A 144,179-nucleotide genomic window follows, 5' to 3' on the forward strand; every position below is an offset into this window, starting at 1 on the left:
AGTTGAGACTTTACGACCTTGTTGAAAAGTGTCCGATGCTATATATTTGTGTAGGCACTCCTAGAACATGAAATGCTAGGCATGAGAACCAGTTAGTTTGTCTTCATTAAAATATTGCTAAACGATTTGCTGGGGAGTTTTAGGTTTCACACAGAATAGCTCTTTCTGAATTGGATTTCTTTTTTGCGTTAATGATGGGTTGTGTTCAGGTTAATGGGCATATTCAAAAGGAATCCAGCATGTGAGGAACAGCAGGAGTTTGTCACTGACATTAATTCAAACCTTTGAATTCTTCTTGCATGTTTTTAATAGAGCAATCATTTACTTTTAATTACAGAGGGGAGGGTGGGGCAGAGATACACTGACACATAACGAGAAAATGAATAAATAAATCAGGAAATACAAAAACAAGTGTTAAAAAATGAAAGACAATACCACTGTGCCCCTGGTAACACTGTGAATCTGGAAACCAATTTGGGACTGTGCTGGTGATGCTGCCCGAATTCTGCCCACACGCTGCCCACACAGGGAAGATCCAATGAACCCATGATGGCAGGGACATGTATTACCAGCACACCCCTGCATCACCACACACACAGCACACAAAATGACACCACAGTGCCCCACAGTGCCCCTGGGGGCACAAACAGCAACTATCCTGCTATGGTCAGTCCCCAGGAATACCTACAGGCATGGGTTAAAATTCTCTTATGCTCCCCTGGTGTATCCGGGATGTTCTGCCAGCATAGTTTACATGGCCCCAAGGACATGGTAGAATCATCTGAGGCCCGCTGTAATGAATTTGCCAGGCACTTCCAGAATAAAATCTTTTGCATCCGCCAGGACTTAGACTCCAGTGTTATAGCAGGTGAATCTAGTGAGGTGTCCAGAGTACAGTCTTGTCCTGTAATCTTGGATGAGTTTCAGTTGGTACAGCTCGAGGATGTTGACAAGGTGCTTGGACAGGTCCGCGCAACCACCTCTGCTCTGGATCCTTGCCCCTCTTGGCTAATAAAAGCTAGTAGGGATGGAACAGCCGGCTGGGCCAAGGAGGTGATTAATGCCTCTCTACGAGAGGGAGTGGTCCCAGACCATCTGAAAGAGGCGGTAGTGAGACCACTCCTGAAGAAAACTTCCTTGGACCCGGAAAATCTTAGTAACTACAGGCCGGTAGCAAATGTCCCATTCCTGGGCAAGGTCCTTGAGCGGGTGGTGGCGGGACAGCTCCAGACACTTTTGGAAGAGACTGATTATCTGGATCCATTTCAGTCGGGTTTCAGGCCTGGTTTTGGCATGGAAACAGCCTTGGTCGCCCTGTATGATGACCTATGTCGGGAGAAAGACAGGGGGAGTGTGACTCTGTTGATTCTCCTTGATCTCTCGGTGGCTTTCGATACCATCGACCATGGTATCCTTCTGGAACGTCTGGCTGAGCTGGGAGTGGGGGGGCACTGCATTGCAGTGGTTCCGCTCCTACTTAGCAGGACGGCTCCAGAAGGTGGTGCTTGGGGGACATTGCTCGGCCCCATGGACTCTTCGGTATGGGGTTCCACAGGGGTCGGTCTTGTCCCCCATGCTGTTTAACATGTACATGAAACCGTTGGGTGCGGTCATCCGGAGTTTTGGAGTGCGCTGTCATCAGTACGCTGACGACACGCAGCTCTACTGCTCCTTTTCAACTTCATCAGGTGTGGCTGTGGATGTGCTGAACCTGTGCTTGGCTGCGACAATGGACTGGATGAGGGCTAATAAACTGAAACTCATTCCAGACAAGACTGAGATGCTGCTGGTGGATGGTTCCTCTGATCGGATGGGGGTGTTCAACCGGTTCTGGATGGGGTTGCACTCCCCCTGAAGGAGCAGGTTCGTAGCTTGGGGGTTCTCATAGAACCATCTTTGTCACTTGAGGCACAGGTGGCCTCAGTGGAACGGAGTGCCTTCTACTAACTTCGGTTGGTGGCCCAGCTACGCCCCTATCTGGACAGGAATAACCTAGCTTCAGTTGTCCATACTTTGGTAACTTCCAAATTAGATTACTGCAACGCCCTCTACATGGGGCATCCTTTGAAGACGGTCCGGAAACTGCAGCTTGTGCAAAATGCAGCGGCCAGATTGATAGCTGGAACAGGAAGATTTGAGCATATAACACCGATTCTGGCCCGCTTGCATTGGCTGCCTATATGTTTCCGAGCCCAATTCAAGGTGCTGGTTTTAACCTATAAAGCCCTACATGGCTTGGGACCACAATACCTGATGGAACACCTCTCCCGACATGAACCTACCCGTACACTGCGCTCAACATCTAAGGTCCTCCTCCGAGTGCCTACTCCGAGGGAAGCTCGGAGGATGGCAACAAGGGAGAGGGCCTTCTCAGTGGTTGCCCCCCGACTGTGGAATGATCTTCCCAATAAGGCTCGCCTGGCACCAACGTTGTTATCTTTTCGGCGCCAGGTCAAGACCTTTCTCTTCTCCCAGGCATTTTAAGCAGCATTTAATAACGTTAAGTTTGTTTTTAATGGACCCCAGAATTGTTGTTTTAAATGGATACTGTTGTTGTTTTTATACTGTTTTTATGTTTTTTAAATTTTTTGCGTACTTTTAATGTTTACTATTTTTAATTGTTGTAAACCGCCCAGAGAGCTTCGGCTGGGGGGGCGGTATATAAATGTAATAAAATAAATAAATAAATAAATTCTTTGATGTTTTCGTCTAGAAGGGCTTCTGCTGAATCCTACAGACCCTGGCCTTAGCTTGACCTAAGGTTTATCCCGAGATCATCCCAGGGTCATCCCTGTTCATGTAAATGACACATAGGGGATCCCAAGAGCACGCAGGGAAGACCCCGGGATGATCCCGGAATAAACCTTAGGTCTAGCTAAGGCCCCTCAGTCTTGAGTATAGGACTGTATCCAAAATCTACATCGAGAGAGAGAGAGAGAGAGAAAGAGAGAGAGAGAGAGAGAGAGAGAGAGGGAGGGATAATGGGATTGTTTAGAAGAACAGAAGGACTGTAATGCTACTTTCAGGTCTAACAATAATTTCTAGCAGATGCAAGGACTTGATTAGATCCAATTTTAATAATTGAGACCTAAACAACTTGTGACCTACTAAGCTGAAATGACCCATAAGTTGTGACTCAACAAGCTGAATATGGCTCACCTTCCCAGAACTGTTGTTGGCTAAGTACTTGAAACCCTTGTTTACAGCAAAAAACAAAAGTTATTATGCCCCTGCAAGTTCACCAGACATGGCTGGTGAACTACTTTCAGCATAGCAGGCAACATATTTGGCATCCCTGTCAGAGTTCTTTTAAAAGATTCATGCTCTTTCTCCTTAAGTGTACCACATAGAAAATTTCAGTGCTAAAAAGGGGGAAGATATAGAGCTATATAGAAGAAATAAAATGTATAAGCTTAGATCCAGAGGGGGCATTACGCCAAAGGAAAAAAAAAATGCTTGACTTGTGGAAGGGATGTCTTCTAAATTGTACTGATTCCCTTCTCATGGTCCAGTCCTGTGCCTCCATACCCATCCCATTGTAGAAGGTCTCTCAAGCTTCAGCAGTGACGTTTTGGGCAAAACAGGTGGCTCTAGTGGGGAAAGAGGGGCCAGGAAATCCCAGCTGCGTAAGTGAAATTATGTCCACAGTTGTCTGGACCTAACCTATAGTTTCGTAATGAAGGACTGTTGAAATATTGGACAATAAAACCAGCCTTCCTCTTGTGTTTCAATCCATAGAACTGAATTCAAGCCTCTCTTTCTGCATCTTGCACCAGCCTTTACAGGCCAGAGGAAAACCACCATTTTTCATCCTTTTAAATTTGATTTATGAAGTTGTGGCTAGACCTTTTTCTTGCTCCCCTTCCTTCCAACATCCTTTTAACCATATCTTGAATTGCTTTGCAATTCTCCAATCCTAGCAAATATTTCCTTTCTCTATACCTCCCATGCTGGTTTCAAAGGCCTCATATCTCCTCCCTTACAGTTTATCTATTGCATTTTTCACATTGATAAAGACCTTTGTCAACCCAAGGGCCGGATTCCATTTCAGGGTAGCTCTTGGGGGCCACATTGCAGTAGTGAGCAATGCCAAAGGTGAAAGGGAAGAGGCTAAAGGCAAAGCGGTGGAGCAAAAATACTAAAACATTTTAGCTTAAAGCTCTTACTGCTGGTAACTAAGCCTTAGGAGAGCCATTTTAACCATTTAGAATGGGGGGAAAGTTCACAAAAGCCAAGAAAGAGAAAGGAGTGTGGGGCCAAGGAAAGGGGGAACTACAGAGGGCTGAATTGGGACCTTTGACCTGATATAACCCTCCCCCACCCCAATATAGGATGGTCCTCCTATTGTAGCCACTACAACTTGATTTGCTCTTGGGAAAGGAACACTGAATTCTTCATCTCAATGATTTTTATTTGCCCTGCAATCTAATGGGACTTCCCAGTGATTGTCATGGAAAAGGGCTCTTTATTAGTGAATAAAAACAAGGCCAGTGTTGAAAGCAGTATAAAGCTGATGGATGATGGTAGATAAAACCTCATCCCCATTACTGTCTAGTCTAGTCGGTACTGTCAGGTAAATATGTGCTAAAAATAGTGGTCCTTATGATGACTTTGTCTGGGAATACACAAATAGTGAAGACTACAGCCAGAATACAAGCACTTCCCCTTGCTTGCATGCACAAGCAGAAAGCACTCCACGTGTGCATTGGAGAAGAAGCAGGGTTTTTTCCTCCTTTTGGGGAGAAGTGGGAGACGCTGCTGAACAAGGAACTGAATTAGAAGTCCACGTGTGAGGGTTACACCACTGATGGAGTGTTGGATCCACTCTGTGCTAAACATAAAATCAGACTCAAAGCTGCCAGAACCAAGCCCCTTTCGTGCTCCAATCGAAAGAGTCCTAAAGGTACTGGATAAACATGATTCCGGACAAAGTAGCAACATTTCCTTTTGAAATTTGTGGTCCGTTTACCTCCCAATGTTTATGGGATCCAATACGGTTATAAGGGGCTGCATTACACTGAATCAGATACTGACAACTAGGGATGTGCTCCGCTTCTAATCGGACCGGCGAATTAGAAGTGGAGTGGGGGGCTTCGCCTGCCCTTAAGGCGGAGGCGAAGAGGATTGGGGGGCCGGCGGAGCATGGCGAAGAGGATCAAGGTGAAGGCAGATCCTTCGCCTCGATCCGGAGCTCCGCCGGAAAGGTAAGTGGGGTTTACCGGGCCCTGCCGCTGTCGCTGTCGCCCATGTGGCGACAGCGGCAGTGCCCGGTAACCCCCCCTCCTCTCCCTTACCTGCCTCTGTCCGCGGTCCCTCGGCTTCTTCAATTGAGCCCATGGTTCAACCAGGAAGTCTGGGCCGCACTTGAACCGCGGGCTCAATTGAAGAAGCCGACGGACCGCGGACGAGGCAGGTAAGGCCCCCCTCCCCCTTGGTCCCTTACAGGGCTAAAAATTATAGGTTTTTAATATATCTGCTTTAAATTTTGTAATGCCGCCTTGAGGTCCAGCATTGGACAAAAGGTGGGATATACGTAAATAAATATTTGTTAAACCAAAAACCTACCGTTTACAAAACAACATTAAGGATCTACAGTTTTCAAGCACCAAAAAGCAGGGAAATTGTCAGTTAAGGCTCACCAGCCTTAACACCACATCCTCCCTAAGGAGGCAGAAAGTGCCAGTGAAATTCTCATTCTCCCAAAGCAGATAAACCATGAGGACAGGATGGAGAATAGGATATGCAGAGGTGACTGTGGGGTTGTGGAAAACTGATGACAAACAACCTAGGGTCACCTACTTCTCTTTTTTTGTTTCGAGCAGCCCTTCCTCAACCTGGTACCCTCGATAATGTAGGGTGACCATATGGAAAGGAGGATAGTGTTATTGTATCTTTAACAGGTTCATAGAAAAGGGAATTTCAGCAGGTGTCTTTAACTAACAAACTACAGAGGTTTCTTGATGCAGATGAGCTGGAAAAAGTGATCTTTGCATTTTGTAGGGTGACCATATGGAAAAGAGGACAGGGCTCCTGTATCTTTAACAGTTGCATAGAAAAGGGAATTTCAGCAGGTGTCATTTGCATGCATGCCGCACCTGGTGAAATTCCCTCTTCATCACAATGGTAAAAGCTTCAGGAAACCTGCCCTCTTTTGTATTTGGTCACTCTCGCTACAGTCCTGCAGCTTTTACCATTGTGATGAAGAGGGAATTTCATCTGGTGCTGCATGCATACAAATGACACCTGCTGAAATTCCCTTTTCTATGCAATTGTTAAAGATACAGGAGCCCTGTCCTCTTTTCCATATGGTCACCCTACAAAATGCAAATATCATTTTTTCCTGCTCAACTGCATGAAGAAACCTCCCTAGTTTGCTAGTTACAGAAACACACTTGCTCTTCTTTGACCAAGAATCTTGAGTATTGTGAAGCTCTGGGAACCCTGTTATATTAGAAGGTGATGGGAAGAAGTCAGCTATACTCCCTGAGGCATTTTCTCCCACCCCCAGTAACCTTTACCAAAAATAAATAAATGGTGCAAACAAATAGTCTTATTCTAGATCATACTGGCACCTGACCTTTGTAAATGTGGACACTAGTGAAGATTTTAAACAGTAATGTGTGTAAAGAAATACTACCTTCTGTTGCCCAAACTGCTTCCACATATAAAGACAGCAGGGAGTTCGTGGCATATAAAGTTCAAAAGATAATTTCCCTGGCCTACATCATTTTGATACTTCCTTGATCATTTCTTCTGTCTAAATTGCCTTTCAACTAACTAAATGGTCCATGCCCTCCTTAAAAGCGTCAATGTGCTTTTAATATGAGCAAGGTCAGGCACACATGTTAAATTCCAAGCATGCGAAAGAGGAAGATTTGCAGCTGGGCTGTAGCAGCGAGTGACCTTCCTGCTCCTAAAAGGACACCTTTCGAATTTAATGGCAAGATGAGAGCAATAGCAGCGCAAAAAGGTCAATTCTCACATATCCTTGTGATCAACTGTAATGCAAATTGATATTAAAACCACAATATTTAAAATCTTACCTTAAGAAGTTGTACTTGGTGGTTTTATTCCTATGGTTGTGCGATGTCCTCTTCAGACCAGTTACATTAATACATTTTGACATGCTGCCCATGAAGTAGATTCATTATTATAGAGGCCGTGATATAGAAGTTGATGAGTTTGGCAGTAGACAGCATGAACGAGTCCTTGTGACTTCTGAGCAATTGCTTACTGATGTCTCAGAGGAGACAGATTGGATGTGCGTTGTGTTTTTAACTTTGTGATTTTGTACTAGCTCATTTTAGGGAGTTTCAATTTGGGGGGGGGGCTTCTGTGCATTTGAGGCTAATCACTGGCCCAAAGGGATACTAAATACTAGGGATGTGCTCCGCTCCGATTAGGAGCGTAGAAGCAGTAGCGGATTGGCCTGCTCCGCCTTACCCAGAGGCGGAGTAGGAGCGGACCGCGGACCCCCTAGAAGCAAGGCGAAGAGAAGCGACCATTTTTCGGAGCTCCGAGTTCAGGCGGAGCGCTCCGGTCGCCATCTTGAAAACATTTCGCCATAGGATTGCATTGCGGCAAATAATCGCGCATAACTACGTTGTTTTTGAAGCTATCGTTCTGGAAATTCTTGTGCACAGAGAGTCGTGGATGGGGGTCATTTTGAGACCACTCTCACCTCTCTGCGTGCTGTGGTTCACGTGCAATATTTTTTTAAAAATCGGGTCAACCGCGGGGCTCAAACTGCGTTTCGGCTTTTCGCCCATAGGATTGCATTGAGGGAAAGAATCGGGGATAACTGGGGGGGGGTTTAAGCTATCGTTCTGAAAATTCTTGTGCACAGAGAGTCGTGGATGGGGGTCATTTTGAGACCACTCTCAACTTTCTGCATCGTACGGGTCGCGGGCTAGAAGTTTTTTAAAAATAGGGTCAACCGCGGGGCTCCGTTTCGGCTTTTCGCCCATAGGATTGCATTGAGGGAAAGAATCGGGGATAACTGGGGGGGGGTTTAAGCTATCGTTCTGAAAATTCTTGTGCACAGAGAGTCGTGGATGGGGGTCATTTTGAGACCACTCTCAACTTTCTGCATCGTACGGGTCGCGGGCTAGAAGTTTTTTAAAAATCGGCGGGAAAAATACCTTTTTCAAAGGGCTGAGGGGCAGAGTCAGCTCCCGGTCATGATGATCCCAAAGTTGGAGGAGGGCATAGGCAAAACAGGTAACTTGGGATTCTGGGAAACTTCTCTTTCTTCATCTGAACGGGCTTTTCCCCGTGTTTTTTAACACAGTAGCCCCACCAAATGCACAAACACAACCTGAAATCATATACTAAGCCAAGAATAAGAGATAGAAAACACAGCACTGCTCCCCACCCTAACCTTGGTGAACAACTGAATCGATGTGGTGCAAGGGGATGAGCTCCCCTAGGGCATCTCATCGTGGACGTGCCCCCACTCTCTCCTGCACTGGAAGGCCATAGAGCCTTCCAAAGAGAGTAAAACGGTGGAGCAATGCCTATCATGAGTTGAAGTGAATGGTCACTTTTCAGTGGTGGAGCAATGCCTGTTATGAGTTGAAGTGAGCGTTTTACTTCTTCTCAGAGCTGTTGGTGGCTGTCTTGAACTGGCAGCTACTTCCCCCTCCCCCGGGCACGTCCCCCTATTGCTGGTAAAAGACAGATATAGCCTTTTTTTTTTAATTCTTCTTGCTGTTTATTGAGCAACACTGCTGCTTTTAATTCCACCCCTCCTTTGTTTATTGATTGATTTATTCCATTTTCTATGCATTACTGGCTTATCCTTGGCTCCCTTCCTTATGCCCCCAGAAATGCCAGCTGCATGCCTGCCTGCCTTCCCTCCCTCCTCCCCTGCCCACCTCGCAGGGATGTTGTGTGTGGGGTGCCCGATTTTCAAAAATTCGCCAAAAATCAGGGGATGATGGGATTGCCTTGAAACTTGGCGTGTGTGTGTATACGCCCATGAGGTGTCATGGTGCCAAACGTGAGGTTTCTAACTTCAACGGAAAAAAAGTTGTTTACTTTTTTAGCTTTCAATGCAACCCTATGGGGGGGCAAAAACGGAGCTCCGGATCCGGATCCGGAGCTCCGAGCGGAGCGGAGCGGAAGTGGGCGGAGCGGGGGCGGGGCGGAGCGACCCGCTCCGAAAAATGGCGGATCTGCAAGTGAAGCGGAGCGGGGGGTCCGTGCACACCCCTACTAAATACATTTCAAACCTCCCCCCCCCTAACCCGTGCTGCTATACTAAGGGGTCAACTGCTTCAACCTCCTCTCCCCTTCTCATTGGTTTAACTTAGATTTCCACTAAAAAGGGGCATCAGGGTTAGTTAAAATGCCAATTCAAACAAATGGTGAAAAAATAAAATGCTACACATGCAAGATATTGGGGTCTATATAACATCACTCAGGTGAAAACTCTAATTAAACAACAGAATAGCTTCTTTATGTTGCTGGGCGGTTAGATAAAGAGGTGTTAATCGTTTACTGTTTTTGTACACATGCCTTCAGGAAATGTTGAAGTGAAAGGAAAAGTGCATGATTAAGGCATCAGCGTTCTATGACTACCTCTAAACATAACACTGGGGGATTATTACTTAGCCCACATGCCACCCCTCTATTTACACCAGTAGATTAAAAAAAAAGTTTAATAACATGTCGTTGGAGCCACTGTCAAATAAACCTCTCTTAAAAAACAACCAAAACAGGTATATGGCTTAATTGGGTTTGTTTGTTCCCAGTATTGGATTATTAAAGTAATTTTAACAAGCATAGGAGGGCTAAGAATGGATTATTATTATTATTATTATTATTATTATTATTATTATTATTATTATTATTATTTAAAAAAAGAGGAGCCATGCCAGATCAGATCAAGGGTCCATCTATTCCAGCACTCTGTTCACACGGTGGCCAACCAGCTGTCAACCAGAGACCCACAAGTAGGACATGATGCAACAGCACTATCCCACCCATGTTCCCCGGCAAGTGGTGTACATAGCCTTACTGCCTCTGATACTAATATCCACCCGATGTTTGGAGTACCATTCCCAGCAATCCTGACCATTGCCCACACTGGCTGAAGCTGATGGGAGTTGATGTTCAAAATATCTGGAGGGCATCTGGTTGGGAAAGGCTGACATTATATATCTCGGTGAAGATATATTTTTGTGAACCACCCAGAGAGCTTTGGCTATTGGGTGGTATAAAAATGTAATAAATAAATAAGATGAGGTCTTTGGGATTAAGCCAAAGAGAGCATATGCGTTTTGCGATGGCACCATGTATATGTTCAAAAAAGAACAGCAGAAAGGAAAACACTTTAGCCCATTTGAGGGGGAAAGGGGAAAAGCAAAGTTCCCAAATAGTTATATAACAACTGGGACCTGCAACAAAATATTGCATTCCACCTCTGAAAAAGATTGCTCCAATTTAGATTTCCATACTGTTCCAGTTTAGACTTCCCACCATGCACGGCTTTCTATTCCTTCTCCTTCATGATCCATTTTACTTTTCCACCTGTCAGCCTTCATTCCAGAGGTGCAGAACCTCAGACCTGGGGGGCAAATCTGGCCCTCTGGAGGTCCCTAGAAGGCTCCACCCCTTCAACTTTCACCTCTCATGTTATTATCTGGGGTTCTAGTAAGTGCCAAACTAATTGTGAAACAGAGTTTGTTGGATATAGATTTACAAGACCTCCGGAGTGCTGCATGGGGCCCATGATTCCCTCAGTCCATAGGTTTACCACTCCCTTTTTGCAAAGATCGGATGCCCTATTTATGCTGGTTAATGATTCCTAAATATAGGAGAACATTTTTGTTAGCTAGAATTAACATTTTCCCCTCTAAACTTCTAGAAGGCAGATATAACAAAATCCCTCTGCTCAAGTGATGTTGTCCTTGGGGTTGTCTAAATGTCATCTTTGCCCTGGGGCGCCTTCAAATCTGCAGTGCATTGGCTATATGATGCAGCCACTGATTCGGAGCCACCCCAGGGCAAAGATCCGAAGATGTGCCGAAGAACTTTCCCACAATCAAGGATTGCTTGGTGGGTTTCCAGCTTTTCTACAGTAATCCCCCCCAACCCGAATTCTACAGGACTGAAATGCCTTTCCAAAGGCATAGTTATTGGCAGTAAAAATTTTAAGCTAAAATATGCTGGAATTCTCTCTCTCTCCCCCCCCCCTTTGAACATAAGAACATAAGAAGAACTGTGCTGGATCAGACCAAAGGCATGGCTAGACGAGGTGGAAAATGATGACCTCACGATTTTATGGTCATGAGATCGTCACGCTCATCTACATGTGGCGGGCAACATTGCGGTCACCATTTTGGATACATTTTTTTAAAGAAAAAGAAGCACACAAGAGCAATGGTGAGGTGTTTTTTTTATTTAAAAAATACTTACGCCCCCCCCCCCCCCGATGGGCACAGAGCTCCAGGCCTGGTTCCCAGCTCCTCACGTTACTCGCGAGGTGCTAGGAAAAAAACTGTGACAGTGGACCACATGTCTTGGGATGACAGCAGAAAAATCAAAATGAATGGGTAGGGCAATTGTGAAATCATCCCTCCCTGCTCCCAGGATGCCCTGTGCATCTGGTGGATGCACAGGGACGACCCCCGGGATATTGCCCAATCTAGCCATGCCCCAGGAGTCCATCTAGTCCAGCACTCTGTTCACACAGTGGCCAACAAGCTGTGTATCAGGGACCAACATAGCAGGACATGGTGCAACAGCTCCCTCCCACCCATGTTCCCCAGCAACTGGTGTACACAGGCTTACTGCCTAGGATACTGGAGCTAGCATATAACCATCAGGGCTAGTAGCCATTGACAGCCTTCTCCTCCAGGGATTTATCTCACCCCCTTTTAAAGCCATCCAAATTGGTGGCCATCGCTACACCCTGTGGTAGTGAGTTTCATTTAGTCCCACCTCATTTGACTTTGGCCCTACTCACCACTGGAGTGCAGCCTCCAGGAGCTCGAACTGAAACAGATTCTGCAACCCTGTATTCAATGGCTACGGAACATGTTCAGTCCACATTGAGCTTTTCACCCCAGGTTGTGTGTTTTTTTGGTCCCCTTAGACTTTGTTTTTGAAATATTTTCTGTATTCTGCAAACTTTCCGGTTCCCCCTTAATAGGACAATACCTGCCTCTTGTTTCTCAGTGGCCCCATTTTGGTTACAACCCTATCAGCACTAGGGATGTACGAATTTTTTAAAAAAATGTGTTCTGCCTGCATTTTATTAATTAATTAATTAGTTTACAATATTTGTATATCGCTCCATATCTAAAATGGATTTTGTGGATTGTCAGGTGCCTTCTGTTCTGTCATCTGGTCATTGATTTAACTGGAGTTTTTCCAGTATCCTGAATTTACACAAATTTGCATTCGCACAAATGTGCAATTTCCTCCCCCCCCCCCATGCTTATTTTCATGCTTTAGCATTTTGGAGTGGTTTATTTTATTTTTTGTATTGCACTACATCTAAATTTGTATAAATTTGGGGGGAGGGAACCCAGTCTGCAAGCCTGTGGCATCCATGTGCCTCAGGAAAAGCCAGTCCACTGTGAAATCCACAGGTCGGATATGTAGAAATTTTATTCTGTTGTGGATTTCTTTGACATCCCTAGTTAGTGCTCACCCTTTGAGTTTGCTGTTAGAAGGAGTTTTGGGAAATAATGGCAGAAATATAGCTACCAGTGTTTCCATGGTGATCTGGCACAGGAAGAGGAACACAGCTGGAAGGAGCTCAGAAGACTGCTAAGACATAAGAGGTTCATGAGGCACTGTTTCCTGCTGTCGAGACTACTTTGAAACTGGGGGGAGGGATGAAAACCTTCACTTGGAAAGTAAGGTAAGCCAACACCCCTCCCCAGATTTTTTTCCTCAGAAATTTTTACATCCCCAGAAAAAAAGAGAGCAGACAATTGCCTTTCATTTTCAAGGGTGAGAGTTGACCTGTGAAAACTGAGATGGTCGTTCAGGGCAGCACTTAACCTATGGAACTGTGGGCCAACCAACTGGATTGTGTGAGAGAAAATCAACAGAAGATTTTGCTCACAGCAAAATAGTCATATCATATAACGCAGCAAACTACTGGAAAAGTGAACACATTGATAGAACTTTAATAATTTTCTGATGGTTCAGATCAGTAAGGCTGCTTGCAGTGATGTAGCCCTGCACCTTTTCAAAACAAACCAGGATGAATTTCAATTGGCTAGATGAACAAGCTGTGTTGTGAGTTCAGCCTACCCACCGGACATGCTTGTCAGCAAGCTAAACCAATGGTCCTACTGAATGATCTTCAACTGTTGCAGGACACAGTTATGGACTCTTTCCTTGAACCAGGGGTGCAAAGGATAAGCACACAACCCATGCCTCCTACAAACCTCCTCTACTGTCATCAAAAGTGACAGTGGAGGGGAAATCTTTCCTCTGCTGCCTTTACTCCTCAGTTTTCACATTTCTCTAGTGCCTTCTCCTCTCAACCTCACATCAGAAGATTGCAATGAACTCTACATTCTGATGTCCCTCCACCTCACAGCTGCTGCAGAAAGAACCATACTGGCTGCTTCCTTTCAAATTTGGCCTCAGAGGAAGGGAAATGTGGAGGGGGGTACTCCAGCGGTCATGGAGGAGAAGGGAGGGGAGAGGCCAGGATACGAGAAATCCCTGACAGGGCACAATTCTAGATGAACTCAGAGGCCCATCTAGAGGGGGGGGGTCATAAAAGGAGGACAGAGAAGCAAAAAACACCTCTGTTGCTCCTCCTACCCTCCTGACAGAACTTTGGATTCTCAGAAGTTTCTGAGGTAAGAAGCTCCCTTCCTTCTGTAAACTGACGAGGCCTGCCTGGCGCCAACACTGTTATTTTTTCAGCACCAGGTTAAGACTAGGGCTGTGCACAACCTCCCCGAACTGCTTCGGGGCCTGATCGGGACCTTCCTGATAGGGCCCGAACTGGTTTGGGTCGATCTGACCCTCCCCTGGGTCGATCTGACCCTCCCCCCATTTTGCCCCCCCTCCCCACTTAATTGCCTCCGTGGCAGACAGCAGAGGCAGATAAGTGGGGAAGGGGGGACAAAATGGGGGCCTAACAGGACCCCTTCCCCCCTTACCTGGTTTCACCATCCGCTGCTGCATGGACCACGGTGGCAGCGGGCGGCAGAGCCAGGTAAGCCCCCTCCCCCCTATCTACCTGCATCGGTTGCGGTCCGGGCAGTGGCTTCAACTGAGGCCCAGGCCTCGAGCTGGAAGCAGGCCGTGGCCTGTTTCCACCTTGAGACCTGGGCCTCAGTTGAAGCCGCTGCCCAGACCATGACAGACGCAGGTAAGCCCCCCTTCCCCTGCCCCATTACCTGGCTCTGCCGCCATTGCTGCATTGACTGCAGCGGCACTGGCGCCAGGTAAGCCCCCCCTCCCCCCACTTACCTGTGTCCGGAGCTTCAGAACATCCAAATCGCTTTGCACCGATCCGGACCTTCCCCGATCCGCTTTGGAACCGGGCTTCAGAGGTCCAGATCGGCCCACTCCACTTCGGATTTGGGGATCCGAAACAGAGTGGAGCACAGCCCTAGTTAAGACTGCCCTCTACTTGCAGGTATTTAATGCCATTTAGTAGCATATGATGGAACGTTTATGCCAGTCATCTAAACAGGACTACTTTAAATTTTGTATATGTAAATTTTATGTGGCATTTTTATGTAGCATTTTGTTATTTTATGAGCTTCGGCTATTGGACAGTATAGAAATGAAATCAATCAATCAATTAGTGATGATGATGATGATGATGATATTTTTACTCTCTCATGGTTGGTGGTGATTGTGGGATTTTCTGGCTCAGATGTTTAATTATTTGGCCAGTTTTAGGTACTAAACTCCTTCTTTATGTGGGACGGAGCACCATTTTCAGTTTTGCCATAGGTGGAAAGATATCTCACCCTCCCCTGGATCGAGATTCGGCCCCCATTTTGCCCCCCTCCCCACATCCCCTGCATGTTCAATATATAGACAAGAGTTCAATAAAGTTCACTGGGACCAGGAGACTGAGATTTAAACAAACTGGGGTGCTTATAATTTGACTGGAAAAAGAGAAAAATTAATCCATAAGGCATTTGCACAGTACTCTTTCCACTCTGCATTCAAAATTAAATAGGCCACCATTTCGTTAGAAAAGCAGCATTACCTTAGAGATAGAACAATGTACATAGAATGGGATTATTCTTTGGGCTTAGTCATTGTGTCATTACCACATGTGAGGTGATGATTCAGTGCTTTTGTAAGTCATTCAAAGTATATGGAGAATTTTTAAAAAGGAAAAAAATGAATTCTTTGTTATTTTGGGGCTTACACATACGAATAAATCTGACATGGAAAGTCAAATTTTCTACAATCCATATACTTCTACTGTGAAATATTATTCTCAATAACAGCCATGTGGATGTCATCAGTTTGCTTATTCCTATTTAATATACCAGACTCTTAGAGCAAACTCTTCCCTGATCTTTGAACAAAAGGATGATCCACCAACAGAAATGAAATCCATTTCCAACTTATCAAAGCTGTTTGTTTCTTTTTCCATTTCCTTGAGTACTTGTGATCACTGTTCCATTTGCACAAATGGGAAAACTGCACATATCAAATGCGATTAAATGGGAACATTGCAAATAAATAAATAAATAAATAGGTGAGTATTTTTCAAAGTTGTGCAACTTTCCCCCATAGATTAAAGTTTGAAATTGTGCCTTTTTAAAAAGACACAATTTCAAACTGCTTTTCTCGGAAATTTGTGCAATGTTCGATCACGAGTTCATGTTTCAGAATTTCCAAACATTTTCTGAGAACACGTTCTCTTGCTCAGGCTCACATTGGAGATTGCAAACGGGGCACACTCTACTATTCTGAAAATGCAAATGAAATTTGCATAATCCCTACTTTGTATAGGATTTATCTCAATGCCACATAACAAATCAGATATTGTTATGTGATTACATCATGAAATCAAATTAGAGTAAAGGTAATGCTTCCTTCCCTTACTCTGAATGGACAAACATTTTCATCCTGTTTCATAACACCCCCAAACAATTGCAGAAAATGATTTAAGTTTCAAAAGGAGGTCAATGCTCTTTGCAATACACACACACACACACATTTCAGTTCAGCCATAGTCAGACACTGTATGACGAGAAGCGTAATTCTATGTTAACAATTCACATTTACTATATACTGTAATGCAAATAACACAGTGCCAAGAAATATCAAAGTGTAAAGTGCAAAGTTTTAAATTTTGAATTGTAACTGCTGAACAATATGATTCATTGCTATTATTCATTGAGGAGGCCAGGTCAACTCTGTGCAAATGAAATGATATGACTAATCAAATTTTATTCACAAATTTAAAATACAATTAGCCTCCAGAAGAGGTTTATATTCTCTGAGGGACAGACATAGACGACCTAAGAGAGTTTTTACTATAGCAGAACTTGGTCTTCATCTTAATAACTTCATAAGTCAGTCCAATTCCCTGCAGCCATAATATTCTTGATAGCTTTATAGCCTTGTTGCTCTGAAAACAAACAATGTCATTTCATGTAATATATTTCATTTTCTTTCAGGAGCAGAACACGCTAGCATCTTCTGCAGTATTGAAAGCCATTTTGCTTTGACATGTTAACAACATAGCCAATCATAAAATGGATATAATATTCTCTTTTGCTTACCCTCTTGTCCTGTGCTTTTTAATGCTGTTGCCTAAATGTTCATTTCCTACCTAGTAGTAATACATGTCACTGTACTCTAATAAGAATGCAGCCTCATTATGTTGCCAAGCTAGGTACAACTGCAGTAGCCCTCCAGAACACATGCTGGAGGCAACAGACTGAGGATCGAAAAGCAATTAGCATTGTGGCTTGTGATAATTACCCACAGTATGGGAGGCTTCTTCAAGATGTCGTTTCCACTGTGCCTAATAATAAGATGCTTTAAACATTTCTGTATTTTCTCACAGATACACCACAGTTCTAATTTCAGATGTCAATTTATTGCTCATCAAGGAAAACAAATATCACTCGCTCATTTTCCCTCAGCAAAAGAAGAAGAGAAAACAAGAGAGAGAGAGAGAGAGAGAGAGAGAGAGAGAGAAGGAAGTTTAAGAACAAAACACTGCTCTTCTGATGACTTCTGGTGTCACCTAAAAGTCACCTTGAATCATGTTTTAATCAGCTGGAACAAGGCAACATCTCATTTAGTTCTGCACTCTCCTTGCTCGCAATACACTGATTGCCGAGACAGAGCAATCCAAATTGAGTGCTGATTAAATGGAATGGAGATGCAGATGGAGCCGTAGCTTTATAGGCACACCTTGCCCTGTGCTGCGAAAGGTCAAGGTGACACACATTCGAGTGGCAAGGAAACATTATTTTTTAAAACCCCTTTGAGATATGATGCAGAGCGTAACCATCTCTCTTGTTATCATTTTGAAATTGTCCCCATGCTACAAAGAAAGACTGGGACATGGTTAATGGAATAAAACCATGCTGTAACATGACTCAAAAGGATATGCAGCTACCATTAGTGTTGAACCTGGCTATGCTGATGCAGTTGAGGAGAATGCACATATGATCCATCTGTTATCAGGCTGTACAAGTTCAGTTGGCAAATGCAAGTGGAGATGGATGGACTCTCTCCCATACACCATGTGCTGGACCTCTGTTGTTCACCTGCTGCTGTTCACCTCTGGACTGTCCATGGACTCCAGTCCAGGAGGCCAAATGGGTGGGTGTCCATTGGACTTCACCCCCCCGGATATCTGTGACATTCCTAATGCCAGTAGAGAATCAAACTTTGAAAGTTTCCTTAAGATTTTATTTCCTTTTTAAAAAGAAACACCTCTCTACACATAGGGTGACAATATGGAAAGGAGGACAGGGCTCCTGTATCTTTAACACTTGTACAGAAAAAGGAATTTCAGCAGGTGTCATTTGTATGCATGCAGCGCCTGGTGAAATTCCCTCTTCATTGCAATAGATAAAGTTTCAGGAGCCCTACACTAGAGTGACCAAATACAAAAGAGGGCAGGACTGTGTGTGTGTTTGTAAATTTAATCATAAATTAGAGAGACCCAGTGGAGTGGAGTAGCAGTTATGAGTGTTGGACTGGGACTCTGGAGATTCAGATTCTAGTTCCGAACATAAGGCTCATTGGGTGACTTTGGGCCAATTACTGACTCTCAACCTAACCTACCTCACAGGGTTGCTATGGGAATAATATGGAGGGGAGGAGGACCATGTAAGCCAACTTAGGTTCCTTCCAAGAGGGGGAAAAAAAGGTGGGATGATACTGATGATGATAATAAAAATAATAGAGTTGAATTAAGAATGTACTAAGAACTCTGCTGAATCACAGCCAACATCAGTCTACTTCAGTGTTCTGTTTTCAACAATCGTTAGCTAGATATGTCTGGAACCTTAGTATCACGGCATGGAAACAACCATCGTCCCCTGCTATTTCCACCCCCCAAAAGTCATACTGCTTCTAAATGTGAAGATTCCATCGAGCAATCATGATGATTAATAATCATTTATTTATTTATTTATTTATTGTATTTGTATACTGTCCCATAACCGAAGCTCTCTGGGTGGTTCACATAAGATAAAACATTTAAAAACAATATGCAAGAATTTTAAAAACCCACAAAAACATACAAAATGTGCATACAATTAAAACCACTGTAACAACTTTAGAAATGATGAGCCATAACAACAACAACAACAACAACAACAATAATAATAACCTCCTCTGTGAATTTGTCTAATTTCTTCTTTAAAGCTGCCTAACCTAATGATCATCACTGCAGGTTGTGGTATTAATTCCTTAAATTAATTGAGTGTTGTGCTAACAAAACAAAACAAAATTACTTGTGTTCCACTTCCAACATGATACCTGTTCCATTTTTTTCAATGTGTTGTGTAGACTTTATACTGTTAGTTTTACCCTACCCTGTGCCTGCTTACCCTACCCTGTGCCTGTTTACATTCTCTTCCCCTCCTTATTGTTTTACTATGATTTTATTAGATTGTAAGCCTATGCGGCAGGGTCTTGCTATTTACTGTTTTACTCTGTACAGCACCATGTACATTGATGGTGCTATATAAATAAATAATAATAATAATAAAATCTGAATGCTAAAATGAAAACGTTTCTCAGTGCTGTTGCATTGTTTTTTAAAAGAGTGAAATTTCTGACATCATCTGTTGTGCTCTAGCGTAGAACCTCTTCATTAACGCTGACTATAATATGTCTGCAACTTTGCATAAAGCCTTTTGGATGTTCTACTGAATAGGGGAAGAAATAAAAGATATTTAAGTATCTCCAGGAGTTACTAAGTGACAGGCCTGAATGCTGTGGCATGGAGACATGAAAGGTTTAATTGGTAAAAGTGAGAAATTACTAGGAGACAAAGGCTTATTTTCAATGGCGTTGTCCTGACAGCAGAAGGGAGACTGCTGCCAGAAAACATTTCCCCTCCCCACTGCACCCTTCCATGTGCCCCCACCCAATCTGCTCTAGAGAATTGGGGGACCTTCCAGAGGAGACACAAGGTGTGTATGGGGGAGGACAGGGAAGTCCCATTGCATGAGCAAACTTCCACTCATGTGAGGTCGGCTCCTAGCCAATATCTCAGCTTCAGGACTTATTTAATGTGTATATGAATTAATTAATTTAGCCCCCTCTCTCCATCCAAAAGTGTTCTGCTTATCACCTAGTACAATGCTACTCTTACCACTGTAGAAAAAATGTGGCTTCAAGGTTAAGCACCGAGGATCACATCATAACATAAGAAACTGACATAATCAGAACTGTAGTCTACCAAATTGTCCTGTCTGTCTGTCTGTCTGTCCGTCCGTCCGTCCGTCCGTCCGTCCGTCCGTTCTCGTTCTCTCTCTCTCTCTCTCTCTCTCTCTCTCTCTCTCTCTCTGTGTGTGTGTGTGTGTGTGTGTGTGTGTGTGTGTGTGTGTGTGTGAGAGAGAGAGAGAGAGAGAGAGAGAGAGAGAGAGATTGAAATTCAGTGTCAGGAAACTTATTTGTTTTGCTGTTAATATATCTGAGTTTTGGAGAGTCTCAGGCTACTGGAAATGTCGAGGAAGACCCTGATAAATTTTGCCAAACTGAAATTGCATAAAAAGTGCCATGCTGGATCAGATTAAGGGTCCATCTAGTTCAGCACTCTGTTCACACATTGGCCAACCAGCTGTCGACAAGGGACCCACAAGAAGGATGCAAGTGCAACAGCACATTCCCACCCATGTTCCCCATTGCCTGGTGTATATAGTCTTAATGCCTCTGATATTGGAGGTAGCACATAGCTATCAGGACTAGTAGCCACTGATAGTCTTCTCTTTCAGGAAATTATCCAATCTCCTTTTAAAGCATCCAAATAGGTGTCCTTCACTATATCTTGTGACAGTGAATTCCATGGTTTAACTATGTGCTCTGTGAAGAAGTACTTCCTTTTATCTGACCTGAATCTCCCACCAATCAGCTTCATGGGATGAGCCTAGGGTCTAGCATCATGGGAGAGGGAGAAAAATGTCTCCCTATCCACATTCTCCATACCATGCATAATTTTGTACAGCTCTATCAGGTCTCCCCTTAGCCTTTTTTTCCAAGCTAAACAATCTTAGCTGTTGTAACCTTGCCTCATAGGGGAGATGCTCCAGCCCGTTGATAATTTAGTTGCCCTTTTCTGACTTTTTCTAGCTCTATAGTATCTTTTTTAGGTTTAGTGACTAGAACTGAACACAGTATTCCAAATGGAGTTGCGGCATAGATTTGTATAAAGGCAGTATGATACTGGCAGGTTTTGTTTTTGTTTTTAATCAATTCCTTTTCTATCAATGCCTAACATAGAGTTTGCCTTCTTTACAGCAGCTACACACTGGGTTGACATTTTCATCGAGCTGTCCACCACAACCCCAAGATCTCTTTCTTGCTTGGTGACTGCCAGCTCAGATCCCATCAGGTTATACTTGAAGTTGGGTTTGTTTGTTTTTGTCCCAATATGGCATCACTTTACACTTGCTTACCTTGAACCACATCTGCCATTTGGACACCCACTCTCCCAGCATGGAGAGATCCTCTTGGGGCTCCTCAAAATCCCTTTTCATTTTAACAACCCTAAATAATTTGGTGTCATCGGCAACCTTGGCCACTTCACTGCTCACTCCTAATTCCAGATCATTTATAAACAAATTGAAAAGAATTGGTCCCAACACCGATCCCTATGGGACTATTTACTTCCCTCCATTGGAAGAATTGACATTTATTCCTACTCTCTGCTTTCTGTTCTTTAACCAGTTACTGATCCATAAGAGGACCTCACCTCTTATTCCATGTCTACTAAGTTTATTCAGGAGTCTTTGGTGGGGAACTTTATCAAAAGCCTTTTGGAAATCCAAGTAATGAATGTCCACTGGATCATGCCAATCTGCATGTTTATTGACAGTCCAACATTTTTCTCAAAATATGCACTTCATCAGAGGTGATCCTCCAAACTTACCTGAAAAGTTTATTACAGGAAAAATTTGGTAGCAACCTTGAACTAGGGATGTCCAAATTTTGTGAACTCCATCCCATGTGTGTTTTGTGGATTATGTAGTGTTGTTTGTTCCTGCATCCATTCAGTTACATTTGATTCCCCCCTACCGTTATTTGGAGATATACACAAATAATACCTTAACAACATTTGCAACAATTTACATATTTTATGTTAGTCCGTAACACTTAGCATATTGTCCCCCATCCCATCCAAATTTTTCCCAGGTATATCCGCCGGCATTCATATGTCTCAGTAGAAACTTGTGTATTTTCCTGTGAATAAATCTGTGAAAATTTTAGGACAGTATGAAAAAAAAACTGGAAGTCTGCAGACTCTGCATGGCTTGGGGAGGCCAGCTCACAGTGGATTCCATAGGTTGGGTTCTTAGAAATCTGAATTTATTTTAGTTCATTTCAAATTTCTCCAGCACCCCTACCTAGAACTATATGAACCCTTCCCTGCCCCCCCAAAACCTGCGACCCTGTATGGATAGATGTGAGACAGGGTCCACTGGGGAGATGATCTGGCTAAAACTGAGGAGAGGTTATGAACTTTATTAAAGCACCCCCTTAATATGAACACTAAATATGTTGATCCATTATTTGTTGCAACTAATCACACTTCATGGTATTCAGGATTCTCATTGTGGTATTGTAACCTCTTTGACTACTTTGAAAGCAAACACAAAACTTGTTAGCTTGTAAAAATACTGAAAAGATGCAACCAGAAGAAGAAAAGTGGATCTCATGTTTCAATTCTTTCAGCAACTGCATTGTGAAATTCACGGTTTTCCATTCTAAATGGTAACCAAGGTACAGATATGTCTTCAGAAACTGTAATTGTGAATTTGATTCCTTTAAAGTGCCTTAAATCACTGGCCAACCAAGAAGACTTGCAATTATATTTTGCAATTTTTATCTGGTTGAGCTTTTATATTGTATTTTATATTATGGTTTTATACTGTTGTTTTATACTTTGAATGTTTGAAATTTTTGTGAACCGCCCAGAGAGCTCTGGCCTTTGGGCGGTATAGAAATGTTATATATATATATATATATATATATATATATATATCAGCAATAGATTGATTAAAAAAATAATAGCATTGTTCAACCTCCACTCACCATACAACTGTCTGTTATCTCCAAGGTTATTCAGTTATGCTTATTAAAATACAGCTCCATGTTAAAAGTGCTCTGTTGTTTCCTTTTATGGTCTTCAGTTTTCCCCTGTCCGTTATGAACCAAGAAGCTGGGATGGTGTTTATAAGAGGTACCATTTCCCATTCTTGAGTAAACTGTTTCCCTTAATTTGCAGTAACCTGGGTAATTTTTAATGTGTATATATGATGGAAGACAGCCCAGTATTTTAAAAAAGTACCACATTATAGCAAATTATTTTGATTCTTGTATGGGGTTGGATTTTGCTACTACTTTGATATGTCAGAAATGCATAGATATTAGAGCAAAAACATATTTTATTGTGCTGCAGGTTTTGCTTTGTCTTACAAGGCTTCTTCTAAGGGTCTAAATAAATGGTCATCTGGCTATCAGCTGGAAACTGGGAAAATGTGCTTTACCATTCAATACCCCCTGCAGTGAATAAATTAACCTCAAAACCATCTCTGTTCCATCTGTTTATAAGTTGCAAAATAAATACTAAACCAGAAATAAACCAGAAAACAGGATTAAAGTGGTACTTGCCAGTATTACTGTAACTCAGACTTTTACACATTGCCTTATTCATTTTGATCGCTTTTCTTTGGTTCTTAATGTTGTTTTAAAAAGCACAAAATAACAAAAATAATCCAGGAACGCAGAGTCTCCCAAATGCTGGATATCTCTTGCTAAGGCTTTAATATTCAAAAATGTAAGTAAAAAAAAAAAGTTGAAGGTGCTTTATTATTGTAGAAATCTATCAAATGGCCCAATTTGCATTGGCTTCTTATGACTGGCAATTATTTTGCAGTGATGGCAGTTGCAATGCCTTCGAGATGACAGGAAGCATTTTATTCTAAGTTTATGTCTCAGCGTAAGAGTTATTGCTTCATTTTTGTGTCTCCGGGATTCTTTTGGACAGAATGCAAAGGCTTAAGAGCCATTGACAGAATTGTTTCAAATTGTGATCCATTCAGATAACTGGATTTGTGAAAGTCTTACAAGAATTTCCAGCACAGAAATAATTCATTTTCTGTACTGACAACTCAAAACTAAGGGCAATGCAGTATCACATTAAAATGTAAAGAAATGTTGGCTGTGACTTACTTTTTTGCTGTGGAATGATGTGCGGGGGCTAATCAAAAGCCCCCAAGAGTGAATTTAAGCTGATTTACTCTTAGGCAGCAAAACTGTGTGGAAAACGAACAAGATGTCCATTGACAGGTGTTGTGTATGTGGAGGGAGGGCTTATATATGACAGAGACCTTTGGGGTGGAATCACAGGTGCCTATTGCTCTCATCGCCATCTCTGTCAGTGGAGATGAGTGTCCTAATGAGGTTGGGTGGGCATTTTCTGCCCCTTTATAATGTCATTTCCAAGTGTAGCATTTTATTTTTCCACATGGGAGTGAATAATTGTATGAGAAAATATAAGGAGGTGCACGAGGGGACACCATTGGGTTGGAGATAAACCAATCATCAGGAAGAACCAAAAAGCATCCCTTAGTTAGGGTGACCATTTGAAAAGGAGGACAGGGCTCCTTTATCTTTAACAGTTGTATAGAAAAGGGAATTTCTGTAGGTGTCATTTGTATACATGCACCATCTGGTGAAATTCCCTTTCATCCCAGCAGTTATGGCTGCAGGAGCTACATCAGAGTGAGCAGCTACAAAAGAAAGCAGGGCTCCTGCAGCTTTAACTGTTGTGAAGAGGGAATTTCACCAGGTGCTGCATGCATCCAGTTGACACTTGCTGAAATTCCCTTTTCTATGTAACTGTTAAAGATACAGGAGGTTGTCCTCCTTTTCATATGGTCATCCTAGATCTACACCAAGCAGGATATAGCACTATGCAAGTGGTATGAAAGCAGTATATAAGCAGCAGGAGCCTCAATACTGCTTTGTAGTGGTATTGAAGTGCACTGACAACTGTTGGGGCCCATGACACATATCATATACGCCTTTCATACTGCTTTCATACTGCAATATCCTGCTTGCTGTGGCTCCTGCCTCTTATATTCTGCTAGATCTGGCCAAAGCCGTCTTTCAAGTTTTGTTTTGTTTTTTAAAAAATAGCATTATCCCAACAACTATAGCACAAAGCATATTGTGCAGTGAATCCCCACCTTCTTTGCAAGAGTTTGCCCACTCCTTTGTATGAGGTTTACTTAGTTTACCCATGGTTTCAGAAACTATTGCTTTTGCTTCCAAGGATGCAGATTGCCTCCAGCATGAGACTACACATGGATGAATTATAGATGGGTGCAGAGCTATTTTGGATAGGTGTCAGAGCCAGCTGCAGATAAGGTAGGAGCACAGCAAGATATGGGCAAGGTGTGGGGTAAAAAAAGCCAGGCCAGACAGGAGCAGGAACAGAAACTCCAAATTGCTCAGTGTGAAGGGCTGGCTTGAAAGCTGTTATACCAGGGTACGAAACCTCAGCCCTGCATCCCAGAATTCTCTAAAGGCGACAGCCCGTTCACCTAGGGTGGCCATATGAAAAGGAGTTAAAGCTGCAGGAGTAGGGTGACCATATGAAAAGGAGGACAGGGCTCCTGTATCTTTAACAGGTGTATTGAAAAGGGAATTTCAGCAGGTGTCATTTGTATATATGGAGAACCTGGTGAAATTTCCTCTTCATCACACCAGTTAAAGCTGCAGGTGTCCTGCCCTCTTTTAAACCTGGTCACTCTAGTATAGCTCCTGCAGCTTTAACTCTGGTGATGAAGAGGGAATTTCACCAGGTTCTCCATATATACAAATGACCCCTGCTGAAATCTCCTTTTCTATGCAACTGTTAAAGATACAGGAGCCCTGTCCTCCTTTTCATATGGTCACCCTATGCAGGAGCCTTGCCTTCTTTTGTATCTGGTCACTATACAAAAGAGGGCAGAGGTCCTGCAGCTTTAACTGTTCTGTTGAAGAGGGAGTTTCACCAGGTGCTGCATGCATACAAATGACACCTGCTGAACTTCCCTTATCTATACAACTGTTAAAGATACAGGAGCCCAGTCCTCCTTTCCATATGGTCACACTACCTTCAAGTGGCCCCAGCTCCTTTCCCCCCAATCACCAATCAACTTGTGGTTTTCTGGCTTTTGTGCAATTACCCCACCCCATTCTAAAAAGTTGAAATGCTTCTCCTAAGGGTTAGAGTGCCTTTCAGAGCATTAAACTAAACTATGGTGGCATTTTTGGCCCCACCTGTTTGCCCCACCAACCCTAGAATATAGCCTCCACATTCTCCAAATTAGAATTTGACCCTCAGACTGAAAAAAAAAATCTGCACCCTTGCCTTACTCTAAGGTAGCCAGATGAAAAAAGAGGGCAGGGCTCCTGCAGTATTAATAATTGCGAGGAAGTGGGAATTTCAGTAGGTGTAGCTTGCATGACAAGTACACCTGCTGAAATCCCCTCTTCTACAAACTATTAAAGGTACAGGAGCCCTGCTATCTGCTTTTGCATCTGGGACACCTTATGCTCACTCCAGTTCTGACTCTGTCCTGGTTCTCATGACACAAACCCCCAATGTGAGGGATTAACCATGGTGGGTTACCATAACATTCACAGCCAGAGAGGTTTCTGCAGGGTGGCTTATTTTTCATGAACGACCCAACAATCTGGCTTGTGGGGTTGTTCATGGAGGCTTGTTTTCAGGGTGGCTTGTTGTGATGCCTCAACCCAGCATGAGGTCTTCATCATGGGTTGTCAGGAATGGCTAGAGAGCTGCCCAGTAAGACTGGCCGAAACACCTGCCACTCCTTGGAATCTTGCTGGTGCCACTGCCGTCTTCCCTCCTCCCTTTTCAGTGCCCTCTGCCCCACATTCCTAAAAATGGGAAAGCAAATACACTATTATTATTATTATTATTATTATTATTATTATTATTATTATTATTATTATTATTATTATTCAGTCTTGTGCAAGAACACAAATCCAAAAGTCCATGGCAATGAAATTTGGATAATTTCCCCCTTCACTTTACTGCTCTGCCATGAAATTTGCAAATATTTACTGATTCCCCCTTGTCTACTTTGAAATTTGCATATCTCTACTGATCTCCGGCACTGCTTTGTAACCCGTATCTGACTGTTAACAACGGAAACCAGTGTTGGGAAACAGCAAACAGGATGTGGGGGGCGGGGAGGTGAAATTGGCTGAGCTTCTCAGGTGGATGCAATTGGTACTATGTGATGCAACCTTTTAAAAAAAAAAAGTATTCCCTAGCAAGGCACCTATGGAAGTGCAGGATGAAATTGACAAGAGGGGGATATTGACATTCTGGGCTAAATAGCTGGTTTGAGAACTAAAGGAGGAAACAAGCCATAGAAAGCCAGAGAATGCCTGATCATCTGTTGGGTTACTGAACGAACAACCAACCTATGGTGGGTTATTCTCAGGGGGCTTAGCATGATGTGCAAACTTGCCCACTACGCCACTATGAAACTTATTGATGGCTTGCTGAGGATTCAAGCAGCTGCGCTCCACTCACCAGGCGCCTGCAGACCACCCAGCATCTCAACCACAGGCTGGTGGGTCCCCATCTATGTAATAAATTCTGGGTAAAGCATTTGGTTTATTTTAAGCACTAAATGATGATGATGATAACAACATGTGATCATATTGCACTGTTTTTATTTTTATGTATATTGTGGCATCATTTGGCTCCAAGCAATAAAGTTACTACTACTACCTTGCTTTGATAGCAATTAACTTACACTTTGATCCAAAAGCAAAGAGACATTTGTCTAGGGTGACCATATGAAAAGGAGGACAGGGCTCCTGTATCTTTAACAGTTGTATTGAAAAGGGAAATTTCAGCAGGTGTCATTCATATATAGGGGGAACCTGGTGAAATTTCCTCTTCATCACAACATTTAAAGCTGCAGATGTCCTGCCCTCTTTTAAATCTGGTCGCTCTAGTATAGCTCCTGCAGCTTTAGCTGTTGAGATGAAGAGGGAATTTCACCAGGTTCTCCATATATACAAATGACACCTGCTGAAATTCCCTTTTCTATGCAACTGTTAAAGATACAGGAGCCCTGTCCTCCTTTTCATAGGGTCACCCTACATTTGTCTCCTCTTTCTGGTCACATCCCAGTTATACAAAATGCAGAAAGTGGCAACATTATGCACTGGATTTTCCCAATTGGCAGCCAGTGAAGTGGAACAGAGGTGGGGAAACTTGGGCCACAAGGACGTCATGTCACACATACTGTGTTATGAAATATTCCGGGGGAGGGGGGAGGAAGAGGAGATACAGTGGTGCTGTTTTTGGATAAGGTGGCAACTGCACATCCTTCATGACATTTAATTCCAGCTTGAATCTACTGGATTCCCATTGGAAACACAAGTCTAACTCAAGTGTAAGTGCTTGACATTCGGAGACAAAAAATAATAATGTGCTAGCACAAACTGCTCATCGGTTGGCATACACATCAGGGATTGTGTTTGATTTTTAAAAGCCGAGTGTGAAGTATCTTCACTGTACAGTTTTCTTCTTCAAAGAATCCATAAATCCTAAGGAGCTATTCAGAGTCTGCACATTGAAAACAGATATCCAATCCATACTAAGACTACTGCCTTGCAGTTTGAGACATTCTTTATTATAAAACATAATATAGGATACAGAGCTTGTGCGGACTATTTCTTTAAAGTTCAAGGCTAAATCTTGTAAAATACTCTGAAAGAACGGACACCTTCATCTGCTAGGGATTGTTAGAAAGAGGGCTAAATTCATCTCTGCTGTAGCAGCGGTGAACCCAATGTAATGCCATGCCATGTGAGCCGGAGCTGTGTTTTTTGTCTTGGGATAAGAGGTGCACAGAGCTGCAAAAATGATATTCAGATTTCAGATCCCCAATCCATGTGCGATGGTCCTAAATCCAGCTAGAGCAGCAGATAAGGCAAGCTTAGGCTGCAGCACTCATTTCATTGACACAAAAATACCTAGCAGCAAAATACACTGCAGAAAGGGAAGCTAGGTAGGACGCATATCCCTGTACTCTTATGCAGGCATAGCTTGCTGGAACCCAAGTGAACAGCTTTCCTTCTTGTGAGCTTGATCCATCAATCTCACAGCACTCCACTAATGTTTAGATGGAGGAACCCCATGGAACAAGAAGATAATTTGGGAAGTCTCTACATCAGAGTAGCACCTCCCTGGGCGCTGGCAGGACTGACATAGGCCTAATCGACACCTGTCATCCCTGTGCATCCGAATAATGCACAGGGGATCCTGGGGTCAACCAGGGATGATCTCTCAGTTGTCCCAGGATAACTGGGACTGTGGTTTTCCCAATTTTCCCCATGGTCCTGGCACAACCCCGAGGACCGTGGGCAGTGTGGCATGGGCTCCCAGGTCATCCCTTCTCCCTGCGAGTAGTGAGGCTCTTCAAATGGGCATGGAGCTGTGTGGGGCCCATCAGGGGTGGGGGGAGGAATTTCACCATTGATGGCACTGAGTGTTTAAGTTTATTTATTTATTTTACTTACTTTTTACCCAGGATCAGGGCTGCACAATTGCACAACAAGCTCCTCCTTCAAACACACACACACACATACATGTTGCACTTGAACATCCCTCTTGACTTCCAGGATGATGTGCTGGTGTTTCGATGCAGAGGGATGATCTCAGGAGCAGGTAAGCCCAGGAACTTCCCCCCACCCCCCAGCCCAGAAGGCCTCAAGGTGCAGATGAGGCCATAATGACTGTAATGTGAGTAGGAACCAAAGTGATTTAGAAATGGTTGTATGGTGGGAATCAGTTCTGGGTGAGAACAGCAAAGAAAGCGAGTGAAGGAGTACTGGACTACTTTCAGTTTTCTTTATAGTTTGGTAGCAGCACACTGCTAAGTAAAGTTTGTTTCTTCTAATTCAGTCTCTGTGGTTCATTTTATGTTCTTACCCATGTTACAGTGACTTTCCCCTTGATCTTCCTGTCTAATACGATTCCTTCATGTGAACTTCAGAGTAGCACACATGGGGGGGTCCTTCTTCCTTCCCACATTAAATGTACCCCATTAAATAAAGCCCTTGAACGTTGTCATCATCATCATCATCATCAACAACAACAACAACCACACAGAATGATCAAGGAGAAGGGTTCATTCAACAGGAAGGGTTTTCTTGTGGGGGTGTATTCCAAAATGCCATCTCATAGTCAGTTTTAGACTACAGTAAACATAATTGGCCATTGGCCATGCTAGAGGGGGCTGATGGGACTTGTAGTCCAAGCACATTTGAAGTGTGTCAGATTGTCTAACCCAAAGGTTCTATTTGCAAAGCTTTGTATTTGCTCTCATTTCTACTTCAAAGTGCCTTTCTTTGCCTTGGCATAATATTTTTCAATCAAGCATTTATTGTTATGGTCAATGACCAGCATGACAAATAAAAAAAAAAACCCTCATAAAACACATGGAACACACATAGAATACATAAGATAAAATAAAATAAAAACATAAGGTGAAATGAAATAGGTAGAAAAATAGGGAAACAGTATTGAAAAGTTTATGATCGTAATGTGATCTCCAAAGGAAGATTAGGGTCTCTGAGTTCAATTCCTGGCGAGTTTTACATGCTGCAGCACAGCATTTCTCAACACTAAGAAAGAAATGAAAAGGCATAAAAAACATCCAATTGACCAGGTAGTTTTAATAAAAGATGTATCATATACTTTACCTGTTGGTTTTATTGTGCATTTGGTTTTGCCTTTATATTCATGTCATTCTTTGAGTACTGCTCTGTACTGTATATGTTATTTCTTTGGGGTTGTCTATAAAGGTTCTTTACCCTGTACTTTACCCTAAACACGCAGATTCACATTTCAGGACACATGATGCAGCCATCCATTTGCAATAGCGCTGGGTTTTTAATGCGATAATGCCCATATTCGTAGTTGTGATTTACCGCGACTTTTGGATCAACGTCCAAGTTTGCACCGCGTTATAGTTATGTGTCGTTGGGGGAGTTAAATCACATTTTGGCATGTGGGCGTAGCTTTGAGGGCAGGACAAAGTGATTGGCCAATTTCCCGCCTTCCCACCTATCGCATCCTCCTCTGGCTCCCTCGTTCCTTCCCATCGTTTTCATTATAAATTATATGATTCTGCAAAGCTCTGCAGATAATATTAAAACAAAGAGGGGGGGAATGGGCAGCCAGAGGAAGGATACGTGTTCAGTCTCCCTCTCGATCCTTGGAAAAAAGCCTCCATTTTCTTTTTGGAGGGTTGTCCTTTGCAACATGCTGCTTTCACTCCCTCTCGCATCCTCCTTTGCTGCCTCGCTCCTTCCTCTCAGTTTTTCTCTTATATGAAACTGCAGAGGTCTACCGATAACATTTATAGCTTCGCTCCTCTCTGCTCCATAACTTCTTATCATCATATGTGCCTATATGCACATGAGTGCATTAATAACTGCACTACAAAAAAATTCAGGTGATTAATCGCTGTTGCTGATGCAATGTGATGCTCTTTGCCTAGATTTGAATCAATGAAAATTCGGGTTTATATTCAATGAGGAGCATTCCAGAAGGATACCTTGGTCAATGGCATCGAAAGCTGCTCAGAGGTCCAGAAGTACCAGCAGAGACACACTCCCCTAGTCAATACTCAACCATAGATCATTCATTAAGGCAACCATAGCTGTTATATACTTACTAACTGGTAGGTGCCCTTGGGGTGGTTAGCAATCAAACTGTTTCCCCATATTGTACTCTACCCACAGTGTTTCTGGGCAACTCATATTAGCAGCAGTTCCTTTAGAAATCTAGGAGTAGTGGTACCATAATGCTGTACATTTTCTTATTGTCTGCAATCAGTTACTTTTCATAACCGTTTAAGCATACGCTGAGCTATGTCCATTCCCCAAAAGTGAGTGGAGCCATATTCACGCCTTCCCTTTGGTAGGGGAACAAGCTCCTTGGCTGCTTCCTAGCCCCATGACCCATATATCACCTGTACTTGAAAATGCTAGTGTTTAAAATTGTCCCCTTCCTCTGCATGCAAGTCTTCTGGTAATGCCTCCTCTAAAGGCAACACATTCTGCTGTGTCTCTGCATTGAGAGTGATTGAATGATCCAATATAACCCAATGCAGAGACATAGCATGGCAGAATTACCCACCCACAGTGGAAACTGATTGGAAGGACGTATGGCCAGAGTAGACCTTGCGGGCAAAGTACCTTCTGCTCTGGGTGGGTGGTTCTGGTTCACAAGAGACTTCCATAATTTGGTTCATTTATTTCTCATGGCATGCTACTGGCAGTTCTCTTACAGCACTGTTCCAATGTAAAAGGTTGTGATTTTCTGACATCAGTGCCATCTTTAAAACATTTTCTTTTGGGGGTGCAGAGGGAGAGAAGTCCTCAACTGGAGATAATTAAAAAGGCAAAGCTGGGATTTCATATTTCATGTGAGATCCTGCATATAAAATAAAAGCTGACACTCTAAGTGTCGTGTGTCTCTAATGGGAAAAGAAACAGCCACGTTTGAGAGCTGTGTGTCAGCCATTAGACTATGATTGCCTTTTAGATTTCTGTTCTTCAAAATGTGCCAAATCCCTCTTGGATTTACTAAGCTTGGAAAGCCTTGTTTTCATTTGGAATTGTTTTCAGATGTGAACTTCCTTGATTATGTTCAAATATGTTTTTTCGCAATTGAAGGGAAAGATGCTTACTAAGTTGCCATAGGGACATCTTTCTAGTGAGGTTTTTTTTTTTAAAAAAAAAAATGGCAGCCAACAGCTAGTTACTGTGAAATTTCTCTCCCCAACCCGGTTCCTTTGCTAGTTTGTATTTAAGTGTTCTATAATTAAAGACTCAGTATCTAATCCCAAGCAGGAATTTATTCAGTCTTGGAAATGCAGCATTTGGTTGAGTACACAAAGGCATACACATCTGAAGAGATCCTATGAGAGAACCATTAATATAAGATATTTTGCTAAGAAGCTAATTGGGCCTAGAGATTACAGCAGGTACATGGCTACTGCTGAAAACTATGCATAGCCGGACTCACCCACATCCAGTTGCATCGGACGCTTGCCAAGCCGGCCCTGTCACACGAGCTTCTCCGCAGCTTGGCAAGCATCCGACGAGGCTGTGAGACCATCTGCCTGTTGTGCACAATGGAGGCTCCAGAAATTGCATATCTCCTACCTTATGTAAATGGTGGCTGTAAAGGCTCAATTTACATAAGATTAAAGGTGTGAAATATGCAATTTCTGGAGCCTCCATTGTGCGCAACAATGAAGGCTCTGGCCCAGGGCAGAAAGCTACTGGGCATTTGTTGGCCTGTGGGGCACTTGAAGAGTGGGCCCACAAATGTAATGCAGGCCAGCAAGCTGAGTTGGCTGTGTGTGACACAGCACAGTCCCTTGGACTCCCAGACCTAATTGAGCACTTCTGTCATCCCTACTGAAAACAACAGCCCTATGGGCAGTATGCCATTGGTCCCCTGTACCAGTGGAAGTGACTGCTTCCACAACAGGGATTTAGCAGTCCTACAAACAATCTGAAAAATGAACAGAAATGCTCATTTCTAAAATGGGGCATTGCAACAGAGTTGAGGCACTTTTGAAGACAGCCTCACTTACAGAGGTCCACCTGTCAGGCACACAGGAAAGGGCTTTCCCCTGCAAGGATCCCAAACTCTGGATCATGCTCCTTGTAGAGTTAAGAATGCTCACTTTGCATTTAGGAAGGAGGTGTACTGCTGGTCTACATGACCCCGCAGCCCCCTCACACATGCTTTAAAGCTGAAGTGGGCAACCTTAGGAGGTCTGGGAAACATTTTTGCCTCCCTGCCCCAGAATCCTTCCTGTGTGCCCCAATACCCAGCCCCAAAGTAGAATCTCCCAAACAGCAACCAACTATAGGACAACAAACCAAGAGGACAGATCCATTGCAAAGAATAACTTGCAATGCAAGATAGCTTCTAGAAGGGCTTATACAGTTCTGGACTGTATTAGAAGAAGCATTGTATCAAGAATACTTGACGTGCTTATTCCTCTCTGTTCAGCACTAGTGAGACCTCACCTGGAATATTATGCACAATTCTGGGCACCACATTTCCAGAAGGACATTGACTGGTTAGAACAGGTTCAGAGGAGGGCAACAAAGATGATACAAGGACTTGAAGACATGCCCTATGAGGACAGGCTGAAAGAACTTGGGACGTTCAGTCTGGAGAAAAGTATACTAAGGGAAGATATGTTAGCAGTATTCAGGTACATAAAAGGTTGCCACAAGGAAGTTGGTCAAGAACTAACAGCGAGTTCTATACCTAGGAAGAAGAAAACAAATGCACAATTACAAGGTGGGGTTTACTTGGTTCAGCAATACTACAAGTAAGAAAGATCTTGGAATTGTTGTAGATCACAAGCTGAATATGAGCCAACAGTGTGATGTGGCTGCAAAAAATAAAAAAAGAGGGGGGAAGCAAATGCTAGATTCTGGCTGAACATCAGGAAAAACTTCCTGACTGTTAGAGCAGTATGACAATGGAACCAATTACCTGGGGAGGTCGTGGGCTCTCCCACACTAGAGGCATTCAAGAGGCAGATGGACAACCATCTGCCAGGAATGCTTTAAGGTGGATTCCTGCACTGAGCAGGTGCTTGGACCCAATGGCCTTATAGGCTCCTTCCAACTCTACTATTCTTTGATTCCATTTTCCATTGTCACAGAAATTAGGGCCTGAAATAATGGGTATAAGTTACAGCTACTTAGATTTCAATTAAGTATAAGGAAAAGCTTCCTGATGGTAATATCTGTACAACAGTTGAAATGTCTACCTGCAGAAGTTGTGGGTTCTCCATCTCTGGAGGTTTTTAAGAATAGGCTGGAGAGCCACTTATCATGGATGGTTTAAATGCCCTTCCCTGTGTCGCACTCACATGGTCACGGGGAGGCTGTTGTGGGTGGGGGAAAGGAAGAGGCGTGTCTCCTCGCTGTTGGAGAAGGCAGCATGGGACCACTGGCTGGGGGTGGGGTGGCAGCACCAATATTAGGTGGCCATGCCCAACTCTCCAGCCTCTTCTGGATCACCGCTCCCTCCTGGTATGCAGTGTGGGTTTATCTGGTCACCCTTTGGGGGCCAAGGAGGGTTTTTTTCATATAGCCTGATTGGCTGGGGCTATATAGGCAAATATATATATTTGCCTACTTCACAATGTAAGTCTGAAGAGAGTGCCTTAGGAAATTTTAATTTGATATTAGCAATTGGTCACATTTGGCCTAGGCTGTTAGGGGTGGACATGTTAAGAGGACACAGTGATCATTCTGTGACACTGTTAAGTAGTGACAGGTGATGCCTGAGGCCTTCCGCTGAGGGTTCTTGCAGCCCCAGCCGGGGGATAAGGGTTACGCTTGAGGCCAACTCACCTCACTCCATATCACGCCTTGTAATACGGTGGGGGGGGATGACACAAAAAGGCCTCCCCTCCCCAAAAGGGGTAGGCCTGGGGGTGGCAATCAACCTGACACCACTCATCAGTTATAGAATGTTTTGCCTGTTTAAATACCTGCTAGTTGCCAGCGTAGTTAGGGCCCACCCAGGGCTTCCTTTGCAGATCTCAATAAATGTGGTCCTAATTTGAAACTTTACACACAGGTCTCGTCTCTTTATCCCCCCCCCCCCGCTTCCATTTTGCCTGCAATTGGTTTTCCTGCACCTTGCATAGGGTTGGACTAAATGATCCTTGTGGTCCCCTCCAACTCCACAATTCTATGATTCTATGAACTTACGGAGCGGGGCAAGCCTGCTCAATTTGTGAATTTTCAAAGCTAACCCAGCCATGTATAACAGTCTACCAAGAGTCAATACATATCATTTTGAGGCCTGCTTGCGACTGTAAAAACAGAGGGCTTTGTTAAGAATCTGGGAGACCATAATACACGGCTGATGAGTTCCATTCAGCTTGACTGGTTAAAAATGGCGTAGGCCTGAATTTGAGAGATTTCAGCAGAGAACAGAGAGAAAAAACAAGGCATCTACCTTTCACCTTCCTAGAAGTAGAACATTTCTGAGGGAAGATTTATACTATTTTTTTTTAATTCAGGCTCAGTAAAAATAACCAACCAATATTTGTGGCATGTTTTCCTGAGGGGGTCTTCAGCATTTGCTTTCCCCTGCCTTTCATTTGATTTCCTGTCCCTCACTCTCCTAAGGAAGCCGCTCCTTCAACCACAGGCCCCTTTTCTCAGCAGCAGTCATGCAGTTAAAATTGTACCAGAAAAAAAGGAGAACTAATGTTGGAATATTTGCTTCTACTTACAACAGATGCGACAAATCCACATTATTTTCAAATAGTTTGACACATCTCCCCTCTACATCAGTGCATTGCACAGAGCATCTTCAAACAAACCAAATGCTTGAATAAAATTAAAATTGGGTAGGCAATCAGTTTTGTCATCCATCAAAAATTAAAGCCTCATTATTTCTTTAAAATTAAAGTTTAAAAGTTCATTCATTCCATTATATTAACACCCTAATTCTCACATCTTTTCATATTTGTAATAGGGGGTTGTGAGTGGCCTTAGCTAGGCCTAAGGTTTATCACGGGGTTGTTCCGGGTTCATCCCTGCCTGCTCCCGGGATATCCTGTGTATCATTTACATGAACAGGGATGACCCCAGGATAAACCTTAGGTCTAGCTAAGGTTGGAGGGGCCTTTTAGCAAGATTCCAAGATAAATATGTTCAAGATGAAATTGTAAAACTAGAGTGCTTTTTAAAGAACCTTTGTTTTATTTATTTTATTCCTCATACTAACTATAGCAACATTGTCAACTCAGGTCACTCTTGTTAAGCAAATGGATTTGGGATATATACATAATAGCCAGGGACATTACATTTTTAAATATCAATATTCATTCAGTTTATAGAACCTGTCATCTGGCCAGAGATATAGGTGCGCTTGTGGAATAATCACAAGTAGTATGAAACAATCCTTTTGTATTCCTAAAATGGCACTGCTGGGTTGCAAAGTCAGCTGTGTGAATCAAGAAGAAGGTATCTAACTATCTGTCTTACATTTCTATCCCACATTTTGTTCAAGGAACTCAAGGTATTATGCATAGTTTCTTCCCACCTCAGTCTTTTAGTCTCAGAGAAACCAAGTGAGGTAGGTTAAGTTGAGACTGGCCTAAGGTTATCAGCCACTAGGGGACCATATTTTGGAAACCATAAAGGAGGATAACATGGCCACCCCAAGGGGTCATGCCCACCAACATATCCAGCCCCCAAAGGGGGCAACATGCCCAGCCCACAAGGGGGAGTTCCGACCCAAACATGGCCTTGCTCACATGTCTGATTTCACAGCACACAATTAAGACAAACCTGTTCTACATTACATCTTAATGTTAAAATCACTGCAATAAAGAACAAGTGAGACATTCAATGTATCAGAAATTAACTTCACTCACTCCAACTTTTGTAGCTTTTGCTGTACTTTGAAGCTTTTGCTAAACTCTGCATGATACAGTCTCCCCTTCCCTCAAATATCTTTTGATTGCAAATCCTTCACTGGATAACCATAGTCTAACCTTTCCTAACATTTAACACTCTTTCTCCATCACCTTTCTCATATCCATACTCACAGATTCAGTATACTGCAACTACTGAACAAATGAAGTAGTTGGCAAGTACAGAAAAATCTAGTACAACAAACAAGTATTCAGAAAGCATACTATTACCCTGCAAACATTAGCCATGGAACCAAATGGACTAAAGGTTAGCACCTCTTAACTTGTTTCAACTTCAAACAGACATTACAGTCAAAAACAACCAAGGAAAACATACCTATCTCATTGACATAGCAATATCTAATGACAAAAATGTTGCAGAAAAGGAAGAGGAAAAGAGAGGAAAATATACACCATTGGCTATGGAAGTTTAAGAACAGGAAAAAATTACAATTATTCCATTAGTCACATCTGTCACCAGCATCACATCATCATTATTATTTACTTTTTACAGAAAACCTTCAGAAATTAGGCCTACCAAAATACATGCACACCAACATCCAGAAAGCAGTCATACTTAAAACATGTTCAATAGTCAGGAAATTTCTGAATCAGTCAAAGACAGCATGACTTGGCAAAGCCCATCATGTTCATCTAGAAAAACCACCACGAGCAAGAAAAGAGATATAAATAATGATGATGATGATGATGATGATGGCTACCCTGTTGTTATTTTAAAAAAATATTTTTAAGAAGGATGAACAATTATCAGCCATTGTTACAAAATCTATGTCCTGCCAATTATATAACTTTTTTTTGGAGAGGAAGGTCTATGAGTCAAAATGCATTATTTAATAGAAATATCACCTCCAAGTCATCCCCCCAACTCACCCACAGAAAACTACAGCCCTCCACCCCCCGCACTGCAAACATGCACATGCATCCATTCATAGTCAAACAACCAGGCATCCCATTCAGACATCTATACACTCATACATTGCCAGCACATGCGCGTGCACACACACACACACACACACACACACACACACACACTCAGGATCACCGACTCCAAACTACACACACACAAACATCCATTCACTTACACACCCCATGCACCCCATTTAGACACCAATACACTCACACACTTCCAGCACATGCGTGCGCGCACACACACACACACACACACACACTCCATTCAGACACCAATACACTCACACACTTCCAGCACATGCATGCACACACACACACACTCCAAAACACACACACACACATTCACTCAAACACCCCATAGACCCCATTCTCTCTCTCTCTCTCTCTCTCTCTCTCTCTCTCTCTCTCTCTCTCTCTCTCTCTCTCTCTCTCTCTCTCACACACACACACACACACACACACACACACACATCCCTCAGTCTTACCTCCTACTTGCTGTTGCTTCTTCTCCTTCTCCTTCTCCTTCTCCTTCTCCTCCTCCTCCTCCTCCTTGCTTCTTCTCCTTCTTGCTTCGTCTGGGCCTTTCCCTTGGCCGGCATGATTGCACCAGCCAAGGAGAAGGCTAGATCAGCGATGGGAGGTGCTGGATGATGCATTCCTAGAAGTCCTGGAATGCATCTTCCAGCCCTCCCAGGGCCAATTCAGGCTTCCCCCTTTTGGGGTAGGGAGACCTTCTGGTGTCAAGGAGAAGGCTAGTTCGGCACTGGGAGGGCCTAGAATGTTCCTTGACTTCCAGAATGTGTCATTCTAGGCCCACCCAGTGCCGATCCCAGCCTTCTCCTTGACCCCAGAAGGGGGAAGCCTGTGGGGTGGCAAACTGGCAGCGTCACGTCACAGGCAGTGAATGTCTTGCCCAAGTCAAATAGTTGGATGCCCGCTTAGGATTCACCCATTCTGCAGATCTTTAATACAAGTGGCCCTATTTTAAACCCATTTACTTGTGTCATCTCCTATTTCCCACCCACCTGCAATGTGCTTCAGGAGTACTTCATACATAAAAGTAGAAACCACTTTTTCCCCACTTCATATAAGCTGGTAGGATCTAAAAAAACACAGGGGAGATGATTGGTACACTTTACCGGGGCTGCTGATCCAAGTGGGCTTAGCCCAAATTACAATCCCATTAATGTGAGGCAGGTGGAAATGATGCTAAATTTCAAATCAGGCTTGAGGGTTTGGGATGTGCTGATCTTCTGAGATTTTCTGTAGCTATTCAAAAGCAGTGACAAGCAATGTTCTGAACAGTGAATTGCTGACCCAAGACCTTTTCTACAACAGAAAGAGGAGGGGCTTGTGGAAATATTCTTCCAGTGCTGTTTCAGCTGTACTGGCTGACAATTTGCTTCCGGACTTAATTTAAAGTGGCGTATCTCATGTCATTATTCTTTCAAAGGAACATTAATCACCAAAGGTTGGAGGGGGACATGACACTGTGAACTATTTGGGTCTCTTGCAACATTTTGCAGCCTTCTCTTCCACTCCAGCCCAGACCAACATTACATCTTCAACATTTACAAAAATCCCACTCTCCTCCATGTGTCTTGCATTTTGAAAGGAGCTAATAAATCCTTTCTTGCATTTGACACTCATAGTGTTACCCTAGTCTAGAAGCCTTTCACAAAGAGAACTGTCTTCTGTAAAATAAGACAAATTGCCGCCTTACTTTGAATAAACTCTGAATACTTAAGGAAATCAAGAAAAACACAAACTGTTTAAGAAAGTGGAAATTATCCATTCAACCACCTCCAGAAATCAGTCTCTGCTTTGTTAGCATTCTGCATTCTTTGCGTAACATTATATGTTACAAGCACTACTAACTGAGAAGCGGCTTGTGCATGTTCAGCTCTTAGAATTATGTACATTATTTATTATTTATATATTTAAAGCATTTTTATAGTGCCACCTCACCATTTCTGGCATCGAGGCGCTTTACAATCAACGTACATGTTCAACTCTTAAAATTACAACATAATTTCTTAAAATGCAATCAAGTCATTTATTGAACTCAGCCGCCACACAACATCTAAGCGTGTCATCAGACAAGCATTTGAATAGACAGAAGTTCCCAGTGACATCCCCAGCTATAACAAAAGAACAAGGTGTTTTTCGTCTCTCTTTTGCTTTTTCTGTAAGGATGCAATCCGATACATGTTTAGACAGAAAAGGTCTAACTAACAGCATTCCCTAGCCATCTATGCATTCGATTGCACTCTAAAGATGTCAGCATGGTTAGTCAGCAGTCATCTAGTTCTGCTCCCCAAATATCTGCTATATCAGACATCACTGACCAGTAGCTGATGTTTTTTATGTAGCAGTGAGCTTTGCAGATGTAACCCTAATATGTTTGATCGCCAATGCCTTATTTGAATGTTCTGATCATACTTATTTGGGAACAAGTCTATATTAAATTTATTTGGTTTGCTGCAGTAAAGAAGATGCTGAATCAATGTTTGAAAGGCTGTGCAACACCACCACTTCAATGTATTATTCCTATTATTATTTGCACATCTAGTACACTGGTTCCGCATTGTCTTGGAAAGGAATAGTTGTTTCCATTGTGTTTATCTACCATTAAATTTGGGGAGTGGAGGAAGTCTTATATTAACAACATCAAATCTACTGAATTAATTTTTGGAGTGCAAATTCAATAGCAGAGGCTGAAACAAAAAAAAAAGGTTGACATGATCCTATTATCTATCTCTTTCTTAGCACATACAGAATGCTAAACTCTGATATGTTGTACGTTGTATAAAAAGATAACTCTCTAGCACCACATGCAGTTTGCAGGAAAGTACTGTATGTAATCCAAATAAATGCTATATGTTTAAACATGGCTGCCAGCACCAGGCCAAGCACAGACTACCAGCCAGGTAAAGTGGCTCAGCAGGGCCTTGATAAATGGATCTGGGTGCACTGCCTGCTTGGGACTGTGTAATCAAGCATCTGGAAGGCCAACATACATAGCTAGGCGACTGTTTGGCCTAGTGATACATGCATCACAATTTGTGCTGGCATGGGCCTTTACACCAAACAGGATATTGCACTATGAAAGTGGTATGAAAGTGGTATATAAAAGGCAGGAGCCACACTACTGCTTTATAGCAGTATTGAAGTGCATTGACAACTGTTGTGGCCCATTGACACATACCATATACCACTTTCTTACCACTATACCCTGCTTGGTGTGGCTCCTGCCTTTTATGTACCACTTTCATACCACTTTCATAGTGCAATATCCTGCTTGGTGTAGATTAGGCCTTGATTTCATGTACTTCTTCTTTTATATATTTGAATTTGGTCCAATCCAAAGGATCCCTCCAGATGGAACTTTTTTTTTTTTTTTTGACTATCAGGCACACGGATTCAGACTGACCATAGCCAACACCTGTAAGCAGGTATGGATGGATGAATCTGTCAATCTGTATTTCATTGAGATTCTTGTTTCCTCACTGCCAAATTGGTTTCATCCTGGTTGCATGCACGCTTTCCACACAAGCTTTTCACACAAACACTCCCAACCAACCACCCCAGAAATCCACGCATACTTTTGTCCACACTTTTTGTGCACTTACGTTCACCTTTTTTCAAATGTACTCATTTTGTATTATGCATCCACTGGATTAAAGCATGGCTGTGTGCCATTTATATATAAGCACATTTTTCCTGTGCAATTTCCAGAGGTGCACATGTTGTTGTGTGTATTTGTTCTGCAGAATGGATTGCAAGTTCAGAAATGTACTGATTTCTGGCTGCGAATTGCATCCAGGTTTGTATTGGGTTCCAAATTGGGATCAAGTTGTGTAATCTCACATTAAAGTTTGAGTCCAACTAATCTCTCACCCATCCGTACATGTAAGTGCTACAAGGAATGGACTGTGCTGACCCAAACATCAATTACTGTTAGTCAAAATAACAGACAGGGAAGTTAGCAACAGAATCATTGTGGGTGATATAGTCCAAAGCAAAGGCCATGGCTAAACCAGGCAATATCCCGGTGATTGCCCCGGGATCATCCATGTGCATCCACCATGATGCACAGGGCATCCCTGGAGCAGGAAGGGATGATCCCTCCCTTGGCCTGGGATATCGGCAGGCTTCTTTCCCCCTGCTTTTTCTGCTGTCTTGGGATGATCCTGAGACCATGGAATGTGTGGCCCGCCGTCGCTGGTATGTCACGGCTCCTTGTAAGTAAATGCAAGGAGCCGGGCATGGGGCACAGAGCTCCTGAGCTCTGTGCCCACTGTGGTTTGGTGGAGGGAGGGCAAGGTGTTTTTTAGAAAACAAAACCAAAAAAACCCCTCATCACTTCATTCAAGCACTCGTGCGTGCCTTTTCCTTTAAAAAAAAATCTAAAATGGCAGCCGCAATGTTGCGCGCCACATGTAGACAAGGGTGACGATCTCGCAATCATAAAATTGTGAGATCGTAGGGAAAGCTGAGAAAGCTTGAGAAAGCTGCTATCTGACTGCAGCCAGTGATTTCCTCCTGTGCTGATGGGCTAATTTGAAGAAAGAGCTAGCTAGAAATGTTTCTGTGTAACTGTCAGGGCAGAAAATTTATCTACAGAAAGATAAGCCCTGAACAAAACTGGACTTGGCACAGAGTCCGAGTTTCACCATCACAGCAGGTGCTCATTAATGATGAAACTATAAAGGTCAAAGATAAGGGAAGGCGTTCCCCTCTCATCCCTTAATTGAATAATTGACTGATACAATGATGTTATCATCCAGTTTTGGAATGTATATATAGTTGTACATATTGAACGTTTATTTTCTCTCTCTCGTTTGTTGCTGGTTGATGGAAGATTATGATGTATTGGAAACAATGTATGTTGGTATGCCTCAGTAAACTCTTTTGCTGAAGAAACTCCACATCTGTGAGTATTTCTTTTGAGAGGGCACTCGCAGAAAAAGAGTCGAAAGCTGAACTGCTAGTACTTAAACTCTGAAAAGTACCCAACAGTAACTAAGACATAATTTTTTTGAGACATCACCAGAACTCAGCTTTAGTACCTGTTGTCATTTTCAGAGCTCAACCCTGTACCATGTGAAGTCAGAATAGATGGAAATAACCCTGATTCAGGGAACCAGATTCAAAATAACCCTACACCATCAGGGAGCTGCAGAAAGCACCCACATACTGGGGCAGCTTCCTTTCCAAAGATTCATGAGGACCAGCATAATTCTCTACAAATACAATTAAACACAGTACTTCACCACTAGTCTCTCAGTTGGGATGGCAACACATGGGCCACCTTTCTGGAAGAAAAGTAGCCCTTTTGGCTGCAGCTGAATTTTGGTGGCAAATTTGCTGGCATGATGGTGGCAGAGGGAAGGGGTTCTGTCCCCCATAGGGTTCCAGGTGTGTGTGTGTGTGGGTGGGAATGGCATCTCAGGCCTAATCTACACCAAGTAGGATATTGCACTATGAAAGCAGTATAAAAGTGGTATACAAGAGGCAGGAGCCACACCAAGCAGGATACAACACTGTGAAAGTGGTATGAAAGTGATATATAAAAGGCAGGAGTCACAGTACTACTTTGTAGCGGTATTGAAGTGCACTGACAACTGTTGGGGCCCATTGACACATACTGTTTATTACTTCCATGCTGCTATATGCTGCTTGGTGTGGCTCCTGTCTTATATACTCCTTTCATAGCGCAACATCCTGCTTGGTGTAGATTAGGCCTCATACTCCCAGATGTTGTCCACCCCTGCTCTCAGATAACTTGCAAAATGTGTGATCCATGGAGCCAAATGTTTGCCAGGCATTTGACAGCCTTGCTGCTTTGCAGTCTGGGGGAGGGTCTGAAAGACAGCAGCTTTACTGAACCCTTGGTGGGCCCAAAGCTTGATGGATCACAAGTTGCACAGACCTGGCCCACAATATGCTCGTTCTTCTATTATATATTTCTTCATGCATCCCTATTACACATTAGGGAAGCTTGAAGGATGTGAATTTTGCAAATTCAGATATGAACTGCCTGCCGTACTCTACGCCTCCTGGTCATAAGTACAGAGTTATCCTCCAGTTTACACACTTCATAACTGTTCCAATGCAGTTCTTAGCTTAAAAAAATATGCACATTTTGAGGGAAAATGCATTTTAAAATATTAAAGCTTGTGCCATAATAAACTTGTTAATCTTTAAGGTGCCAACACTTTCTTGTTTTTGCTGGCACAGTTTACCATGGCTGCCCCTCTGGAATTTGTAACAAGAGTTCATTTTGGTTTTGAACAAGACTGATTAACATAGGCCTTAGCTAGACCTAAGGTTTATCCTGGGATCGTCCCGGGTTCATCCCTGCCTGCTCCAGGGATATCCGGTGTGTCATGAACAGGGATGACCCCGGGACGATCCCGGGATAAACCTTAGGTCTAGCTAAGGCCATAGTCAGCTGTGCCCTGTAACCCTGCTTAATTGAAGAGCAGCTTTTCAAAGTAATTTCCTGCACGTTTTCAGCCAACCTGATTTTTATAGCACATTTGCTGATGTAGTTTTATCTTGGGAACAGGCCTGAGACCTTGTCACCTCCATGTCACCCTACTCCCACTCGTACCGAAGCTAACTATCAAATTTGTAAATGTCAGCATTACAAAAATGTCAGGGACATGTTTAAATGTTTTGAGTAACCAGCAGGCAACTTTGTAATCTGATGCTTGTACGAAATTGAGGGTTAGTTGTATGACAACTTCTTCAATTGAAAGAAATAAGCAATGAAATGATTATCATTTGTTTGTCAAGCTCGGGCGGCTTTTGTTTTGGTTTTTGGAACAGATTTAGTTCTTTGTTGCATGGAAAAGCTAGGAGGGAAATGGAATCTCTGAAAATATCATCCTTTCCTGCCAAATCATTTTAAAGGCTGAAAATTATGGTCTACTACCTATATTAATGTTGTGGGAGGGGGAAAAACACAGCTTTGCACATTATTTCATTGAAAAATCAGCTTTTCATGGGAGATACTTACATCTTCAGTTATTCCTTATATATAACTGAATGATGGGTGCTTAGTACCTCTCATGGATAGGGATTTATGGCAACAGTGAGCCAAACTATGGTAAGTTCAGCTGCCAGGATTTTGATTCTCACAGCTCACTGGGAACATATTTTGCCAGTTTGAGAGATCAATACTAGTTACCAAATTGCTTCTGAGCCCAATTCAAAGTGCTCGTTCTCAGCTTTAAAACCGTTCAGGAAATCTAGATACCTTAAGGATCATCTTCTCCAATATCAATCTGCCTGAACTCTAAGGCTGTGTCTACACCGGCCGTTTATTACAGAATAATATCGAAGTCATCCCAACCGGGCCACATAACGCACAGCTGATCCTGCTGTGATCTTGGCTCCACCACTCAGTTATTCCAAGATGTCACTGACTGGTTTGGTCATGTTGTCCCCCTCCCCTTTCGCTACACTCCCAAAGTCCATGGCCAGTGTGCTCCCCCTTTGCAACGTTGGTGCTGTTCGCCGTGAGTTCTGGGATCAGCAAACAGCCAATGACCTGTTAGGGGCATCAGCATGTTTTACCATCAAGTGTCTTTTTTTTTTTTTAACACAAACATATCTGCACAGCATTGAACATTGGAAGGACTCCCTATCCCATCCCATGTGTAGCTGTGCATTTGTGTTTATGCACATCTCTGAGGAGTCATTAAAAAATCTCCATAATCTGCCTATCCCTGCCCATTTCTCCCAATCCACATGCATAAGTACCATCATGGGGTGCACATCCTCCCATAACAGCACTCCTGAAAATGCGGAAAGTTCGCTCACATGTGCCCCATAATCACCAATCCTGGAAGTGGGAAAACCCCACAACCACCTCTCCTCCCTTGCAAAACGGCTGTAGGTGTAGATTAGGCCTCATATCTTCCACTATGGACATTCTCAGAGCGCCACCACCATAATCAGAGATCAAGTAGCAATGAAGTTGAGGGCTTCCTTATTTGTTGTACTCACTCTTGAAGGACACATCTGGACCCATATTCTATTCCCCTAAATTTGTTTACTGGGAATTTATGGGAAATTTGTTTCAGTTCATTTTTTTTATCAGGATTTACCCAATTCACACCTTCCAGACTGAACATAGAATCAGATGCAGTCTGCTGTCAAAATCCATTTGTTTCTGAACTTGCAATGTGATTTGCCGACCCAAAGAAATGTGTTCGACAGCATGCATACAACTGAAAAATGTACATAAAAAATGCACAGAAATATGTTTTAATTGATGGGAGAAAATGTGAACATCTCAAGGAAGGAAAGGAAAGGAACCTCTCGGGCAAGCACTTGAGTCATTGCTGACTCCTAGAGGGACGCCTGCTTTCGCTGACATTTTCTTGGCAGACTTTGTAGCGGGGTGGTTTGCCATTGCCTTCCCCAGTCATGGCTACGTTTCCCCCAGCTAGCTGGGTACTCATTTTACTGACCTCGGAAGGATGGAAGGCTGAGTTGACCTGAGATGGCTGCCTGAGAACCAGCTTCCACTGGGATCGAACTCAGACCGTGGGGAGAGTTTCGGCTGCAGTAACTGCCGCTTACCACTCTGCGATGTGCATACTTGATGCATACATTTAGAAAAAAAACATGCACAAAATATGCACCAATTTTTATGCGAAAATTAAAAAACAAACAAAAACAGAGCTCACAATCTGTTTTGGACTTGAGTTTGAACGAGCTTGAAGATGAAATTTGGACAACTTTGATGAGCTGGAGTTTTGATGATTTGCACATCCCCGTTTCTCTTACCTGGGCAATAAGCTCACAGCTAGAAGAACGTGTGCTCCTGAAGCCTGTAGTTTAGCATCTCCTACATATAGAAAATAAGTAGATGCTTTTCAGAACTGCAGCTGCAGGCTGTGGTTCATTAACTATAAACTGTTCTGTTCTGGATGGGATTCCCTCCTCCACTTCCATCCCTCGGAAATGTATGCATTCAAAACCATCCAGAAGTGGGAGTTTAGACAGGGCCTATTAAACCTTTAAAAACAAGGAAAAATGACTACAAGTACAAGAACCAGGTAGCTGGTTGCTAACATGAAATGACAAAGAGTAGGTTTAGTCACACAGATATTGTTCAAAGGTTGACAAAAATGAAAGCGGATGTGATATACCTTGGTTTTATTCAAGACATATTTTAAACTGTCAAAGAGAAGGTTAATCCCAAAGGTCAAGAGATAAAATGGAGTCTTTTCATTGAAAAGTTATCCAGAGAGCAACCCCACTCCCTAAAAACTATGGTTAACAACACTCAATGGAATGTAGTATGTGTGGTGTGTGTGTGTGGCTGCTCCATGTACTGGAGATTCACATTGCAGGAATATTAAAATGTGCATAAATGTATGTGGCATTGGTGCTCTGTGCTGGCAGCTTTTATTGAATGGTGATACCTGAGAAGGAGATGAAAAACTATCAGAAACGGAGAAAGAAGGATCTTCAAATTGGTCAAGAGTGAATGAAAAAAAAATCTACCAAACTTAAGAAATAAAAGCGGTGCGTGGTCTGAAAGTGCAAATGCATTCAACTGGGCAAGAATTGCCTCAAAGAAAATAGATGGTGAAAGATTTAATAGCATTGGGTGAGGGGTGGGGATGAAAACTGGTAGCAATATTTTAAGTTATGCCACTGGCATGGGGGAGACAGAATGTTTTACCAGCAAAAGTTTAAACAAAACTGGATGGAAAAGCTGATATTTTAATTCTCTCTCTCTCTCTCTCTCTCTCTCTCACTCACACACACACACACACACACACACACACACACACACACACACACGTATCTTGTTTAGGAATTGTTTGACACATCATTGGCTTTATTAGTGTCCCCTTATTCTTAGGGTACAATCAAGACTGGACAACTTAATTTAAAGACATAACCTAATGTTCTCTAAAATGGCTTAGGGGGAAAAGGTGACTTAGGGCTCCATCGCACCAGGGATTTATCACACACTCAAATGCAGAGCAAGGCCATTCCACCAGCCCTGCTGAAGACCTGCCTTATAGAGACTCCTCCTCCCTCAGCTGCACCACCAACTGCCATTCCAGCAGGCTGAATTGAGGGAGATGAGAAGCAGACACAGAGTCATTCCACCAGCCCTGATGAAAGAATTATCATTTTCCCCTCTTCCCTCCGCATTCCTTTTCCCTTGCATGTCACGTCTAGACTATCGTGTTCAATTGATTTTATGTGAGCCACTCTGGGAGCCTTTTTGGCTGAGGAACAGCAAAATTAAAAAACAAAAAAACCCTTCAAATAATTAAATTAAATTAAATAGCAACTGTTGGTTTTATTTGGAATTTTCAGACTACATATCCATGAATATTTAGAAATTACTTCCAAAATTTCTCCCACGTAAGCAATTACTTACATATTGGTTCATATTTTCTAAAGCCAGCTTTGGACATAATGAAAATGGAAACAGAGTATGTCATATTTCTTCATTCACAATGAGTGCTGGGGCTAGTACTTTCAGTCCTCATGATAGGAATGTGGGACATTTTTGCAGTTAAGCAATACATGAATTCAGTCAGTCATCCTTCAACATTCACATGTCTCTGAATTTTTCAGCCAAGTTCTCCAATGACAAAATGTGTACGAGTATGTGTATATCTGGGGAAATTCCACACAAAATGAGCACATTGATGAAAATAATGTTAAAATGGTTAAGCAAATTGGTTACCCGAATGTGCACATCAGGTAGAATTGCATATAAAAATGCTTCTATTAAGAAAAATGTGCACCAACATGTGTACAAATTTTTCCTGCAAACTTTGAAAAGAAGTAATTCTCACAGTTCAGGATAAACCAACCTCCAGATTGGAAAAAAAACATTCTCAAAGTTTAGAACAAATTGAACTTCAGATTGGAAAAATGAGAAACTGAATTCACAGATCAATATTGACCCAATTCCCTCCATGGCATTTCCCTAACATAAATCACTCCTCCCCAATACTTATATTAGTCATGGAAGGGAAATAAGTAAAATATGGCTACCTGTTTCCCCCCTCCAGGGCTATTAGAAGCCTTGGGGGTATTTAAATAAGAGAATTAATGGGCCAGAAAGGGCTACCCATTAAACAGACACATTAAAAATCTGATCAAGGATCTCCTGCCATGTCTAGTTTGGCTGGGGATATCAGAGAAATCTGTTTTGGGGGTGATGGGCTTTCCTAAATTATCTTGCCCCCTCAACTTTTTTTCTATTCTTGCTGTGGAGCTCAATTCAATCTGTGAGTCAGGCCAGTTCCCAGATTTTCCAGGAATTTTTCAAAATTGTTTTAGAAGGTTCTGCAATTTGTGCAAACTATAGTAAAATTTCCAAAATGTACAGCCGAATTTGCCCAAATTACACAAATTATGGCCAAATTTGCATAATTTCCCCATCTATGGCTGTGAGGTGTGCTAATTCCACTGTAATTCACACAAATTGCTCATAAATTTGCACAAAATGTAAAATCTCCACATGCTCCCATTAAAAAAAAATCATCAAAAATGAGTTCAGGAAACAGCCTGCAGTTTAGCTTGCAAGTGCAAAGTGGCAGTAAATGCCACAGAACTCTGTCAACCCAAAAAAGAACTGGATTTCTCAGCAACAGACATCTCTAAGTTTTGCCCAGAAACTATATCACAGCAGTTGACTCTCTTTCAGCCTGAAGGCTGAATTCTATGGCCTTAGCTAGACCTACTTTTTGTTCCAGGGGAGAGGAGGTGCGACCTCATGTTGTGAATAACATGAGATCTCACCCTCATTTACAAGTAAGGCACGACGACCTCAAGAAGAGAGGCGTTGCACCCACCATTTTTTAATTCTTAAAGGGCTGGCAGCTCCAGCGGAAAGGTAACTTAAAAAAAAAATACTTTCCTCATTCCTCCCACCCTAACCCCAATGGGTGCAGCGCTCCTGAGGAGCACTGCACCCCATGCACAGCTCCCAGCTCCGTGTGATTACTCACGTGGAGCCGGCTCAAGCCGCGGCAACGGGCCACACCTTCCACGGTCCGGGACCGCAGAAAAAGTGGGCCTAAAGTGTAGGACTGTATCCCGGGGCCAAGGAAGGTTGATCCTTGCCTGATCCCGGGATCCGCTGTGCGTCATCTGGATGCACAGGGACGATCCCAGGGTTCGCCCTGGGATAAACGCTGGTCTAGCTAAGACCTATTTCAGTGGTGGGCGGGTCTAAAAGCAAAAGTTGCAGGGGCCAAATACCAGCATGTTTTAGCTCAAAGCTCTTAAATAATAAGTCCTACTTGATAATTAGAAGGTTCACATACTATGCAACCTTATTCTTCAGACTTGGTGGCTGGTTTCCTCTGAATAATCCATGTGTTTGGTGAAGAAGCTTCTTTCTAGAGGAAAGGAAATGTTGCTGGCTGGATGTGTTTCTTGCTTTTTCCATAGGTGTCAGTAGCAACTAATTTTCTCTAGCAGTCTGGAGGATGGAGCAGGAAAAGTTATCCTCTAGACTTTACCATAGAAGGACTGACAATTCTGCTTCCCAGGAGCAGAAACATGGCAAGGGGGAAGCCAGCACCTCTAGTCAATCTTTATTCTATACAAGCAGAGCTGAACTACTTGCTAAGGAATGTAAGATGTAGATCTATTTTAAGCAGGGGAGTCTGAAACATACAAAAACATAGAGAAAGGCAGTTTGCATGGCTTTGCTTCTCCCAGACGTTGCTATGAACTTGGTTGCACTGACAAACATTTTCAGAATTAGAGTTTTAATGGAAGACCTTTATTTTTCACCTTGCCATCTGGAAGTGTTTTCACAGATGGATGCTGGCATATGACAAAATGGCCATTCTTGACAGTATTGTAAATATTTATGTCCTCCTCCGCCCCTTTGGTGGAATGTGTCATACAATCCTGATCATATTTACATATTCTTTTAAGAAAAGCCATTTTTTGGTCCTTCTATAACCCCCTCTACTATTAAATTAAGTCCAATGCTACTGAGAAAATGAGCAGTTATTACTGGAGTACTGGAGTAGAAGCATTTGTGTCCAGGGCTGGATTTACCAATAGATGGACTAGGCACATTTTGAATGCAACCCTGTTGCTGCCTGCTAAATAGAAGCCTTTGATTTGGGATGATTCTATGTAAATAATGCTCTACTAGGCTACTGCTGGCAGGGCAAAAGGAGCAACGAGGTGATTTTCACTTCTCCATCCTCCTTTAATTTTTTCCCCAAAATGGTGGGCTTCTGAACTTATCTAGAGAAGTCACAGTGGGAAGGCAGGGCCAAGGCCAGGGCTGGAGAGGCCAAAGGTTCAAGGGTATCCTGGCCTCTCCTCCTCCCTCCCCTCTCCACCCACTGGAACATACCCTTTTTCTCCCCTCCCCCCAAAGATGCAGTACTTTCTGTGGCAGCTGCAAGAGGGTGGCGTCAGAATGGAAGAGGGGAAGGAATCAGAACACAGAGTTCCTCTCTTGAGGTTGTAGCCATGTCTGCGGCACTAGGACACTTCCCCAGGACTGTAGGATTGGGCCCTTAAGGTCTCAAATTTGTAGACACTTCAACTTTTCTTAAAGAAAAGCAATGGGCCCTATGCAAAATCTCAGGCATGGCAACCACTATTTACAGATAAACGTTTATAATAGGGGTGTGCATGGACCCCCCAATCCGCTTCTCTTCCAGATCTGCAACTTCTGGATCGGGTCCACTCCAATCCGCCTATAGTCCGCTCCGATTCGCTGCGAAGCTCCGGATCCAGATCGGAGCTCTGCTTTTCCCCCCATAGGCTTGCATTGAAATCCAAAAAAGTCTACAACTTTTTTCTGTTGAAGTTAGAAAGCTCAAGTTTGGCACCATGACACCACATGGACGTATACACACGCACACCAAGTTTCAAGCCAATCCCATCATCCCCTGATTTTTAGGGAATTTTTGAAAATCGGGCACCCCATTCACACCCCTTTCGATAGCTCTGTCAATTTGCACGTTAGAAACCTCAAACTTGGCACCATGATAGATTATCCATGGATACACATGCATGCCAAGACTCAATCCAATCCAAGCCTACCCTGATTTTTGGGGAATTTTTGAAAATTGGACACCCCATTTTCAAACATGGGATTTGGTCTGACATTTTGACAGATAATTTTTTTTGAAGTGGGCACCCTCATAGATGCCATAAAGATCCACAATCGTGCCAAGTTTCAAGCAAATCCCATCATCCCCTGATTTTTGGCGGGGCTTTAACCTTCTAACTCACCCCAAATCAAGTCCCATGCTAGAACTATGTCCATTTTCACATTAGAAAGCTCAAGTTTGGCACCATGACATCTCATGGATGTATACACACGCATGCCAAGACTCAAGCCAATCCAAGCCTCCCCTGATTTTTTGGGAATTTTTGAAAATTGGACACCCCATTTTTAGACATGGGATTTGCTCTGACATTTTGACAGATAAAAAAATTTGAAGTGGGCACCCTCACAGATGCCATCTAGATCCACATTAATGGCAAGTTTCAAGCAAATCCCATCATCCCCTCAATTTTGGCGGGGCTTTACCTTCTAACTCACCCCAAATCAAGTCCCATGCTAGAACTACTTCAATTTTCACATTAGAAACCTCAAGTTAGGCACCATGATACCTCATGCATGTATACACACGCATGCCAAGACTCAAGCCAATCCAAGCCTCCCCTGATATTTGGGGAATTTTTGAAAACCGGACACCCCAGTACCTCAGGGATTTAAAGCTGCAGACAGCTCAATGGGCCCATTTCAAAGGAAATCCCAACATGCCATTAAATTGGGGAGTAGATAACCCTAAGTATGAATCTTCTTCCACACTTGAAAAATTGATTTGGAATTTCCAAAAGTCTAAGTGAGCGCAGGAAGGACTTATCCCCTGAGTCAAAGCAAGACACACACAAATCATCCCTGCGAGGCGGGCAGGGGAGGAGGGAGGGAAGGCAAGCAGGCAGCAGACATTTCTGGGGGCACAAGGAAGTGAGCCAAGGATAGTTTCAAAGCCAGTAATGCAAACCATCCCTGTGAGGTGGGAGCAGCACAGAGAGATGCCTCTTCTTTTGCATCCCATAACTAGGAGGCTAGAAGGACAAGAGTAAAGCTTTGTGGTCCTTGCTTCAGAGTTGATTGACTGCACTGTGATCACAGCCATTATTAAACAACAACAACAACAACAACAACAACAACAACAATAGTAATGTTAATAATAGCAGTACTAATTAATATTAATAGCAATAACAACAACAACAACAACAACAACAACAACAAGGAGTTGAACCACAATGAAAGCCTGCCTGACTTCACTGAAGAGGAAAAGCCAGGAGAGCTTGGGCTATGGGGTGTAAATATAAAATGGAATAAATAAATAAATAAATAAATAAATAAACAAAGGAGGGGTGGAATTAAAAGCAGCAGTGTTGCTGAATAAACAACAAGAAGAATTTTTTTAAAAAGGCTATGTCTGTCTTTTACCAGTAAGAGGGAAGTGGACATGCCCAGGGGGAGGGGGATAATATGCCAATTGTTGACCCTAAGTAAGTATCAGTGTTAAGAAGCGACCTGCCACTTCAACTCATGATAGGCATTAGTCTCCACTTGTTACTCTTTGGAGGGCTCTAATGACCCTCCAAGGGTGGGAGAGTGTATGCACTGGGCACGTCCACATGCCCTAGGGGACCTCATTCCCTTGCACCACATCTATTCAGTTGTTCACCAAGGTTAGGGTGGATAGCAGTGCTGTGTTTCCTATCTGTTATTTATTTGCTTAGTGTATGATTTCAGGTTGTGTTTGTGCATTTGGTGGGGCTACTGTTTTAAAAAACACTGGGAAAAGTCCGTTCACAGACTAAGAAAGAGAAGTTCCCCAGTATCCCAAGTTACTAGTATCCCGTTTTGCCTATCCCCTCCTCCAACTTTGGGATCATGTGATCATGACTGGGAGTTGACTCTGCCTCTCAGCACTTCAAAAAGGTACCTCTCCCGGGTTTTTTTACCCAATTTTTTTAAAAAATATAGCAAGCGAACCGCACCACGCAGAGTGCTGAGAGTAGGCTCAAAATGACCCCCACCCATGACTCTCTAAGCACAAGAAATTTCAGAAAGATAGCTTTAAAAATAACACAGTTATCCCCTATTCTTTCCGCAATGCAATCCTATGGGTGAAATGATCCAAAATGGCGGGCGGATCGCTCCGCGAAAAGAGAAGCTCTCCGCCTATGGCCGCTTCTCTTCGCCTTGCTTCTAAGGGTCCACGGTCCGCTTCTACTCTGCATCTGGGCAAGGCGGAGCAGGCCAATTCGCTTCTGATTCTCCAATTCTAATTGGAGTGGAGCACACCCCTAGTTTATAACCATACTGTATAAGGGAAGTCCATGCTGGCCCCTCTGAGTTGAAGTTCAGAGCAACATCAACGTAATGCAAGCTAAGTTAGGAAGGAGTAACAGCATCTTCAGGTGTGTGTTTTTTTTAAAAAAAAATTGTGCATGTGTGCACACACATGCAGTAGAATTACTTTATTAATAGATGCATATTGAGCCTTGGGTGGTGGGTGATTCCCCATCCACGATTTATATACTTATAACTCCATGTGGGGCTGTCTTTGAAAATGATTTAGAAGCTGCAGCTTGTGCAAAATGCAGCGGCCAGATTGATAACAGGAACCAGGATGTTTGAACAGATAAATCTAACTCTGGCCTGCTTTCATTGGCTTCCTGTACGTTTCCAAGCCTGATTCATAGTGCTGGTTTTAAGCTATAAAACCTTTCAGAGCTTGAGCCCAAAATATCTGATGGAACGTCTCTGCCGACATGAACCTACCCATACTCTACACTCAACATCTAAGGTCCTCTTCCAGGTGCCTACTCTGAGGGAAGGTTGGAGGATGGCAACAAGGGAGAGGGCTCCATCGCTGTCGCCGTAGGAGGGGCGGCAGCGGCGGCAGTACCAGATGAGTCCCCCTCCCCCCCTACTTACCTGTGTCCAGAGCTCCGGATTGAGGCAATCCTCTTTGCCTTGATCCGCAGCCCCCCCAACTCTATTCGCCTCCACCTTTTCCAGAGGTGAATCAGGTCACCTTTTCAGTGGTGGCCCCTCCCCCCAACCATGGAGCGATCTCCCTGACAAGGCTCACCTGGCACCAACATTGCAATCTTTTCAGCACCAGATCAAGATTTTTCTCTTCTCCCAGGCATTTAACAGCATATGCTAAATTTTTTAACTGACTCCAGAATAGTTGTTTTAAATAGATATTGTCTGTCCTGGTATGTAATCTGCTTTTAAGCTTTTTATGGGTTTTAAATTTTGTATAACTGTTTTCTTAAATGTTCAGTGGTTAAATCTTTGTAAACTGCCCACTGCCCATAGAACTTCAGCTATGGGGCGGTATATAAAGAAGAAGAAGGAGGAGGTGGTGGTGGTCTAGAGTCCCCATCCTCAGATTTAATTTCTATAGACCAAGGATGTGAACCATGAAAGCTTAAAATCTAGGGGCATGCCTGCACAAGCAGTTTAAAACTACATATGACAAATTTCTCAAAAGGGAAGAATAGGGACAGAATGGTCACTTTCCTTCCTAAGCATATACTAGCTTCAGAAAGGAGAAATTTTGTTGGGATCAGGATAGGGGTGGAAGTGTCAACCCTCCTTCCCAAATGCCATGGGCCCAATCCAAATTGGGGTCCCCCATTTTTTTCTTTTTTAAAGAAGGAGGGGAGTAGACATGTTAAATGAATTCAAAACAATGTCTATTGTGACCTTCTACATGCAAAGCAGGCACTGTATTACTGAGCTACAGCGCTGCCTTATACACATTCCCTTGTCCTAGGATTATATAACTGAGAGTAAGAAGTGGGCCTTTTCTGAATAAATTCCATGGATCTATATTGCACTCATGTCCTGCTAGTGGACTTCCCATTGAAAGATGGTTGACCACTGTGGAAATATAATGCTAGACTAGATAGGCCCTTTGGTTTGAACCAACCCAGCTCCTTTTATGTTCTTAACTGTTGTCAAAGCAGACAGGAATTTGGACAAACACTCAGTTTATTACAGCATGCTGGAGAAACCTGCAAGGGCAACACTCCAGTGGAGAGTATGTGAGACTCATATAGTACAATGAAACAACTTTTTCAGGCTGATTGGTTACAGGTTTTGTACCTAAAGGCTTGATTAAAGACTCACACTGAACATGTGATGAGATTTCATAAGGCTGAGCATATGTTGAGATTTCATCAGGCTAAGCATCCTGCCACATACCCCCATTCCTGCATAGGCTTTTCGCCCCCCACCTAAACACTTCTTCTTCCTTCAGCATACTTACGAAGGCTTTATCTAAATTGGTTTCCCACACTGTGAAGTTCTGCTCCCCTGGAAAGTGGTGGGGGAGGCATGCGATTGGTTGGAAATTACAAGGAAAAACACAATTGTCTGCTTACCAACATTTGAGCAGTATCGAATTTGGCACTACTGGGAAAGTGAATTACATTGTGCTAACACAATCACCCACTAAAGCAATGCTGATTTGCTGGGATGAAGGGTTTCCTGGGGAATCCTGTTGCACCAGCAAACACGATTAGCATTGCACTAGGGGTCGCTTATGCTAGTGCAATGTAATTTATGTTAGTGGTAGTGTTGAATTGGATCTGCCCTTTATTTATTTTACACAGAAAAAAGCTGTATTCTAATTCCAGTTCAATACTCTGAGTGCTGTCACTTATGGATTCAAACTGGTGATAGCCATGCATAAAAGGGAGCTATCTGCACTTTTTTTTTTAAAAAAAAGAACAAGACCCAAAGTGGTGTAACCCCATCCCACCCACCCCAAAAAATAGCTCAAGAAATACATAAAATGTTGATCCAGTGTGGTATGGTAGATGCTAGGGGTGTGCGGAGTGGGTCTGCTTCTCCCCAAAATTAGGAATGGAGCTCTATTGAGTGGGTTCTCCACTCTGATTTCCGGGGCGGGGGGTCTCTCTCTTTGCACTGCTGGATTATTCATCAGAAAACCGCTCTGTTTTTGGAAAACCAGGCAGTATCGCCAACGGGAATTAACAAAAATGAATACATCTTCATCATTTTTAAAAATAAAGAGATGAAATTTGGCACCCTGGTAGCTCTTAAGGAGAGCTTTAGTCTTGCCAAGTTTAAAACAGGTGCTTTCATCCCTTGATTTTTAGGTGTTTTTTTATAAAAAAAATCACCTGTCAAAACATCCCCCCAAGACACAATTCAAGAAGATCCACTTCATCATCTCTCAAGAGAGCTTGCAGAAGGTTCAGAAACTAGAAACCCCTTACAAAAATCAAAGTTCCCTATCTCCATATTATATTTTTAAATTATGAGCGCACTGTGTCTGAACTCGAATGAAACTACAAACAATTTATTTCACTTCATGAGAAATTGATGTTGGCTGAAAGCAAGGATTTAGGGAAAATGCCTGTCAATGAAACATTAGAAGAGACAGCCCCTGTTCTCCTGAAGCTTTTTATAGTTTAAATGATATTTTACTGTCTGGGTTTGTATTGCTTTTAATGGTTGTAAGCCACCTTGGGAGAGCTTCTGCCCTAAAAGGCGGCTAGAAATGTTTAAAACAAACAAACAAACAAATAAACAAATAAAATGGAAATAATAACAGAACCAAAATAAAGAGCCTGCCTGACTCCAAAAATTATGGCAGGCAGCTGAAGCTGACATTCTGTGAGATCTCAAAGTCACTTTCTTCACTGATTCAGTTTCCAGCAGCAAGATGAAATGTAAGACAAAGGATTAGAATGGAAAGTTAAAGAGATTTTTTTTTGTATTTTTATATAGTTTTTTGAGGGGAGTAGACTGGGTACAGTAAAACAAACAAACACACACACCAACAAAGTGGGCGTGGGCGTAGAGTGCTTTGAAACAACTTGGATTTCAACAAGAACAAACACTGACTGAGACAGACAGACTGGTAAGATAAAGGTATTTTCTTAATTTCTTTTTCAATTTCTCAGTGGGGGTAATAGGTAGAGGTGTGCTCCGCTCCGATTAGAATCGGAGAATCAGAAGTGAATTGGCCTACTCCACCTTGCCCAGAGGCAGAGTAGAAGCGGACTATGGACCCTTAGAAGCACGGCGAAGAGAAATGGCCATAGGCGGAGCACTTCTCTTTTTGCAGCGCGATCCGATCGCCATTTTGGAAAATTTCGCCCATAGGATTGCATTGCGGAAAAGAATACGGGATAACTGTGTTGTTTTTTAAGCTATCTTTCTGAAACTTCTTGTGCTTAGAGAGTCATGGCTGGGGGTCATTTTGATCCCACACTCAGCTCTCTGCATGGTGTGGTTCGCTTGCTAGAAATTTTGGAAAAATCGGGTAAAAAACCCGGGAGAGGTACCTTTTTGAAGTGCTGAGGGGCAGAGTCAACTCCCGGTCATGATCACATGATCCCAAAGTTGGAGGAGGGGATAGGCAAAATGGGTAACTTGGGATACTGGGAAACTTCTCTTTCTTAGTCTGAACGGACTTTTCCCAGTGTTTTTTTAAACAGTAGCCCCACCAAATGCACAAACACAACCTGAAATCATATACTAAGCAAATAAATAACAGATAGGAAACACAACACTGCTACCCACCCTAACCTTGGGAAACAACTGAATAGATGTGGTGCAAGGGGATGAGGTCCCCTAGGGCATGTGGACGTGCCCAGTGCACACACTCTCCCCCCCTTGGAGGGTCATCAGAGCCCTCCAAAGAGTAATACGTGGAGAGACTGAACACTGAAGTTAATGCCTGTCATGAGTTGAAGTGTACGTTTGCTTCTTAAAGACTGGTCCCTAGACAGGGACAGTCAAAATGGGCACAATTCCCCCTCCCCATGGGCACGTCCACTTCCCTCTTACTGGTAAAAGACAGATATAGCCTTTTTTAAAAAATTGTTCATGTTGTTTATTCAGCAACACTGCTGCTTTTAATTCCACCCCTCCTTTGTTTATTTATTTATTTATTCCATTTTATTTTTACACCCCATAGCCCAAGCTCTCCTGGCTTTTCCTCTTCAGTGAAGTCAGGCAGGCTTTCATTGTGGTTCAACTCCTTATTGTTGTTGTTGTTATTATTATTATTGCTATTAATATTAATTAGTACTGCTATTATTAACATTATTATTTTGTTGTTGTTTAATAATGGCTGTGATCACAGTGCAGTCAATCAACTCTGAAGCAAGGATCACAAAGATTTACTCTTATCCTCCTAGCCTCCTAGTTAGTTATGGGATGCAAAAGAAAAGGCATCTCTCTGTGCTGCTCCCACCTCACAGGGATGGTTTGCATTACTGGCTTTGAAACTATCCTTGGCTCACTTCCTTATGCCCCCAGAAATGTCTGCTGCCTGCCTGCCTTCCCTCCCTCCTCCCCTGCCCGCCTCGCAGGGATGGTTTGTGTGTGTCTTGCTTTGACTCAGGGGGTAAGTCCTTCCTGCGCTCACTTAGATTTTTTGAAGTTCCAAATCAATTTTTCAAGTGTGGAAGAAGATTCATATTTTAGGTTTATCTCTACTCCCCAATTCATGGCATGTTGGGATGTCGCGCACACGTGTGGACAAAGGATATTCTAGCAAGCAGAATATCACAAGATCCTCCCCCCTCCGTCCTGCAATGCCAAGAGGTGTAGAAACCCTACCTCTCTCAGAATCTCTCCTTGTTCCTTCTGAATGCTACATGAGGAATGAGTTCCAGGGAAGGGAAAAATGGGTTTTATCATTTGCAATCCCTCTTGCTAAGCAACGTTTTTGGAGGGGAGGCAGGGAGGAGGCTGTGGCTATTGGTTAGCCACAGATGTCAATCTCAAAACTACCCCTGACTCAGCGACAACACGTTCCAAATATGGAAGTGTTCAGTTAGCCATCCATCAACTTCAAACGTGCCCTCACATCACCGAAAAGACCTTCGGATACCTACAGGTCCGTTTGGGGCTCCTAATGATGTAACTGCACTGTGGTTTTCCGATGGTTTTAAATCCACCTGCTAACTGCACTGCAATATTGGAGGTCCGTCAGAGCCCTGGATTTTCAGTGCAGAGCACACATCCCTAATAGATCCCATTCCAGCAACACATGAGGTCAGGCCAGGATGATTGCTTTTTGCACTGTTGTTTATTGATATTTACTTGACCTAATTAATAACGTTAGGGATCTATAACCCCACCCACTGCCTTGCTGATCAAGAAATTACTACTTTGTGAATTAACCCATGGTTTACATAAAACAAACAGAAGTCTTTGAAAAAGCAATTCATGGTAAATGCAATACAAAAATCTGTATATTATTATTTTTGGTTATCCTTGAGTGGATTGCAGCCTTCAAATGTTTGAATTATAGTTCATGTGGGAAAAGAACTGCACCACACACTATAATTTTAAAAAGACAGAATCTCAGCAATGGCAGTACATGTTGGCTGGATCACCATCTAAAAGATGGAACAGCATATATGCATTTGTTATTACAAAATCCAATTAACCTTGAATTCCAAACACTTTTGAGGCATGCATCCCACTTCAGCCTTTAGAAAACACAGTTGCTTGGGGCATAAGAAAAGGGTCGAAGGTCATGGATGAAAGAAAATTAAGAAGGTTGGAGATTGTATAATGTAAAGTGTTCAGAACAATGGACTTTGCAGCCGAATTCCCTATGTGAACGCACGTGCGAGAAGCTGAGAGAAAGAGTACTTATTGTATCTTCAAAGTTGCCTGGTTTCTGTGAAATTCCATGGGAATCATAAGAACGTTTTTCTATTAGGCTTTTTACAAAGAAAAGCCAGCACAGAAAGTCCATTACTATAAAAGAGGGAGGAAGCTGTTAATAGGTTCTCAAAATTTGCAATTTGTCTTTAAGATTACTCAGTAGATAAGTGTTCTGATGAGGCAGTGATTCTCCACTGGCTTTTATTGAATGAGCCGGTTGGAATAAACATCTTGGATGCAGGCTGGTGAACTTTCATGAAGGTTAGAAGAAACTTTAACTTGAAGTCTGTAGTCTAACATTCAGTTTGTTTTGGGAATAGGATGGTATTCTTATTCCATTGCCTAAAATTTCAGAAAAGAAAATGTAAAAAACCAAAAAATTAAGGAGAAATATAAAGTTGGTTCATGAGGGGAGGAAATCCAGATGCATTGCTGGGCAATACCTTTATTAGGACCAACTAAAATACCACAAGAGATTGTGCAAGCTTTTGAGTTCTCCAGAATTCCTCAGAGTGGTTGGTATTAAAAAAAAACAACACCTAAAATTAAAAAAAAACCACGACAGGCGAAGAGTTAAGGTGGCTAATTGGAAAGGAGGACAGGGCTCCTGTATCTTTAACAGTTGTACAAAAAAGGGAATTTTAGCAGTTGTCATTTGTATGCAGGCAGCACCTGGTGGAATCCCCTCTTTGTTAAAACAGGAGCTGTGTCCTCTTTTGTATCTGGTCACACTAGACAGGGCTCCTGCAGCTTTAACTGTTGTGTTGAAGAGGGAATTTCACCAGCTGCTGCATGCATCCAAATCACTGCGCCTTGCTATGAGTGAAACATGCAGGTTCCTGGCTAGCCAGAGAACAGATGCATAGAGAAACAAGGGCATATTTATAAATTAAGCTGAAGAATAATTTAGTTGATGCACTAAGTAAAAATGCCATTGGAAGCCAAACTGTGTGGTATTTCCTAGCAGTTGGAGGGAATGTAGGGTGACCATATGAAAAGGAGGACAGGGCTCCTGAATCTTTAACAGTTGTATTGAAAAGGGAATTTCAGCAGGTGTCATTTGTATATATGAAGAACCTGGTGAAATTCCCTCTTCATCACAACAGTTAAAGCTACAGGTGCCCTGCCCTGTTTTAAACCTGGTCACTCTAGTATAGCTCCTGCAGCTTTAACTCTGGTGATGAAGAGGGAATTTCACCAGGTTCTCCATATATACAAAGGACACCTGCTGAAATTCCCTTTCCTATGCAACTGTTAAAGATACAGGAGCTCTGTCCTCCTTTTCATATGGTCACCCTAGGGAATGGAAACTTTGGGATTCAAAGTACCTCTTCAGGTAGTAGAAGAGTATGTTCCTCTGATAGATCCCCCCTTTCTATTTCCTTTCTCCCCCAATAACCTTCACTTTTTTCACCTTCATCAGTTGTGGTTTCATGTTGGCCAGAACTATGTCTGTAATAACAAGTTAATGGTGAAGCAAATTGTGTAGAAATCGTAATTACTGCAGTTCTGTGGTGAGTAGGTAATACTACAGCAAAGGTAGCTATTGTTCTGCTCTCTGATAAAGTTGTTCTTAAGCATTAACTCAGAACTGTCACAACAGGGGTTTAATTAAAGTCATTCTCATAGTTCCTTTCTCCTCCTAATGGGTCATGCAATGAAATCACTTTCTCTGCTGATCTTCAAATGTGCTTGTATAATATGAGGATTCTGTTCACAATATCTCTAGGATATTTTGAGGGCCAACTGTGAATTAAAACTATGGATCATGCTGAGGGAAAGACAGAATTAAGATCTACTTATGTAGACATTTCAGAAACTTCAGTTAGTTCAAAATAGAGCTGATTAGGTTACTAACTGCGACTGGCCAATATGATCATGTGGTGCCATTGTTTTGTCAGCTGCACTGGCTTCCAGACCATTTCCAAGCCCAATTCAAAGTGTTGGTGTTGACCCTTTAAGCTCTAATGGCTTGGGACCAGAGTATCTCCTCCCACATGTACCTGCTCAAAACCTTAGGTCATCTTCAGAGGGCTCCTCCAGGTTCCCCCACCAAAGGAAGCAAGGCAGGTGGCTGTAAGAGAGAAGGCCTTCTCAGTAGTGGCACCCCAATTTATGGAATAAACTCCCTAAAGAGGTTTGCATGGCGTCTACTTTGTTTTGTTTTCGGCGCTAGACAAAGAGCTTTTCTCTAAGGTATTTTAGAGACCTAATTCTAGGTGGTTATGGCTATTTTATTGATTCCTGTGCTGTTTATTGGTTTGTGTTATATTTTATTTAACTGGTGGAGCAGTTCATATGGAATGGGGGTACTCAAATCTCTCTCTCTCTCTCTCTCTCTCTCTCTCTCTCTCTCTCTCTCTCTCTGTGTGTGTGTGTGTGTGTGTGTGTGTGTGTGTGTGTGTGTGTGTGATTTGCTTCCTGCTCCCTCCTTGTGGTCTTTTGGGCAATCTGTATGAAAAATGGCATACACCACAGAAGTTTCCCTAAGCAAGAAACCTGCCAAGCTTCAGAAGGTTAGATGTAGTGGGTGGGCAATTAGGTGTTTCAGGCTCTTTCATAGTGAAGTGTGGTAGCATTGTAAGGATAGTCATTTCACTGTCCCATGCTTACTCTGTCCTGTTGGATTGAACTGCCTGCCTAAGCTAGGTTAAAGCTACAGGAGCCCTTCCCTCTTTTGTATCTGGTCACTCTCCTGCAGCTTTAACTATTGTGATGAAGAGGGAATTTCACCAGGTGCTGCATGCATACAAATAACACATGCTGGAATTCACTTTTCTATGCAACTGCTAAAGATACAGGAGTCCTGTACTCCTTTTCACATGGTCACCCTAAAAAACCTGCAATACTACAGGAATCAAATACAAATTATTTATTTTCTTTTTCCTAACTAGGGGAGGGGACAGATGACCCTAAGTAAGAAATCGCAATCAGACTTCATCCCACCCTCTTCCTTCTCCCACTCCACCCCACTCAGCATCTTAGAGAAACAGAACTAAAATACAGTTTGTATATATGGAGAACCTGGGAAAATTCCCTCTTTATCACAACAGTTAAAGCTCCAGGAACTACTAGAGTGACCAGATTCAAAAGAGGGCAGGGCACCTGCAGCTTTAACTGCTGTGATGAAGAGGAAATTTCACCAGGTTCCCCATATATACAAGGGACACCTGCTGAAATTTCCTTTTCAATACAACTGTTAAAGATACAGGAGCCCTGTCCTCCTTTTCATATGGTCACCTTAGCCTCATATTTTTATCCCCCGCCCCTCTTTAGCTCATTTTTGACTAGCCAGACCCCTAAAGCAACCATTTTATGACTAGCTGCATACTCCATGGGAGCCATTTTTTGGAGGTGCCTGCAGCAGTTTCAAAATGTGCCCACAGGTCCAAAAAGGTTGGGGTCCCTGCTTCTATGTAGTGGCTCCCCATCTGTGGAATGGCCTTCCCAGGGAGATCCACCTCGCATCTTTATTGTATACATTTAGATGGCAAGTTAAAACGTTCCACTTCCAGCAGACGTTTAATCTTTATTATATTGCTCTGATAATTAATTAATGTTGTCTCCTTAATGTTTTTAATATCTTAATTTCCCCCCATGGCTGTATTATTGTGCTGTTTGTTAGGGGTTTCTTATGATTGCAAACTTCTTTAAGGGCATTTATCAGTTGGGCAGTATATGAATCTAATAAATAAATAAACAATCAAACAAATGTGCTTTTCATCTGGTGGAAAATGCCTCCCGGTATATTGAACTAATGGGAAGATTTATGCTTTAAAAGGTTTGATTTTTTTCCCCTCACTTCTTTGGAAATGAATTGTATCACTTTTAAGCTTACCAAAGTTCTACCAAATTCCATCTCAAAGCTTCTTCTGATTAAAATACTGCATTAACTCTGATTTCTTTTTTAAATTGAGATTACCAGAAAAATGTGCAGGAGAAATCCTGGAGGTTGACAGCATCGTGTAAAGGATCTATGAACTTCAGTAAGTGGCCAATCATGAGTGTGCAATAAATTTCTCGTGCAGAATAGCTCTTAAAAGGCAACTCTCATTAAGACCTCAGGAAAGTGAGTTTTGTTTGTTGGGAGGCACAGAATTTTGTGTGGATTTCTCTATCTCTCATCAGTCTATCTATCATCTGTTCATCTTGTCATGATCAGGCCTGTTCCCCTTAGTAAGGGGGAGGGAAGAAGTTTCAGGCTATCAATCAGAATCAGATTCTGAACCAGAAGAAACAGGACTAGAAATGTACCAGCCTACACAGGAAGTGGGGGTGGAGATTCTGCTGAAGTCTTCAGGAGCCAGGAATGAATCTTCACCAGACTTTGTTTGAGAAAATGTTAACAACTCAGAGTCTGTGGGAACTCAGCTTTCCTCAAAGGGGGAAAGGACTTCAGAGTTGACTGATCTTAAAGTCCGCTGCAGACTCAAGTGGGTGGAGCTAAAAGAAGGCAAGAAGTGATCAGCTCAGCTGGCATCTCACCAAAGACTTCTTCAGAATAACCTTCCCTGAAGTAAAGTGGCTGAGGGAAAACACCTTCCCTTTTGTTGAAAGGACAATTGTCTTGCTTAACCAGCCAAGTTTTAGCCTAGAGGAAAGTTCCTAGTCTTTACACTCTCTTCAAGTGTGAAGAGAAGTTTATTTGCTGAATAAAGTTTCATGGATTACTTGGCAGTTCTCTTTATTGTCTCTCTCATCGCAGCGGGAGGATTGGAAATACAGCGTATCTATCTGTCTATGAAAACTTATGAAAGTGATGTGAACTTGAATTTCACAATTTCATCCATCCTGAAAACCTGGATTTGTTTTTGCAGTGATGTGTCTATTTCAGTGAAATTACTGCTCAAGTATTCCGTTATTTCTGCTTATTTTTCAGGGCTCCCTTAAATTCTCATTTGTTATTTCCCTCTTTAAAAAAGCAGTCACTTTGAAAAGTAGATATAAGCACCATCAATTCATTCGCCTATTTATACCACAATGTAAAAGCACCAGCATCCTGTTGTTCCTTTATTTTACCAGATTAAAACAACAACAACAATCTAACTAATTTATGTACAGCTCCTGAATGTGTTTATTATGTCAAATTAGCATTTGGTTCCATTTAAAACCACTTCCCTATTCTTCTCAGATTTTGCTTGCAAATAATTGCTCTGTCAAATGAATACATAATAGGAAATTGTTAAAAGTGTAAACACATTCATTCCGTCAGTGTAATTTATTTGAAAATACCCAGTTCTGATATGAAGCAAGACTGGAGCAATGTGAGAACATAAGAACAGCCCTGTTGGAGGAGACCAAACATCCATCTAGTCCAGCATCCTATTTCTAGGATGCCTCAGGGAAGCTGATAAGGAAACCATGAGGGTAATGGACACTCTTCTATTAAGCCCTAGCTAGCTTCTGGTATTAAAAGACGCACTGCCTCTGAAAATAGAGGTTCTATTTTGCTGTCATAGCTAATTATCCTTGACAGATCCATCCTCCATGAATTTGTCTAACCCACTTTTGAAACTTTCTAAGCTTGGGACAGTGAATTTCATAAGTTAATAATGCATTGTGTGTCTGACTTGAACCTACTGTCATTGAGTGACCCAGAGTTGTTGTACTATGTGAGAGAGGGAGAAGAAAGCAGTTCTCCCTCCCTCCTTTATTCATACTTTGATAAAGAGTCATAGAATCATAGAAGAGTAGAGGTGGAAGGGGCTACAAGGCCATTGAGTCCAACCCCCTGCTCAATGCAGGAATTCACCTTAAAGAATCCCTGACAGATGGTTGTCCAGCTGCTTCTTGAATGCCTCTAGCGTGGGAGAGGCCACAACCTCCCTAGGTAACTGGTTCCATTGTCATACTGCTCTAACAGTCAGGAAGTTTTTCCTGATGTCCAGCCAGAATTTGGCTTCCTGTAACTTGAGCCCATTAATCCGTCTCCTGCACTCTGGGATGATGGAGAAGAGATCCTGGTCATCCTCTGTGTGACAACATTTCAAGTATTTGAAGAGTGCTAACATGTCTCCCCTCAATCTTTTCTTCTCCAGGCTAAACATGCCCAGTTCTTTCAGTCTCTCCTCATAGGGCTTTGTTTCCAGACCTCTGATCATTCTCATTGCCCTCCTCTGAACATGCTCCAGCTTGTCTGCATCCTTCTTGAAGTGTGGTGCCCAGAACGGGGTGCAATACTCAAGATGAGGCCTAACCAGGGCAGAATAGAGGGGAACCAGTACCTCACACAATTTGGAAGCTATACTTCTGTTAATGCAGCTCAAAATAGCATTAGCTTTTTTTGCAGCCACATCACACTGTTGGCTCATATTCAGCTTGTGATCTACAATAATGCCAAGATCCTTCTCATTTGTAGTATCGCTGAGCCAAGTACCCCCCATCTTGTAACTGTGCCTTTGGTTTCCTTTTCCTAGGTGTATAACTTGGCATTTATCCCTGTTAAATTTCATTCTGTTGTTTTCAGCCCAGCACTCCAGCCTATCAAAATCACTTCAAAGTTTTTTCTGTCTTCCAGGGTATTAGCTAGCCCACCCAATTTTTTGTCATCTGCAAACTTGATAAGCGTTCCCTGCACCTGCTCATCCAAATAATTAATAAAAATGTTGAAGAGCACTGGGCCCAGGACTGAGCCCTGCGGTACCCCACTTGTTACCTCCCCTCAGTTTGAGTATACCATGTTTGTTAAAATAGTATCATTATGAATGATATAGAAATACATTATTTTCCTCTCTCATATAATATTGAAACTCTGGGCCACTCCCTGTGATTGACAGTTGTCGATCAGGTCAGACAGAAGGGAGTAGTTTTTCAGTTCTCATTATTTTTTGATCCTCTGTCAAATCATGTATCTCTTGCCCTGTTTCAAAGCCCTATAACTGCACCAGTTCACACATGGAGCTCTTAATTACAGGGTTTTCCTTTTCCCCTCTTTTCTGGGCTGCTTTTCTGATTTTTTCCAAATCAGCATGGATATTCGATGATGATTATGACAACAACAACGACTTGAGAACTGTATACCCCCTTGATAAATGGATTTGAAAGCTGCTTGGTTTTACTCGAAGCTTTTGCCAGTAGCCTCAGCTGCAAGCAGTATTACTTTCAATTTTTTCTGCAGCACAGACTTCAGAGAACAAGATCATTTAATGCTTCCATGAGCAAAATTACACCAGAGACCAATCTTAAGTATTTTAACCCCCTACCATGCATTATGGCAACCAATGGTAAAAGCAGTAGGTTGACAGGATTCAAGATGCTAACATATAATTCTAGGATTGGATGATTCAGACACATCCCGGTCAGTACAACATAAATGAGCCATCATAGATCTAACATAACAGAGACAAGTTTCACACATCCCAATGTGTCACTTCAAATGTGACACCTGAAGTTGATTTACACATTCAAATGGCAGACATCAAGGGATGTGCAATCAAGTGATCAACTGATATCAATGCATGTGTGAAATTTTAAGTGGTTTATGGTGTGTAAACTGGACAGAAAGTATTATTTTTCTTGCAAAAGAAGATCCAGTTTCTAGGTGCAGCCTGTCCATGAAGGGAACGTACAAATATGCAGAGCAGGCTTACACAACTTGTGAACCTCCAAGGCAAATTAGCCCACCAACCCATGAATAGTAGCCTGGTGAGTATATGACATGTCCTTCTGGTTTTTCATTGCAAAAACAGCAACAACATGACATTATTTTTTCCTGGGCTGCATCACATCAAAGTGCACTTGTGAAATCACTTGTGTTAATGCTCCCTCATCTTGAAAATGAACTCCCTCCAATCAGAGAGAGGGCTTCTATGATCAGAAATGCTAATTCAATTTGGGGACATGCTTTACTCTTTAAATCTGGAAGTAAGTCTTTTTTGGGGGAATAATAGTTAAGTCTGCACCGTTTTTTTTGACTTCAGAACTGTACTCTGCATCAGCTATGAGACACTTGGGAAACACAGATCTTTGCTCCGAGATCTGGGCATCCTTAAAGCCGATACTATTTCCAGCTGCTATCTATACCAGTTACTCAGGAGTGGATTGTAACATCTGCCTGATTTGTTAATTTCATTTTAATTTACCCCAGGGAAAGAAGAAGTTGATGAAACTCTGCCCCCTTCCTCCTAGTCTAGTTCTACTTACTTTCACATTAGTTTGATGAGTGGATGAAACAGAACAAGAAATTAACCTCAGAGTGAAACATGTGAAGCACATCAATGGGGGTAGTCTTTGGAGTACAAAATTAAACCATGCACTCAACTCTCCTAGCCTAGATTCATTTAAAATCTCTATGGGGTTCTACATCAAAGTTTTTCATGGTTGAAGGCCATAGCACAGCAGTGGTCTGAACTATTCAGAAAGATTACCTAATCTGAGAGAAGCATGTTTTCTTCCCATAGTGACTCCAGGCCATGAGGAGTCTGCAGAGGGCCAGAAGGAGAGGTCAGTGCTCACTGATACAAAGATCTTCCCAAGCTGATGTCTGATCTGGCTTGATTGGAATTTTCAAAGGAAGATTCACGGGTATGCATTGAACTTTCTGGCTCAAGGAGTCTTCCACAAACTACAAACAGCGGTCAAGTTGTGAAGAAAAACGTTTAAAATGTAGCCTATTCTCTATAATGATAAAGACAGCTTTCTGATGTCCTTTGGGGTGTTTGATGTAGAAATGTTTGAGACAAGACGAGTCAAAGACAGTAACATGTAGATAATAAGTACCTGTTCTAATGCAGATGGCTAAATTAGGATACAAACGATACTCAGTTTCTCACTCAAGGTTTTTAGATAATGGCATAGATATTGGTGCCATATCAGTATAGGCAATTTGTGTAAGAATAGTAGTAATAATAATACTTAACATTTAGATGGAGGTTTAGTGTGTTCAAAATGCTTTAAATCCATTATCTGGTGATAATCCTTACAACAGTCTTGTAAGGTAGGTCAGTCTTATTACCAGCACCCCATTGCAGCGAAGGGTGAAAGTGACTTTCCTATGACTAATTAGTGACTTCGTGACTAGGGATGTGCTATTCAACAACACATGAACTCATCAAAGTTCTCTGAATTCCGCCATGAAGCTCATTCCACCTCATGTCCTTACGAGAGCTTTGCTTCCCCCTTTTTTCCTTTTTGCATTAAAAAAATGGTGCATATTTTTATTCATATTTTCTCAAATGTACCCAACGTATGCATTTTTCTGCTATGGATTAAAGCATGTTTGTGTACATTTTTCAAAGGTGTGCATCTTTGAAAATCACATCACAAGTTGATAATGCACAGTTTTTGAATTCAGATTACGTTCAGTTCCAGGAGTTGCAAACTGGGTAAGTTCTGGTCCAAAACAGATGGAAGTGAATTTCTCTTACATTCCTATTCATTTGAACTGGGGTGGGGGCTTCCTGATTTATAATTCAGCTCTTACCTGTTGTTATAGAGTAGCTAATGTAATTGTGTAAAGCTGAAAGTGAGTTCAGATAATATTTCAGCCAACTCACACGAAAGCAATGACAAGTACTCACATGGATGGTCTGGGTTAGCAGTGAAATATCAGAGGAAAAAACTTCTGTGAGGTCACAATTCTACTTTTTCTGTGATTAGAACAATTGCATATTATAATGCTCCAGCTCTTGGAAGAGGAGGTGCAATCTTGTTCAAGTCTCCTCTTCTGATGTTATACTGCTAGTGCAAGCACTCAGAAGAGTGATTATTTACGAGAATGAGCTGGAAGAAATATAATTTCAAATGACTCTCACAAATGGCTCTTAGACCACAATCCTATATCCACTTACCTGGGCATAAGCCTCACTGAACTCAATGGAACTCATGTCTGAGTTGAAAAAACTAAACTAAACCCCATTTATCAGTTGCCCAATATAACCAAAGTTCTAATGCCTTTTATGTTCTCTGGATGATATACAAATTAAAAGACATTAAAAATTACAGTTTAAGAGATCAGCAAATATCAGTACAAACATGCTGAGAAAATCCTCCTCAAATTGCTTTTCAAATTCCTAAAGCAACAGGAAACCCCCAAAGCTATATGCTACTGCTTTGCTATTGCTCACATCCTAATGGATGTCATCCTTAAGACTGCCTGTTTCTCAATGTTTTGTTCTCCATAGCTCTAGAAATATTTTCCCCAGCATGTCTTTTCTGGGGGTGGCTATTTAAATTTGGCAAAAGCATACTCCTGCCTTTCCAAAGTAGCCATTTGGCAGTTCCTTGCTGCATCCTAACTGCTTCCAGTGACTGAAGTATTCTTATCTGCTTTTGTATTTTTCCACAAACCCCCTCCCTGCCCCAAGTCTCATTTCTGAAAAAATGGCACATTTATTATAATATATTGGAAGGTTAGTTTTTCAATGCCTTTACCAGCAGCAATATAACTCAGCAAGGGTGTGAAGCACTGCTTTCATACCACTTTCATAGTGCTTGGTGTAGATGAGACTTTAGTGGCAACAGTTGAGATGAAAAAGGATGCATGCAGTCATGAATGGGAAGAATGTAGTGTGAAAGTTAAAACTATTTGCATTTTATTCCAACAGTTTCCATTTGTTTTGACCTTTTTCTGACAGCAATTGAAAATAAATTAGATCTTTCTTTTCTTTTTTAAAATGATTTTGCACTGTGACTTTTTAAGTCATCCCCTACAAGGCCCTGACCACTAGAGGTCACTGGGAAATCACACAGCTTGGTCTACTGAGTTCAGACTTGCCCGAAGTTCCCTCAAAATAACCTGCTGTGACCACCCACTGGTTAACATAAATCAGCAGGACTTTCCCTTTTATATACTTTCCTGTGTTGTGTATACCTAAACCAGCATATGAGGTGAGAGACGCTAACCTTCGAATCCAAGCAGAGCAGAACACAAATAGTTAAAGCATTAAACATACCTTTATTTTTGGAAAATAATATCCAGAATAAGCAGCCATTTGATAATTCTCAACATTTTCAGAACAGTTAAATAGCAATGCAACATAGCTTGCAATGTAAACAACTCATCATAATTGTGTAGTGTGTGTTCAATATGCTCAGGCTCAGAGTTTACAGATTCTTCATGTCTTTTTCTCTTAGGTTTAGGGTCTGCTCCATCTTGGTGTTCTGCACAGGCACACTTTTTAACAGTTTTCTCCATCACAAATTGATTGTCCAAAAGCAAGAGGGGGGGACACCACTGTAAATTATGAGTAATCCCCCCTCTCCCCTCCTTCCTTCTCTCATTCCCTTATAAAAACCATTCTTAATAGAGCCATTGCCAAAGTGTCTTTGTGACTTCAGCTTTTTTTTCCCCCAAAGGGGGACTAATGTCAGTGATGTCTGCTGCAGGGAAAAACAGCCATGTTGGTAGATTCCAGCTCTTCCTTATAAATTCCCCTTCCTGTAAAACTTAGCTTTACCTGTGTGATTATCAGAGGTATGTGGGACTAGCAGCCTTTTTTAGGTGGATTTGACACAGATCCTCCTGTCACTACAATCACCATCCTAAAAATGTGCTTTCTAAAAATATATTAAAAAGCCTTTTCAGCTTCACAACCTATGGACATCCCTGTAGTCTACTTGGAACTTACTTTAAACAAAATCCTTCTTTACCTTCCCACTTAGATGCCAGGGTACTTTTTTCCACGTTGCATTCAGTGAAGTCTTCTGCAAACAACAATACACGTATTTCAGAAACAACAACAAAATGATGGGGTTTTTTTTATGTTACAAAGCTATTCTTCCCTTTAGCCTTACCCATATCTTTATCATTGGAGGCTCCTGTGAATAGACCCTGGATCCTGGTTTCCCTTCCTTACACCTTTTGACTTAATTTTGAACATTTGGGATGGGCGTATGATTCAGTGAGATGAGAAAATGTGCTTAGTCTTAGGGCCTTGCTAGATGAGGACTTAGCGCGCCTTGAGAGCCGGTTTCCCTGCTGTGCGTCCACATGATGCACAGGGGAATCCAGCCCCAGGCCGCACTGAAGCCTCCTCTAACGCACCATAAGCGAACATCTAGAGACTTCCGTTGCTTTTTGCGGCTACTCGCTTACTCGCGAGTAGCTGCAAAAAGCCGCGGACTGCCATCGGGGCGGTGGGGGAAAGGCCGGACCCAGCAGGAGGGGGGGAGAGCAGGCATCGGGGAGGGCAGGTGAGAGAGAGAGCGGTGGGCGCCACTGCCCGGGCAATGCCTGGTGTGGAGGGGGTGTGCCGCCGCCCGAGGAAGCGGCGGGCGCTGTTGCCCGGGCAATGCCCGGCATGGAGGGGGTGCGCCGCCGCCCAGGGAAGCGGCGGGCGCTGCCGCCCGGGCAAGGCCGGGGACAGGGAGGGCGGATGGCACAGGCATCTGGGATGGGGAGGGCAGGGGGGCTGGGGGGATGTCCTGGGGGGGCTTAGTTTTTTAAAAAACCAGACTTACCTGGTCTGGAGTCTTCAGGCCGCACGTGGCCCCTTTAAACTTAAAAAAAATGGCAGACGCTGCAGGGATCCCGATGTCCCTGCGCGTCCCACGTCTGGAAGCCGGGGCGGCATGCGCTAACGTCAGCACATCGTCGCCCGCCTCCCTGCCGGCTTATCCTGGCAGGTCTAGCAAAGCCCTTAGTGTACTTACATACCAAACATGTGGCATGTTGAGGCCTGCCCTAGTCCACAAACACTCCATATGGTATGAGACCTTCAGGGCATTTTGAGCAACACATTGAGAGCAAATGGAGGGTCAATCATAGGGCTGATTCAAGCTTGTTTGAAGTTTGGTTGCAACCAAACACCACAGGAAACACTGCAATGCACAATGGCATTAATATCCCCCAAAATGGCCTCTTCAATTCAAGGTGATATTGAAGAAAAGATAAACCACCTATTCAGCTCCATTCAAATTCATTCTTTGGCTGTTTTGTAAAATGTTTAGTTTAGTGATGCAGTTGTAATTTGCTGATGGAAAAACCAATTAGGGGAGGGTTTAACCAGCATGGATAGTTAGTGTCAATGGAAGATTTTCTCCTCAGTTTAACTTCCATGCAGGAAGTGATTTTCAAGGGGATTGCAGCTGAGCAGAAGAGGGTTAACTCTCCCCACATGCTGCAGTGTTCCCCAGAACTGCCCTCCTGCATGACAATTAATCTTAGGAGGTAAACCTTCCATTGCTGCCAATGGAATTTCCCCCCCACCCCCCAAGCTTAGTTGGTATATAGAAGGGATTTCCAGGGTGATCACAATTGCCCCCTCAGAATCCCCCTTCCTGGCATGACAATTACCTCGGGCGGGGGGGGGGAAGGTTGTGAGTAATTTGGAGTTCCTTGCTTTGGAAAAAACATCTGAGTACTTCTGAGGGAATCGGTGTTTGGGTGTGTTGTGGGTGTGGCGGGGAGAGAAACTATTTTGACATGCTTAGCAACATTTCTCAGAGAGCTTCTTTGCATCCTTGGCCCTCAGCACAGCGTGGGCCTGTTCAGACAACACTTCAGGCTCTGTGGTTAGTGAAACTGTGGTTCTCTGGGGTTAGTACTAACCACAAGCTGTGCTGTCACACATAACACTATAAGCCACAGTTAGAGCCGCTAAACTTGCTGCAGACAGTCTGACTGTGGTTAATGAGTGAGCAGGGTTTAGCAAAACGTATCGCGCAAGACACCTTAAACCCTGCTGCTTAACCAAAAGCCTTACCATGCAGGATTTAAGGTGTCTTCTGAACTGGCCCATGACTAGAACTTGAGAAAATACAGACACATGGTTTGGCTAGACCAACTCTCCTGACTTTTAAAATACTCTGAGTAGGGCAAAATAGGAGGGCAGGGGTTGAGAACTAGCTTGTGAATTTCTCTTGCTGACAGAGACTTGGGGCTTCAGAAGCAAACTCACTTCAGCCTCAAAAGGCATCGCTTTGGAACTTAGTCTTTTGTCACATTTGCTTGCTCAGCTCAGTTGGAAAGTGATGAAATGGAGTGTAAACAACATAACCTTGTAATGATCATGAGGCTTTTCCCTGGTGTAAACAGGTTGGAACAAATAAGCACAGAAATCCAAATCTGAGAGTACTCAGCTCTGATGGTTGCAGCCTCCTGTCCATCTTTGAATGGGGCAGATCTTAAAACATGTCATTGAGTGGGTCAGGTACTCTGGAAGGCAAAGCACCAGACCACTAGTTCTGACTGATCAAGGGGCTTTTATATTTTTTTTTGAATCACAGCCCTCAGTAGGGACATCAAATGCAGATGGGCGGTGGGAGATTCAGGACAGATAAAAGGACACAGCACATAGATAAACTACAGAATTTGCCACAACAAGATGTAGTGATGACCACCAGCTTGCATGACTTTAAAAATGGTTTAGACAAATTTATGGGGGATGAAGCTATCAATGGCTGCTGGTCATGATGGCTATATATTGCCCCCAGTATCAGAGGCCATATACCTATGAATACCAGTTGCTGGGGAACACAAAAGAGAGGGGAATATTGCATTCATACTCTGCTTGTGAGTGTCCCACAGGCAACTTGTTGGCCACTGGGGGGGGGGAATGCTGGACTAGGTGGGCATTTGGTCTGATCCAACTCACCTGTTAGATAGTTTGTCATAACACAAGTTCCCTGCTTGTGTTATGACAAACTATTTTTGAAACGGAGAGTGGGGATTTGAAGAAACCATTTGCATATGTTTCAATAGCTCCTATTTATCAGAAATGATCCCTATTTGGGGTACTTGTTCCTGGACTGGATTGATCTTCAGTATTTATTTATTCATTTATTATATTTTTATACTGCCCCATAGCCAAAGCAATGTGGGAGGTTTAGCCTTCATCCAGTTGTTGTTGCCAGGCACTGATCTAGAACATTCAGAGCCTCACCTGATGAAGGTGAAAAGGAGAAATGGGGCTGCACATCATCAGCTCACCAATCGCTCACTCCAAAATTCCTGATGATCCCATTCAATATTTTCATGTATATGTTGAATATCATGGCAGACAAAAACAACCCCTGTGGAATCAACCTCTACTGGAGATTCCAGGGGGCTGAGCAATATCCCACAAGCACCACCTTCTAGAACAAAAGTAGAAGCAAAACCTTCTGTAAGGAGGTTGCTCACACCCGACACAGGGACTCCTATCCTTGCCACCTGCCAACCCCTCATGCTCTTGAGGGTTGCCACAGCTTATTCAAATAGTGGGAAACCAAACCATGGTTTTCCATTAAGTCTCGACCGATCCAGTAACATCTACAATACACCAATGTCTTTTGGTGTTATTCTATACACAGTTACTTCTGAGTAGACATGCCTAGTATGATGTTAACCCAATAAAATATATACCAATACTTCACTATTTCAGTAGCATGTTTACTGTAGTGTTTATATGAAAATAAATTGAAATTGGGATTCACTTTCCCCTCTGAGTGAAGGGGCAAGCCCAGATGTTTTAAACATGCCAAAAGCATTGTTATATCCACAATGATTTTCACTCAAAACCGTGTATAAAAACAGGATGATGGAAAATTTGCCCCATTATCTCTTAAAATGTTGTTTCCACTAGGAAATTTGATATGAATTGTTAGGACTTTTCTTGGATAGAGAGGCACATCCTTTAGAGATATGAAAAGCAGTGCAACTGCTTAGCACAAGTAAGATAGGGTGACCATATGAAAAGGAGGTCAGGGCTCCTATATCTTTAACAGTTGCATTGAAAAGGGAATTTCAGCAGGTGTTATTTGTGTATATGGAGAACCTGGGGAAATTCCCTCTTCATCACAACAATTAAAGCTGCAGGAGCTATACTAGAGTGACCAGATTTTAAAAAGGGCAGAGCACCTGCAGCTTTAACTGTTATGATGAAGAGGAAATTTCACCAGGTTCTTCATATATACAAATGACACCTGCTGAAATTCCCTTTTCAATACAACTGTTAAAGATACAGGAGCCCTGTCCTCCTTTTCATAGGGTCACCCTAAAATAAGAGTGTAACTCATATGGTGGCTACTTTTGTTGGTGCATTTCTAAAGACAAAGCTCTTTGCTTTAAAGAAAGAAAAAAGCAAGCAAAAAGTGGATCAGATCAAGATGTATATCTTTGAAATTGAATGTTTTAGTTTAGGCATAACTTTTTTTTTTTTGATGCATTGCCTTGTGCTTTTATTTTGCACCCTACACTATCTTATTCTTTATTAAAGATATGTGTGTGTCTGTACATATATATTCATGATGACCTTTGGTCCATCATGAAAAATCAATCTCATTCATTCACTACTTCAGTATCATTCATCTATCTATTCTGCATGCCACAATTTTCTGTAGTGTTTTGTAAGAGTGGTGGGTGGGGTTTTCTGACTGAAGAAAGTCCATTTTTCTCTTTGCCCATATGAAAGGATATAGTCCAGATTATTCAAGAAAAACAACATATAAATTTTGTTCTGTAATCTTTTGTTTTGTCTGGAAGAGAAGAAGACAGTCTCATTGTTGTCAGACTTTAAATATTGCTCTTACTGTAGCAAAGTCATCAAACTTAGCATCATTAACTGTTCTGCTTACCTGGCTTTCAATACTAATTATCTGAAATGCAGGTGAATCCACTATGCCTTAAAATAGAATTAATGAGCATTCCCATTGAGAGTGCAATCGGCTAGATTATTAAACAGCATCTGTGTTCTGTCAATTATGGTAATTTTACTGTTTTAAAGAGCATTTTACATTTCCTGGTGGGAATATAACTGTGCTCAGCATATGTTTATTAAGTCACTTAGCAAACATAGTTTTATTAATGAATCTCCGAGTTAAACTACTCCTTTCTGTACTTTTTAATTATGGCTTGTAAGTCATAGAATACAGGTAAAATAATTATCCATTGATGTTCCATGTAAACACTGATACTTTTGATAACATTACTCTGTTGAGTAGCTACAGTCTCTAGATTGAAAGTGTACTTGCAATCATCATCATCATCAACATCATCGATAATAGGCTTCAATTTAATAATGTAAATTATTATTATTTAATTTATTTATATAGCATCATCAATGTACATGGTGTTGTACATAGAAAAACAATAAAATAGCAACACCCTGCCACATAGGCTTACATTGTAATAAAATCATAAAAAAAAATAAGAAAGGGAAGGGAACGCACTAAACAGGCACAGGAGGAAATAAAACTAACAGTATAAAAGTAAGATCAAAATCAAGTTCTAAAAGCTTTAGAAAAAAGAAAAGTTTTCAACTGTGCTTTAAAAACTGTAATTGAATTCACGGTCTGCAGATGCTCAGGAAGAGAATTCCAGGCATAAAGGGGCAGTGAGAGAAAATGGACAAAGCTGAGCAAGAGAAGTAGAGACCCTTGGGCAGGTTAGAAAAAGGGATGTGCTCTGCTCCATTATGGATCCCTGGATCTGAAGTGGACCAGGCCGATCTGGATCTCCGATTCCAAACTGGGAGCACCAGCAGAGAAAAAGCCCCATCCTTTGTAATGACATTTTTATTTTTAAAGGGACAGAAGCGCACGAACGCTTGTGCACAAAAGGTAGTTTTTTTAAAAAAAAAAATCCCCCGCTCCCCCCACCCCACCCCGCCCCACCCCCGATGTGCACAGTGCTCCTGAGGAGCTCTGTGCCCCATTCGCAGGTCCCGGCTCTGAGCCGGGACAAACAGCGGCGCCCAGTCACACGTTCCAAGGTTTTGGGTTCAGCCCAAGGTCTTGGGTTCAGCCCAAGATGGTGGAAAAAACAGGCCTAAAGGGGAGGAATCATCCCTCCCTGATCCCGGGATCCCTTGTGTGTCATGTGAACACACAGGGATGATTCCAAGGATTGCTGTAGGATAAAGCCCCATCTAGCTATGGACTTGGATAATGTTTGAACATTTATGTTTCTGTTTCTACTTTTCATTCTATATGCCATGCTCCTCAGCTGTAGTTAAACTGTGCAAGACAGTTGTGGTTCTAAGTAAAGGTTTAGCATTTAAAAGCAAATGAATGAGACTTAAAAAACTTAAATCCCATTCATTCCAATGGGTCCACTTCACTTAGTAACAAGTGAATACTACCCTCTGTGTTGTTCCCAACCTGTAGAGGAGGAGGCTTGGGCTGAAAGATCAGGGAAAAGTATAGATGCATGGAGACAAAGATGGAAGAGATCACAACATGTGACACTGTAAAATGTGTTGACTGCTTTCATGGCATTTTCTCTTATTCATTTTGCTGTATCAGTGAGTGCCTTAACTCTCTTAACCCAAATAGTGAACTAGAATTTAAACTAATATTCTTGGGATAAAATGTAATTCTGAGTTCTGTGCATGAAGGGTGGAATCAGTGCCAGCCCTACCATTAGGCTGAGTGAGATGTCCATTTCAGGCAGCTTGTTAAGGATGTCATGAAAAGGCAGCAAATCGTTAGCTATTTAATTAATGATTATTACATTTTCACTGGTGAGAGGGCGAAAGGCACTTCTGCGCTTTTCTGGCTCAGGTGCCAAAAATAACTTGGTTGCCTTTGGGAACTATGTAACCTGACATAGGGTTTGAGTATGTTTGGAAGGACTGGGAAATTGCTAGTTGCTGATCTGCCTTAGCAAATCATTTAAGATACAAATGTAACTAAAAGTGAATAATTATTGGCTCATCTCTAAGCTCTCAGAAGGAGGAGGGCATGAGAACTCCTTCCTTCCACGGATTGTTTTCCATTACCTAACTCTTCAACTGGGTAATTGTTCAGGGGCGAGTAAGCAAATTTCACAATCCCTTGAAGTAAATTAAAAATGGAGAAGTAATTCTCTAAAAGTGCTGCAGTAATGTTATGCTGCCTATTATTATTTTTTAAAATGGAAAGGGTTATTATCCTAAGAATTCTTTACAGCACATGCAGTTGTTTTCAGATTTAAATGTTAGACTAAGGCCAGGAGCTTCATCAGACCAGGGAAATCATGGTTCCCTACTGCTTCCTCTCCGCCCCTGCTTCTCTTGCACAATACTGCCTTCCAACCTGCATATATTAAGAAAAGGAGGGAGACATGTTGATGTTTATGGCATAGCAGTACTTAGATCATATTTATGGCATAGCAGTACTTAGATCAGCCCCAAACTAGTGGGGCTGGACTAAGTTCTTTCTCCCAAGCATATGAAGAAATTTGTGAATTTGAAAAAGAATTTTCAACTGTATCAGAATTTTCACACAACTGGACAAGCCAAATTCAATAGGCACACCTATTCCCATGCAGAGGTTCACACCCCTCTTAACCACTAATCTGGATGAATATGCAGGGACTTGAACCCATAATTTCAAAGTCATGGGCCTGGATGCACAAATCTTTCAGTTTCAATTTTGATTCTTTTTAATCTCAGTACTCTCCTGTCCCTAATGAAACTCATGAATTTTGGAAAATTCTCATAAAAAAGAATCTGAAATAAAATTCTCACCCATCCCTACATACTAGTTAATAGAGGGAGAGAAACAAAACTACCAGATGGAAAGGTTGAGGGTGGGTGGCAAGAAAATTCCTAGCTGAGCTCTGGTTGTGTTTCAGCTCCTTTTCCTAAACTCAAATGTATGGGTTAGCAGAGAAAGATAATCTCCAAATTTGTAATTGTGTGTGTTTGCTTTCTAACCGAGCAGCTGCATACAAACATAATAGGAAGAGCTTTCTCTCACACAACATGTTGAAAACAAGTGTGAATTTCCTCTCTTAAGCATATATTCAAATGATTGCAACAACATAATTTTAGAAGTTGGTGAACCTTAACCCTACATCTATCAACAGGGCCAGTCCTACCATTCAGTAGGTTGAAGTGGCCTGCTTCAGTTGGCACCATGACGGGGGTAGGCATAGATGAAGGCAAGAATGTGATGGCCCTACTGGAAGAAATGTGCAAGGCAATTTGGGCTCCAGACAGAAAAATGTCTTGGACTGTCTCTTCCAACCCAAACCCCCAGCTAGAAGAAACTCCTGCATTTTGGGGAGTATTATTTATTATTTATTTATTGCATTTTTATACCACCCAACAGCCGAAGCTCTCTGGGTGGTTCACAAAAATTTAAACCATAAAAACCATTCCAAATATAAAACAAACAGTATGAAAGCATAATATAAAATACAGTATAAATACTAGGGATGTGCTCCGCTTCTCCTCGAACCGGAGAAGTAGGAGCGGAGTGGGGGGCTTTGCCTACCCTTAAGGAGGAGGCGAAGAGGATTGGTGGACCCATGGAGCGTTGCGGAGAGGATCGAGGTGAAGGCGGATCCTTCGCCTCGATCCGGAGCTCCGCCAAAAAGGTAAGTGGGGTTTACTTGGCCTGCCGTGATGGCGGCAAGGCCAGGTAAACCCCCCTCCCTCCTCTCCCTTACCTGCGTCTGTCTACAGTCCCACGGCTGCTTCAACTGAGCCCGAGGACTCAAACAGGAAGACTAGGCCGACTCAAACAGGAAGACTAGGCACGGGCGGCGGCGGCAGCAGGGCCAGGTAAACCCCCCTCCCTCCTCTCCCTTACCTGCGTCCGTCTGCGGTCCCGCGGCTGCTTCAACTGAGCCCGAGGCCTCAACCAGGAAGACTAGGCCGCAACTCAGCCTAGTCTTCCTGTTTGAGTCCTCGGGCTCAGTTGAAGCAGCTGCGGGACCGCGGATGGACGCAGGTAAGGGAGAGGAGGATGGGGAGTTTACCTAGCCCTGCCGCCATCGCAGCGGATCCAAGTAAACTCCACTTACCTTTTTGGCGGAGCTCCGGATCGAGGCGAAGGATCCACCTTCACCTCGATCCTCTCCGCAATGCTCCACGGGTCCCCCAATTCTCTTCACCTCTGCCTTAAGGGTAGGCGAAATCACCCACTCCGCTCCTGCTTCTCCGGTTTGAGGAGAAGCGGAGCACATCCCTAGTGTTTATACTGTATACCCTAGTGTTTATACTGCGGCCTAGTCTTCCTGTTTGAGGCCTCGGGCTCAGTTGAAGCAGCCGCTGGTCCGCGGACGGACGCAGGTAAGGGAGAGGAGGGAGGGGGGTTTACCTCGCCCTGCTGCCGCCGCCGCCACCTGTGCAGCGACGGTGGCAGAGCCAGGTAAGGGACCAAGGGGGAGGGTGGTCTTACCTGAGTCCATTGCGGCCCATCCCAGCTTCACTAGAGCCTGCAGCTCAACGAGGAAGTGTAGGCCGCAATCGGAGCCTACAGTTCCTGGTTGAGCCGCGGGCTCTAGTGAAGCTGGGATGGGCCGCGACGGACACAGGTAAGCGGGAGGAGGGAGAGGGGCCTTACCTGACGCCTGATCCGCAATTTGCAGATTGGCCGCGAAGAGGATCGGGGAGTCCGTGCACACCCCTAATAAACACACAAAGGATAAAATCAAGCAGCAATGCAGAAGTTAATACAGATTTAAAACATGAAGTTAAAACAGCAAAGTTAAAATTAAATTGCTTAACTGTTAAAATTCTGAGAAAATAAAGAAGGTCTTTACGTGGCATGTAAAAGAGTATAGTGTAGGTGCCTGGTAGGAGCTCATTCCACAGCCGGGGTGCCACAGCAGAGAAGGAGGCCACAGCAGAGAAGGCTCTCCTCCTGGTAGCCACCTGTCTCACTTCCTTTGGCAGAGGATCATGGAGAAGGACCTCTGAGGATGTGATCTTAGGGTCTGGGCAGGAACATATGGGAAGAGGCGTTCCTTCAGATAGCCTGGCCCCAAGCCATTTAGGGCTTTGAATGTTAATACCAGCAATTTGAATAGGGGCCAGACCTGGACTGGCAGCCAATGAAGCTGGGAAAGAATGGCCATGATGTGGTCTTGTTGGCCAGTCCTTTTCCATCAATTGTTGCCTCTCAACCCATTTCTTTGTTGTCTTTTCTATTGTCATTCCTCAAAGAAATTCCTCACAATTAGGAATGCCGGAGAATGAACAAACTTGATGACACAGAGGCTCAAAGGAGGCCAAATTCCAAAGAAGATGACCACCGGAGTCTGTAGCGCACCAACCACACTCACCTCCATGTCTACAAGAGTTCCCGCAGGGCAACTCTCCAGCTTTCGAAAGGACATGATAGGCTAATGGCGGCTGCTGTTAGCCTATCATTGGAAAATTACAGCTGTAAATGGCACATTTTAAGCCATTTCTGGCTGTAAAGCACTTACTTTTATGTAAATGCGGCTTTAAACTGACAGAATGAACTGCAATGCAGTTAATTGTTGATATCAACACTTTTCACAAGTTTGCACATTAAAAAGCATCAAAAATGTGTGCAGTATAGAAACATGCACACGGAAAAGTGTATATTATAGAAAAGTCCACACAAGAATGGTTATTTTAGGGGAAATCAACTGCAATTGTGTATAATTTTTTTAAAAAAGTATTCAAATATGTACCTGTTCTTCTTTTGGCTGAATGTTTATGGAAATAAGATAGAATGGGCTGGAGCCAGGACCTTTTGTGAGCAGAAGGGCTCTGCTCATGGAAAGTCCCTCTGTCTGATTATTGGGGATCTACCCCCTCCCCCACATCACAGCCCACACCATTCAGCAGGGTCTCCTGACCATATGTGTAGCATTTGTAGGGGGCTGGATGGGATGTGATGGCAATGAAGTAAAGGGAAGCCCATTTCTATCAATGCACTTGATCCAGCATAAATCCAGATCCAGCCCAACAAATGTAATATTCAAAAGAATGAGAAAACGAGCTGAATTGTATTCTACACCCCTACTCTTAGCACTACGACTCAAAAGGCTTGTGCAGCTATTCCAGCTTCCATTGAAAGTGCAGGCTGGAGTTGGAGGAGGAACCACATTTGAATGCTCCATCATCTACAAAAGAACTTCCCTCACCACACAGCAACCATCTGGAATATCAAGGAAATGATAAAAAAAAAAAACCTAGCCTTCTTCTTGATATCTAGTTTTGTATGTACAGGGAGGTTTGCTTGCTTAAACGTTGGGGGCAGCGTTTAAGCATGTAAGCTCTTCCAACTTGGGATGGCATGGACATCTGGTTGGGGCTCAAATCCTGGTGAGAAACCACAGGCTCAGTGCCCTGGATGCCAGTCTGCAGACCCCAGCACTTGCCGGACTCAGTATGCATGAAGCTGGGCAAACATGGGGGGTGCTCGCTCCCTTGGCAAGCTGCCATTTTTTGCATAAATGGGGTCTCATACTTGTCCATAAATGTCCAATTTGTGTAAATGGTGGCTTTAACGGGGCAATGTATGCAACATACATTGCCCCTTTAAGGTCACCATTTGCATAAATTGGGATTGTTGCGAACTGTCCAGAGAGCTCTGGCTATTGGGCAGTATAGAAATGATGATGATGATGATGATGATGATGATGATGATGATGTACTACAGAACATTACAGTCATGAATGCCATTGTGCAAATGGGACATGATTGGATAAAAATGAGCTGTCATTTTTATGGAAAATGGTGGCTCATTGAGGGAACAGGAGCCTGCACCCCACTGCCAAGTGCTGCAGTATGCCCAGCAGCTAACACTATGCCACACACTGGGGTTGAGTAAGTGCTTTAGGTTTGAAGAGTGCTGCTCCAGCTGGGCATGGGGTGGTCCATCCATCCCTACTCTTAACCGCAGCCTAAAATGGCACAGCTCAACAATAGTTGCACCTCATAGTTGCTCTGATTATCGGTTGCCTCGGGTCTGTATCCTACCAGCAGGTCCGTGTTGTTGGGAGACTACTGGAATCAAAATTTCAGACAGGCAGCGCTCTCTCCCATCTTATTAATGGCCATATTTCTATGGCAGGAATCCCCAAATTTCTCTTCTGATATTTTGGATTTCAACTGCTTTCAGCCCCAGTCAGCATGGCCATTGGTTAGGGATGTTGCTGGGACTTGTAATCCAAAGCATCTGGATGGCACCAGGTTGAGGTATGGGCATCTCTGGCAGTATTTACATAAATAAACATAGCTCCATTTTCTGCTGTTAAAAATGTGTGTGTTTGTTTAAGCCAGCTGCTTCAGGAAAATGAATGGTTAATCACTTGTTTGTGCTTTATGGACCTCAGCAATAATTTCTGCACCCAACATTACAATTTAATTAAATGGCATATAAAACAAAGATTGCAGAATTAAAGGGGCTCAAGTAAAGAAGCTTGGTTAATCAAATACCTTCCTAATGCCGTGATTCTGTATATGTTTCTGCATATGCGGTTTGCTTTATAGTTAATGACAATTATCAATGTAATGGTTTCCTTGATGACTGGAATAACATTTGTTTTGTTATCTCCAATCATATTCTGCTAGAAGCTATTTCAAGCCTATTTCATTATTACTGCTTCAAGAAACAATCTATTTTGCCTATTCTGTGGCCTTTTCTAGCACAACATGTCCTGATCTTCCATGTGGCTAAAGAGGAGATAAAGATTGCTCCTTGCAAAATCTATTAGAGGCACCCAGGAGATATGCAATGAATTTATTACAATATGCAGAATGCTCAGTTCTACTGCGCATCTTGTCTTGTCCCCACCTATTCCTTCTTCTCAATATCCAAATACACTTCTCTCTTTTTTCAAATATTGCTGTACCAGGCCTACACTGTCAATAGCCCACCCACCTAGCCAGTTGTGGCTTACTGACCATGCGGGCAGGCCAACAGGGACTCAATAAACCATTAGGTTTTGCTGCCTGGCTAACAGTTCTAGACAGGGGTTTGCTATGCACCAAGCCACACTGTTCTTGGCTGGTGGGGTTTAGCAGGTCACATAAATATGTGACCAGTTTAGCAGGTCACATATTTTGTAGCCCTGGTCTTGTCCTGTTCCACAAAGCATCAGTGCCCAGAGTCCAAAACTTTGTCAAGTCAATTCCAAGGGTCAGGAGCCAGAAGGTTGTGAAGCCAAATGCTGAGCCAGTCCAGGTTGTCAAAGGGAGTCATCCAGAAGAATGTCAGTGATCTAGAAGTCTGAGTTTGCCGAGAAGAAGAACAGACAGCCAAACAGTTTGTCTTCAGCAATGTGAGGCTGGCTTCTGGCTTATTTATGGTCAACTGTTAATCTAGCTCAGTTGCCTCATTAACACTTCATTAGGTATTTTACCGCCACTCCCCAGCACCTCTGGTTCTTTTCTGCTTCTGTTCCAGCCTACTCCTCCTCTGCCGCTGTATTGGATTTATGATCTCCAGCTCTGTCTCTGATAGCTGTGGCATTCCAGGACTGTGGCTGGAAGTCTCAGGCTGCTCTTCAACTGCCTGTAACTCTGACAATTAGGCCATTGAATCTTCCAGCAGTCTCGCTGGTTCTGGCTGCAGCACAGCTAACTGGCCCTCATCCTCTTCCTCTGAGGAAGAATCTTTCCCAAGGTGAGGCATAACAGGTCTATACAGATATTATACATATCTTATGGAATTAATGTGGGCTGCCATGAACTGTGGTAGTTGTAGAACAGGTTACAACATGGAATTCTACCATTGTACCAATGGTCTCCAAGACCCTCAAGGGTCAACAGAGGTGTAGAAACTCTCTCCACATCAGACTTGCAGAACGTGTGACTACTAAGCTGAAACGAGGCAGGCAACACAAATGGAAGGGGTTATTGAGCTCCTTGGTGGAGGCAGGGGCAGCTGTATGTTAAAGACACAGGGTGGTGGCTATTTTTCTACAATGAAATTTGCACTAGATTCCTGAAAAAAATAAAAATCCGCAAGTCTGCCGAATGTGCTGGGCATGGGAGAAGCTGGTCCACTGTGGAATCCGCTTGTCAGATTCAAAAAATCCAAACTCATTTCATCCCATTGCAGATTTCTCCAACATCCCTAAATAGGAGTGTTCCTGTTAGGTTGTACTTCTGCCAGCGTCAAGGTAACAGTATGCTATTACCTTCTTGTTTCTCAGTGCCCCCATTTTGGTTCCATTTCTGCTAGCACTCACCTCCGAAATTCACTATTGAGAAGTCATGTTTTAATTCTTTGAGCCATGCAACCAGCACTCTGAATACATAGGGTTGGGGAAATCTGCCACTCTTGCTAATTTGATATTTTTAAATAAATAAATCTCAAATTCTTGGTCTTCCAAATATGAAGAATGTTGTGAATTTTGGTAAATTCTGATCAGAAATGAAATTCTCACCCATCTGCACCAGCCAAATTCAATAGGTACTGGTATTCCTAGCAAAGAGAGGTCCAAAATACACCCGCCTGCCATAGATCTTTTAAAGATATGGAGCCTGGCAGGAAAAGGTGGCAAGGCTAATTAAGCTCGATGATTGAATACACAGTGAATCAAGTGAGGGATGAATGAACTCCCTCATGCCCTATTCACCTCCCGCTTGCAGGTTCTCACCACTTGCCCCACCCTGGTGAGTGCACCTGTCAAACCACCAGACAGTCCGTGGATGCCTGGTGATAGCTTGTGGTTTCTCAGCCCCAGCCATTTTGAGAAAGTGTTTCCTTGTTTCTGAAGCGGCACCTTCAGGGAGAAGGAAGCATTTTCCCAAAATGACCAGGACCAGCCAACTGAGAGCTTGGTGTTTGGCATCAGTATTTCCTTCTCCCTGAAGGAGCCCTTTCAGGAAGAAGGAAGAACTTGGCTGCACTGGGGATGGGAGGGGCAGGAGGGAGTGCCACTCTCCTCTCCTCCTCCTGACTGTGCTACCACAGCTGCAGAAGTGTTTGGAGCAGCCCCAGGTGCTTTATGTAAGTGTCTCAAGTAGACACATGAAATGGCTGGGGTCTATCCCCACCACTGCCACCATGGTAGTGGGGATATGAGGAGAAGGGGGGAGAACTCTTACTTTCTTCCCTTCCCATCCATGCTATTGTGACAATGGAAACAGGGACGGGCCAGTCAATTTATGTAAGTTTTAGACACATAAAGTTATTGGGGCCTGTCTCGATTGCTGCCACCACCCCACCGCTACCATGGTAGCAGGGCTGGAGGAGGAGATGGGAGGTGTTTGCCTCTCCTCCCCCACTATGGTACCAGCAGCACCAGCAGCACCAGGGATAGGCAGCTCAGCTAGAGAGCCAGCAGCCATACGCCTTCCTGACTTGGCCTATGCAGAGTCAGGGTAGGGCAGCCAGCCATGAACTGGTGTCTGGGGTGGGTAATTTCTCACTGGGCTTCAAGCTCCAAATGGATGCCTCCTCCATCCCTAATTCAAACCTAGACTTTTGAGAGCAAAGTGTTGAAAGCCCATGTGCCTGCATTCATAAATTTGTCGATTTTGGTTTCTCCTGCATCTGTTATTTTTTAAAAAATTCCAAGTGCTTTTCATCCCAGATATGGAGAACTTCGTGAATGCTGGTAAATTCTTATGAAATCTGAACTGAAACCAAATCCTCACCCATCCTTAATGATTAATTCCTTTAGTAATGTCAGAAATAGAATATGGTTCAAATTCTAGGGTCATCACATCACAAAGTCTGAGATTATCATGTCTTATACCCCTCACTTCAGCAGAATGCGGTTTCCTATAACCTAATATCCTCTAATTTTGCCCATGTTTGGCGATTTCACATTAAAGAAGCAATTTTGTCATAAGAGCATGGCTGGTTTTGAAACAAAAGATTAGCCAAGGAACATTGTGAGTATAAAGCTCTTTTAAAATTTGTTTTTAAATACAGCTCTCCTTTTCTCTTTCCCATATAGTTCAGCTCATTCCATTGCAAGCTTCTTCTGAACAAATGAGAGTCTTATCCCTTGCTCCCGGGGAGAGAAGTTGTAATACTTTGAAGTTGTTTCCAAATATATAAATTACTTCTGTTTGAAAATGCAGATGATATTCATTTCTTCCTCTTCTCTGCCTTGCAATGGAGTCTGCCTGTCATATCTGAAATTTCAATATGACTCATTCTTAAACTTGAGTGTGTGTTGGGGTGGGGGTGGGGGGAGAAAGAGACAAAGGAAATAATTAAAAGACCTCTCTGGAGAACTGTTATGCTCACAAATTAAATATTGTTCTAGCTATGCTTGAAGAAATGGGAAAGTTTTAAAGATGGAATAATAATAATAAGAGATGATTTGTTTTCTTCTGGTGTGAAAAGCCTGTAAGAATGAAGACAGACATAGGAAAGTGCATAGTGAATCACAGCAGGTAGGTTTTGTAACTTTCGTTATAGATACATAACAGCAAGTTGATCACTGTATTTTACGTACCCTAAACAGAGAATAGCTTTCCAAGCACATGTTTTAATGTGCTTCCTTGTACTTTAATTGAAGGCTGCTATAGGAGAACCCATTTTCAAAATCACGTATGTGTTTGCGGAGATGGAAATACTGAAACCACGGCCAATCTGCTGCTGTTTTGTTCTTTGTACAGAAATCCCCATGAAGAGTTTATAACCCCTTATTACTGCCTTATGCAGGATGTCCAGCTGACTATTACGTAGTAGAAGTTTATTACGGTCACAAGACCAGCATAGTAGAATAGCACTGTGAATACAACGATATAAAAACCAGTTACAAATGATTAAAAGTAAAATTTTAAGAAGTAAAATTGAATAAGCAGATCAATTTTCTTCTTCTTCTTGAGGACTGTCATAGGGTTATTATGGCAAAAAACTGTGAATTTGTTTTAGCAACTGCTATTAAAATGAGGGCTACAATTACATCCAGAGTTTTAAATTGTATAATTTTAGTCCTAATCATGTTCAGCATTTTTATTCGCTTGGTAGACCTTCTGGTCATATCGAGTATATCTGTGTTAAGGTTTGCTTTGGATACTGGACATTTGCAAGTCTCAATTTCTTTCTCTCCCAAATATGAAGACGTTTGAGGATTTAGGGTTGATTTGTGTCCAAAATGAACTGAATCAAAATTTTCACCAACCTGCAACAGCCAAACTCAATAGGTACAGTTATTCCCAGGATCCAAATGGCCATGTTGTACCTTTCTGCCCTATAGCTGTTAAACTTAAGGGGTCTATCTAAATCTGTCTGTTTCCCTAACATTTAAAGTGTTTAAATTACAAGTTCTTTTTGTTCCAAACATGGAGAACTTCGCAAATTTCAGTAAATTCTTATCAAAACTGAACTGAACTGAAATTTCACTACCTTTTGTACTTGAGCATGCTCAGATCATCTGGACAAGCCCAGTAAGAATTGTTGAAGCAGCTGCCCAGAGTGGGCCTTTTCTCATTGTTCAGATTTGTAATCTGAAGCAAAACAACTGTTTGATGGAGGAGAAAAGGGGGAAATAAAGACACTGGTTGTTGGGTCATACTTTTTAAATAGCTCCTAAAAGGAGAAAAAAAGGCAGATTGAGTGAATGGGGGAGTGGAAACAGTAAAAAAGGGAAGGTGCTGGCAATGGCAGATTAAGGTTCTGTTGCAGTGGTACAGACAGAAAAAATTAGATTATGTGACCTCTACAAATGAAAAATGATGTAATCTGTTATGCTTTGCAACCATTTGCTTCAACCCATCCTTGATCCTAAGACTGGAAAGTTCTGTTCTGGCAAGGTTGTATACAGGAATGGGTGAATAAGCAATGTTTGAGATCACTAGAATTCTCTGAATCATGTCTTACTGCTCATCTCATGCCCAATTCCCTTTTGTGTTTGCAATCCCTGCTGACTTTGCATGAACAGGAAACATGTGCAAATTGAACAGCTATCAAATGGAGAGCAAGTGTGGTGTAGTGGCTAAGGTGTTGGACTGGGAGTCAGGAGATCCAGGTTCTAGTCCTCACTCAGCCATGGAAACCCACTGGGTGACTTTGGGGGCAGTCACAGACTCTCAGCCCAACCTACCTCACAGGGTTGTTGTTGTTGTTGTGAGGATAACATGGAGAGGAGGAGGAGGAGGATTACGTATACTTCCTTGGGTTCCTTAGAGGGAAAAGGGCAGGATATAAATGCAATAATAAACAATAATAAATAAATGGGAGGTTTGTACAAATCTCCCCAAATTTACGCAAAACTCCCCAAATTTGTTCAAATTTTATCCACACACAAAAGGAGGGCTGATTCACTTAAACAAGGAAATATGAGCAAATTAGTTAATTTCTGCAAATAGAATTGGGAATCAGGAATGAGATAAACATGAGCACGTATTGGGTAATATCTGAATATTTTCGGCGGACACATGCTTGTGCTCAAGTTCAAACGGGACATGCTTGCATGCTTTGCAAGCAAAAGCAAAATTATCCTGCATCCCTAGTTGTGTGCCACTTGGAATTTATATTCCCCTAATTCTGCCCTGCATCCATGTTACAAAGTCTGGCAGAGGCAGGCATCCTGCTGAAATCTGCAACCTCTTCTCCACTGCCCCTGCAACCACTCTCTCACACCAACTGCATGTCTGTAGCTGTTGTTGGTGTCTGCTGTTAATTGAATTGAAACTTGCATCCAGAGGGGATGTTTTGACATGCTCCATTGCAGAGCAGGATTGAATCACTGCGTAATGGCTGCACAAACAGTCTGAAAATCGCAGGAAAGAAAGTAAAAGCAGATTATTATTATTATTATTATTATTATTATTATTATTATTATTATTATTATTGTTATTATTGGGAAAGAGAATCAACTCCCAAACAATGGCAATTCTCTTAACGAGACAAAATAAAATGCTGAAATAATTGGGCACCCTCGTCACAACATTCATCACCAGGCATTAACTGTGGATTATATATATATATATATATATATATATATATATATATATATATATGAATGAAAGCAGACACCCCCAATGTGGTGACCTTCAAATGTTTTGCCATCATGCCCAGCCAACATGGCCATTGGTGGGAACTGTAGTCCAAATCATCTCAAGGGCACCTGGTAGGGGAAGACTGAATGAGGGGAACAAACCCAAAGCATTTGTATTAGATGAGATAGTTAAACTTTTGATAAATAACTATTCCACAGGTTAACTCCTCCTAGATCAAATAGAAAGAAATGTATGTGCAAATAAGTGCTACACACATTGTAAATGGATTCATCCAGGGCTTTGGAACCAAACATGAAAACCTGCTTTACACTATGCCAGAGTACTGCCCCATCTAGTTTTGTATTGTCTACACCAGGGGTGGACAAACATTTTTTGTGTGGTGGTGGATGTGGTGGTGGCTGGGAACTCCTTTAAGAGGCACACAGGTGGGAGGGACTGGAGGTGGGTGGAGCCTCTCTCACACACTCAACAATCTTTCTATCTCTTCCCCCCCCACACAGTTCACAACGCAAACATTCTCCCCTCCCCAGATGTAGACATAAACAGTATCACACACTATCATAGCTTGTGTCAATCGAGTTATAGGTGATGGACCAATAACAATTGTATCATGCAACATATATAATATTACTGAAGATTTCCTATACTTTTTTCACTTTATAGCAACTGATATTATTGTAAAAGTGATAATATTGAAGGACACCTTAGAGCTGCATGTGTCCAGGTTAAAAGGGTTTCCTCCATGATCAGTTGCTCTATGCTTATCCACAATTATTCTAGCCCTCTTGAGGTGTTTGGAAACAGAACACATAGAGGGGAGATGTGTTTTCCACTATTCATACGTGACCTTCCAATGTTTATTTATTTATTAAAGGTTACCGCTTCTGCTCAGAACTTTCCCATCAACACTCCTCTCCATATGCTCTATTTCTGAATGCAGGAAGAGGGCAAAACCTTGAATTTGAAACACTTTGGAGGGGAAAGTATTCCTCTTTCTCTACACATGGATTTTTAATTAGGAGCTTTCAATCCCCCCCATATTTATCTATTTCTTTGAATGAAATGGTAACTTCTGACACATACAGATGAAAGTCAAGTTTAATATTTATGATGTTCAGCTTTTCGGTAAGCATCACAGGTAATTACTAGAGAAACTATTTATCAAAACCTCAAGATATATAAATGACTGCAGTGTGGCTTTATTAGTAATTGTTCATATAGCCATTGTTAGTTTTCGTCCTATGATCCATCCAAAATGATTCAAAGCTCACACTCTTTTTGAATCATCCTTGGAAGTCTGTACTCACTAATATATAATTGTTATCAATGTTGGGCGCAGATCATATTCCCAAGGATTATCCTTAAACATATGTAAGGAAACTCTGAGATTCAGACTTCAAGGCAGTCCTAAATCTTTTTTTCTCAGAAGTAAATCCCATGAGTTCAATGGGAGTTGCACCTTAGTAAGTCTTGTTAGGATTGCAGCTTAAAGGGTTAGAGGTCCAGGACACAGTAGAATGAGAGTTTGCTTATGATGCAGATAGAGCAGAGGACTATAGTGAGAACTTGGACATACCCTTTGTTCTGCTGGAACAGAAGGGACAAAATGCTGGGTTACATGTCTTGATTAAATTATTATGTTCTTGGTTTTAGATTCTCCAAATAAGAGAGTTGGTTTGGTGGTTAGGAAAAAGCACTAATGGACATCCCTTCCTCTTCCACATTAGTTTACAACTTTCCAAGGTGATCCATGCAACTGTCCTCCACCCCATTTGGAGAGGTGGGTGCTCCAGATACAGCGACAGCACATGCAACTTCCTCTGTTTCAAATTCAAAAGCTGCTCTGCTGTGATATGTTTATTCCCAGCAATCCACTAATGTCCCCAGACAGACTTCATAACAAAAACATAACATAGAATGATTCAGAAGGTCCAGTTCACTCAAGAAATTGATGCACAAAGCTCTCTGTATCATGGTGACTTCTAGGCGCAGTTCCGATAAAATATTTCCCAATGGTTTTAGAACTCCATGGTGGAGTTTTACACCACCGTTGAGAAATGTGCTGAGTGATGTGAAAACTCCAGGCAACGGTGGAGGTTTTTTTGGAAGACGCTCCATGCAGAATATCTATGATATGCAGAGGATAGTTCCTGCACAGCTGTTGTGTTGCATGTTGCGCGGTGGGCTCCATGGAGTTCCCATTGCGTTGAGTTAACTTTTCCCACTGGCCCTGGCTGGCAAGAGCAGTGAAAGGAGCGAGTACCACTCTAGGGGCATGTCTAAACCATGCCTTATCCCGGGGATCATCCCAGGATCATCCCTGTGCATCCACAGAGGATCCTGGGGGCAGGGAGGGATAGTCCTTCCATTTCCCTGGGATAACTGGGATGCCTTTTAGCCTGATTTTCCCCACAGTCTTGGGATTGTCCCAAGACCACGGGAGGTGTGGTTGGCCATCCCAGGTTCATCCCATCTCCTTGCGAACAAATGCGAGGAGGCAGGAACTGGCATGGGGCACAGAGCTCTTCAGGTGCTCTGTGCCCATCGGGGGGAGGGGGTAGCGGGATTATTTATTAAAAAATGTACTTTTGGCATTGGAGCACTCATGCGCTCATCTTCAGTAAAAAAACAAGAAAAGGCAGGCGCTACATCCCTCGTTCCTCCTGGGATGTCACGTGCACATCTGTCCAAAGGGGAGGATCTCCCGAGCAGAATATTGCGAGATCCTCCCTCTTAGAATGCCAAGAGGTGTAGACATGCCCTAGGAGTGCCTCCAGGATTTTTTTTGCAGCAATGGCTGATGGATTACCATTGCGAGGACTGGGGGAAGAGAAAGGGCAGAGGAACTGTCAATGGAATGTTGTGATGGATTTTACTCTACTCCATGGTAGCCTACAGTCACACAATGGTGGAGTTAGAACATGTTGTGTGGAAAATGCCCCCTAAAAATCCAACTGTAGAGTGGAGTTTTCATACTGTGTTGACTAATGTGTTGTCTGAACTGAGCCCTAAAGTAATCACTGAACCAGAGAATAAGGAAGTTCCCATGTGGACATCTCCTGACTCTTGAGTTGAATGATATCTAGTGTAAATGATATCTACATTGTGTATTATTTTGTTACAAAAAAGTACCCAGAAGGGCAATAGCATTATTCTAATTCTTAATTGAGAGATGACATATTGACTTCATCAGCTGGTATTGTAGTGATATAATAAGACTTTGAACAACACTAACTATGCTCTCAGCTATGAGTTACTAACAATAATAAACCCTGAGTTGTTGGATACTTAAATCGTATTTAGATACAATTACCAGAAACAAAAGCAACTTCTCCATTTGAAAATCCAATTTCCTCACTAAAACTTTGCTTGGTAATAACTTTAGAAGTTTGATTGCAATAGGAAGCCTCATCATCATTCCGTATTGATTTATTCAAAGGGCTGGGAGATTAATGTTTACTGTGCTAGAACTGAAATCCAGATGAGTCATTATATTGTTTATCTGGCAAACAACTTAGCACCTATAATGCTAGGGAAATGCATTTTTTGATAGGAACTAGAGCATCTAGGAGGAATTCATCAGTTGCTTGTGATTGTTGTTTATATTTGGGGTCTGTGTATTAAAAGCTGCTTAAAATCTATTTTTGTAATCAGCATCATTGCCAAAGCAGATGGCCAAGACTTGAATTACCTTGATATTCTCTGATGTTCCTGAGGCCATTGTTATGAATTCTCAGTTTTCATTGTTTTAGTTGCAACAACCTTCAATTGGTAATTAAGGCTTGTTTGGTTTATTGGTTCTGAGGTCAGAAATAGGAGTCTGACCTTGGAGCCTGGAAACTGCCTTCCCCACTCCCACTCTTCCCCTGTCATAGTCAGTGTGGTTCTCTCTGTGCTGGCTATGTCTCCACACTCAGAAACAGACCACAGAGATGGGGAAAGGGTGTGTTCCCAGGAACAAGGAGGGGAGGAGACTGGGCAACATCCATATGAGGAATCTTATGGCTGCCCCAGCTTCCTTCCCTCACTGTCCCCAAAGCCTCTATTAGATAGGTGAAATTGCCCATCTAGCAAAACTGCAGAGATCTGCATAGGATACGCTGCATAGTGTACTTGTAATTCTCCAGGTTTGGAGGCTTACAAGAACCCAGGGCGGATCATATAGGATTGTGCCATAAGACTGAACCAGAGTGTAATCTCACAGAAATGATGAGGGGGGATTTTTGAGATGTTTACAATGTTGGGTGCAAAATACCCTCCCCCCAACTCCAGTTGACCTTTTAATTCAACTTCTTCTATGACTATTTTCTGTTACAAGGACCACCACCATTTTTTCTGAACCAGTTGCCAAAGAACAGGGGCAGCAGGGGGGGACGATGACACTTTCCTGTCTTCCAGGCAGCTCAGTCTGGCAGTGTAGTGTGGGGAGACAGACAAGTGCTCCATGGTTGCCTAAGCAAATGGGTGTTGTGCTGGTGTTGTGGGGTGCAGCACAGAGCCAAAAGGCCAAAATGGTGCTGCTGCTTGTGGCTAGCCACAGAAGAAATTAGATGGATAAATTGGAGGTTGTGCTGATTTCACTCTTGAAATGGTGTGTGTTCTCTCTCTCTCCCCTTTCGACATCTAAGGGTGTAAAGGAATGCAGGAGAGATGATCCCAGGATTTCCAGCTTCCAGGATCATCACCCTGCATTCAGATGGCCGTGTGAAATCCTGGAAGTGAAGAGGGACGTCACGCCTGTCGCGGCTGCCATTTTTTAAAAAAGAACAGGAGCCTGAGCGCACTTGTGCTCCAGTCCAATAGTAAGTGGAAAAGACAAAAAGGCCCACTCCCACTCCCCACCTCACCCCAGATGTCCCTGGACTCTCCCCAGCATGGCTCCTTCCCTCTGCTGACTGCTGCTACTTGCTGGGAGGGGTGAAGAAGCTGGGATGGATGCCCACACTGCCCATGGTTCTCAGAATCATCCCAGGACCATGGGTAAAATGGGGATATTAGCGGTCCCAGAAATCCCAGGAAAATGGAGGGATGGTCCCTATCTGCCCCCAGGATCCCCTGTGCATCATTTAGATGCACAGGGATGATCCTGGGATGATCCTGGGGGAAAGGCAGGTGTAGAAAGGGCCTCTCTCTCTCTCTCTCTCTCTCTCTCTCTGTGTGTGTGTATAGGTTGTCAACTTTATAGAAAGCTGCAAAATTATTCGGTTGTCTTCAGTTCCACCCTTTAAGAATTCCAGAGTAAAATGGATGCTGTCTGTGGTTTTATACATTAATTTGCCATATGGCAAAAGACAATCTTCCTTTGGATCCTGTTACCACCATGCTTGGTCACTTATGTAGGTTAGTGAAGGGTAAGCATTTGGGGCTAGTTGCAGCAAAACAAACAAACAAACAAAAACCCTTGCTGCTTTACTAGCAACTGGTGCATCCCTGAACCCTCATCAGTGAGGCTGACATTACACAATTAGGAAGTTGGTAGAAAGCTATCAGAATGTGTTCAAATAAGAGACAGTAAGAAATGAGAAGGTCTTCTTCTGAGAGTTTTTGGTTTCCATTGATGGTCTTACAAAATGAATGGATTTGGGGTTAAATCCAATGTCATGCAAGCAAATTTCCACTCATGCAATGCTCTCCTCCCCCTGCAGCCCCATGTGCCCCCCCAACATCTGCTCCAGAGGTTCCCACAGCCGTCCAGAGCAGATTTTGGGGCACATGGGGGTTGCATGGGGGAAGAGACGGCTAGGTTAGATCCAACCTCGTACCGTTTGTTCTTGATAGTTAACATTGTCTCTAGATCAGCTTCCAACCAATAGTTTCCAAGGCAGTTTGTATAAAATTAAATCAGTTAATAAAAACATTGAAACAGTGATGCTAGCCCCCTTCCTTAACAATGATTTCCAGAGCAACAGAAGCCATTCTTACAAATATGAGGCAGACAACTCAAACCAATTTGGATCAACAGCAGTTGGTCAGTGCTGCCAGTTGTCTGGTGACTTCTACTTTGTGATTTGTAGGCTAAAATTGCTTTACCTGGAAGTAAGTCCATTGTATTTAATGAGACTTAATTTTGAATAGACATGTAGAGGTCTGTGCGGCTATTCAGTACCTGGATTTGAAATATCAAACTCTCTGTAAGTGGACATCTTCTTTCTCTTCCCCCACTGACCACCTGCCACCCTATGGGTGTGCCAGAATCTGCCAACTCTCACACAACTGGCTTGAGCCACACTGCTGGGGAAGCCCATTTAGTTGTTCAGTACCTCGCACAGCCATCGTCTTTGACACTGCCACAGCTCACCTGCTGCCACAGCCGCCATCTTGTGCGCCTCAGGCTCCCAGCCTCACAAGCAACCGCTCCCTTGGCAGCATCAGCACCGGCCCTCACTCGCTCCCCCTCCGATCATTCTGTATCGTATTTAGATGGAAGCAGAAGTTGAGCTGGATTGTTGGTTTCCTTACATGGAACTAAGTACCACAAAGTCCAGTCAACCTTACTCCCAAGTTCAGAATGTGTGGGCCTGTCAATACACAACAGGCTTGGAAGTCATTTAACAAATCTTCCTGTATAATGCCTGGGCCCAGGTCCAGCTGAGAGCCCCCTCCCTCCTGCTACCAACTATCGCTGCTGAGACCATCAGTGGGAGATGAAGCAGCAGCCAGACACCTTTCCATGGTGCCTTGATCAGTGTGAGACTATTATAGGGTGATGGAAAGGAAGCAGCTGCTGAGCTTTGCAACTAAGAATCTAGTGCCTGACTTTGCTTGATTTTCCCCCACCCTCCTCCCTCCCAATCCTCTTTTCTTTTGTGTCATGTTTTCAAGATTGTAAGCCTGTGGGCAGGGACTGTCTTAAGAAATATTTTTGGAAGCCACCTTGAATGCCTTTTTGGCTAAAGGGCGGGATGAAAAGTGCTAAAAATATAAATAAATAAATGCAGGACATCGAAACAGAAAAGGTTATATAGAGCTGTAACATAAGAGGCCATTGTTTTGCCACAAATACATTTCATGCTGAAGCAGCACCAGCTGTAGGCATGGTTGGGCACCTGCTGAGGGTGCGGCCCACTGACAGATATGCCCTGGATTTGCTTCTCTTCAACATTGCAACCTGCTTGCTTCCCCACCTCTCATTCTGTATGGACAAGATGGGTTGGAAAAAGGAGCAGTAGATGCCACCTCCTATTTTTCACTGGCTCTGTGCTGGTCAAAAAAGCAAGTTGTAGCAACAATGAGAGGGAGGGTGAGAAGCAAGAGCAGCAGATGTCCATGGTTGAAGGTGTCTTGTCCAAGAGCCCTCAAAAACACAGAACCACGATTCATGCATCACAGATTGAGTGGAACCCAATAGCAGCAGACTTGATATACCTCCCATGTTTGCTGCCTGTATCGAAATGGGGCGGTGTGTGTGTGTGTGTGTGTGTGTGTGTGTGTGTCAAGCACTTAGCAGGCCAGAATGCCTGGTTGATAAGCTGTGTTTGCCTTTGTGGGTCCCAACCTATGCAGGCTTTCTGCTGGCCAATGTCATTATGTGTGAATGCCCGTTGCCCTTCATAAAGCTGGAGTGATTAATCTGTGAAAGTCTCTCTAAGAAAACCAAATTTTGCTTCATGCTCAGCTTGAAATAAGCATGTTAAGTGCTATTTTGAATTAATGCCTTCCCCATTATTAAAAAATAACCAGCCTTTCAAATGAACAAAACTCCTTTTCACATTATTCACTGAGGTTTTCTAAAAGGGGCATTAAAAAGTGCTTAACAGTAGGTGCATAATTCGGTGTAGAATAAGAAATTAATGTTTTAACATTTATCTTCTTTTCAGGATGCAATAATTGTAGTTAAAAGGGACCTATTGAAATTCATAGAACACAACCCTGTACATATATATTCATCTCAAAAACCCACTAACATTGCAGCCAACACAGTAATATCATTCAGGGGCTAAACAAGTTACCTATTTATAAGACTCTGTGAGCGCTGGAGGATTACAGAAACCAACATAAAAAGAATAGAATTTAAAGACCATTTTGGAGGTCTTATTATAATGTATGTATTTTGTCAGCGAACCACAATGCTTGGTGTACAATAACTCCCTGCTGTTTTTAATAGAAAAAATGTTATTTTCCCCGAGCGACGTGATAAATAATGTACAAATGTGAATCATTTCTTATGGAAATGTCATTACTTTTGCAATGAGTGTATATAGCTTAATTCGGAAGGAATGGCAATGTCTATGTCCACAAGTTTTATAACTTTTTCCTTTTCTGTCTGATGCAGTTTACAGGAAATACATTTGCAGCGTTGACTGCGAAGGCTCTAACTTGGGGCATACCTATGTCAGATATTCCTATGAAGCAATTTCAGGAAATGGCCCTCCATTCAGGATCTGCTATGGCTACTGACAGCAGGGGTACACAACCTGTGGCCCAGAGGCACTATACATCTCTGAGCCGCTTCCTGTGTGGCTCCTGAAACTGACAAGACTTCACCCATTGGCCCCTGCAGCTGAGCTGATCAACAGGGAAAAAATGCTAGAAATGAGCTGAAACACTCATTTCTGGAATGGGACAGGTCATCAGAGCTGCCTTCCATGACTCAAACATTTCAGCTTGTTTCCATTTGCTTTAGGAACTCCTACCTCCTGTTGTGCTAGCAGCGGGTCCTATTGGCATGCGTGCAGTGTTAGATGGGGCTCAATATGCCCATGGAAGTGTACTTACATATGTGTATTTCTTTAGCTGGATTAGAGAAAATGAGATCTGCCCCTAACATGAAAAGCATGCAACAACATGTATAAAACAAGGGTGCAATGCTTATGAAGATAGTCAACAGCACAGGATGGAACCAGTTACCCAGGGAGGTTGTGGGCTCTCCCACATTAGAGGCCTTCAAGAGGCAATTGGACAACCATCTGTCAGTTATGCTTTAAGGTGGATTCCTGCATTGAGCAGGGGGTTGGACTTGATGGCCTTATTGGCCCATTCCAGTTCTATTAATCTATGATTTTATGATTGGAGCACAGAGGTGAACTTTTCCTCCGCGCGCCAGTTGTCTTGCATTTCTGCTGGGCAGGTGATTTCACCCATCTAGCAGCAGCATTTCAGAGCAGGAGGAAATGTCATATTGCAGATACCCCAGTCTCCTCCCCTTCCTGCCCCAAGGAACATGCCCTAAACCCCATGTCAGTGCTCTATTTATCAAGCACAGAGAGGTAGATGGTGCAATTCTCTCTTCACCAGCTACAAGGGGGAGTGGAGGGAGGGTTCTTGGCTATGAGTTCATAGCCAGGGCTCTCACCTCATAGCGGGGAAGCAAAAATCATATTCACACATCCCCAGATGCTGTCTAGGGGGCATAGGATTGCTGTCTTAATGAGACAGAAACAAATTAAGAAAACATCAAGGCTGAGGAGTCCACTTACATATAGAGACCTCCTACATTGGACTTAGCTGGTTTGGCTACTTTTCTTCCCAAAGTGCTTTCTCTGCATCCACATCAGCTAGGTAGTACTGAACTGTCAGTACCAATGTCTGAGAAGAGCTTGCTTGCTTTTTGGCCTTTTTATGGGTAGCGGAACAATTAACCTATCCTGCAGTAACCCTCAAACTCATTTAAGATGGGATTTTCCTATTAGTTCAAGCAACTCACTTCGGTGGAGCTTTGATCTATGTGCCTGGTATTTTCAGTAAAATGGCAAGTCCATGTGGAAAGGGATGCAATGAAGCATCCAGTCACGATCTTGACCTTTTTGAAAATTCTGCTGGTTTGATAACATTCCAGCAAAATAAAATAAATAAGAGCATAGGCAATGTGACATTATTTCCCCTCTTTAACTTCCCGTGCAGAGGCATAAATAAATACCTAACTTCATCAATCTTGTTTTAGCTTTGAACTATCCAGGTATATTTAAACATATTTCTTTTTCTTGACTAAACAGAAATGCAGGATGTTTTATTTTCTTGACTGCAGATAGCTAAAATCTTAAATAAGTCTGAATAACTTACCAGTGGACCAATCAAGCAGAATGCAGCCTTGTTTCAGAGCCTATCCCATGCGTGGAATCCTCTTATCCCCAGTTTTGTTTTCCAAAAAAAAGCCAAAACAGGTTTATTGAGCCTTTAGCAGGGTGACACAGTTCGTTGTTAGGCTACATTCAGCTTAGTGAGTTACAAATTGTGCAGGCCTGATCTTAAACATGCATACATATAGGTGCACACACACACACAGAGCGAGAGAGCGAGAGAGCACTTATGGTGTACAGTCTTGGTCAGAAGGAAGTAGCCAAACATTTTGAAGTTACGTGAGTATAGCAATATACAAAGCGAACCAATGAAAGCATATGTTAAAAAAACTCATCCCCCTCATTTAGTCTGATTAATGTAAAATTTCTCATTTTTCCAATCTTAAGTTCAGTTCATCCTGAAGATATATATATATATATATATATATATATATATATATTAAAAAAGGTTTAAATGAAAATTCATAAATGCCTTTGGACACGTTTCTCCTAATGCATGCATTTTTTGTATGCACTTTCCTCTTATGTTTGATTGCAATGTTATGTACAATATTTTTAAAAAATAATATACTTTTTTTGCAGACAGTTTTCCTAATAAATGCATATTGGAATAGTGTTTTCTCTAATATCCATGGTTTTGGTATTTATTTATTTATTTATTACATTTCTATACCGCCCAATAGCTGGAGCTCTCTGGGCGGTGGATTGTTTTATTGGAAAATTCCATTGGAAAATTGGGAGAAGTGCAAATGTTGAAGGATAACTGAATTTTGGTTAGCATAGCAGTTTGAAAGTGCAAAATTAGGTAAATACATATTAAAATGTGAATTGAATAAATTTCTTCTCCATTCCTATTAGCAACATTTCTTTTGTGTAAGTCTGAGGCAGGCAGGCATCATACATGGGTGGTGGTGAGCTACGTTCAGCAGGATGGTGTCAGAGTTAAGCCATGAGTAACATCTGGAATGACCCAGGACCTGGGAAACAGGAATTCAGTTCAAAGAGCAACCAGGGTCAGAGGGCATACCAAGAAGCCAGGCCAGGAGTTGGGTCTTATGGAGTGATCAGGAACACAGACCTGCATCATTGCTCTGTAGATTTCAAGTAAGAGGTCTGCTTATGTTCTTTCCTACCCAGGAGGAACCAATGGGCAGGCAGAATCAGTCCACAGTGGGGAAAGTCCTTCGCTGAGAGGCTGCAGTTCTGTAGCTGACCACATGGGGCAGAGATCAGCAGGACTTGATGGGTGGACTGCTAGTTTTGCAAGACACTTCTAAGTCAGTGTTGATATTTCAAGCTTGCTCTTCTCACGTTTCCAGCAAGTTTAATATCAAAAGTATTGATGCGTATATTGTGACATCCTTCATTTTAGTTGCAATGGCTTGTGGATAGGCCTCCTGAGTGATAGCTTAATGATCCATCAACAAAGCAATAATAAATCTCAAAGACTCTCTGAGTGATTGTTTTTATATATCGGAGTATTTTAATAACAGCATTCTTGTTTATTGCTTTTGCTATGTTTTATGACAGTTCTTTCCAGAGGATTTTTTAATCACACATTAGAAATAGCCAAGGGGTTTCTTACAGCAAGAATGAGGCTTTAATTCAGCAAAGTACTTTCAAAGGTAGTTGACAGCACACTCGCTGGGGGACTTTGCTGTGGCGAGGGATTGCACCTCAGATCTGAGTCTTCTCCCATGCTTATTCTTAATGGGAATTTTCTTCACATTCCAGTGCTCCCTATTTCTAGCAAGGCTACCCAGGCTTTCTGCATGTTTTTGCTGAGTAAATCTCTGTCTCTATTCTGAGAGCACCCTTTAATCCATGTTGTTGCATGTGCATGAACACTAAAGCACTATACAATGCATGGCATGGCATTTCAAACGCTGCAGCTGATGAGGCTGAATTTGAACCATTGAAAATATAGGCAATTAATTTCTTCCCAGTAAATTTTTAAATCAGCCATTCCCAAGTTGGTACCTTCCAGATGAGCAAGATTATAAATTCCATAATTCCCAATTGGAATTATGGGAATTGCAGTCCAGCACATCTGGAGCCACCATATTGGGTTTAACCAATAGAACAAAGGGTCCCTTTAGCCTTTGCTTTTAAGTTAGTATAAGGCAGGCTGTTGCAGCCAGGTAAATGAATATAGCATCCAGCAGGCATTCAGGAATGTATAATAGTGGCAGGGAGCATTCAGGTTGGGAATAGGGATGATGCATTAGTATCCTCCTGTTGTTGACGACGATGGTGATAATGATGTTGGTGGTGATGACAACAACAAAATGGGCAGAATCTACATTACTGCTTTATAACATTATTGAGGTAGATTGACAACTGTTGGGGCCCAAGACACATTCCATATACTGTTTTCAAACCGCTTTCATAGTGTAACATCCTGCTTGGTGTAGATTTGGCCATGATGTTTATACTACCCACTAACAGTACGTTCTCTCGCCAGTGTACAGTTTTGTTTCATTTAAAAAACAAACAAACCATAAAATATCAAAATACAATATGAACTTAAAAGCAAAAGTTAAAACAACATCAAAATAAACCACCAACAGAGAAAACAGTGCCCATGGTCTCGAAAACTGTAAGACATGGTTTTCAAACTGAAAAACCTGGGCAGGGGTGAGACAGGTCTTCACCGTATACACATACAGGCACTATGTATATCAGTTTATCTGAAGTGCAGTTAGATCAGGGTGCTATACATTCTCATTCTGGGGGCTCATCTACACCAAGCAGGATATCCCACTATGAAAGCGGTATGAAAGAGGTATATAAAAACCAGGAGCCACACTACTGCTTTCTAGTGGTATTGAAGTGCACTGACAACTGTTGGGGCCCATGACACATACCATATTCCAGAATACTAGAAACTGGTAAACTCACATCATCATAGATTACAATCCTATACACACTTACAAGAGAGTAAGCCCCATGGAAACTCAATGGGATTTCTGTTTGAGTAGGGCATTGATGCAAGGGGTCTTACCCTGGCCCTAGATAGAGAAGACTTACCTGCTCATTGTGAATGGCCGCATTAACCTAATATGAAGCATTGGTCCATTCTTATTTCATTGGAATGTTAATATCTAATCCAATAGTTTACAATTGATGTGCTACTGAAACATCCCATAAGGATAAAGTTAAATTTGATGGTTTCTCTACAACGGAAACAACTGAGAAATTTAGAGGGAAGCCCAAATAATTTTGGTAATACTAATTAAGGGCCCATTCAGAAGACATCTTAAACCATGGCTTTAACCATGGTGAATAAGGCCTTTTGCTTTATTCACCTGGTTAAAGCCATGGTTTAAGGTATCTTCTGAATGGGCCCAAAATCTCTTAACTGGGTTGACACTTCACACAACTGAGTTTCCACCAGGTTTCACCTAAAGTGAAATTCAAAGTCAATGCAGAGGTTCTTCCACAGATTTGATATCTGAGGAAGATTATGGGAAGCCACAATTAGTAATGATAACACCAGATAATAAATACACAGGGCCAATATAAAAGGCATGGTCAGACATCTGCTGATGACCAACACAGGCAAGAGCCCTCTGACAAGATCCCCCCGGACTTGCTCCTCCTCTTCACATTGACACCTGCCTCTCACTCTGTCCCAGAGATGTTGGTAGTGAGAAAGAGGAGCAATAGATGTTGCTGCCTACTTGCTCACTGACTCTCTGCCTGTCAAGCAAGCAAGTGGTAGCAATGATGAGAATGGTAGTGAGAAGGTAGATTGACTGAGGAGGTGGACCGATTGAGGTGTCTTGCCCGTAGGCCCACAAATACCTGGCTTTTGGATTTCTAAAACAGTGTGTCATACCACTATTGACTTTTGCTGAGATGCCAATAAAATGTATATTGAGTGAAGAGGTAAATATTAACTCATATAAAAATGAGGTCAATATCTTTTTGGGAAGGACGATGAATCTTGATGTTCACTAGAAGATACATTTTTTAAAAAATCAATGTAAGTATTGTTATATGCATTCAGTGGTGCATTGCTCAAATAGATTACTTGGAGCCTCATTCAGGTTTATGAAATGTTAGTAGGTTCGATTTATCTTTTTAGGTTAGGGAAGGACAGACAGAAATAAGAAAAAGGACCCACGTAACACTACATTTTATGTTATAAGAGTATTTAGTTACACTAATTGAATTTACTGCATGGTGCACCCTGTCATGATGCACTTACTTTGTATGCAAACTTGTTAAATTTGTACAAGGTTTGTCATTTATGACCTCTGATGAGATTAATAGTAATGGATGGACTTGCTAAGAGAGCTTTCAGTCATTTATGAATAATGCTGTTATCTTTTTCATGGTCATCATGGATCTTATAGACTTTTTTATGTGACAAGGCTATTTTCCTTCAGTAATACATTATGTTCTGTAAATTTAATCTCTCTCTATGGGCACTTGTGACATTGGTGTCCTTTAGTCCCTTTTGCTAACATCTGCTCTTGTGGGCATAATATGATTGAACTTTACCTAAAGTTGCCATCAAATCTGGCCTACCCTAAAACGTTGAGATGAATTTGGAGGTTAAATATCCAAGGACTTCTGAGAGAAGCAGAGGGAGAGGGAGGGAGGGAGGGAGAGAGAGAGAGAGAGAGAGAGAGAGAGAGAGAGAGAGAGAGAGAGAGAGAGAGTTCTGAGAAGACTACTGATTTTTTTAAAAGAGGTCTGCAGTCTGCACATCCTTATCTGGAGCCAATAGCAAATAAAAATGCAGGGTTTTGTCAAGCTGTCCTGTGGATGTCTTCTGCAACTCATCAGCACTAGACGTCCTGTTAGAATCTGGGGCTGGTGAAGAAATTGTCCACATAATGTGTAATTTTATTTATTTATTTAGCACCATCAATGTACATGGTGCTGTGCACAGTAAAACAATAAAATAGTGAAACCCTGCCACATAGGCTTACATTCTAATTATATTAATATTAAGAGTAAGCCTATGCGGCAGGGTCTTGCTATTTACTGTTTTACTCTGTACAGCACCATGTACATTGATGGTGCTATATAAATAAATAATAATAATAATAATAATAATAATAAGAAGAAGAAGAAGAAGAAGAAGAAGAAGAAGAAGAAGAAGAAGAAGAAGAAGAAGAAGAAGACCTTGGACCATAAGCAGAAGTACCATTTATGGAACACTGCCCATACACACACACAAAATTTTAAATCATACATGATGGCTTCTCAGGAGCATTTTGTTAATTGATTTAAGGAATTTATATGTCAGCCTTCATAAAAATGAACACAATGAGTGGTTTATAATGCATGCATATGGTTATTATGGGGCATGCAAACAAATCCCCACAAATGCTCTGAAAACATCCTGTGTTATTGAAGTCTAATCTTTAGTAGATGAACGACAGGCCATTAGAAGCTGCTTTGAATCTTCCCACACATGAGTACAGAAAACTCTACTACTCCCCGCTGAAACCAGAAATCATGGTCTTAGACAAAGGTTGCCAATTAAGTGTTGGCTAAAGTGGGATGTTATGGTGATTTGGGAAGTTCCTGGGGGGGATCTACACTACTGCTTTTAAAGCGCTTTAAAGCACTTTGAAAACGTTTTGAAAACTGTATATGCAGTGTGTCCTGGGCCCAAACAGTTGTCAAAACTGTTATAAACCACTTTAAAGTGCTTTAAGGCAGTAGTGTAGATCCCCCCCTGGTCAAGAGAAATGAAATCTGAGGAATTTCAAATAAGCAAAACACCCACCCACACCTACATTTCACCAGGTAGTTCTAGGCCAGATCTACACCAAACAGGATATTACACTATGAAAGTGTTATTATATAAGTGTTATTATATAAGATGCAGGAGCCACACTACTGCTTTATAGTGGTATTGACATGCACTGAAAACTATTGGGGCCCATGACACATACCATATACCACTTTCATAGTGCTATGTCCTGCTTGGTGTAGATCTGACCCTACACATTTTTACCTTTTTTTCTCTTTTTGGTAATCTATGAAGTAATCTATTACAGATGATCTGAGACGGAGAGATACCACTTCAATGTCGTTGCTTACGGAAAATAGCACTCTAAGATCCATTTGAGCTACAGGCCACATGAAATTTCAAAGAAAATTTAGCTGTTGCACAACATTCTCATTAGGATATGAAACCAAGCTTATCTTGCTTCAGAATTCCTCTAACGACATGGGAAAAAATTAAGTATCTTGAATTGGTTTCCATAGCTACCTATCATTCCACAGTGTTTGGCAACTCCTGCAGACAGGAACAACCAACTTTTTGCCTGCTTGGAGAAAAAAAGACCTAGGTGAAATGGTGACAAAATGTCTGTCTCTGCCTTAACGTAAGGTTCAGTTCAAATACAAGCTCAGGAAGAGAGGTGATGGGGCTGAACTCTAGCTATGGAACTGGGAGTCCTGCCTCTCATTCCTGATTTTTGTGGGCAGGTAGTATCCAAACAATAGGGTGTGAAGGACAGGGGTGCAAACCTGTACCTTTAACTTTGCTGTTGCTATAGGGTTGTAAGATCTGCCCTTAGGTATGATCTATGGTCTATTGTTAAAACTGGCTGTGCCAGGCTTTGGTGGCCACCAGCCAAGGTCATCCCTGCCTCGAGCCAGTCCAACTCCCACTGGCACCTGGAGATTATCAGGGCGGTGGACAAACTAACGGGATTCAACTGTGGGGAAAAGAGGTGGCCTGGCCCCTATGGGAGGGGGGTGGGCTATAGCCCAGGAAGGGCACTGGTTGGTCTAACTAAGTCATGGTACAGGGGTTCCCAAAAAGAGATAAAAAGCTCTATGAAGAAGATCCTCCATCTTCCTTGGAGGCGCGTGTGTATGTCAAGTGGGAAGGTCGGCAACCATGGAGGTTGCCCAGAGTTAGAAAGGTTTTTTTATGTTTTAACATGTGTGGGTATTCTGGAGAAGGCCAGCCAGATTTTGGTTGGGTGTGGGGTCATATGATTGCTTCTTGGGGTAATGGCTAAGTATTAGAGCTTTCCCTCACCTTCTTTCCTCACTCCCCCTTTTCCACATTCCCCTCCCCCCCTTATTCTCCCATTCCCCATTTTAAAAGGGGCTGTTTTACCGACAAAGGCCTTACATGGTAGTTTTAGTGATTACAGTAAAATTGCTTTGGTCCCTAAAAGTGTGTCTGTGTCTTATTCCCTTGAATATCTGGCTCATCTCGGTTGTGGACAAGGCAGGGAGGTGGGTTACTTGGGAGTTTAGGATGGTTGGTCCAGGAGCCTACCTTGCAGGGTTGTCAGGTGGACTTTGACTTCCTTTACAGGGTGACCATATGAAAAGGAGGACAGGGCTCCTGTATCTTTAACAGTTGTATTGAAAAGGGAAATTCAGCAGGGGTTATTTGTATATATGGAGAACCTGGTGAAATTTTCTCTTCATCACAACAGTTAAAGCTGCAGGTGCCCTGCCCTCTTTTAAATCTGGTCACTCTACTATAGCTCCTGCAGCTTCAACTGTTGTGATGAAGAGGGAATTTCACCAGGTTCTCCATATATGCAAATGACCCCTGCTGGAATTCCCTTTTCTATGCAACTGTTAAAGATACAGGAGCCCTGTCCTCCTTTCCATATGGTCACCCTACCAAACAATGGTGAGGGAAAAGCAACAGTGCTCAAGAAGAGTAAAAACATCTGGAATATCTGGTCTGTGATGTTGCCAACTCAGCCCCTTGGAGTTGCTGCAGAGGCATGGTTAGGTACGTATGAGAATTTCACATGTTTGCAAAACATGTGATCATAACCCATTCACAATCCCAAATGCGAGCAGAAGGTCATGTCCTTCAAATTACTGAATTTGCATTTGTGCTTGGGGGGGGGGGGAGAGTGCATTAAAAAAGTGTACATTTTAAAAGTGTACATTTTCATGCTTTCCTCTAGGGGGGGAGATGCACTTTTGGAGGTACATATTTTTTCAGTGTGCAGGTTCCCAGTTCAGCATCCACACTTTTCCTCTATTTTTGTATTCAATGTTGTTCCCCACCTCGATCCAGAGGGAGAGGCAAGTAAGACATTTATTTATTTATTTTATTATTATTATTATTATTATTATTATTATTATTATTATTATTATCCCCCCCCAAAAAAAAAGCACAAATGAACATAGGAAATGGTGAGAAATGATGGTTAGAACTGTGTAGGGTCCAGGGACATGAATGCAAGCTCCACCTCCAGTATTTGTAGGCATGCTCTTCTAAAACCAAGGAGTTTGTATTCAGCTGAGCATAGTTAGAATCTTCTACACATCTGGACACTTGGCCTTATCTTCCAATGTGTCTGGGAACATTGGAGGTAGGGCTTGTGTTACATCCCTGCTCCCTATACAGTTTTAACCCTTACATGAGCAGATAAATACCTGCATAGGACTAGTCTTTGCTAGGGTGACCATATGAAAAGGACAGGGCTCCTGTATCTTTAACAGTTGTATAGAAAAGGGAATTTCAGTCGGTGTCATTTGGTCCTCTTTTGTATCTTGTCACTCTAGGGCAGGGCTCCTGCAGCTTTAACAGTTGTGTAGAAAAGGGAATTTCAACAAGTGTTGCATGCATACAAATGACACCTGCTGAAATTCCCTTTTCTCTACAACTGTTAAAGATACAGGAGCCCTGTCCTCCTTTCCATATGGTCACCCTAGCTTGTAGGCATGTGTGTAGTGAAGGGTTAAATCTCCGTTGAAAGTGCAGTGGGTCTCACAATGGAATCAGTGGGGCCCACCACTTGTGCAACAGAACATACATGTAAGGTACCTCGTTGGATTCTGCCCATTGCCTCAGCAAGAGCATTCAAAGCTGATCTGAGTTTCCGGTTTGCTGTGCCCTTGTGGTTAAAAATAATAATCTTTCAGTACATCTGCAAAGGTTGGCTTCATTTCTTCTTTCACGTTGGACTGCATCTGCAATGACTTGGACACTTATTAGGAGGAAATGGTGAATAATGGCCATAATAAATGTGTGTGGTTGTCCCTGCATTTGTTGTAGTATCTGCCCACGTCCAGTCAGTGCTATCTCTGGTGGCTTGTTCAATAGGCAACATCTTGTATTAATAAAAAGCAAACCCTTTTGTCTCTTAGTGCCTTTCAGGGTCAACTAACAAAGGCTGTAAAATGTCAGATGCTGATATGAAAAATGATATCACTCTGGCCTATGTGCTCTGAGGATGACTCAAGTATATTAGAAATGGGACTCCAGTAGGGAGTAGTTCTTTTCGAAAGAACAGACTGAAAAATAACCCCTAAAACAATCCATAAAAAAATCTGTCTTAGTTTTGCACTGTCCTTACTAAGGCCTTTGCTAACCAGGCTTTATCCCGGGGTGATACCCAGGATCGTCCCTGTGCATCCAGATGACGCACAGGGGATCCCGGGCTCAGGCAAGGATCAACTTCCCCTGGCCCCGGGATATAGCCTACCCCTTCAAGCCCGCTTTTTCCCACTGTCTTAGGCTGAGCCCAAGACCGCGAGCGTGTGGCCCGTTTTCGCAGCTTTTCCTAGCTCCGCGCGAGTGGCTGTACACAGGGCACTGCGCCCATTGGGGCTAGGGTGGGGTGAGCAGGGAAATCATTTTTTTTTTTAAAAAAAACTACCTTTAGTTGCTCGAGTGCAGCCGGCCCTTTAAAACTAATATATATATATATATATATATATATATATATATATGGCGGGTGCAACAGCTCTTTTCTTGAGCTCATCATGCCTTGCGTGTAAATGAGGGTGACATCCCATGATACTCGTATTGTGGGATCTCCCCTCCTCTGTCGTGGATTTACCGGTATGTCTAGCAAAGGCCTAAGAGAGATTCTTAAGAGGTCTTGATGGGGAAGTGTGAGAGACGGACAACATTAAGTAAATCCGAATTGAAGAAATAAGCATTCTTGCTATCAACACTTACTGAGGGGTAAGTCCCATTGAACTCAATGGGGCTGAAGTCTGAGTAGGGGGCATAGGATTGCACTGATTAAAGATGTGAGAATCAGCAAAAGTCAAGCTCTCTGAAGTTCTCCAAATTCCATCTCAAATCTCATTCTGACTTGAGTCTATATCAGATTGCAAACTGTCTTTTCTTTTCTTTTTGCCTGGAAATCCATACATATTTTCATGTGTATTTTTCCAAATGTATATATCAGTTGCATACATCTTTGAAATGTACACATTCTTCTACCATCGATCAGGGCATATTTGTGCATATTTGCAAATCACATTGCAAGCTCAGAAATGTTTGGACTTTGACCATGGATTGCATCCGAGTCAGTGTTTATTTATTTTTATTTTATTTATTTATTACATTTATATCCCACCTTTTTTCCTCCAAGGAACCCAAGGCGGCATACATAATCCTCCTCCTCTCCATGTTATCCTCAGAACAACAACCCTGTGAGGTAGGTTGGGCTGAGAGTCTGTGACTGGCCCAAAGTCACCCAGTGGGTTTCCATGGCCGAGTAGGGACTAGAACCTGGATTGTCCAACTCCCAGTCCAATACCTTAGCCACTACACCACACTGGCTCACCACACTGTTTGGGCTGGAAGGTGCGAACTGGGTAAATCCTGATAAAAAAATATACCTGAAACTCATTTCTCATACACTACTACTCTTAATGAGATAATGTGAGAGAAATTGGGGTGGGGTGGGGATAACTCTTCCTTGTAACAAAATGTAAATTTAGAGGTAGAGCAACGTTTTGCATGCAGAAGGTCTCGGTTCAGTTCCTGTCTGGCAACTTCACTCAAAATAATAAGGTAGATTATGAAATTCAGGAAAGCCACTGCCTGTCTGTGTGAACAATACTGGCCTAGATGTACAAATAATGTACAGTTTTCAATGTAAAAACAACCTGCTATAAGGTAGTTTTCAATGTAAAAACCAATACAAAAAATAGTATTTCAGATTACAGATGGATGGACTCACCCTCATCCGATTTGTCAGATGCTTGCTCCACCACCACTATCCACCCACGCTTCTGAGGCTCATTGGAGTCATCGAGCATCCAATGTTGTTGCAAGCCTGTCTGCCCTCATCCGGAGCATCCATTGTGCACAACAATGGAGGCTCCGGAAATTACGTATTTTCTCCTTTGCATAAATGGAGGCCATAAAGGCCTGTCGTAAATCACCAATATTGCAAGATAGAGCAGGAAGGAGGATAAACCTGGGAGTGTTTGGGGAGTGGCCTTTCATTGGAACAGGCAGAAGCTAGCTGCAGGCCAATGCATCTGGCTCACAAGCTTCTAGAGCAAATGACAGGGGCTTGCATGGCCCAGCTAGTTGGAGCAGACTACACAAGTGGTTTGTGTGAGCAGTCTCAAAAGTTGTTTAAACAAATCATTCCACATACATCAGCATTGTAATTTGAATCTTCTCAAGTGTTTAGAAAAGGTTCCATATTTTGACCACAGCCTGTCCTTCCATGCACTCATCCACAGAGACTGAGGACTCCTTCACACAGAGCTTATGTAGTGTGGTCAAGATCAGATACTCACTGAAGTTTGCGGGTCCTTTTCTTAATTTTGTTATCCTCCGGTGCCTCTCCTGCTGTTTTTTGGGGGTTTTATTCTGCCATGATTTAACTTGTTGAAAATGCAGTAATAAATGGAATGGCTGAATATTGTTGTTATATTACACTGCCATCTGTTGGCTGTATAAATGGAACATTTGGAACTTGCCCACAAAGGAAAGTGCCCCCCGGAAAGGGGGAGACATGAGTATTGTGCCCTCTGTAATCCTGGAAAGATTCCTCAAGAAGAAAGCCTGATAAGGGTACAGGATTTTTGCATAACATAGAGAAACTCTGAGTGAATAGGAGGGTGCTTGACTTTAATGAGTTTTGTGGGGGAGGGATCCACCCCCCCCATACATTCAATTTGGACTAGAGTTTTTATGTATTTGTTAAATATATATCCCAACTTTTCTTCAAGGAGCCTCTCTTCAAGGTATAGAAGGAACTAGAATTTAGTTCTCCCCAGCAATAGTCTGACACTCTAACTACACCTACCCTACCTGTTCTCACAGAAGGAATTATTTACATCATGGAGACCAGAGACTTCAATGAGGCAGTCTCCTCTGGGCAGCTATGCATCATTGGAACTTTCCATTCCTCTACTTAGCAGAGTTCATCCAAATGTGAAGAAAAGGTCTGGTAAAATTACAGATCCGCCATCAAACTTGGCAAGAGGTTTATGGTGGAAGTTAAAACAGGAATTTGAAATGTATTTGTGGAGGTGCTCAGTTTAAACAGAAAGCAAATTTCTAGAATGTTCTTCTCAAAATGACCTGCAATCAAAGGACTATTGTTCATCCTTGGCCTCAAATAGAAATCGGAATCTTTAAATGTATTCATATAGAAATGGCTACATGGTGCAGTGCTGCAGTGAACTAAAAATGTGCTGAGGCTACTCAACACTTTGTAGGAATGAACCATCAAGGGAACAAGAGAAAACACACACACAGACACAGTCATAGAATTATTCAGAAGGTTATTCAGCACTGTGGAACTTTGTCATCATATTTCTCTGGTCTTTTCAAACACTGCCTGAGTTTCCCAGCATGACGAAGTGACTTTTAAATGTGCACTCCTCCAGTCCCCCACCACATAAGAATTTACACATCCCTGGCCTTGAACTAAATGTTGTCTCCCTCTCCTTGCAACCTGTGTGTTCCTCTTGTGCAGATTTATAACAGCTTCTAAATACAGACTAGCAATGACTTGTCATATATTTTGCCCTCTTTTTGCCTGAGGCTGCCACTCCAATATCCCAGTTTGAAGACATTCTTGTTCTCTGGTGCATTTCAGGCAGTCCTATTTAGTTTTCTGATTTATTCTCCTGTATGTGTGCCTTCAGATGCTCCTTGTGGAAGGTGCTTTATGCATGGGCATTGAATCATATTTTACATCTGAGCAGATTATGGCTGGTGAGGTGGGAATTCTCTGAGAGCCGAAACTCAAACAGCAGCAATCTGTTGCTGTTCTCTCACTAGCTGTGTGAATATTTGTGCCCATGTGATTAAAATATGATTAGCTTAGCTTAGTTTTTCTGAGGCATATACATATAAAGGGGTCGACTTATTCAGCCAATGGGCTACTCTCTAATGAGCCAGAAGGCTGCAGTGAATTACAATACTTTTATGAATTCATAATTTGCAGGAATATAGATGGAGAGCAGTCCACAGATGCTGGACACTCAGGTCACATATGATAAAAGAATTAGATCTCTGTGAATTCCAATATGAATGGATGTCTGCACCTCCCAGAGTAAAGTGCACATGGGTACTTAGGCTTTTGTGTTTTTCAAATGTCCCAACGTAGTTCTCAACTCAAACAGCATTTCCAGAGATCCTCAAGTTTTGCTTCTGCTGTTAAACAGCCCTTTCAGCACGTTTTTTTAGAGCAGGGAAAGTGAAAGAAAATGTTTTTCCACTTATGTATTTACACTATTCTGCTATATTACAGTGCCACCTAGAGGCTATGTAGTGGAAAAGCAGGAGAGGTGACACTTTTTGTGTTGTGCTCAGATCCTGGTTCTGTGGCAAAACTGAAAGTAGATACAGCTGATTAACATGCTTGTGTAGAAAAGCCCGATCAATGAATCTCAATATATTTAGAAATGTGTATTTTGAGAGAAAATATGTTTAAGAAGACATATATACATATGAGTTTAAATACAAACTTTTGTGAGGATAATCCCAACACCTATATTTCTAAAAGGAATATCACAAGTTCCAGTTTCTTTTTTTTATCACCTCCCGTTTAGCTTCAAGTAGTAAATGAGATGTTATATAACTTACAAGGGTTTCTTTTTGCTGTGATATTTATTTATTTATTCAAGGTTGCCTGCCCCAGGGAGATTACAAATAAAAAAAATGAAATAACTGAGGACTGCAGCTTCTGGCCAACGAAAGACTTGCTAGAGAATTGTCAAGCAAGCTCCCCTCAGGCTGAGAAGCAACCAACCAATCTAATGTATTGGCAGAGGTATTATAATTCAGAGTAGTTTGCCCCCGCCCCTTATTCTCCCCTCAGTTTCTCAGAAAAATCTACACATAACCCCCTACCTGTGAGATTATATGGCAGCTTTTCCCAAGCTGATTACTACCTGGAGTGAACTACAAGTTACTGTGTTTTTATAATAGTGCAGTTACAGAGAGTTGCTGCAGTATCTATATATTCTCAAACAGAGTCTTAGCTATTCATTGCCACAGCTGAGGAATTTTAAGGAGCAACATTTGCTTGGCTCAGCTGCAATACCTCTCATTTATCATTGTATACTCTTTAGTGGCTATTTTGCTCTCTCTCTCTCTCTCAATTTAAGTACCAAAGTGGGAGCAGGAACTGATTCAGGGGAGCTGAGATCCATTTTGCAATTTTTGTTTTAATGCAAGAACTAAAAAAAGAAAAAGAAAAGAAAAAAAGATGGGGTGACTTTTTAGGTTTCACTGGGGGAAGCAGACAGATTTCACAGCAGCGAGAAGCAAGACGAACAGCAAAGATCAAAGGCAAACCTCTGGATGTATTTAAGATAGACGTACCAAAAAAAAAAAAAAAAAGGCTAGTACATTTTACAAATGATTATTTACTTCTTTATACCTCTTAGAGTGCAACCCTAAATGTTTAAACAGAAAAAAAGTCCTGCAACTCCCACCATTCCCCTGCCAGCATGGTTAGCTTGGGAATGTCGGGAGATACAGGACTGTTTTCTGTTTAAACAAGCATAGGATAGCATCTCAATACTTCTGAGTAATGATCACACCTTGTTTGTTTTATCAGTGGGAGTGGGTTCTCCTAAATCAGGAGTGCAGAACCACAGGCCCTTGGGCCAAGTCTTCCCTACCTGGTCCCAGATGGCCTTGCTCACTCTCCCCAATCCTAGGGATGGATGGACTCAACCGCATCTGACTCTGTCTGATGTTTGTCAAGCTGCACCACCTGGCCCCATTCATTTATTTATTTATTTATTTATTTATTACATTTTTATACCGCCCAATAGCCGAAGCTCTCTGGGCGGTTCACAAAAATTAAAATCATCATAAAACAACCAACAAGTTAAAAATACAAATACAAAATACAATATAAAAAGCACAACCAGGATAAAACCATGCAGCAAAATTGATATAAGGTTAAAATACAGAGTTAAAACAGTATAATTTAAATTTAAGTTAAAATTAAGTGTTAAAATACTGAGTGAATAAAAAGGTCTTCAGCTGGCGACGAAAGGAGTACAGTGTAGGCGCCAGGCGGACCTCTCTGGGGAGCTCATTCCACAACCGGGGTGCCACAGCGGAGAAAGCCCTCCTCCTAGTAGCCACCTGCCTCACTTCCTTTGGCAGGGGCTCACGGAGAAGGGCCCCTGTAGATGATCTTAAGGTCCGGGTTGGGTACATATGGGAGGAGGCGTTCCTTCAAATAACCTGGCCCCAAACCGTTTAGGGCTTTAAATGTCAATACCAGCACTTTGAATCGGGCCCGGACCTGGACTGGCAGCCAATGAAGTTGTAAAAGGACTGGCGTAATGTGATCTCGCCAGCCAGTCCCTGTTAGTAAACGGGCTGCCCTGTTTTGTACCAGCTGAAGCTTCCGGACCGTTTTCAAAGGCAGCCCCACGTATAACGCATTGCAGTAATCCAAACGAGAGGTTATCAGAGCATGGATAACTGTAGCTAGGCTATCACTGTCCAGATAAGGGCGCAGTTGGTATATCAGCCTAAGCTGATAAAAGGTGCTCTTTGCCACTGAGTTCACCTGTGCCTCAAGTGACAGTTCTGGATCGAAGAGCACCCCCAAACTACGGACCCGATCCTTTAGGGAGAGTGCAACCCCGTCCAGGACAGGGCAAACATCACCTCGCCGGACAAATGAACCACCCGCTAACAGTACCTCCGTCTTGTCTGGATTGAGTCTCAGTTTGTTAGCCCTCATCCAGTCCATTACCGTGCCCAGGCACTGGTTCAGAACAGTCACTGCCTCACCTGGGTTTGATGAAAAGGAAAGGTAGAGCTGGGTGTCATCCGCATATTGATGACACCTCAGTCCACATCTCCGGATAACCTCCCCCAGCGGCTTCATGTATATGTTAAACAGCATAGGGGATAAAATAGAGCCCTGCGGAACCCCATGGCTTAGGAGCCACGGCACAGAGCAATAATCCCCCAGCACCACCTTCTGGAATCGGCCATCCAAGTAGGAGCGGAACCACTGCAACGCAGTACCTCCAACTCCCAGTTCAGACAACCTATCCAGAAGGATACCATGGTCGATGGTATCGAAGGCCGCTGAGAGGTCCAGGAGAACCAACAGGGTCGCACTCCCCCTGTCTCTCTCCCGACAGAGGTCATCCCACAGGGCGACCAAGGCAGTTTCTGTTCCAAAACCAGGCCTGAAACCCGATTGAAATGGATCTAGATAATCCGTTTCATTCAAGAGTGCCTGGAGTTGTCCTGCAACCACCCGCTCAAGCACCTTGCCCAGGAAAGGGATATTAGCCACCGGCCTGTAGTTGTTTACATCTTCCGGGTCCAGATTAGGCTTCTTCAGGAGTGGTCTAATTACCGCCTCTTTTAAAGAGGCCGGCACCACTCCCTCTCTCAAGGAGGCATTTACAACCTCCTGGACCCAGCCGGCGATCCCCTCCTTATTTGATGTAATGAGCCACGAGGGGCAAGGGTCAAGCACACAGGTGGTCGACCGGACTTGGCCAAGCACCTTGTCCACATCCTCGGGCCTCAATAACTGAAACTCATCCAATAAAACTGAGCCGGACGGCGCTCTGAACGCCTCTACTAGTGGTGCTGCATTAAGTGTGGTGTCCAATTCATGACGAATCTGAGCGACTTTATCTTCAAAGTGCCGTGCAAACTCGTCACAGCGTGCTACCGAGGGTTCAACTATCTCACGCCCTGGCCCAGAGTGTAACAGGCCACGAACCACTTGGAAAAGCTCCGCCGGACGACACCGAGAAGACGCAATGCTGGTGGAAAAGAACTGCCTCTTTGCCACCCTCACCGCCACAGAGTAGGCTCGATAGTGAGCTCTAGCCCGTGTTCGATCAGACCCAGCACGAGTTTTCCTCCACCTGCGTTCTAGCCGTCTCCCCTCTTGCTTCATCGCCCTCAGCTCAGATGTATACCAAGGAGCTGACCGGGCTCTGCTCAGAGGGAGAGGACGCTTGGGCGCGATCGTGTCAACCGCCCGAGTCATCTCTGCATTCCACAGAGCGACCTGGGCTTCGACAGGAGCACCGGCCATATCAGCAGGAAAATCCCCCAGAGCCCTCTGGAATCCATCGGAGTCCATTAGCCTCCGGGGGCGGACCATTTTAATAGGCCCCCCACCCTTGCAGAGGGGAAAGGCCGCGTGAGCACTGCGTGAGCTTCTTCGTAGCTCAGTGAACACCTGCTGAAGCCATTGGGCTGCCCGCCGTCATCCAGGACTTCCATTTTACGCAACAATGGCAACTTCAGAAATTTGCGTATTTCCAAAGTTGCATGAATGGCATTTGTAAGGGCCCCACTTATGCAAGATTAAGGCATAAACACTCTCTAAGCATCAAAGCATGCGCAGACACAAAAGGAGAATGCACTGAGTTGTAGCAGTGCATACTATGTGGATGAATTACAACCACACACCACTGTGGAGCTCCCCCCACCCCCCAGACATTCTTGCAGATACCCACAGAAGGTCCAAATTCATCTAAGCAAATAAATATTTGTTGACATCTGAGTCCTACTGGGCTTGATGATCCTTAGTACAAGAATATAGATTTACAATGCTTAAGAATATAAATGTACACTAAAGAATAACAAGTGAGGGCATCAACCAGCAGCCTATTTGTAAGCATTTCTTTGAATAAATATAATAGCATTTTTATGAGGATCAGCCAAAGAGCCATATTCCATTTAATCATTACTTAGGGAATAAACAGATTTTTATTAGGGCTTCTATATAACTATTGTAGCACTGACAGCATTCTGATACACCCTTTGCTCTCTCTCTTTCTCACCCATTTGAGTTCGCTCCTTTAATGGTATTTGTGCCAGAGAGTTCCAACTGTTTATGCAGATCGTCATGCCGTCTTCTGAAGTCTACCTACAAAGAGATGCAATAAAAATGCTGAGTGTCTGAATTTGATGGCACAAAATCTGCTAAAGGTTTATCTTCCTCTTGGGTCAAAAAGACCCAAACATAGCAGCTCAGCAACAGAAGAACAGTAAATTCTAACAGATGAAAGCTAGAATTCATCTTGATAGAAATCCACCAGGAAAATATAAAAACTGAGCAAGCAAGTCCAAAGCTTCAAAAGAAGTATGCCATTTCCTAGAAAATGCAAATTCAGGGCCAAACTAGACTATCCAGGGATTTCATGTCTGATGCCAATATTGGTAAGTGTCTGAATTGACCTTCCCCCATAATGCCTAGAACCAGGGAGTTCAACCTATTTTGGCCGAAGGGCCAAATTCCATTTCAGAGAATGTCTCGGGAGCCATGTTCTAGTGGTGGGCTGGACTAAAGGCAAAGGGGGCGGGGCCAAAGGCAAACAGGGCAGGCCCTAAATACCAAAAAGAACCAGCAGATTTTACCTTCAACCCCTTGCTACCAGTAACTAAGCCTTAGGAGAAGCATTTCAACTAGTCTTGTGCCGAATCCTGCCCTCTATTTTCAGGAACGTTTTCTTTCCCTGCGAAAGAGGCATTGTACAGATGTTGTTAAACCTGTTCTGTCTGTATTTCACGCATTGCCAGGTATCTTTTGTTCCACCATCTGCTCATTAATGGAAATGCCCTTCCACCAAATCCTGGCACTGGCTGTGGGGAGGTAGTTGTGGGCAGGGGGGGAGAGAGACGTGCTCCCTCCCCATTGGGGGATATTTGGTGCCACTGGGCCAGGACCTGGGCGACTGTGCTCAGCCCTTCAGGCTCTTCAAAGTGTGGCTCCCTCCCTCCCTGTATGCAGTGTGAGTTTTACCTGGTTGCACTTTTGGGGGCCAATTGGGAATTTTTGGCACATGTACAAATTGGCATGGGCTATGTGTCTTTTCGTCTTCTTCACACTGTAAGAGGGAAGAGAGTGTCTCAGGAATTATAATATTCTGATTCAGGTTAATTTGGTCACATTTGACTCAGGCTGGTAGGGCGGGCACACTCAGAAGAAAGGGATGTGATCATTCTGTGGCACTGTTGTTTGGTGGCAAGTGATGCCTGAGGCCTTCCACTGAGGGTCGTGTGGCCCCAGTGGAGGGATAAGGCCACCTGTGAGGCTGACTCTCGTCACTCCATCTGGTGTTGTGCAAACTGGGGGGTGAGTGGCATGGGTCGGTCTACCCTCCCCAAAAGGGGTATGGCCTGGGTGTGGTGATCACCCAGATGCCACTCTCCAGACATAGAATGCTTCACCCAATATAAATGCCTAGCTAGTGGCTGGTGATGTTTTGGGCCTGCCCAGTTTCCCTTTGCAGATCTTCAATAAATGTGGCCCGGATTTGATACCATATACAGTTGTATCATCTCATTATTTCCCCCTGTTGCTTGTAATTGGATTTTTTTCAATGACAATGTTGTTCTACTCACATTAAATTGCATTGGCACTAATGTGCACTTGTGCAAATAATATATTAGTTAATGTAAACTAGCACTAATGTCCATTTGCACACTTGTGAACATCAGTGCTAATGTGAATTAATGCAAGTGTCCCCCCCCCCCGATCCCAAAGTGAGAAAATTGGTCTGCAAGTCACTGAATCTGCATGACATGGAAGAGTGTAGTCTTCTGTGGAATCCACAGACCACATTCATAGAAATCCAAACTGATCTGAACCTGTTGCAGATTTGCATAGGAGAAAATCTGATAAGCTGAGAGCATTGGTGCTGAGCCATTATGTTGCTTAGACCAATTCAGATGGGATATTCAACTTAGTTCTAAATCACTATAGAGCCTCGTGTGGCGCAGAGTGGTAAAGCAGCAGTTTCTGCAGCTGAAACTCTCCCCACAGCCTGAGTTCGATCCCAGCGGAAGCTGGTTTCAGGCAGCCGGCTCAGGTCGACTCAGCCTTCCATCCTCCCGAGGTCGGTAAAATGAGTACCCAATTAGCTGAGGGAAAGGTAATAACGGCCGGGGAAGGCAACAGCAAACCACCCCGCTATAAGGCCTGCCAAGAAAACATCAGCCAAAGCTGGCATCCCTCCATGAGTCAGTAATGACTCAGTGCTTGCATGAGAGATTCCTTTCTTTTCCTTCTTCTAAATCACTATGGATGAGTCCATTTCCACTCCACTTCCCTGATCTCTGAAATCCATCTCTAAGAATCTGCCAGATAAAAAGGTAGCAACCCTGGAGTCAATCAGCGACACCTCCTATGGAAATCTCTTGGGCAGGTTGTCTAGGACATATTTGTTCCTGGGATTTGGGATGGTCACTGTGACTCATCAGATGGCATTCGGCTAGAGGGCAGCAGTTTGTATCTCAATCATTAAAAATGTTTCAAATATGATGCCTTCATTTTACGTGAGAAATGAAACTTCCAAATGCTCTTGACTGCGTACTGCCTATTTCAGCGAGCCTAGTGTTTTAAGCTGTTGAAAGTCAACAAGCTTCCTGAGGAGATATTGCTGAAGTCAATTCAAAAATATTGGAGCTTGGCTCAGGCTAAGCGACAAGGAGAGACATTGATAAAAGTGATTCAGGTCGCCCAGGGAGCCAGTGTTAGAAGGGAGCACATTCCAGTGTACTGTGTTATATTAAAATGTGGCTTTGATCCATAAAGAGAGAATCATAGCTCTCCTGGTATATCGCTTTACAGCCACACAAGGACAAAGTGGTTGGGTTTACAGCTTAAACAATGCAGAAAATTTCATTTCGAGTAACCCAGGGCAAAGATCTCTGTCCAGAACATGTTCAGATTTGTCACTTATTCTTCTTACTCCTGTTCTTAAAATTAAAAGTATTGTTTTATGGTCTGAACCATTCACTTGGTGCTTGTTGAAATTCCTTACATGTTCCATCCTGAAGGCCCAAGACAGGCAAAAAATATTAACAATGGATTCCAATAGCATTGCCACCAACAAAATGTAATTGTATCCTAGACTGCAGCTTCTGTCTTGTGGGTTTATGGTTTACATTGCTTGCACTTAGAGATATTTGGAAATTTCCTTTGGGGAATTTTTCTCATGCTATTGAAACCTGTTTAGCATCTTTGACATTTCTGTGGATGGTTGAGTTCAGAAGGACCTTTGAAATTTCACTTTCAGTGAAATTCTGTTGCAGCTTCCACCACACCTTGTCAGTTGTCTGCATTTTTTGATCTTACAATCACCCTATGTGGATTAAACCATGGGGCAGCATGCACAGTCCAACCCTAAATATCCCCATGCCCCTTACTATGTCCTAGAAGACCTCCATGTATTGAAAACTAAGATCTGAAGAGGGCTCTGTAACCACGTTTGGCTGAATTAATTTACAGAGCTCCCAGGATCGGAAACCCTGAATGCACAAAATCTAAATGGCAGTTGTGTGCATGACGAGGGGGGCTTACATACACACCCATGTTTCCTACACAATTTGCCCCTACTTGTCTACAGGCAGAACTCTGCATAGAGTTCTATTAGAAGCACATCTTACATGTACATTCAGTGTGAGCAATGGGGAAAGCCTTTGCTGAAAGGCAGGTGAAAGGTTTAGATTTCAAATGTTTCCTTGTTCTGCTCAGGGTCTAATCCTGAAGTCCACGGGATGATTTGTGATGGTGGTGCTGTATTGTGGGTGGGGCAATGGACGCATCATCGGCTCCTACAACTCAGCAGGGTCTAAGCCTGGGGCTTCTTCTAGGGCTGCTGTCACACACAGCCCTCATGGGTGCCCTCCTGTTCTTGGCCCCAACAAGTACACAGGTATATGGTGGCTGAGACTGTGGGGTCCATCCTGAGATCCAAAGGTCCCATTGACTCAAGGGAGCTGGAAATCCAACCTACCCCACTCTTATTGGTCTTATTCTGAGTCAGATCTTTTGAACAAGGTCCTGAGAGGGATAATGTGACACAGGCTAGTAGCTATTACTTACGGCCAAGCCCTGTTTCCTGTAATGCTCGTCGCTCTCTCCATTGGCACCCCAGTCCTAAACACTTTACTAAGAAGGTATGTCCACATGAGTGGGCGATTTACAAATATGATTTATGTTCAGGGCTGTAACATTAAATAAGAGAGTGGAAGATCAAACCATTTATATCTTGCTATGGCTTGAAAGAGCGCCTTCGTAGCACACAAATTTCTTTGATGAAAAGCTCAGAATATTGGCAGATTTATAAAAGCATGCAGCTTTCCCCTGAAGACATCATAAAAGATGTATAATCTGCAGCTTCTCCTTCAGCATTTTCTAAGACCACACCCCAGGATGAACTATGCATCTGCTTGCCTGGTGTATTCATAAAACAGCCCCTGCATACTCCCTTTCCCCCCTACCAGAGCCTTGCAGACTTGGAGGAGATCAGATTTACATCCTTGTACATGTGTTGCAATGCAATACACCGGGAGGGCACCTGGTTGGGGAAAACTGTTCTAAGGCCTTTATGGTAGGGAGGGGCATGTATAGGGTGACCATATGAAAAGAAGGGCAGGGCTCCTGTATCTTTAACAGTTGCATAGAAAAGGGAATTTCATCAGGTGTCATTTGTATATATGGAGAATCTGGTGCAATTCCCTCTTTATCACAACAGTTAATGCTTCAGGAGCTATACTAGAGTGACTAGATATAAAAGAGGGCAGAAAACCTGCAGCTTTAACTGTTGTGATGAAGAGGAAATTTCCCCAGGTTCCCCATATATACAAATGACACCTGCAGAAATTCCCTTTTCAATACACTGTTAAAGATACAGGAGCCCTGTCCTCCTTTTCATATGGCTACCCTAGGCATGTAAGAACTCTTTCCTTTCCTTTCCTTTCCATTCCCTTTTCCTCTTCCTTTTCCTAGTGGCCTCCTTTTATTTCCAGTGCACATCTGGAATCCATTGGAAAACAGCATGTCCTGGGCCTGCTTTAAAAATGCTTCTGCCTCTGTCAGAAGCCATGGATTTTGGTGGGAGTCAACTCTTCCATATCCCTGCATCAGAATTAGAGTTGTTGCAGGACTCTGAGAGAGAGGTTGAGTCCAATGGAACCCACTCACCAAGCAGCTCCCACATACTGGACCCATTTTCATGAGTTCAGCACAGTCTCCAAGCACCTGTGGGCTGCTCACCCCCTTAGCGACCTGCTGTTTTGTGTAAAAATGGCAGTTCTGGGTTTTCCAGATAATGTTATGTAAATGGTGACCATAAAGGGACCATTTACACAACATTACAGGTGTAAATAGTCCATTCCCACATGTAATGTTGTGTGAATGGTCCCTTTACAGCTGCCATTTATGTAACATTACATTTCCCGGAATCCCCAAGCCTAGGGAGACCATATGAAAAGGAGGACAGGGCTCCTGTATCTTTAACAGTTGTATTGAAAAGGGAATTTCAGCAGGTGTCATTTGTATATATGGAGAAACTGGTGAAATTCCCTCATCACAACAGTTAAAGCTGCAGGTGCCCTGCCCTCTTTTAAATCTGGTCACTCTAATATAGCTCCTGCACTTTAACTGTTGTGATGAAGAGGGAATTTCAAAGCAGCAGTTTCTGCAGCTGAAACTCTCCCCACGGCCTGAGTTAGAGCCCAGCGGAAGCTGGTTTCAGGCAGCCGGCTCTGGTCGACTCAGCCTTCCATCCTTCTGAGGTCGGTAAAATGAGTACCCAGTTAGCTGGGGGAAAGGTAATCACGGCGGGGAAGGCAACGGCAAACCACCCCGCTATAAGGCCTGCCAAGAAAATGTCAGCGAAAGCTGGCGTCCCTCCAAGAGTCAGTAATGACTCAGTGCTTGCACGAGAGGTTCCTTCCTTCCTTCCTCCCTATATACAAATGACACCTGCAGAAATTCCCTTTTCTATGCAACTGTTAAAGATACAGCCGCCCTGTCCTCCTTTTCATATGGTCACCCTACCCAAGCCATCATTTTTTACACAAAATGGTGAATCACTTAAGGGAATGGGTGGCCCCACAGCATCTGTCTGGTGCTTGCTGGGCCATTCATCAACTTGCACAGCATGGAGAGTGATGAGAGCGCCCAACAAGAATGGGTGGTGGTGTGTCTGTCCGTCCCTGATCAGAATGTTGGTCTATCTAACTCCAGACTATCTACCTTGAATGGCAACATTTTGCCATAGTATCGGGTGGGAGACTTCCCTAGCCCCAACATCACACAAGATACCTTTCTGAGGGATTGATCCTGCAACCCGCTTATTATTCTTTCCTACACCAGGAATTACACCAGGAATGACATTTCATGGCAAATGTGGAGGTTCGTCAACCATCAGAACATGAGAGTAGTTTTGAGGGCCACAGAGGTTTTTTGTTTGTTCATTTGTTTGTTCTGTTTTTGCAAAAAACTAGTGAACTTTCTTGGAGTTGTGAGTAGTATCCACTCACACATGCTTAAGTTTCTATGGTGTTTTTTCTAAAAACTGGATTTTGATGCGAATGTAGCAGCTGCTGATCAGGGAATTTTTTTAAAAAAAAAAGTAAAAAGAAGAGCAGCAAGGTTGCAGAAAGCCACTGTGGATATGTTTGAAGGGGGCCTGGGGGGGGGGGGTTCATGAATTGTTATTTATTTATTTATTTATTACATTTCTATACCGCCCAATAGCCAGAGCTCTCTGGGCGGTTCACAAAAATTAAAACCATTCAAAGTATAAAACAACAGTATAAAACCATAATATAAAATACAATATAAAAGCTCAACCAGATAAAAACAGCAGCAATGCAAAATTACAAATTTAAAACCATGTTATTTAAAATTTATAGATTGTTAAAATGTTGGGAGAATAAAAAGGTCTTCACCTGGCGTCTAAAAGCATATAATGTAGGTGCCAAGCGAACCTCCTTAGGGAGCTCATTCCACAGCCGGGGTGCCACAGCAGAGAAGGCCCTCCTCCTGGTAGCCACCTGCCTCACTTCCTTTGGCAGGGGCTCACGGAGAAGGACCCCTGAAGATGACCTTAGGGTCCGGGCAGGTACATATGGGAGGAGGCGTTCCTTCAGATAACCTGGCCCCAAGCTGTTTAGGGCTTTAAATGTTAATACCAGCACTTTGAATCGGGCCTGGACCTGGACTGGCAGCCAATGAAGCTGGAAAAGGACTGGCGTAATGTGGTTTCGTCGGCCAGTCCCTGTTAGTAAGCGTGCTGCCCTGTTTTGCACCAGTTGAAGTTTCCGGATGTTGATGTCATCATTACTATATTTTACCATGATTGCTATCATTGTGACTAGTGCTATGCCGAAAAGTTCTCCCGCGAAAATTTCGACCATTCTCATTTGAGTTGATAGAAAAGAAATTGCTTTCGGAAAGAAATTCAAAGGAGAAGAAATTTCGGAGAAATTCTCTTGGGTTTCATTCAGGGTTCTTCTGCTTACCTTACTTATAAGATGGCTGAGGCGTGTGTGTGAGCATCCTGTTTTTCATTGTACAGTCATCTCTCTGACAGCTTGTAGCCTCCTTGGCTTCCTGCACTTCCCACCCAGGGGAAGACATCATGAATTCATTCCTCCCGTAAGGCTTTTTCAGATCAGGAAGTGCAGGCAGCCTGGGAGACTGCAGAGTAATGGTAAGATGTGTAATGGAAAGAAAAAAATATAGACACTGCAGCCACTCCACAGCAATTAGTAGGGGTATGCACAGACCCCCCGATCCTCTTTGCAGCCGATCCGCAAATTGCGGATCAGGCCTGCTCCGCCCCGCCTCGATCTTCTGGGGGCCACTCCGCTCTGCTGCGGAGCTCCGGCTCCGAATCGGAGCTCCACAGTGGCGGGGAGTGGCATCACGTAAGGCCCCCCTCCCTCCTCCCCCTTACCTGTGTCCATCGCGGCCCATCCCAGCTTCACTAGAGCCCGCGGCTCAACCAGGAACTGTAGGCTCCGATTGCGGCCTACACTTCCTGGTTGAGTCCTCGGGCTCAGTTGAAGCAGCCGTGGGACCGCGGACGGACTCAGGTAAGACCCCCCCTCCCCCTTGGTCCCTTACCTGGCTCTGCCGCCGTCGCCTCATGGGCGGCGGCAGTGGCAGGGCCAGGTAAACCCCCCTCCCTCCTCTCCCTTACCTGTGTCCGTCTGCGGTCCCGCGGCTGCTTCAACTGAGCCCGAGGCCTAGTCTTCCTGTTTGAGTCCTCGGGCTCAGTTGAAGCAGCCACGGGACCGTGGATAGACGCAGGTAAGGGATAGGAGGGAGGGGGGTTTACCTGGCCCTGCCGCCGTCGCCGCATGGGCGGCAGCAACAGCAGCAGGGCCAAGTAAACCCCACTTACCTTTTTGGAGGAGCTCTGGATTGAGGCGAAGGATCCGCCTTCACCTCGATCCGCTCTGCGGGTCCCCCAATCCTCTTCGCCTCCGCCTTAAGGGTAGGCGAAGCCCCCCGTTCCGCTCCTGCTTCTCCGGTTCGAGGAGAAGTGGAGCACATCCCTAGCAATTAGTAAAGGTTAAAAACACTACCAGCACACATTCAAAATTAATTATAAAATGCCCTGAGGATGAGGCAGAAAAATGGAAGCCACTATTATTGTTAAAGAAAACTTGCAGGAAATTCCTGAGATTTTTCTTTTCTCCGCACTTTTCAGAATTTTCTCCTTATTATCTTCACTATTATTTTTTTGTGATGGCTGCATGCTAGGTATACGGGGTATTGTGGAGGATGCAAAATGGGGGCCAGACTGCCAACACACTTGATGCTGTTGCCACTTGCAGTGGCAGTGCAGAAAAACCTTGCCTACCTGTGAGAAATCATTGGAGAATTTCTCCTCCCCACAATTTCTCTAAACACAAATGGGATGGAGAATTCTGAGAGGCCATTTGCGCACAGCTCTAATTGTGACACCACCTTTTGGAGAATAATCATTTGATACCGAAATGGAGAAAAGCAAATATCACCCCCATTTTGACTGGATCTTTTTGTGCACGTATTGCAAGGACAACAGAACAAATAAAGTGGAACTTGAAAGGAGATGAGCACAGAGTGAATCAAAAGAAAACACTCTTCTTCCAGTCGTCTTTCCTTCCCATTTACTGATATGTGCCCTTTTAGCCACAGATATGAAATCATGGGCTCTCAAGGTTGGAAAGGTGGTCTGTCATAATTGTAGTGGAGTAGTAAAAAAAACCCAACATTTTGCCAAACTTTTTTTTATTATGTCTCTCTCTCTCTCTCTCTCTCTCTCTCTGTGTGTGTGTGTGTGTGTGTGTGTGATATGAGATAGATAGATGGATAGATTGCATATCTCAGTAGTCAAAGCAGTATAGAGCATTTAAGATCAAGACATAAAGCAAATGCACACAGTGCCATGTTAAATAATGCCAAATACTCTGTTGGCCTCTTATAAACATCAGTGCCCACCAAAAGCTGATGTATGGTGACCATGAAATGGATGCTGTGCAGTTATGCTGAACTCAAAATCAGCCAGAAATGACAGGATCTTGGGCCCAGGATCTGCCTTCCGCAAGAGGCAGGGACCATCAGTGAGAAGAAGGACTCCACTCGCAGAAGATCCCTCTGCCCAATTTTGGGGGATTTCCTCCCTGCAACCCCACAGCTTATCCCATTCAGCAGGGTCTCCTGACATTTTGTGTAGCAGTTTCAGGGGGCTGGAGGAGTTACTATGGGGAGGAGCATAGTTGATCCTGTGTCAATCTGGATCCAACCAAAAGTTAATTTTCATTTTTGTTTCCCGTTAATTTGATAATAGCAACCTATCCAAAAGCTAAAGTCTACATTATTGGCCAGGGAGCACCTGCTTGCCTCTGCCAATTGTCCTCTATCTCTGATTATAAGGTTAAATACTTTATATAGGGCTTAGTCTCTCAGGGAGGAAGTAGGGCGACACATAAAACTGTGATCTGACAGCCAACTAGAGAAAGGGTTAGTTCTTCTGTGCCACAAAGGTTTGCATTTTCTCCAAACATCACATTTCCCAGTGGAGGCTGGTGGCTCCGGTTTTGGAGGAGCTGTGAATCCATTCTGGGTTTTAGTCAGAACTAGTCAGAACTCGAAAGGAGCTATCCACAGTGCTGAAACATATCCCCAAAGTGAGTTCAGGACCTTGGACAGCTTATTTAGAGTTCTGGCCGGTTCTGACTAAAACCCAGAATGGATTCACAGCCCCGCAGAAATCAAAGCCGCCAGCCTCCACTGACATTACCTACAATAATTTTTCATCGGCAAACATGTTCAGCAGCTCCTTCTATGCTGGAAAAGGCTCTGCTGCAGTCCCACAGTTGATCTTTTAGGCTGGGAAGTGGAGCAAAGCCTTTCCTGCCAGGTTAATTTATATATAGCAAAGATAATTGTGCCCTATACTACCTTCAAGATGGGCACATGACAGCCTGCACAGATGAGTTGGTGGCTGGTCTTAATTCAGGGAAGAGGCTCCCTCCCCAAGTCTTTTGGGGTTCAATATTCATGAAGAGAGACATACAGAGAGACAAAAGGCAAAGGGACAAGGAACCTGTTGGGGCATGCTCCAGAACGACCAAGTTTTCTTAGCAGAATGACATCCTCAAAGAATGGGAACGTTAAATGCAATTCCAAGCTAACCATGTTTCTCTCCTGGCAGAGAGCCATTGCTTGACAGGTGTCACAACTTTGCTCTGCAGCTCTCACCAAGAGATTCAGCCTCCTGGACATTTTTCTTTCTTTCTTGCCTTTTCTGCTTATACAGACAAATGTAATTTGCTCTATGAAAACAGTGCTGCTTGTCCCAGTCCAGGAGGCCTGTTGTTAAAAAGAACTGCGTGTGCATCTTTATTTTATCATTATAGGGGAGGAGCCATAGTTATGCATGATCGAGTGCATAGTTTGCAGAGGGTTGCAGGTTCGATCCTCAGCTTCTGCAGGTAGGAAAAGAAAATCCTGTCTGAAACCTTGGAGATCTATTGCTACTAGTCAGTGGCCCTGTGCAGAAGACACCTTAAATCATGACTTTAACCATGGTGCTTAAGCCAGAAAGCCAGGCTGTGTTTAGAAGACACCTTAAACCACAGCTTTAGCCATGGTGAATAAGACCTTTTGCCTTAGTCACTGTGGTTAAAACTGTGGTTTAAGGTGTCTTCTGAACACAGCCTGGCTTTCTGGCTTAACCACTGTGGTTAAAACTGTGGTTTAAGGTGTCTTCTGAACACAGCCTGGCTTTCTGGCTTAACCACTGTGGTTAAAGCCATGGTTTAAGGTGTCTTCTGAATGGTGCCAATATCAACAATACTGGGCTAGATGGACCAATGGTCTGGCTCAGTGTAAGGCAGCTTCCTATGTTCCTATGATATTGAAATTGGCAAACACCATCACGTCTACCCACCAAATCTTGACCTTTGGCAAGAGCAATAGGCATCTTGGTCTTTTTGATTCTCAAAAAGCATAACATAAGGGGGAAAAGAGAAAACAAACAAAAACCCAAGCGTATCTACACATGTGGAGGGAGTTAGGGATCTTTCAACAGCTTCTTCTTCTTCTTCTTCTTCTTCTTCTTCTTCTTCTTCTTCTTCTTCTTCTTCTTCTTCTTCTTCTTCTTCTTCCGGGGGGGGGGGGGGAGTGGCTCTTCGCCACACTACAATCCCCCAGGTTCTGAGATGTGGAGAAATGGTAGGAATGTATGAAACAAATTTGTCTGAATTCCATCTCAAAGCTCGTTCTGACTCGTATCTGTATCTGATTGGCCGTATCTGTGCACATTTAATGAATTTCTCATAGAACTCCAACATCCAAGCAGCTTCAATTGATATAAAACTCATCTATGTTTTTAGTGTAGCTATGCTTTCATTCTTTCTCTTCCCTTCTTGTCCAGTGCTTCCAGACGGTATTACTTCAATTCCCAATGACAGATTGGACCTATTTTCCTTTCTATTCTCTCCCTGTGTGTGTCTCTCTCCCCACTTTCTCTCTCTCTCTCTCTCTCTCTCTCTCTGTGTGTGTGTGTGTGTGTGAGAGAGAGAGAGAGATGCTCGCTCGCTCTCCATGCCAATTTCTTGGTGCCAGTCCCATCACCACCAACAACACCAACAACAACTATTAGAGGAGGAAACATACAGTTGAATATATGTTTCTTTTTCAATATTGCTTTTCAGCCAAACATGCCAACTGAGGTCTACTGCCCAATATTATCTTGAGAGTTCAAGCATATCATTAGATTCCATCATCCACAGTGTCCATTCTGTAAAAGTGAATTGGACTTCTCTGAGTCCCATCAAAGTTTATCCACCATCACACAAGAAAATGTGCTATCTCCTTCCTCCCATCTCCAGGGAGGGGACTGGGAGAAGTAGAATGTTCACAACTTACAGTCACAGAAGAGCAGTTACTGAACCTCTTTATACAAAATCTGCATTGTTTCAATTTGAAAGTCTTTTAACTCTTCTCAGACTATCTCATGAGACAAATTCCAAGTGTTTACTTTGAACAGTGCCTATCCGTGGCTCTTCATCTGATGAAAATATGGTGGGGTGAGGTGGGGGGTTCCCTTAATCCTTTAAATAAAAGCATTTCCACCCTGCCCCCACCTCCATGAACAGTTCAAGGCTCTTAAGGTCTAACCCAATTCCAAGACATGAGGTCTGAGATACCTTTAATGCTTCCCATCTTTCCTCTCCCATCACTACCAGACATAACCCAATACATTTCCCACACATCCGTCCTCTGGTATTGCATTCTTCAACCACTCTCTACAATCTGCATCAATTTCCTCTCCTTGCCACAATCATCCCCACACCATATTTCACCAGGCATGTCTTTATTTGCTTAAATATCTTCCCCACCCTATCCCTCAGGATCTAGGATCTGTTCTCTGTTACCTCCTACTTTGTGTTTCTCCTTTTCAGGTTGTGCAGATTTCTCCTCCATTTCTGAGTTACAAGACCTGAACTTGATCCTCACTCAGTGGCTCCTGATGTTGAACTGAACATAAAGGACTCTGAAGCATCCTTTATATTCCTGGCTGCCCATGGAGACCAGAACTCAGGCATTATGACATAAGAAGCAGGGAAAACCCCTAGCACAGACTATACTGCTGGGATGGCAAAGTCATCATGGCTGTGAAGGGAGATATACTGGAGGGAACAGGAGGGCCTTTCACCAGGGATGGGAGGGAAGAGAAAAGAGAATTGCTAGAGACTTAAAAAACAAGACTAAGGCATTCTCCATCTCAAATGGTGATATGTTTAGTTAATTAGGGAGTTGAACTATATAGAAAATCTATACAGTCTGTGTATTGTTCTATCCTTTACGATGGCTTTAATTATTTTCCATTCCCTTGAAAAGAAGAAGCAGAATTTTCTTAAGCTCTATTGAATAGCAGTAGTAGAAAGCATCCCTAAAGTAAGCAGCAGAAACTGATAATTAAGGTAAAGTCCTTCCCATGAGAGGGAAATTATCACCCCCACCCCAGAACAGCTTTGGTCCTAAAGCAGTGGTGGCACCAGGTGGGTCTTCCCTTCTTCAGTCTTGCAGGGTGACACCAGATTCCAATGGGCCCTTAGCATAGCCCTGCTGATGAGCTTCAGCCACCACTCATCCACCACTGGGTGCCTGCCTCACCAAACCACCCATCGCTGCTTCCCCTCATCCACCCACTCTCCCTCCCAACTGTCCCCCATGCCCTACCTCATACCCACTTCAGCCCTTGCCACCCCTGCTGCTGCAGCATCTCCCCACCTGCTGCTGCCCCTCACCTGCCCACTGATCCACCAGCATGCCCATGGCAGAGGGAAGATGGCAGAAGGACAAGTTCTTCTCTTACGAGCAGTGATGCGGAGCAGGTGGAGACACTGCTCTTGGGAGTCCACTCGATTGGGAAGGATAAAAAAACAAATCCAGCTTTAACTGGGGCTAGTCGTGTATCCCAAGAGGGACAGCCATAAAGTAACTCATGCATAAAGGAAGTTGAGGAATGACACAGTTGTGACAAATGAAGGATTGGGTGCTGGTTAAAATGGGGCAAATTGTTTAAAAGGGCATTTAAAGGGCTGGCATACTCTACTGACAGTCTAACGGTTAAACTACATATGTCTGGGATCTCCCATGTGGTGCCCATGGACACCTCTCTGGGTGCCAGTCAGGCTCCCTGCTCCTCCTGGTATTTTATACCTTGAATAATAATAATAATAATAATAATAATAATAATAATAATAATTAGGAGGAGGAGGAGGAGGAGGAGGCTTGCATGCTGCAAAGAAAAATGCTCCCTTCCAGTACCATTTTTATTTAGGTTCAAAACGGTTTTGTGTGTTGGAGCTCAGACCTCCACCCTTCCCTTGTGCTTGGGTTTTTGGGCATATTATTTTTCTTTTAGTCCCATCAAGTTTGCCTTCTGGGAAATGAGTGTTTTGTGACTAGCCATGCCCACCATGGAAGCCATTTAATGAGAGGGCAACCCACCCCTCCCATGGTAGCCATTTTATGGCACAACACTTTTTCAAAATGTCAAATGTGCCTCACTGACCCAAAAACACTTAAGACCCTGAGATAAGCCCTATTCAACCACTTAGATATTTCATTATATTACGTGGTGTATGTATTACTAATACAATAAATAAATAAATCTATAAATAAAATAGGGTACAAGAAAAGATGTAAGAGGGATGGAACTGCTCACAGTTCTGCCACTGATATTCTCATCCTCCAAGTTCCCAACATTGCTGACATCTTGGGGTTGAGGTCAGCATGCACATTTCCATGCCTCTTTTATGTATTCCTTTACCCTATTCAGGCATAACACACCTGAATAGGGCTATAATAATTTTGTCTTGATACCATGAAAGTTCTCATACAAATAAAGGATTTTTTACTCTAATAGCCTGATACATGATAGCACTCTTCAAATACTTAAAAGGTTGTCACACAGAGGAGGGCCAGGATCTCTTCTCGATCCTCCCAGAGTGCAGGACACGGAATAACGGGCTCAAGTTACAGGAAGTCAGATCCCGGCTGGACATTAGGAAAAACTTCCTGACTGTTAGAGCAGTACGACAATGGAATCAGTTACCTAGGGAGGTTGTGGGCTCTCCCACACTAGAGGCCTTCAAGAGGCAGCTGGACAACCATCTGTCAGGGATGCTTTAGGGTGGATTCCTGCATTGAGCAGGGGATTGGACTTGATGGCCTTGTAGGCCCCTTCCAACTCTACTATTCTATGATTCTATGATCTACCACTATTGGGGCCTTCTGTTTATATACATTTCTCGGTGATGGTGGTGCTGTTACTATTTTAATTATTTCTACAGTTCCATCAGTGTACATGGCATTTTACACAGTAACCCAACCCAAAGACAGCAACCTGTCTGCAAGGGGCTTACAATCTAAGGACAGGATTCAGCCAAAGTTAATCCCTTTCAAAGTGTCATTGCCCTGAATAAGGGAACTGTAGTGCTTAAGTCCACCCACTGAAATCAATGGGACATTTAAACATTTAGATTTTGCTGTAATGTGTTATACTATGGGAGAGGACAACAGAAAGGGGAGAGAAAAAGGGAGGGGAGGAAAGCATAACAAAAGATGAATGTGAGAAATTGCTGATACATTCATACACAGGTTTTATTTCAATTCTGGATGACAACACAGTAGTTAAGAAACAAAAGGGAATTTGAGACTTATGCAGACGTTCTGATGAATGCATGGAAAGTGGGGTGGATTGTATTGTCCTCATTCCAACCTCCATGCACTTAGTTGAAAGTCTCCATAGAGCTCTGCTTACATCTGTTCAACTATATACATCTATCTTCATTCAATTGGAAGTCCTGCTTTTCCAGGTTCCCATTTACATGCAAATGTACATTTGTGTACTCACATTGGTGCTATATATCCATCCAAGTCAATGCACAATCTGGCACAGGGACCGCATGTGAAATCCCACTCTACCTTTTCTACTGTGCAATATCTATTAACAGGGCTTTAAAGATCGTCGCATGCAAGAAGGTCTCCATTCACTTTAATGGAAAGGCTAAATTCTCTGCATGAAAAGGAGTGCCCATACGGAGCTACCCCTCCATTGAAGTGAAAGGGGAAGGTTGCACATCTCTGGGATTCTTTGTGCAAAACCTGGCCACAGTGTTCTGGATTGAGGGGTCAGTTGCTGCAATGGCCATTCTGCCACGCCTGGCATAGCCTGGGCATGGGGAGGCGTTTGTGGGTGGAGGAGATAGGAGACGTGCCCAGCCAGCATTGGCTGGGGCTGGTATGGTGCCACATGTGGGGAGGGATTAGAGAGCCTTTAAATAAAGGGCTCTCCCTCCCTTCTCCCTCTTTGCTGCACGGCTCCCTCCCTCCCTCCCTGTAGGCAGTGTGGGCTTGCTGGTTGCCGTTTGGAGCTGAGTAGGAATTTTTTACTCCTGTACTGAATTGTGCAGGAGTTTTTTCGCCTACTCCACACTGTGAGACAGTCTGGGTGTATTAATAAGGTTAATCTGTTTTCTAATTTGGTCACATTTTGCTATTTGGCGCTAGGTACGGGCATGTATATAGCACCATGTACATTGATGGTGCTATATAAAATAATAATAATAATAATAATAATAATAATAATAATAATAATAATAATAATAATAATCCAGAGTGGGAATGGTGAGCATTCACATGGCACTGTTCACAGTGCCTGGTAAGTCCGAGGCTCCCAGCTTTGAACCCCATGGCCTACCTGGGAGATACGACTTACCTTTGGGGCCGACCCTACTCACCCACTCAGAGCTGGACGGCCTGAGATAGGGCATGACAAAAGAAGGTCCCCCACTAAGTCTAGAATTCATTTCAAAAACAATGCCTTTCAAGCATGAGCCTTCTTTCTCAAGGGGAAAAATCACTACACAAATGTAAAAGCAACAAAGATCCAGATCTTGGAAACATTTTTCCTTCTTGAGAAAGCCTGGCTTTTGAAATGTGTTGGGAATTAAAGGCATCCTCCTGCTGATGCCTGCTGTGGTGATTCCCCCCTTTTTTTCCTTTTCTTTTCTCCCAGGGACTAGATGGAACCCTGCAAGTTGCAGCCAAAAAAAGGTCCTTAAGAGACCACAATTCATCACTCAAAAGTATTTTCTGACAGCTGCCATTCCTGCTGGCTTCCTCCTTTTTTAAAAAAGATACCATTGATTAGATCACCTGCAAACACACGTCTCTACCTATGAGCATCAGAGCAATTCTTGTACTTAATTTCAGGCTCAAATAGGCAAATACACTGCAGTGGCATCTAGTGTTTGTTTTGTAACACACAGAAACTGCACCCTAATAGAATTTCTATCACTACTAGTGCTAGAAACACACACAGAAGCACACACCCCGTCCTTGCATCGTCTTTTTGGAAATATCTGTGCATACTACAACAGCAGCAGAATCTCTGGATCCTACATTTTGTGGGCTGCATTGCCTAGCTATGTAATATATTCGATATCCATAAGGGACTGGAAAATGTTCCATATCTGAATGAAGTAAGCAGCCAGTCCAGTTAGGGGGATGATTACTTGAAGGGGTTTATGACTATTAAATAGCTCGTTGCAGGCATCACTTTATAATCCTTTTAAACCATCATTTGAGGTTAGCAAGCAACTTTCCCCTAGAGGCCTTGATAAATAGGTTTCCATAGTGTTCTCATTCAGGCAAGTTATATAATCCCCAGCTATAGATTTACAGAGGTTACATTATATTAGCAGTCAGAGAACACCGGGGAACAATGTGGTGAGTATGTGTATAAGTGTATCTCTCTCTCTTTGCTGACGTAGTTCTCTTTCACAAAACTCAAATTCTATTCCAATACACCTGGGTGCTCCAGAAGGGGCCATATGTGCCCCTCCTAGGGTCTGAAAATGCCCACTTCCCTTTCCCCTGCCCCCTTTTCCCCAACCACCAATGATTTGGCAGCTTCCTGGTGTTGCTCCAATTTATTCACTGCCACTTGCAGGGGAAGGTAAATGTTGACTGCAAAGGCTTCACGTCACGTCTCCACGATACCATAGCCCAGCAATATTTCCAGTAAATCCCCACTCTGATTCCATCCTCCGAGGTTGTAGCATTGTCTACGGCCTTGGAGGGGGAGATCTCTATCGTCCTAGGGCCATCTAGGGCCCCTGGGATTGCACGTAATGACAAAGTTAAATGCATCTTAACAAAAAAACACAAAAAAACAAAGATATTTCAAAAACTTTCTTTGAATATTAATTTTTAATATCCATCTATTAATATCAATCTTTAGCCTGGAGAAGAGAAGATTGAGGGGAGACATGACAGAACTCTTCAAATACTTACAAGGTTGTCACACAGAGGAGGGCCAGGATCTCTTCTCGATCCTCCCAGAGTGCAGGACACGGAATAACGGGCTCAAGTTAAAGGAAGCCAGGTTCCAGCTAGACCTCTGTTAGAGCTGTACGACAATGGAATCAGTTACTAAGGGAGGTTGTGGGCTCTCCCACACTAGAGGCCTTCAAGAGGCAGCTGGACAACCATCTGTCAGGGATGCTTTAGGGTGGATTCCTGCATTGAGCAGGGCATTGGACTCGATGGCCTTTTAGGCTCCTTCCAGCTCTACTATTCTATGACTCTATGATTCTATGATTCTAATTTGGATTTACGGAGTTCATGTCTCACTACTAACTTTAAAGAAAACAATTTGGAAACTCCCAACTTTCCTCTTTCACAACTAATTAAAAGACTGTCAGAAAACTCCCATTGTTTCCACTAAGTCTAGAATTAAGTGTAATTCCAAATTGCAATTAAAAGCACGATTGCTTCAAGGTTTTTTTAAGATATGTATAATGCAGATTTTCAGTTCTCAGTTAGCAACGTGGCACAAATCGGCTTGCTTTGGCAGATCTGTCATGACTTGTGGACAAAACCATCTTTCCTGCAGATACTGCTTTGTTCTGTATAGACTATTACATTTCAGCTTGGAAATGTTCAACTTTGTAATCAGAAATTAGCTTGTGACTGCTTAATAATCAAGAATTGAAATATAGCTGCATTCATTAAAAAGTCATTTGTCGGAATAACAAGACTATCCACTGTGATAATAGAAAGGATTAAATACAACTGAGAGCATTGGAAAGGATATGAAACTTTCACAATGGAGAGGACATGCAAGTCTAAGCAGAAATTAGCATTATGCGGAAGGTTTCTCTGTGGGCAAGTTATAGAATAACTATCTGCAGTAGAATTCTTGTAACCTTTGATTACATCATGCAGAATTAGCCAATGTCAGGGCTACCAACTTACACATTTAGGCCTTCCAACCTGTGCTCCCATGTCTCCCCAGTAGCATTTGGCAAAAGAAACCCATGAAGTGACACCATCACATTTAAGATTGTCTCATGTTTGCTCCAATTTATTTACTGCCACTTGCAGGGGAGGGTAAACGTTGACTGCAAAAGGCTTGACATCATGTCTTCACATGTTGAGCTAGAAGTGTGCAAAATTATGCATGGTGTGGAGAACATTTTTCTCCCTCTCTCATAATACTAGAACCTGCATCATCTCATGAAGCTGATTGGTGGGAGATTCAGGAGAGATAAAAGGAAATACTTCTTCACACAGCACATGGTTACACTATGGAATTTACTACCACAGCACATGGTGATGTCCACCAATTTGGATGGCTTTAAAAGTGGGTTAGACAAATTCCTGGAGGAGAAGGCTATCAATGGCTATTAGTCCTAATACCTACAGTATATGCTACCTCTTAAATAAGATCATCTTAGATTAAACTGAATTATTCCTCTCCACAGACACTCAAATTGGGAATTACCTTAGATTAATCCAATCCAATCCAAATCAATTTGTACCCAATCCAGTCCCCAATTGGGGTTGAAACAAGGTCTGATCCCTACCTCCCCACAACCCCGTGAGTCTCCAAGTTTTCTCCCCTTTGTTCACTCTCACTAGCCTCCCCACTCAGCCAAAACTCCTCCCTAACTCTCCCTCCCACCTACATATCAAGCTGCCAATGCTCCAGGAAGGGGGTGCTGTACAAAATGCTCCTATACAGTGTGCTTGGTTTAAGTAGACCTGGGAAATGTAACTGGATGCCAATTAAATGTTCCACTCTTCCTGCCAGCCCAGTGTTGGGATTGTTTAGCAATGCTGTCTTTGGTTAGACAGGCAATTAGCAGAGAAAAAACAAAAAGGCAAAACAGAATCAACTTTTACCAATTCCACGTGCACACAGGCTATCTTAGAACAATAAAGGAGACCACATCCTTCTTTAGTGAAGAAAAGAAAGCAGTTCTTCCTCACAAATATTCTTGCATATACAATGCAGGTACAGTAAAGAGTTTCAAAAGAGTCTGTTCAGTTCATTTTGTGGTCTATTACAAAAGCAGGTGGGAGAGAGCAAACCCATCTCAGCAATAGAGTGGGTCAGAGAGAAGGGGAGGAGAAAAAAGAAGAAACCACAGGAAACCACACTGTATACTATAGAGATCCTAAGGCTAGCTGTGGTCAAAATTGCCATGAACTAACTGCAACACTGCCCCGTTACAGTAACTTGAAGATGAAGTTTCAGTATCCCCAACACACAGGACTGTAAAAACAAGTGAGATTGCAAGTATGGCTGGCTAGGATATGAAGGTGGGGGGCTGCATATGGTTTGGTGGATCATGGGGTGAACAAGGCTGCCTTACAGAATTCAGAGTGTGCACCCTGAAGGATCATGTATAAGTAGAAGATTATACAAAATGTTTTCCAGTACTATCATGCACATGTAGCTATATATTTAAACAGTCTAGGCATGTGGGCTCCCCCCTTTTTATTTTTATATTTTTATTTTGCTGTTCCATTTTAATGCATACCTGTTGAATGGGAAATTAAAACCTAAATGAATATAAATGAGAAACGAATTGTATCATTTCTTTCTGGATTTATTTTTAAAACCAACTCATTAAGAAGACTCTGTATTTATTTATTTATAATTCCTGCATATATTTCCAAACCAATACAGCACTAATAAATTACTGCAAACCTAAATACCAGGGAGTCAAAAACTAATTCCCCCAATCTCTGTCTTTCTCTCTCCTTATGTTAGACCTATTAGAACTAATATACAGGTTCGCGTGCTGTCAAGCTAAGCCATTTCCCCCTCTTCTATAATAACTGTACATGTGCGTGCTAAAAACAAAATCTGTAGTGCATTAATCTTCAGTGTGTGCCCCACAACCATGGTTAAAGGTCCCCTTATACTACTTCCATTGTAACATATTTATACATGTGAGTTTGAGTTTGCATATGAATGAGGATGTGCAGCAACAAAGGTGTTTTGTAATCAGGCATGTGTGCACACCCATCCTTAAAAAGTCAACCCCATCCATTTTATATTGTTATAGGGGGTGGATTGTGAGGGCAGGATGTTATGTGCATAGAGATGTGTGAATGTACATCCTTAACCACACATCATGTTTTACAGATTAAAGGTACTTGCATGAGTGGCCAGGCAACATCCTTCCACTGGAGAATATGCCAGCATGCTGTGTGAGAGCTAGCCCAAAAAGTAAATAGGGAAAAGCAGAAGGACTAGTAAAGAACTAGTAAATTTCTGAATGTACCCTAGCTTTTCAAAATTACTGGTTACAAAGAACAGTCATGATAGTAGTGGTGGTGATGAGATTCAAGCAGATTACCTGTTGTTGTTGTTGAACACAGCTGGGCCAATCATGGAATACATTCATGATACTCTCCAAATGGAAAGTCCTGGACACCAACTAGCAGATAAAGGGGTTGGATTATATCCCAGAATGTCTCCATATTCTTGTTTGAAATGATAGTTTAGCTATTTTGAGAAGCCATTGCAAGACGGTAGCAGACATATGCTGGGATTAGAAACTTTCAAAGCACCACTGCCACCAAGTGAGAGGAGTTAATGGCCTGAATTCAGAGATCCCATTAGCAGAGTTCTTCTCATAGAAATTCTTATTCATGAGGGGGGAAATGCTTTTTGCTAATTCCCTATACTCCCCACCCCTCCAAATCTGCCCTGGAGAGACAGAGAGTTCCATCAGGTGAGTATTTTATTGCACACTTTTTATTGGGCACTCATGGGTTTTTGTGGTCTGCCTCTCGTGTGCCTTCCACCCTTTCTAGCCTTCTTTGCGTGACAAACCACCCACCCACCCAGTAAGTACAACTTATTTTTAAAGATGGAAGTTGCCACTGTCTCCTGCTGTGTGCAGGAGAAGCAGCAGGATCAAAACGGCCCACTGAATGGGCCATGTGCATGTTGTTTACTTCCTCTTTCAAAAGAGAAAGTAATGAGGGACAAACACATGAGCAGAGAAGCAACAGTAAGCAAATATGATTTTCCTTTGTGGGAGGTGCAGTAGGAGGCTGAAGAAGGAAGAGAGAATTTGTGGATAGAGCTGTTCTGTTCAGGGAAGACTACTCTAGGTCTGAAATGATGGTTTTCATTTTGTTGCAGACTTTGTAACTAACTCACCATCAACTGAGATGCTACAATTGATGGGTACTCCAAGTTCCTGAAGTAGCTAAACCAAACTAGTACCTTACTATCAGACTCTATTCAGGATTCGAAATAGATATCTTGGCCTTGTTGCTGTAGTGCTCTCAAAGGGTTGATTGACCTAGTTTTCTTTATTTTATTTATTAAAACAACATTATTCCATTCTTGGGAGATTACTTGCTTGCTTTCATTACTATGTACAGAAGATATCTCCCCTCTAGCATCTTTTCATATAAGTGCACTGTGACTCACTACAAGGGCAAAAAAATAGGCTTTGCGATGCCTTGAGGCTCCATCTTCCAAGCTGTTATTCATACAAATAGCTCCAGTGGTTTCTATCAGATGCAGTCTATGGACAAGTATCACACATGAACTGGCAAGCAAATGAGCATCAAGTAGAGGGTGACCATATGAAAAGGAGGACAGGGCTTCTGTTTCATTAGCAGTTCTGTAGAAAAGGGAATTTCACTAGGTGCTGCATGCATACAAATGATACCTGCTGAAATTCCTTTTTCTGTGCAACTGTTGAAGATACAGAAGCCCTGTCCTCCTTTCCATATGGTCACCCATTTGCAGAAAGAATACTGTAACTGATCAAAGTTAACTAAATGAGATCTCACTATATATTGAACTTATTTTAGCACCTCAAACCTGGAAATAAAAAGACAAGACCCAGGTAAATAGGATGAATGAGGAACATACTTTATTAATTCCAAGGAGAACACCATAAGAAAATTACTGTGAAGGATGGTATTTTTTTAGGGTAACAGGCAACAATGTTTGATGTCATCCAGGCAAGACCCCCTATTGTGGGAAAGAGTCAGTACTTTACATCACCCTGTAGTGGGGAAGACTGAGACCCCAGTGTGGCTGTATGTCTGGAGGTACTTACGTACCCCTGGAAGGGGTGGGTGGGGACTGCATGCCCATTGGCAATCCCACAACTGTCAGATCTCACGTCTACTATTGCATCACAACCTAAAGTCCTGCATACCAAATCCAGCAGATATTTGTAAAGTGGAGGAAGGGGGTTCCTGTTGGAATCATCCAGTCTAACTGTCATGCCCAACCTGGACGTGTCTTCCTCAGAGGAAGAGCTAGGGCAGACCCACACAGAGATTTCGGGACGCCCTGAAGGCGCTTTAGGGCACCCCGAAATCGATGCTGTAGACAGTACCTTAAGCGTTCCAAGAAGAGGCGGAGGAGGAGGCGGCGGCGGCAGCCCCGCATCGCCCCTCGCGGGGATGGGATGAAGAGTTGCCGTGCCCGGCGGCTTTGCCGGGGAATCAGCTGCTGCCCACCTACCCGCCGGCCTCCTTTTGCCGGCGAAAGAGCCACCCAGGCCCACCTGGGTCAGAGAGCTCGGCGGAAGAAGCCGCCGCCGGCTTCTTCCGCCGAGCTCTATGACCCAGGTGGCTCTTTTGCCGGCAAAAGGAGGCCGGCGGGCAGGTGGGCGGCAGCTGATTTTCCGGGCGAAGGCTCCGGGCGTGGCAACTCTTCATCCCGTCCCCACGAGAGGCGATGTGGGGCCTCCTCCTCCTCCGCCTCTTCTTGGAACGGTTAAGGTAGGGTGTACATCATTGATTTCGGGGCGCCCTAAAGCGCCTTCAGGGCGTCCCGAAGCCTCTGTGTGGATCTGCCCCTAGAGGCCCCAGAAGCCCAGGGCACCCCAGACCAGGGATTGCCTCCAGACCCACAGGAGCCTGAGCCCTTCGGGGAGATGGCTGCAGGACCCTCCCTGTTAAGGGAAAGTGGTTCTGCTTCTGAGGCAACCCCCTGGTTGCCTGAAGTGACAGACAAATAAATCTCCTGTGTGAAGGAGTCCTTGCCTCCATAAAAGGTCTCCTCAGGAGAAAATGACTCCTCAGGAGTAAGGCTCTGGAAAGGGAGGCTTGATTATGGCAGCTGAGCTTTGGGTGGGGTCTAATAAGCATTGGGCTTAAAAGCCTTCACAGAACACCCAACCATTGCTAGAACAACTTGGTCCATCCTGCTGTTGATTTTGTCTCCTGGAGGGGATCTACACTAGTACTTGAAACATTGTTTTTACAGTCATTGAATGTTTTGTTTTTGAATGATTTAAAATGTAGCAGTTTTTAAAATGTTTACTTACTTTTCTCTTTCCATGGGAATGCATTCCTTTGGGCCACACTAAGGAAACAAATCCATTTGTTCTTTTTCC

Source organism: Elgaria multicarinata, chromosome 7 (genome assembly GCF_023053635.1).
Source record: "Elgaria multicarinata webbii isolate HBS135686 ecotype San Diego chromosome 7, rElgMul1.1.pri, whole genome shotgun sequence".
Lineage (NCBI taxonomy): Eukaryota > Metazoa > Chordata > Lepidosauria > Squamata > Anguidae > Elgaria > Elgaria multicarinata.